The 115,056-nt window shown below is 40.7% G+C and overlaps 13 protein-coding genes and 2 pseudogenes across 13 annotated transcripts; 13 read left to right on the top strand and 2 right to left on the bottom strand.

The window, feature by feature from the left end:
* Positions 1-5,712: 5,712 nt before the first annotated feature.
* Positions 5,713-6,648, top strand: LOC115379528 (olfactory receptor 142-like). The gene has a single exon (XM_030080234.1). The coding sequence runs from the start codon at positions 5,713-5,715 to the stop codon at positions 6,646-6,648; it is 936 nt and encodes a 311-aa protein (XP_029936094.1).
* Positions 6,649-11,912: 5,264 nt separating this feature from the next.
* LOC115379527 (olfactory receptor 10A6-like) lies at positions 11,913-12,843 on the top strand. The gene is given in 4 exon segments (XM_030080233.1): positions 11,913-12,156; positions 12,159-12,352; positions 12,354-12,431; positions 12,433-12,843. Coding segments are annotated over 4 exon segments (927 nt in total).
* Positions 12,844-18,251: 5,408 nt separating this feature from the next.
* On the top strand, positions 18,252-19,187 carry LOC115379526 (olfactory receptor 4K1-like). Its single transcript, XM_030080232.1, has one exon. The coding sequence runs from the start codon at positions 18,252-18,254 to the stop codon at positions 19,185-19,187; it is 936 nt and encodes a 311-aa protein (XP_029936092.1).
* A 6,802-nt stretch (positions 19,188-25,989) lies between these two features.
* On the top strand, positions 25,990-26,925 carry LOC115379525 (olfactory receptor 51L1-like; annotated as a pseudogene).
* An 8,853-nt stretch (positions 26,926-35,778) lies between these two features.
* LOC115379524 (olfactory receptor 142-like) lies at positions 35,779-36,714 on the top strand. Its single transcript, XM_030080231.1, has one exon. The coding sequence runs from the start codon at positions 35,779-35,781 to the stop codon at positions 36,712-36,714; it is 936 nt and encodes a 311-aa protein (XP_029936091.1).
* Positions 36,715-45,341: 8,627 nt separating this feature from the next.
* LOC115379523 (olfactory receptor 142-like) lies at positions 45,342-46,277 on the top strand. The gene has a single exon (XM_030080229.1). The coding sequence runs from the start codon at positions 45,342-45,344 to the stop codon at positions 46,275-46,277; it is 936 nt and encodes a 311-aa protein (XP_029936089.1).
* A 7,485-nt stretch (positions 46,278-53,762) lies between these two features.
* LOC115379522 (olfactory receptor 4K1-like) lies at positions 53,763-54,697 on the top strand (annotated as a pseudogene).
* Positions 54,698-61,422: 6,725 nt separating this feature from the next.
* On the top strand, positions 61,423-62,358 carry LOC115379521 (olfactory receptor 51L1-like). Its single transcript, XM_030080228.1, has one exon. It carries the CDS (start codon positions 61,423-61,425, stop codon positions 62,356-62,358), a length of 936 nt encoding a protein of 311 aa, XP_029936088.1.
* Positions 62,359-72,726: 10,368 nt separating this feature from the next.
* On the top strand, positions 72,727-73,662 carry LOC115379519 (olfactory receptor 4K1-like). The gene has a single exon (XM_030080227.1). It carries the CDS (start codon positions 72,727-72,729, stop codon positions 73,660-73,662), a length of 936 nt encoding a protein of 311 aa, XP_029936087.1.
* A 5,811-nt stretch (positions 73,663-79,473) lies between these two features.
* Positions 79,474-80,391, top strand: LOC115379518 (olfactory receptor 4P4-like). Its single transcript, XM_030080226.1, has one exon. The coding sequence runs from the start codon at positions 79,474-79,476 to the stop codon at positions 80,389-80,391; it is 918 nt and encodes a 305-aa protein (XP_029936086.1).
* Positions 80,392-92,926: 12,535 nt separating this feature from the next.
* LOC115379517 (putative gustatory receptor clone PTE01) lies at positions 92,927-93,877 on the top strand. Its single transcript, XM_030080225.1, has one exon. It carries the CDS (start codon positions 92,927-92,929, stop codon positions 93,875-93,877), a length of 951 nt encoding a protein of 316 aa, XP_029936085.1.
* Positions 93,878-97,531: 3,654 nt separating this feature from the next.
* LOC115379942 (olfactory receptor 11A1-like) lies at positions 97,532-98,458 on the bottom strand. The gene has a single exon (XM_030080918.1). It carries the CDS (start codon positions 98,456-98,458, stop codon positions 97,532-97,534), a length of 927 nt encoding a protein of 308 aa, XP_029936778.1.
* Positions 98,459-103,293: 4,835 nt separating this feature from the next.
* LOC115379516 (putative gustatory receptor clone PTE01) lies at positions 103,294-104,238 on the bottom strand. Its single transcript, XM_030080224.1, has one exon. The coding sequence runs from the start codon at positions 104,236-104,238 to the stop codon at positions 103,294-103,296; it is 945 nt and encodes a 314-aa protein (XP_029936084.1).
* Positions 104,239-108,426: 4,188 nt separating this feature from the next.
* Positions 108,427-109,353, top strand: LOC115379940 (olfactory receptor 6B1-like). The gene has a single exon (XM_030080916.1). It carries the CDS (start codon positions 108,427-108,429, stop codon positions 109,351-109,353), a length of 927 nt encoding a protein of 308 aa, XP_029936776.1.
* Positions 109,354-111,994: 2,641 nt separating this feature from the next.
* On the top strand, positions 111,995-112,921 carry LOC115379941 (olfactory receptor 6B1-like). The gene has a single exon (XM_030080917.1). It carries the CDS (start codon positions 111,995-111,997, stop codon positions 112,919-112,921), a length of 927 nt encoding a protein of 308 aa, XP_029936777.1.
* The last annotated feature ends 2,135 nt before the right edge of the window (positions 112,922-115,056 follow it).

Raw genomic sequence — 115,056 nt, 5'->3', positions numbered from 1 at the left:
ATCCCGTGTTCGCCATGGACCTGGCGCTGGAAAATGCTGGGAGGCGGCGGCCCAAAGGGCTGTCCTTTCAGCCGTGTCAACGCGCCAGCCCTGCAGCCTCGGCGTCCTCCGGAATGTCCTGGCAGCAACGAAAGTCCGGTGAAATTGGCATCCCGCAGCGCAATCCCAAGCTCAAAAGGTCCTGATAACTGTTGTTTCCTTTGCTTGTTTACGTTTCCTCCTGGACTTGTCACTGGGAAGAACTATCCACGGAGACCCCGGTGTTCTAACGGCATCCTCCGGAATGTCCTGGTAGCGTTGAAAGTCCAGCGAAAATGGTACCTCGCAGCACAATCCCAAGCTCAAAAGGTGCTGACGACTGTACGCGTACATTGTCCAACATAAGGTGGTGTTTTAAGCTAAAAGCACAACCATTCACACATACAAAAACATATAATACGGCACCGAGAGTGGAGAGCTGTAGCCGCTGCGTCTATGCGCGCCGCCATGGCAACCAAAATTTCGTTGCATTATTATACATATATGATTGTGCAATGACAATAAAAATCTATCTAACTATCTATCTATCTATCTATCTGTACTTTTTATGAGTGAGGTGATGGCAGTTGTGTCAGTTCCAAAATCTTTATATCAGTTCATTGTCAGAACATGAAAGTTGAATGCAATCATTGGCTTGGAGTTTTGCGCAACTTGTTTTGTTACAAGTAAAAATGTGACTGTGATGTTTTCTGTGTGCTCTATCCTGAAGAGGACATATTATGCAGTCACAGTGTATAGGCCCGTTTCCACCGCCAGAACTTCGGGGTAATTTTACGGGGCTGTGGCCGTTGTCGCGTGTCTCCACCACCAGAACCACCCCAAAGGAGAGAGTTCCTGAACTTTTACAGGGGCTAAAAAACGGCCCTGCCTCGGGGTAGGGACTCTGAGCAGCCCCGAAAAACTCCTATGTGGGGCTTCACGGCGCGATGTGGTGTCAACAGAAAGCAACAAAATAGCCAGACGCTAGCGTTAGCTTTAGCCAACATTGGCATCCCTAGCAACACGGCCAACAGTACCAAGCTAACGCTAACGTGCTAGCTAACGTTAGCTAACACCAGAGAATCTCTAATATGGGGAGAAGTGGCACTCTCGTCTAACTTCCGGAAACACGTCTCTGTCCATGTGAGGGCGCTCGCGGGCGAGTGCAGAATGAATGGGAGTCTATGGGGCTACACCCCTAAAAATCCACTTTTCTCTGGAAATAATTTTTTGTCAAGTAATTAAATTACTTGACAACTGTTTTCAAAAGTTGGGGCTAAAAAAATACACTCAGCTGAATATTGGATTTTTTAAGTTCACCTATCTGTTCTAAAAAGCCGTTCAAAAAGTGTGATGACGTCACACATTGAGAGGTGCTGCTTTATGGCGATTTCCAGAGCCCGTCTCCGGAGAGCAGACGGAGACACTCGAGAGAGCCCGCCTGTGCTATATTAGACATTCTCTGTACACACAAATATCAACTTTGATGGAAAAGTCCTCCTTAAGAGAAATCGAAATCAAATTGACACGAGTAATTAAGTATGTTAACGGATTGTCACCGCTTTGATTAGTAGATTTAGAGAATATAAACCGATAAAAGTTTAGGCTAGCACACTGGATAATGATAGCAACACATGCCGCAGGCTTATAAATGCAAATTCTATTGTTAAGTATAACTTCATCCAACGCTGTTGATAGCGATGTTAATATGTAGAGAGAACTATTGTACTTCTACTTAATTTTAATTTATTATTGAGGCTGCGGAATGATGGGCAAAGCACTCGATATGAAGATATTGATTCTGGACTGTGGGTCATAATGTGTCTTATTACCACCGCGTTGCACACACTTAACACTATACAGGCCAATAATAACACAGCTCATTTTACATAATAACTAGAAAGTGAGCTATTTTGTGGAATAGTGCAGTTAATAGCAGTTACCTACACTAGGTGCTGTGTGGTCAAGAAGCAGTGATGTGATTTTTTTTCTTGTCATTTTGTTGTTTTGTTTTGGGTTTTTTTTTTTGTTTGTTTGTTTGTTTGTTTGTTTTTTGCTTGAATCTGCAACCTCCGGATGATTTTTTCTTTTCCTCCACAGCATGATGGAAGCTTGTTGGAGAGTGCCAGAGCTTCCTTCTCCAACACACCCACAGCGTTAGGAAGCTCCATGGCTTTTGTGTTATTTTCTCTGTTCTATGTTCTGTTTTAATTAAAAAATATTAAACTTCCCTATGGTGTGGTCTTTGAAAATGTGCAATGCATTGTTTGAATATGATTACCTCACATATTTTTTTTTTGTTTTCACAATCAATTAAGGTGGTCATATTTCTCCTGCTGACTTTAGCCATCCATATTTTCCTCCTGTGCCTGTCTTTGGGGAAGCCATACATGCGCATGCCTTTCTCTGAACGATTGGAGCATCCCCATGCAGCACAGCATACCATGGTGAAGACTGTATTCAAGGACAGCAGAGACAACACATGGCTAGACATGCTGATCTATTAGAGTTCTATGCTGTTGTAAAGGAATTCATTTTGTTATTAAGTGCATTTGGAAAAACAGTCCGTGTGTGTGATTAATTATGTATAATATGTAGAGAGTAAGTTTGGGATAGTTAACATTGATAGAAATCCATATATATGCAATGAATTGAAATAAAAAAAAATCAAATCTGAGAGATAAAATGAGAAAATATTACGATTTACATTGCTGTAGACGACCATACAGGTTTAGTAAATTTAACATAGTTCAAATCAATTAACACAACTATAAAAAATATTGCACATCATTTTTTACTGATTATCGTAGTATTCGTATTGCTTTCTATTGTCCGCCGAACACTTCCTGGAACTTTTGGGGGCTACATAGACCACGTGATCGGCAAGCTTTTTGAGCTTCCAGTGGCGCCACTCTCTCTCTACAGGCACTCTAGTCGTAAACAGCCGCAGTCCGTCACTGACCAATCAGCATTCATTAGCAAATGCTAGCGTGTTATGGCCAACAACAGCCCAAACTGTAGGAAACTGAAAGGATATAAGTTCTCGCTAATTTCACTTTTAACCTATAATCCATATTGAACTTTCAGAAACTACAACAGTATTTGCGATTTTTCAACCATAAACAGGAGTAAGAGACAAATTTAGCCGTTTAGCTCCATAGAGCCCCATTCATTCTGCACTCGCCCGCGATCACCCCCAGTGGAATTATGGTGGAACTGCAACCAAGTTTGATACAACGGGGGTTAATGGAGAGTGGCAAGGCTTGTTGTAGACGGGCTCTGCTAACACGAACAACACACTTTTTATCCGGCATTTTTAGGGATGCTAACATTAGCTTTAGCGGACATTAGCTAACGCTTACAACAGGCTTTTTAGCCGGCATTTTAGGGACGCTAACGTTAGCTTTAGTGGACTTGTCTTGTTCTTTTTTCTTGTCTTTAAATGTTTTATCTGTGTCTTATTGTGCAGCACTTTCACTACCCCTGTGGTTCTTTTAAATGTGCTATACAAATAAAGTTGTATTGTGTTGTATTGTATTGTAAGCTAACGCTAACAACAGGCTTTTTTAACAACACGCATTTTGATGCCCCGGTCATGGTTGCGTAACCGCCCAGTAACTTTACAGGAACCTTCCTCCTACTCGGCCCTCTCAGTGGAGACACGGCAGGTGAGAAGGCCGAGCGAGAGGACGATCCTGTAGCAGCTCCTGCCCCCCAAATACTACCAGGAACATTTTGGTGGAAACAGGCCTAATGTCATCATACTGTCATCACCAAACATCATCCACTGAAGAACAATTACAGCTACAAGAAAACACTTTTATTTAACTGCTAAGATTTAGAACATTTCAGCATTCATCAAAACTCAGGCTTCAAGGAACGTCAAGTAAATCATTGTAATAAAATGACTGTCATACTGAAAACATTACAATATAAATTGCTCCTTAGCCTTTGGCACAGGACGGTAATTTTACACAGGCTTAAAGTAGCATTGAGCAATATTCCCTGAATTTTATTGCAGTAAAATTTGAGAGTCATCAATGTGGGTCTTGTGTCCAAAGTACAATTTCCAGCCACCTTGTTTTTACTGCTGTGTTTTACCTTCCCAAATTTCTGTATGGGCCTAAATGAGTTCCTCCTCTTCCTCCTCTTCACCCACTCATCACTTCAGCTTCATTCAAAGCATCTCTGAAATGTCGCATTCTTCAGATTAACATCCAAATTTCAAATCAGTGGTGGGAGGGCCTCTGTGGCTACAGTGAGTACTGTGTCCACAGAAAACATTCATTCAAAGCAGCTCACCTTGTAGCTGACAGTCTGTAGCTTCAATTTATTTTCAAATTGGGGCTTGGAGACAAAATAATCCAAGTAATCCAACAGGAGCCTTGTGAGAGTCAAACATATCCCTCATTTCCATCCCTAAAATGCAATTTTCCGGTTTACTCACAGGTTTTACACAAGCCATCTACCTTGTAGCCTTTGTTAACACGATTTTTGGTATTTAATGGTCAGCGATGTTTTTCACATATTGAATAGAGGAATCATTGGCCACACCTTGAAACTACAATTTCTTTTCAAGTTTGCAGATTTCACAGGCATAACATAGCCTACATGAAATCCTTAATTATGATGCAGTATATTGCCTTGTTTCCTGTTTGGCTGGGATAGGTACTTTTAAAGTGTGATGAGGTGGATATGCAGACATGCAACAGCGTAGGGTACTCACGTTGCCCTGAGAAACTTTTTTTTTGTTTGTGTTTTTGCTCTAAATGGATTGTTGTTTATTGTTAAATAGAATGTGTTGATACAGATTGTTTAAACAGGGTCATATGGGTTGTCTTCCATATTTTTGATACAGTTGTTTGAAAGTGAATTTGTGATTCTATCCAGGATAATGGTTGCGAGATGTACAGAGTAGTTGTACAAGAGCTTGTCTCAACCTGAAAGTCACAGAGATCCCTGGTAACCTTACTGTACTTGACCCAATCATTGTAGATGTGAACAGGACAGTCATGTCATTGTCTGTCCCTTTTCATCTGACAGATGAAAGATCTTTTTATACTAATTCTGTTTTCAAATGTTCAGAGATTGATTCAATGTAGGATGATGTGCATATTAATCATTCATATAGGTAGAATACTAAAAGAATGGAGTGAAAACTTTTTTGTGAATTCCCTTGATACTGAAATCTGGTGCCAGATGGATTTAGGCCAGCTTGTGTTTGTCAGGTGTGTTTATCTACATGTATAAAAGTTCAGCAGCTGCTTCACTCTGACTCAGTGGGGTGAGGGGGGGTCACAGCTGTCTGCAGGCCTTCCTCCTTCTGCCGTGTCTCAGATTGTGAGGTAACTTGCATGTGATATGACTGATTTATGTTTGTGTTGAAAGCTGGATGTTTATGTTAATGATCTCATACAACATGTAGATCTTATGACAAGTAAACACATCTCCAGCATGATTCCTGATGATCACCTCGCATACTTGACTTTGTCTTTGCTCTTCACGTTCCTTTCATTGCTTCTGTTTTGTTAAAGCAAACACTCACATTTCTTCCATATAGAACAAGACACAGAGAAAAAATCTGATGAATGATAGAACAACCACAGCTAAAATTATTGATTAATTATTTTATCAAGAGTTGTACTCTCAGATAATCAAACAGATCAGTCCACCTTGTGTTCCATCACTGTGGCTATGGAAAACTCAACACAGGTTGTGTCATTTGTGTTGACTATGTATGGGAACATAGGAAACTTCAAGTACCTGTATTTCATTCTGGCAATGCTGTTTTACATATTTGTGATTTTTGTCAATGCAGTTGTAATTGTCATTATTTATGTGGACAGAAATCTGCATGAGCCCATGTATCTAATCCTCTGTGGTTTGCTGGCTAATGAAATATATGGTAGTACAAGTTTGCTGCCTTGTTTAATGGCACAAATATTATCTGACACACATGAAATTTCTGTCTCTTACTGTTTCATACAAATATTTTGTATTCATACGTACGGAGGTATTGAATATTCATTTTTAACAGTCATGGCTTATGACAGATATGTGTGTATCTGTAAGCCTTTACATTATAATGTGATCATAACCAAAAGAAAAATACAAGGAATTATTGTAGCTGTCTGGATATGTATATTTGTGGAAGTTGGAGTTTTGTTGACTTTCACCATTCGTTTAAAACTTTGTGGAAATACTATCGACAGAGTTTTTTGTAGCAACCATCTTGTAACCCAACTCTCTTGTTCATCACACACAGAAATGTCACATATTCATGACATGGTGTTTGGCCTTGTTTTCGCTGTCCTCATGCCTACAAGTTTCATTTTATTCACATATATAAAGATCCTGGCTGTGTGTTTAAATTCTTCCAAAGAGACCAAACAAAAAGCTGTCAGCACCTGCACTCCACATCTTGTTGCACTTCTCAACTTTGGATTCAGCAGTTCTTATGAGTTTATTACTGAGAGATTTGATATGACTTTTTTTCCATATCCACTGCGTGTGATTTCATGTGTGTACGTCTTGATATGTCAACCTGTTTTAAGTCCCATCATGTACGGTCTCAAACTGTCAAAAATTAGACATGCATGTAAAAACTTTGTGACATCAAAAATGTTATAATGTCGTATTGTCTTGCACATTAACATCTGTAGTGTATTGTTTGGTAATGTCAATAAAATGCAAAAAACTGTTGGGTGTGAGTATACTGTTCATGAGTGAGGTGATGGCAGTTGTGTCAGTTCCAAAATCTTTATATCAGTTCATTCTCAGAACATGAAAGTTGTCTGCAATGATTGGCTTGGAGTTTTACACAACTTTGTTTTGTTTCAAGTACAAATGTGACTGTGATGTTGTCTGTGTGCTCTGTCCTGAAGAGGGCACATTATGCAGTCACAGTGTATATCATCATACTGTCATTACCATACATTATCCACTGAAGAACAATTAGAGCTACAAGAAAACACTTTTATCTAACTGCTAAGATTTAGAACATTTCAGCATCCATCAAAACTCAGGCTTCAAGGAAGGTCAAGTAAAATGGCAAAAAAAAAAAAAAATCCCTTATAATGAAGTCATACTACATATCATAATTTGAGAATCATCATATTGTATATTGTTCACTGAAGAATATTTGCAGTTGCACTTGATGTCTTTTATGACTAATCCAGTGGTTCACAACCTTGTTGATGTTAGAAAATTTTCAGAGGTGCAAGATGATTAAAATGTAGGCCAAAGGAAAAAATACTGCGACCAATACCGCCCACAATCTGAGTTGTTTCCTTCACTGTAAAATCGGGTGATTAGCAGGAGAAATTACTGACTGGGAGCATTGCGGGAGATAGGGTTAAAAATTGGGAGTCTCCCGCGTGAATCGGGAGAGTTGGTGTATGATCCAAATATACAATGCATGTATGTATACATAATTGCATCATATATGTGCAAAACAAATACATCTGCCACATATTCACACTTCAAGTTCTTAATATATGTGGAAAATAAATAATGTAATCCAGTATATGCACACATATGTTACCTTATGTCAGAGACCCAATATTTATGCTACATATTTGCACACATATCCTGAAATATATGTGCTAAACAAATATATCTGCCACATATTCACACTTAAGTTCTTAATATATGTGGAAAATAAATAATGCAATCCAGTATATGCACATATATGTTGCCTTATGTCAGAGACCAAATATTTACGCCACATACAGTATTTGTACACATATCCTGAAATATATGTCCAAATATGTGAACTCATATGTCCCATTATTTAATATATATGTTCATATATGGCCATATATCAGATTTGCGTACGGGATCAATATACCCCTGTTTAACTGAGGAGAAAACTTTTTTCACAGTCATTGTTATCTTGGTGGTAGACTGCTTTCATATTTTATCCATGTCCGAGTAAATTAAATAAACATGTATAAATGCTGCCTGGTGTGCATGGTTGCATCCATTTATTAAATAAATTGGCCTCAACCAGTGTTCACGAAGCTGACGGAATAAGCAGTCTTCAGTGTGGATGCGCCTACATTTGCGCATGCGCAAATGTTATCTATCGAGATGCTAGACTAAATTATTTATTTGCTAGCTCAATCATGTTGTTACTTGAATATACGCTGGAAAAAAATATTTTTTTCATGGACTTATAGTGCCGACTTCTCAGTCATTTTTAATCTAACAGGTGCTGTGACAGCGACTCAGCAACACAGCTGATCTTTATCTACAACCAACTTAAATGAACAGTTATATTTAAATACAGGCTACTGCTTTCCAGTGTCAGCGCCAGAACAAACATCTGTCTTTTCATAAACTCACCAGCAGATGTTTTATTTCAGCTGGGGGTGTGTCACTCCAATTTAACATCAACTCCGATTAATGTGGCTAAGCAGCAAAAGTAACAGTAAGCAGTAACATTAAGGCTGAACAGAGTTATATAATTTCAACCCCACCTTTTGGGGGCTTTTGCTAATCACCTTTTCAGGCTGTTATCAATTTACCTCTGAAATAAAGATGACAGTGTTCACAGATGTGTTGATTTATTAAATGTTCACTTCAGTGTACAGATGCAAACAAATTGACAAATTAATTAAATCAATGGCCTAGGCAACTCATGAAGACTAAACAAATTAAAAACTATTAATAGGCTGATTAATAACTGATTACATTAACACATTACAAGACCAAAGTTATAGCTGCACATCTCTGTGGAAAATCTTACAGGTACTGTCCGTGGTGCTGACTCCGCATTTCATTCTCTATTATAGAAATTAAAGCTCCATAAAATTCACGGAGGATCTTGTTTAGCTCTTCTTTACTTACAGCTGAGAAATCAGCTGTTTGCCCGGCGTTCCTCAGGTAGTCTTGTAGACATTTGACGGCCCAAGGCAGTGACCGGGCCGTACCGGCTTCATTTCCTGACTCTCCAACTGATCTAGCTCTTCACTCGTCACTCTCGCATATCTCTCCTTTTTCTCTTATGTCTTTCCCTTCTCCTTCAGCCATTTATCCAAACTTAGGTCGCCAAATAAATCAAAATTGACAAAAAGAAAAAGGTCCATTATGCAGGCGAACAAAGTTGACAGCGGTTTTTGATGTGGGTTTCAGTGAAACGTTTCGTGTTGCCATGGAAACCATACAGACTCAGAAAATAGCTAATATTGCCGCGAGGAGTAATATGTTCAGTGATGAGGTTTTTTTCGTGCTCAAAAGCTGGACTGGGCATTTTTGTATGCCGCGGATAACTGAGTAGTAATTTATAACCGAGTTGCAAATTCTCGCCTCGGATAGTCGGGTAGCCGGTTAACCACGCCCATCCCTAAGGGGTACTATGGTAGAGGACTTCAGGCAGGGTGGGACAGTGGACTGTGGCAGGGACTGTTTAAAAATCTTTGTAAAGACTCCAGCCAGCTAGTCTGCACAGTCCCTCAGCACACGTCCCGGGATGCCATCAGGTTCAGCAGCTTTCCTTGGGTTGACAGCCTGCAGCGTGCACCTCACCTCATGCTCCTCTACTGTGAGGTTTACACTGCTGAGGACCGTGGGGTGTTTTGATGCTTTCTCTGGTAGTGACACCTCGAAGCAGGCAAAGAAGATGTTCAACTCCTCTACCAATGCAATGTCACCTTCAGCAGCTCCGAGGTTGGTCCTGCAGTTGGTGAGGTGCTGGACTCCCTGCCACACCTGCCTGCTGTTGTTGCTGTCCAGGTTCTCTTCAGGTTAGCTTGCGCTGTGCTGTAAAGAACTTTGTCACCAGACCTGAATGCGGTGTTCCTCTCCTTTAACAGCCACTGGACCTCCCAGGTCATCCCAGGTTTATGTCTGGGGTAGACCCAGATGCATTTGTCCACTGTGACAGTGTCTATGCAGTTCTTAATGTAACACACTGTCTGTTAACACCTCCAGGTCCAGTTTTGTGATGGTAGTCCATTTTTCTTGAGGGGAGCATATGCAGGGATTAAAAGCAGGGACAAATGGTCAGACTGGCCCAGGTGTGGAAGTGGTCTGGCCCTGTAGCCCACTTTGATGTTGGAGTAGAGCTTTTCCAGAGTGTTAGTTCCCCTTGTAGCACACTTAACATGCTGGTGGAATTTAGGGAGGACTGCCTTTAAGTCTGCATAATTAAAATCCCCTGCAATGACGTGCACAGCGTCAGGATAGCTGAGTTAGCATTAGCATCCGATGGGATGTAAACAGCTGTTATCATGACTACAGTAAACTCCCTTGGGAGATAAATAGGCCTGCATTTAACAATCACATACTCCAGGTCTTGGAAGCAGTGACTGTCTACAGTCACTGTGTTAGTACACCAGCTGTTGTTCACGTACACACAAAGTCCCCCTTGTCTGCTTTTACCAGAGTCTACTGTTCTGTCATGGCGCTGTGCGGTGTAGCCTGCTAGCTCAATAGCAGAGTCCGGGATGGATGAATGAGGGCCAGGTCTCCATGATAAGCAGAATGCAGGTGTCCTTCACGGTGTTGCTCGCTGCAGTCTGTAGCCTCAATTCATCCATCTTGTTCACGAGGGATCTGGCATTCGTGGGGAACAGACTGGGGAGCAGTGGTTTGAGTGGCTGCCTCTGTAGCCTGGCTAGCACGCCAGCCCTGCAGCCTCGCTTTTGCCTCCTCTCTCTACGCCGCTTTTGCCTCCTCCCCATTGGGATTATAAGAGAGCCAGGGCTCCTTGCTAACTCCACCGGAATCTCGTGTTGCCGGAGAAACTCGCTTGTAATGCTCTGTTCGTAACATAGTCCGATCTTAAGGAGATCATGCCGGCTATAGATGTTATTTGCCCAACAGAATGTACACAAAACAAGAAACGATGCATACATAAACATAAACAGCCATGCAAGGCACTGACTGGGAAGATACTGAGCTGCTGCAAGTGTGTACGCCGCCATCTTTCAATAGTGGGAGATCAGTGGTGGGAGGGCCTCTGTGGCTACAGTGAGTACTGTGTCCACAGAAAACGTTCATTCAAAGCATCTCACCTCATAGCTGACAGTCTGTAGCTTCACCTTATTTTCATATTGGGGCTCAGAGACAAAATAATCCAAGTAATCCAACAGGAGCCTTGTGAGAGTCAAACATATCCCTCATTTCCATCCCCAAAATGCAATTTTCCGGTTTTCTCACAGGTTTTACACAAGCCATCTACCTTGTAGCCTTTGTTAACACGATTTTTGGTATTTAATGGTCAGTAATGTTTTTCACATATTGACTAGAGGAATCATTGGCCACACCTTGAAACTACAATTTCTTTTCAAGTTTGCAGATTTCACAGGCAAAACATAGCCTACATGAAATCCTTAATTATGATGCAGTATATTGCCTTGTTTCCTGTTTGGCTGGGATAGGTACTTTTAAAGTGTGATGAGGTGGAAATGCAGACATGCAACAGCGTAGGGTACTCACTTTGCCCTGAGGGGTCACAGCTGTCTGCAGCCCTTCCTCCTTCTGCCGTGTCTCAGATTGTGAGGTAACTTGCATGTGATTTGACTGATTTATGTTTGTGTTGAAAGCTGGATGTTTATGTTAATGATCTCATATCAACATGTAGATCTTATGACAAGTAAACACATCTCCAGCATGATTCCTGATGATCACCTCGCACACGACTTTGTCTTTGCTCCTTACGTTCCTTTCATTTCTTCTGTTTTATTAAAGGAAGCACTCACGTTTCTTCCTTATAGAACAAGACACATAGAAAAAATCATTGATTGTAAAAAGTACCAGGTATGTTTCCTGTAAAATCTGATGAATGACAGAATAACCACAGCTAAAATTATTGATTAATTATTTTATCAAGAGTTGTACTCTCAGATAATCAAACAGATCAGTCCACCTTGTGTTCCATCACTGTGGCTATGGAAAACTCAACACAGGTTGTGTCATTTGTGTTGACTATGTATGGGAACATAGGAAACTTCAAGTACCTGTATTTCATTCTGGCAATGCTGTTTTACATATTAGTGATTTTTGTCAATGCAGTTGTAATTGCCATTATTTATGTGGACAGAAATCTGCATGAGCCCATGTATCTAATCCTCTGTGGTTTGCTGGCTAACGAAATATATGGTAGTACAAGTTTGCTGCCTTGTTTAATGGCACAATTTCTGACACACATGAAATTTCTGTCTTTTACTATTTCATACAAATATTTTGTATTCATACGTATGGAGGTATTGAATATGCAATTTTAACAGTCATGGCTTATGACAGATATGTGTGTATCTGTAAGCCTTTACATTATAATGTGATCGTAACCAAAAGAAAAATACAAAAAGTTATTGTAGCTGTCTGGATATTTATTTTTTTTAGAAGTTGGAGTTTTGTTGTCTTTCACCATTCCTTTAAAATTTTGTGGAAATACTATCGACAGAGTTGTTTTGTAGCAACCATCTTGTATCCCAACTTTCTTGTTCATCACACACAGAAATGTCACATATTCATGACATGGTCTTTGGCCTTGTTTTTGCTGTCTTCATGCCTACAAGTTTCATTTTATTCACGTATATAAAGATCCTGGCTGTGTGTTTAAATTCTTCTAAAGAGACCAAACAAAAAGCTGTCAGCACCTGCACTCCACATCTTGTTGCACTTCTCAACTTTGGATTCAGCAGTTCTTATGAGTTTATTACTGAGAGATTTGATATGACTTTTGTTCCATATCCACTGCGTGTGACTTCATGTGTGTATGTCTTGATATGTCAACCTGTTTTAAGTCCCATCATGTACGGTCTCAAACTGTCAAAAATTAGACATGCATGTAAAAACTTGGTTGCATCAAAAACATAATGTTGTATTGTCTTTCACATTAAAATCTGTAGTGTATTGTTTGGTAATGTCAATAAAATGCGACAAACTGTCGGGTGTGAGTATACTGTTCATGAGTGAGGTGACGGCAGTTGTGTCAGTTCCAAAATCTTTATATCACTTAATTCTCAGAAGATGAAAGTTGAATGCAATGACTGGCTTGGAGTTTTGCGCAACTTGTTTTGTTTCAAGTAAAAATGCGACTGTGATATTTTCTGTGTGCTCTGTCCTGAAGAGGACACATTATGCAGTCACTGTGTATGTCATCATACTGTCATCACCATACATTATCCACTGAAGAACAATTACAGCTACAAGAAAACATTTTATTTAACTGCCAAGATTTAGAACATTTCAGCATTCATCAAAACTCAGGCTTCAAGCAAGGTCAAGTAAAATGGCAAAAAAAAATCCCTAATGAAATCAGACTCCATATCATAATTTGAGTATCACCATGTTGTATATTGTTCACTGAAGAATATTTGCAGTTGCACTTGATGACTTTTTTGGCTAATCCAGCGGTTCACAACCTTGTTGATGTTAGAAAATTTTCAGAGGTGCAAGATCTAAGAGGATTAACGCCAAAGAAAAAAAAATTGAAATGCAAAATTATCATAATTATTTTGGTATGTTAACCTTCTCTGTTTTGGTGTTAAATACTCAGTAGTTTTGAAATGCAAAGATAATCAAGCAAATGTCTTAAAGGTAGCCTAATCATTCTTTAGCTGGACTGTTCACCACTCTTTATGTGCAGCCTGGACAGGGGTCACGAGTTGACACTGGTTTGTTTTAAGAGGTGAAGAACCAAAAACTTTGAAAACCACTGAGCTAATCAGACAAAGACAACCATTGTATTACACATTTCAAAGTTTTTAGTATTGTACTGTCAGTCTTCCAATAGCTGTAGGTTAAAGATACTTGATCTTGAGACAAACTACCGTTACATTTCAAGATGAACCCTCATGGCAGTGGTATAATCTTCATTAGCATGGTCTGTTTTCATCTGATGAGCTCTGCTTACTAAAGAAAGAGGTGTCTGAAGGGCAGAGGGCCTCTCTCCTAAGCAGAAACGTGTTTTTTACTTTCAGAAGTTAGGGAATTTTCCTTGTTATAGTTTGTGATCCGTGTGGTCCTGTTTTTGATGTTAATGTGCCGTTTTTGATGTTAATGTTTTTTTCTGTCCCAGAATGTCAATTCATATTTTTGTGTTTGTCATCACAAAAATATGCATCAAGATGCATCGATAATTGCTTTATAATCGCATCGTTGGCCTCATAATCGTAATCGTAATCGAATCGAATCGTTAGGTGGCCAGAGATTCCTGACTTAGCACCGGTTATTTGTTTTTCCACCGCCCAAGCACGGGCCAAACTGGTTCCAAATCGGTTCCAGGCAAGCACCAACTTCGAGCAGGGGCTAAACAGGGGCCAGAGAAAGAACTGATGACGCGTCCCACCACGTCATTGGTGGGCGGGGTTACAGACCCAAATGGGAACAGCGAACACTATAAACGTGTAGCTAAATGTAGTCGCCATTCATTCCGACCACGAATACGACAGGTAGCCAGCAATAATTGCGTTTTTTGCCTGTGGACCGCAATGTAGGCTTGTAAACACACGAGCAGTATTTGCATCGCTACGATGGGTCGTCCATTTGTTGTCCATGTTTGTTATTGTGATTCAGAGCGAGCGTCTCGCACACCCACGTGATCACATTTTGCGCTGACGTAATGACGTGGGTCTGACTTCCCCAATAGCAAATTTCCTTTGGCTTGAATGTGGCCCAAATAAACAGCAAAGATGTGTCCCATTTATGGAAGTGAATGACAACCCATATCTGGCCCAAGTATATGCAAGCTATTTGATCCATAACATGGCCAGACCTCTACCGCAGCTGTACCAACTTCAAAGAAGCTCATATGGCTCATGGCTGGGCCTCATACAGCATGCCTTTATGGCTGAGTTCTGGTAAAGCCTAATGGCTCTTATGTGGCCCACATGTGGCTGACAGACCAAAATCCAGATTTTACCCAGAAGCTAAACTAATTTGCACCAAACCTTTTACCTGGCCCACTTTCAGAAGTGAATGATGGGGGCTGCTGGGGCCTATCCCACCGCTCATTGGGCGGAAGGCAGGGAAACACCCTGGCCAGTGCATCATAGGGCAGACAGACACACACACACATTCACACCTTGGGGCAATTTGACCTATTCATGTCTTTGGACTATGGGAGGAAACTCATGCAGACACAGAGAGAACATGCATACTCCACAAGAACGACAAAAAATCCTAACGAAAAGAAAAGAGCAAGTCAGTGCTATCAAGGTTGGCTCCGCTTGGCTCTTGGCTGATGGAAAAGCAAACCGGTTCTTTGTTGGAACCAGTTAAGCACTCAGGGATTAAAGTTCTCTGTCTCTAGATGGATTTCCGTCAGTTGGAAAAAGAGGGGAAAAAAGAAAGAGGAAAAAAAAAGTTGCACGTGCATTTTGTTGTGGTACAGTTTTGACTATCCAATGAAATCATGTTAGGCATGAAACTGACGCTTTTGTAAACCAATAAAGCCAGCCAGAGCCTTGGTATTAGCCAATCAGAAACAGAGGAGGGCGGGTTCACCCCTGTCGCTCAGGGACGGATCTGGGGTCCGTTTCACAAAGCAAGTTTAGTGAAAACTCTGAGTCTGTTAACCCTGAAATGAGGGAAACTCTGAGTTTTCTGTTTCACAAAGGGAGGTAACTCAAAGCAGAGAAAGAGGGATAACTCTAGCCTGTTTCTCAGAGGGAGGTAACTTAAGCTCATGGTCAATTACCGCAGTAACAGACTCCATGAAACTAACCTGGTCGGGACCAGGTTTTTCTCATGAAACCTCGGGTTTCTCTCTGTGTCCACCCTCTTTCAGCCACACACGGTATTTAACTTCCTCATTCATTCAGTCAGCTGGCGAGTTTTGGCATGGCGTATTATCTGTTATTTTAAAAAAAATAATAACTAAAAAACAGTCAGTAGGCCTTTATTAGTCCATTAGTAGTTAGGTGGCAACATTTTTTCTCAAACATGGCATGTCCTTTTGACAACGATCCCGTGGATGAAGGTGCAGTGTTACTGCGCAGAGAATTAAATATCCGTCGAGAGATAAGACCGCGCATAGATGTTTATGCCAAGGTTTTACCTGTTTTAACAATGTTTTTATATTTCATCTTAAGCTGCTGCCAAGTGCGCTTCTCCCCCGCGGGATTGCACCTAAATGAAATAAATGAATAGGCAACCATTCAAGCAGTTTTCCCCTGTAATATTATTGTGATTGCAACAGACTACATTTAAACTTGCGCACTGGCCCGAGCAGCAATGTTCTCCCACGCCATCTCCCTCTCCTTTGCCGCTGCAGTGGTGTTGCAGTTTTTTTTTTTTTTTTTTATTTAAAAAAAAAAAAAAAAAAAAAACATGTTCAAACTCGCTGTATGAATGCATTAAGATTTCCAATTCAGCTGGGGTGAAAAACGCAGCCAGACGCTTCCCCGTTGCCATGGTGAATCGTCAGATCGGGGCTCCATTGACGCTGTCTTTTTATAGCTGTGGTGCACGCGCTTAACTCCGGGTGAAACTACTCTGAGTTGATAAAACTAACTCATATCAGCTGTTCTGGAACCAAAAACTCAGAGTTTCCTATCTCAGAGTAGATCAACTCAGAGTTCGGGGTAAGACTCGGAGTTTGTTGAATCTGCTTCGGGTTTACTTTATACTTTATTCGAATAAGGACAGAGCATATTAATCGTAATATAATGAAAGTTGAATGTTAATCTCTCTGTTACTACAGCTGCTGTCGCCGACTTTTGCAACTGGTCATTTATCTTTAACACGAAGAAGATTCCAGTAAATTTCCACATGCCAACATGGACGCAGTGATAGTGAAGGAAGGCTCCAACGTTTCAAAAATAGATCAAACTGTCAAAAACAAATGGAGATGCGATGAGAAACGATCGCACGGCAGTAAAGGGGTCATTCTTAAAGCATGGTGCAGCGCATTGCGGGGGAACATGAACTGGCCTGAAAAAAAAAATTCAGTCAAAAATATTTTTTTTGCTTTAATCCCTTAGCACTAGCTCTAGCACCAGCACCGAAGTAGCACCAGGTTCTTGGGGGGAGTCGGTACTGAAGCTTAGGGCCGTGGATGTGTGATGGCCCACTCTGACCCTCTGTCTGCGACTAGAGAGGAAGCTGTTGATCCACATGCAGGTGGCGTGTGGAAGCCCCAGGTCCCCCAGTTTGACCATCAGCTTGTGTGGGAGGATGGTGTTGAAGACTGTTTGGCTGGGATAGGTACTGTTAACATGTGATGAGGTGAAAATGCAGACATGCAACAGCATAGGGTACTCACTTTGCCCTGGGAAACCTTTTTTTTTTTTTTTTTTTTTTTGCTCTAAATGGATTGTTGTTCATTGTTAAATAGAATGTGTTGATACAGATTGTTTTAACAGGGTCATATGGTTTGTATTCCATATTTTTGATACAGTGTTGTTTGAAAGTGAATTTGTGATGCTATCCAGGATAATGGTTGCAAGATGCACAGAGTAGTTGTACAAGAGCTTGTCTGAACCTGAAGGTCATAGAGATCCCTGGTAACCTTACTGTACTTGACCCAATCATTGTAGATGTGAACAGGACAGTCATGTCATTGTCTGTCCCTTTTCATCTGACAGATGAAAGATCTTTTTATACTAATTCTGTTTTCAAATGTTCAGAGATTGATTCAATGTAGGATGATGTGCATATTAATCATTCATATAGGTAGAATACTAAAAGAATGGAGTGAAAACTTTTTTTGTGAATTCCCTTGATACTGAAATCTGGTGCCAGATGGATTTAGGCCAGCTTGTGTTTGTCAGGTGTGTTTATCTACATGTATAAAAGTTCAGCAGCTGCTTCACTCTAACTCAGTGGGGTGGGGGTGGGGTCACAGCTGTCTGCAGCCCTTCCTCCTTCTGCTGTGTCTCAGATTGTGAGGTAACTTGCATGTGATATGACTGATTTATGTTTGTGTTGTAAGCTGGATGTTTATGTTAATGATCTCATATCAACATGTAGATCTTATGACAAGTAAACATCTCCAGCATGATTTCTGATGATCACCTCGCATACTTGACTTTGTCTTTGCTCTTCACGTTCCTTTCATTGCTTCTGTTTTGTTAAAGGAAACACTCACGTTTCTTCCATATAGAACAAGACGCATAGAAAAAAATCATAATTAATGGTGAAAAGTACCAGGTATGTTTTCTGTAAAATCTGATGAATGACACAATAACCAGAGCTAAAATTACTGAGTTATTACATTTTCAAGAGTTGTACTCTCAGATAATCAAACAGATCAGTCCACCTTGTGTTCCATCACTGTGGCTATGGAAAACTCAACACAGGTTGTGTCATTTGTGTTGACTATGTATGGGAACATAGGAAACTTAAGGTACTTGTATTTCATTCTGGCAATGCTATTATATATATTTGTAATTTTTGTCAATGCAGTTGTAATTGTCATTATTTTTGTGGACATAAATCTGCATGAGCCCATGTATCTAATCCTCTGTGGTTTGCTGGCTAATGAAATATATGGTAGTACAAGTTTGCTGCCTTGTTTAATGGCACAAATATTATCTGACACACATGAAATTTCTGTCTTTTACTGTCACATACAAATATTTTGTATTCATACTTATGCAGGTGTTGAATATTCAATTTTAACAGTCATGGCTTATGACAGATATGTGTGTATCTGTAAGCCTTTACATTATAATGTGATCGTAACCAAAAGAAAAATACAAAAAGTTATTGTAGCTGTCTGGATATATATTTTTGTGGAAGTTGGAATTTTGCTGTCTTTCACCATTCGTTTAAAACTTTGTGGAAATACTATCAACCAGGTTTTTTGTAGCAACTACCTTGTAACCAAACTTTCTTGCTCATTACACACAGAAATGTCACATATTACTGATCTAGTGTTCGGCCTTGTTTTTACTGTTGCTGTCCCTACAGGTTTTATTTCATTCACATATATAAAGATCCTGGGTGTGTGTTTAAATTCTTCTACAGAGACCAAACAAAAAGCTGTCAGTACCTGCACTCCACATCTTGTTTCACTTCTCAACTTTAGTTTTGGCTGTTTTTATGACTTAATCACTCAGAGAATTGATCTGAGTTTTGTTCCTTATCCACTGCATGGGATTTCATCTATGTACATCTTGATATGTCAGCCTCTTCTAAGTCCCATCATGTACGGTCTCAAACTGTCAAAAATTAGACATGCATGTCAAAACTTTGTGGCATCAAAAATGTTATAATGTCGTATTGTCTTGCACATTAACATCTGTAGTGTATTGTTTGGTAATGTCAATAAAATGCAAAAAACTGTCAGGGGTGTGAGTATACTGTTTATGAGTGAGGTGATGGCAGTTGTGTCAGTTCCAAAATCTTTACATCACTTAATTCTCAGAAGATGAAAGTTGAATGCAATGACTGTCTTGGAGTTTTGCACAACTTTGTTTTGTTTCAAGTACAAATGTGACTGTGATGTTTTCTGTGTGCTCTGTCCTGAAGAGGATACATTATGCAGTCACAGTGTATGTCATCGTACTGTCATCACAATACATTATCCACTGAAGAACAATTACAGCAACAAGAATGTTGCGTTCTTATTTAGAGGCAATGATCACCACTTTGAGTTTAGTTTAGACTGTTTACTTAGTGTAAATAATAAGCAGGCAAAATGTACAGCGTAGCACAGTTAGTAGTAGGCAATAACTTCCTGGTGTGTTTCCCGGGCTCGCACTATTGGCTGCAGACCCGGACATGATGTGACGTCATGTAGATAAACATGTTCAATGCCAAACATTAGTTCACAGTCACATCGCCCTTACTTTACATTCGAAAAGAACTATAGCTGTAGCCTTACTGAAATTCAGTTAACACTGGAACATTCACAATCCACATTCAGCTTTTCTTTTCAAATGAAATTTCTTCAGTTTGAAATAGCAATACACACATCTCTCCCCTTCTTTTTTCTCACAGAACAAAATAACATGCCTTTTTTTTTTTCAAATAGCAAAATCAGGTTTCTTTCAAACACCATAAATCACAGGTTGTTTACCTTTTTTTCAAGTCGCAGCTATAACAAAACACAATCTTCTGTTTTTTTTTTTTCAAAGAGCAAAATAAAATTATCTTCAACACCAAAACATATCACATTTTCTTATTGTTTCGTACAAAGGTTGTTTTTTGTTTTTTTTTCAGTACAAAACCCACATCATTTTTTTTTTCCAATAGCAAAACACTTTTTTTTTTTTTTTTTCAGTCTAACAGGTCAAGCCGCTGTGACTTTTTAACTTCTCTGCCTGACCTTGTTCTCACAACACTGGGTGTGCTCTGAGATGTTTTTGGTGGAGACAGTTCCTGAGCCTGCTGCAGGAGGAATGTCTCCCTCTGGTAGGTGCTCAGGCTGGTTCTCACCCTGAGACTCTGGCACAGGCATAGGCACGAGATGGTGACGGTTCCTTCTCAGTGTCCCTTGTGGTCCACTCACCAGATAGGACCGTGGGCTGCGGTGTGCAGATGTCACAGTCCCTTGTGCCTTTGCATCAGTGATCCATACTTGGTCTCCAGGAGACAGCTTTGCAAGATCCCTTGCTCTGTGTCTCCCTTTGTAACACTTTACATCCATCTATCTTTTCTCCCTCTCCCTGTGCTGGAACGCCTGCAGGTCTGGTAGAGCTGGCTGCAGCCTCTATGGAAGGATAGGCAGGGTGGTGAGAAGGCAACGTCCCATGAACAACTGGTAGTCGTTACTCAAGGGTGTGGCTCTGTAGGCCAGAAGGGCAAGACAGGGGTCTTTGGCCTTTTCGAGCAAGTTTTTAACTGTTTGGATGGCATGCTCTGCCTCGGCGTTGCCCTGGGGGTATTTAGGGCTGCTGGTCACGTGCTCGAATCCATAGTCAGCTGTAAACTGTTTCATCTCATGTCCACTGAACTGGGGGCCGTTATCACTCTCTAAAATTTCGCAAATGCCATCATAGACTTTAGGTGGACAATGACATCTGTGGACCATGTTGGGCTGAGCTGTGCTATTTCCACGTACCTGGAAAACTAATCCACCACTAGCAGATAGTTTTTATCTTTTAAGGTGAATAAATCTGCTGCCAGCTTTTGCTAGGGCCTGGGAGTGTGGTTGGTAGCAGTGGTTCTCTTGGATTAACCCTTTCTTTGATGCACTCCGTGCATTTGAGTACTAGCTCACTTATCTGGCTGCTCAGCCCCAGCCACCACACTGTTTGACTTGCACGTTCTCTGCATTTAACTACTCTCTGATGCCCCTCTTGTATCTTATCAAGAACATCATTTCTCATGCTAGCAGGTATCACTAACCTTGTGCCGCACAGGAGCAGTCCATTGTGCACACTCAGATGTGCCCTCTCATGCCAGTAGTGTTTGACTGGGCCCTGTAGCTGATTTCTGTCTGGCCACTCCTCCACACAGTACGCCATGACTTGGCTACAGACGCTGTCAACACAAAGCTACTCACGGTGCTCTGTCAGGTATTTGTCACATGTGGGGAGATTGACCATTATTGAATCAACATAGATATTAGTATCTTCCATCAGGGCATTGTCTGCTCGTGCGACACTGTCTCTGAGTGGGGCGCGAGAGAGTATGTCAGCAGTTGTGAGGCTTTTCCCCGGTGTGTGTGCAAGCGGTTTGTGGTCGGTTTCCAGCTCAAAATGTAGGCCCAGGATGAAATCACTGAATCTCTCACAGGCCCATGGCAGCGGCAGTGCTTCCTTTTCCAGCTGTGCATAATGCTGCTCGGTGTCAGTCAGAGACCTTGAAGCATAAGCAACTGGAGGTCACACATTATCATCTTTTTGAAGCATCACTGCCCCCAGCCCATGGGATGAAGCGTCAGCTGATATTTTCAGCGGCTTGTTAGGGCTGGAGGACTGGTGCAGTGGAGAGCTCATGCTTGAGGCTGCAGAAAGCCCTCTGTTGTTCATGACCCCAGCACCACTGATTCTTTTTGGACAGCAGGTCTCTCAGTGCTTTGTCCCTTTGGGACAGATTTGGTAAAAATCTCCCAAGCTTGTTTACCATTCCTAAAAAACTTCTGAGCTCGCTAATCTGGTTTTGTCTGGATCTGGCCTTATGCTGTCAGCTGAGACAATGTAGCCAAGGAACTTGACCTCTCTTTTGCTGAACTCACATTTTGACATGTTAAGTGTGACCCCTGCCTTCCCTGCTCGCTCCAGGACAGCATGTGTCCTAGCGGCATGTGACATACAACACCTTCTAGGCCTGCAGAGACCTCTGTCACCATCGTGTTTTGAAAGTGTTCTGGGGCGGAGGAGATGCCGAGGCAGGTGGTTAAAGTGGTAACGGCCAAATGGCATAATGAACATGGTGTAGAGAGCTGATTCTTTGGACAGGGGAATCTGCCAAAAACCCATGTTTGCGTCTAGCTTGATGAAGTATTGTGCACCTGTCAGCATGCCCAGAGTTTGTTCTGCAGAGGGAAGGACAAACTTTTCCCAGCACACTGATTAGGGGTGTCATGTCTACACAAATGCGGACTTCCTCTCTGTTCTTTTTTCGGAGCCACCACCATGCCACAACACCAGTCTGTTGGCTGTTCTATGCGGCTGATGACCCCTAGACTTTCCATCCTCTACAGCTCTTTTTTCACTTTAGTTTAAGGCTCACTGACGCTGGCCTACTCAAAGGTGCCACCTCGCAGGTCTCTCACTACAAAGATTTTCTCTGTAATGCTCCTCTCTTTATATGAGAGCAATTCTGTAGCTGACCCCAGGACAGTTAGTTTAGCACCACCCGGACCAGAGTGGTTTGAGGGCTTTTTCTAGCATGACACTGTGCATGACACTTTTGTACACCTGCTCTGGAATAGCTGTGACGTCTGCCCCGGTATCTGTTTTGAATGACACCTTGCTTCCCCTTATGCTAATGTCAGCCATCCATGGCTCCTCACCACAGGCGACTTCTCCAAGGAACAGTTCATTGACATCTTTAGCAACCTCATTTACAGTTTTTGTTAGCCTGCACACCTTCCTATAGTGACCACTTTTACCACAGTTGTGGCATTCTACAGTCTTAGCTGGACATTGGGATGCAGGATGAGAGGGTGATTTTCCACATTTTCCACATGCTTTGTGTTCTGCCTTGTTCTGCACAGGTTTCTTATTTTTGAGCTGTGTCTGCTCTTTGGCTTTAAATTTCTGCTGTCTCACTCTCTTAAAATGCATAGCATCCATAGCTGCTTTGCTAGCACTTAGCTCTCTCAGATCAATCTTTTGTAAGATTGAGGTCCGTTCAAGGATGGATAAGGAGGTGTCCTTATCCACTTCTCCCACTCATGGGGCTTAGAGAAGTCGAAAGGCTCGGGTGGTTTGATGGTGAATGTTGCCATAGGAGGTGCACCGGCTGCTGCTGCTGGCCATCTCCATCCATGCTGGATTGTTTTCATTTTTCTTTTTATCGAAAATAAACGTTTTCCAGCCGTGCACCATCGCTCAAAGTAGCTCCATCTCTAACACCATGTTGCGTTCTTATTTAGAGAATGATGACCACTTTGAGTTTAGTTTAGACTGTTTACTTAGTGTAAATAATAAGCAGGCAAAATGTACAGCGAAGCACAGTTAGTAGTAGGCAATAACTTCCTGGTGTGTTTACCGGGCTCACACTATTGTCTGCGGACCTGGGCATGATGTGACGTCATGTACATTAACATGTTCAATGCCAAATATTAGTTTACACCGCAAAGAAAACACTTTTATTTAACTGCTAAGATTTAGAACATCTCTTCAAGGAAGGTCAAGTAAAATGGCAAAAAATCGCTAATGATGATAATATGCAGTTACACTTGATGACTTTTTTGGCTAATCCAGCGGTTGACAATCTTGTTGATGTTAGAAAATTTTCAGAGGTGCAAGGTAATTAGGGTGTAGGCGAAAGGAAAAAAACTGAAATGCAAAATTATCATAATTGTATTGGTATGTTACTCTTCTCTGTTTTGGTGTTAAATACTCAGTAGTTTTGAAATGCGAAGATAATCAAGCAAATGCAAGATCTTTTAAAGGTAGCCTCATCATTCTTTAGCTGGATTGTTCACCATTCTGTATAGGCAGCCTGTGACAGGGGGTCACGAGTTGACACTGGTTTGTAAAATAGAATGTGTTGATACAGATTGTTTAAACAGAGTCACATGGTTTGTCCTCAATATTTTTGATACAGTGTTGTTTGAAAGTGAATTTGTGATGCTATCCAGGATAATGCTTGTGAGTTGTACAGAGTAGTTGTACAAGAACGTTCCTGAACCTGAAAGTCATAGAGATCCCTGGTAACCTTACTGTACTTGACCCAGTCATTGTAGATGTGAACAGGACAGTCATGTCATTGTCTGTCCCTTTTCATCTTACAGATCTTTTTATACTAATTCTGTTTTCAAATGTTCAGTGATTGATTCAGTGTAAAATAATGTGCATATTAATCATTCATATAGTTAGAATACTAAAAGAATGGAGTGAAAACTTTTTTATGAATTCCCTTGATACTGAAAAATGGTGTCAGATGGATTTAGGCAGACTTGTGTTTGACAGATGTGTTTACCTGCATGTATAAAAGTTCAGCAGCTGCTTCAGTCTCACTCAGTGGGGTGGGTTGGGGGGTCACAGCTGTCTGCAGGACTTCCTCCTTCTGACATGTTGTAAGGTAACTTGCAGGTGATATGACTGATTTATGTTTGTGTTGAAAGCTGGATGTTTATGTTAATGATCTCATAAAACATGTAGATCTTATGACAAGTAAACACATCTCCAGCATGATTCCTGATGATCGCCTCGCACACATGACTTTGTCTTTGCTCCTCACGTTCCTTTCATTGCTTCTGTTTTGTTAAAGGAAAATTCATGTTTCTTCCATATAGAACAAGATGCATAGGAAAAAATCATAATTGATTGTAAAAAGTACCAGGTATGTTTTCTGTAGATCTGATGAATGACACAATAACCGAAGCTAAAATTTTGAGTTGTTACTTTTTCAAGAGTTATAGGGCCCTATCTTGTGCCACCCGCTATCCGCTGCCACTACCCGCTACCCGCAAATTGCGGATTTAGGAGCTTCCGCTATCCCTAAACGGTATCTTGCGCCACCCGCTACCCGCTATCCGTTATGCCGACTGCATCATTTGCGCCTGGAGGTGCGTCGTGGGCGTGTTTCATGCGCTATCCCTAAAGTTGCTATCTTGCGCACACACTTTAGGGATAGCGGATAGCGGGTGGTCAGGACCACCCGCTATCCGCTTTCCCTAAAGTTTGGGCTGTTAGGAGAGCGCGCCCAGGCGGCTTCAATGCGCGCCCCGACGGAGCCTCGCCACGCACACGGTCGGACTGATACCGGGACGCCGCCAGAATGGACTGAGTATATTACTCATATAGACTGTTTAGAGGAAAGACTGTTTTAATTGGACACTTACCCCAGCACGTTTTATTGTTTTATCATAAGCCAGCAGCTGTGCTATATTTTTATTATTATTTTAATATTTTATTTGCACAATCTACCTTGTCAATAAATTAGTTTACACATAGTTCCCCCTCTGCCTCTTGTGTGTGGTGTGTGACCCGGGGATTTTACTCAATCAGTACAACCTTGTGACACGTCCACTTGGACACATGTGGCTCCACCTCCCGAATTAACTCGCCTATAATATAATATATAATATGTATATAAAGCCACCTTGCTTTAGCCTCAGTAGAAGCCCTGAGAAAATCTACCTCCCTCTCTCCATCGCGGGTTTAGGATTTAGGATTTAGGATAGCGCATCCTGCCCTTAAAGGCAATGGCACCTGGCACACTGATTGGTTTAACTGGCGTAACGCCCAAAACACGCATATACATAATATAGCGGGTAGCGGAGGTGTTTTGCGGATAGCGGGAGGTGCACAAGATAGCAACTTTTACGGGGGAACGCCTCTTCCTAAATCCTAAATCCGCAAATAGCGGGTTTAGGGAGTCTGGCGCAAGATAGGGCCCATAGTCTCAGATAATCAAACAGATCAGTCCACCTTGTGTTTCATCACTGTGGCTATGGAAAACTCAACAGAGGTTGTGTCATTTGTGTTGACTATGTATGGGAACATAGGAAACTTCAAGTACCTGTATTTTATTCTGGCAATGCTGTTTTACATATTAGTGATTTTTGTCAATGCAGTTGTAATTGTCATTATTTATGTGGACAGAAATCTGCATGAGCCCATGTATCTAATCCTCTGTGGTTTGCTGGCTAATGAAATATATGGTAGTACAAGTTTGCTGCCTTGTTTAATGGCACAAATATGATCTGACACACATGAAATTTCTGTCTTTTACTGTTACATACAAATATTTTGTATTCATACATATGCAGGTATTGAATATGCAATTTTAACACTCATGGCATATGACAGATATGTGTGTATCTGTAAGCCTTTACATTATAATGTGATCATAACCAAAAGAAAAATACAACAAGTTGTTCTAGCTGTCTGGATATGTATTTTTGTGGAAGTTGGAGTTTTGTTGTCTTTCACCATTCGTTTAAAACTTTGTGGAAATATTATCTACAAAGTTTTTTGTAGCAACCATCTTGTATCCCAACTTTCTTGTTCATCACACAGAGAAATGTCACATATCAATGATCTAGTGTTTTGCCTTGTTTTCTCTGTTGTCATCCCTACAGGTTTTATTTCATTCACATATATAAAGATCCTGGGTGTGTGTTTAAATTCTTCTAAAGAGACCAAACAAAAAGCTGTCAGTACCTGCACTCCACATCTTGTTGCACTTCTCAACTTTGGTTTTGCTGGTTTTTATGAGTTAATCACTCCAAATTTTGATATGACTTTTCTTCCATATCTACTGCTTGTGATTTCATGTGTGTACACCTTGATATGTCAGCCTCTTTTAAGTCCCATCATTTACGGTCTCAAACTGGCAAAAATTAGACATGCATGTAAAAACTTTCTTGCATCAAAAATGTTATAATTTCGTATTCTCTTGCACAATTAAAATCTGTAGTGTATTGTCAGGGGTGTGAGTATACTGTTTATGAGTGAGGTGACGGCAATTGTGTCAGTTCCAAAATCTTTATATCAGTTCAGTGTCAGAACATAAAAGGTGAATGCAATGATTGTCTTGGAGTTTTGCGCAACTTGTTTTATTTCAAGTAAAAATGTGACTGTGATGTTTTCTGTGTGCTCCATCCTGAAGAGGACACATTATGCAGTCACAGTGTATGTCATCATACTGTCATCACCATACATTATCCACTGAAGAATAATTACAGCTACAAGAAAACATTTTAGTTAACTGCTAAGATTTAGAACATTTCAGCACTCATCAAAACTCAGGCTTCAAGGAAGGTCAAGTAAAATGGCAAAAAAAAAATCCCTAATGAAATCATACTCCATATCATAATTTATATTTGCAGTAGCCCTTTATGACTTTTTTTTTGGGCTAATCCTGTGGTTCACAGCCTTGTTGATGTTAGAAAATTTTCAGAGGTGCAAAATGATTAAGATGTAGGCCAAAGGGGAAAAAAAAAATTGAAATGCAAATTTATCCTAACTATTTTTGTATATTAGTCTTTTCATTTTTGGTGTTAAATACTTTGTAGTTTTGAAATGCAAAGATAATCAAGCAAATTCAACATCTTTTCAAGATAGTCTAATCATTCTTTATCTGGTCTGTTTTGTTTTGTTTTTATTTATTTGATTCGGACAATGCACATTAATCAACAAATCAGCAAAAATCATCAATATAAATATGCTGGAGTTAGCACAGTTGCTAAATTTCATCTGTTGTTCTAAGGCAGGTGTCATAAAAACATACAGTCAATACACCAATACACCATAACAAATAGATAAAACATGTAGAAATCTTACACATAAAGTATGTCCCGATTCACATTAAGTCCATATACAAATAGAAAAGACAAAAAGGTTACCCATGAGAACAGGTCTGGCTTGTTATTAACCACTGTTTAAGGGTCTTTTTAAAGGTGGTGTAATTGTCACAGTTTCTAATATGAGCTGGCAGAGTGTTCCATAACTGTGTTCCTCTGATGGACACCACCATTTGGCCAAATTTAGTCCTGCGCTGTTGTTCATCACAGTCTCCCCTAGTCAGTGTTCTGGTGTTTACTCTGGAAGATTTTTTCTTTATGAAGTCCTGTAATGGTGGAGAGGCTAGACCTTTCAAAACCTTAAAGATGAGACAAGCATCCGAAAACAACTGGTAGCTATCAAAGTCCAAGATTTTGTACTTATTAATAAGTTTACAATAATGGTAATGTATAGGTTTTTTTGTCTAGAGTTTTAAGTGTTCTCTTGAAGAGAGACTTGATTGGTTTTAAAGTACTCTCAGATGTATGTGACCATGTTGTGTAACAGTAGGAAATGTGAGTAAATATCATTGCATGCATATAGGTCTTCGCTGACTCCATAGTCAGGAAAGGTCTTATATGTTTGAAATTTGATCAATTAAATTGTATTTGTGACTTCTTTAACATGCTGCTTAAAATTAAGATTAGAATCAAAGATTACCCCGAGGTACTTAAAGTGTTCAACCACATCAAGTCTCTCTCCACCCACCATGACTGATGGTTGCTGTCTCTGGCTGTTAGGAGAAAAACATACAGATGTTTTTTTTTTTTTTTTTTTTTTTTTTGTATTCAAATGTAGAAAACAGTTTTGCAGCCAATGGGACACTGGCACCATGGCTTCTGGGAGTATTGCAGCAGCTTCTTGGATTGAGGTGGTATGACAGTATAATACAGTGTCGTCAGCATATAGTTGCATCTTTATATTTCTACAGACATCTGGTAGGTTATTGACATATAAGCTGAATAAAACAGGGCCCAGTATTGAGCCCTGTGGTACTCCAGCAGAACAAGTGAGGTATGAAGATAACGAATGACCAATTTGAACTGCCTGTTTTCTGTCCGACAGGTATGATTTCATCCAGCAGAGGGCGCTGTTTTAAGTTGAAGTGAGTTAATTTATCAATAAGAAAATCATGACTAACGGTGTCAAAAGCACGCTTTAAATCAAGAAATACAGCAGCTACAAAGCCGCCCTGGTCCAACAAGCTCTTTAAGTTTTCTAGGAAATTTTCTAGGTAGCTGTCTCTGTTGAATGAAATTTCCTGAATCCAAACTGCATTGGATGAAGAGTGGCGTAGCCATTATTTAAGTGTTCTGTCAGTTTTGTGGTAACCCATTTCTCTGCTACTTTGGAAATTATGGGTAAAATACTTATTGGTCGATAGTTCTCAGATTTTGTCCCCTTACCCTAGCAATCTTCCATGTTGATGGTACCGTTCCTTGTTTTATGGGTAGATTTACAAGATGTGCAATTAGGTCAGCAAGAGCCTCTTTATGGGTCTTTAAAAAGTCATAAGTAGGACCAAATGTATCTCTGGCCTTTGAACTTTTTATGGATGAAATTTTTTTACCTCAGGGACAGATATTTATTCTATGCTAAATATTGGTTTACTTGCATCAACAGGATTGTGAGGAATGTGTGAGCATTTGAGGTGCTTTGTGAATTCCTCAACGGAGCCAATGAAAAATCTACTGAGATAATTTACAATAATGTCTAGATTGTCAGTTCGCTCTTCATTTACCTGGAGCTGTAGATCACTAAGATAGTTAGACTTGCCCCGTCTCAGTAACTTATTTAGATTGTTCCATATTAGCTTTCCATTACCATTTGTTCCTTTTATCGTCTCGATATAGAACTCTGCCTTCGAATTACAGGTCATCCTCGAGACTTTGTTTTGAAGTGATGTAAAGATTTGTCTGTCACTTGTAGTTCTTGTTTTTAGAGATTGCTTTAGAGCGTTATCTCTATTTTTCATTAATCGATATTTCATTAATTCACCACTCTGTATGTGCAGCCTGTGATGGGGGAAATTTCCTTGTTATAGTATATGATCCGTGTGGTGCTGTTTTTGATGTTAATGTTTTTTTTCTGTCCCAGAACCAAAATTCCCCCTAACAACTGTAGAGGAGACAGTGATATTACCCAATCATGCATCAGAAAAAAATGATTGCCATACTGAAAACTTTACAATATGAACCTTAGCCTTTGGCACAGGGCAGTAATATTACACTGGCTTAAAGTAACATTGAGCAATATTCCACAAATTTTGTTGCAGTAAAATTTCAGTCATCATTGTGGGTCTTGTGTCAACAGTACAATTTCCAGCCAGGTTTTTGTTACTGCTATATTTTACCTTCCCAAATTTCTGTATGGGCCTAAATGAGCTCCTCCTCTTCCTCCTCTTCACCCACTCACCACTTCAACTTCATTCAAAGCGTCTCTGAAACGTTGCATTCTTCAGATAAACAGATCCAAATTTCAGATTGAATAGAATATAGAATAGATCTTTATTGTCATTGTCACAAGTACAACTGAATTTAAAGTGCCTACCAGGCAGTGCATCATTCATTGAGTGTATAAAAATATAAAAAAAAAATATAATATAAGTGCTGGAGTTTCAAAGTTAAATAAGTTAATAAAGAAATATACATAAAACCATCATGAACATATACTATACATACACATACACAGTCATACTTTGTTATTGCACAGACCCATTGCACATTCAGAGCTATTTTTTGCAGCATTGAGGGTGATTATTGCAGTTGGATAAAAACTACACTCCTGATCAAAATTTTAAGATCAGTTGAAAAATTGCAAGAATTTACATTTTGCACTGTTGGATCTTAAGAAGGTTCTAAGTAGAGCTTCAAAATGCAAAAAGAAGAAATGGGAGTGGGACAGAAAAAAATGAGTGAGCATTTTGTTGCAAACAACCATTAAACTGAAATAGGCTGTTCATCAGCTGATCAAAAGTTTAAGACCACAGCCTTTAAAAGCCCAAATCTTTGCAAAAATGTGGATTCAGTGTCATTTTCTGTGAGGTATCCACACTGTCATGACCTCCTGATGTCAAAGGCAAGCCAGCATGCTTCTCTTGCCATTCTGACCCACAATCCTTAGCACAGCAGAAGTTACGTCGCACTGGCTGAGGTGCATGTACAACCTATGCCCACATACGGAAGACAACACAACACACATATCGCACTCACCTCGGTCAGTGACAGTAGAAGCGACAGGAAGACAGAAGATAATAATCATGACAGGCGACAGCGCAGTATGAAATAGCACTGGTGTTTTGACAACAAAACTCAAATGTGGCGCTACGGACAACGGCGGAAGTAAGCAAGAGAGTCGGAGTTCAGGGATGACGTATGTAGTGTTTCCCAATAGTATGCGTACACATGCATGCTGCATACTACACTACATACTTTGTCAGGGCAGCTGAGCATAAGTCACGAAACAGGTAATGTTGATAAGGTTGAATGACAGGAAGGATATGTTATCATGATTGTGAAAGCAATAGAAACGCTTCCAAACTGTCCAGTAGGATGAGAGGGTTGTAGGTCATAGGCTTTTAATGATGTTGCTTTGAGAGTTGATGATCCAGGCTATTAGGGTGGGATATACAGATTGAACATCAGTACAGAATATGGAGGAACCAGAATTTTGTACATATCTGCATGCGGCACAAAGCTTTTGAACTTCTGGAATGACATATGATAAAGACAGTCAGCAATGTCATTGAAGTGTCCGGGGATATGAGCTGCTTGGAGAGGTATTGATGGAAAGCGTAGTGCCAGGTTAGGTGGTGTACAAATGGCATGATGGATGGGGAGTAGGAAGTGACCTTTGTTGATAATGTCTATGACTGCAAGATTGGCTGAGTGAATGAGGATGGATTTGCGGGACCATTCATGACCTCATGTGACTCCTGTGGCTGTTATGGGATAGATATATTTTGAAAAAGGTGGAGGAGGCGATGTGGCATTTGTTGCCTAGGTCCGGCCACTCTGCTGCAAACCATCTTCCACTGGAGGAACAGCATCTGTTTACGTTGGTGAGTCAGGAGGTCATCATAGAAGAATAAGATCCCATTCCAGTTGGCTAGAAGGTTGAGCCACAGCTGGAGTTCAGCACAGCTTGAATTGTCTGGGGAGATGGAGTCTAGGAGTGAAGGAATGGTGGAAGCGATTGATAGGAGGTGAGAGATGAAGGCTTGCCTTTGGAGAATGATGCGTTGAGCAAATTTGAGGTGGCCTAGGAGGAAAGGAGTTGGCTTTTGGTGCAGCATGGAATGAGGAGGAAGTTGGAGATCACAAGGCTGATTTGGTTGAGCTTTTTGACTGGGAATGATGCTTGGAACAGGTTTGTGTCAAGGGTGATCGCCCAGAAGATGGACAAGGTCCTGTTGTTGTTGGAGAGAATCCAGCACAGGGCTTCTGACAAGGCGTCAAAGAGCTTTGAGCTGCTTTTGCAAGGTGAGCCTGATGGCTAAGCAACATGTGCCTCGCCAGCGGACACTGAAGAAGCGCCAGAAGTCGGAGTGGATGGGAAGGACTTTAAAGGAACTAGTGATGTCAGCTTTTCAGAACTATGCCTCTTTTCTGGAAAGTTTGATGAGGTAAATTGCATGATTGATGGTTGCGCAATTGTGGGAAAAGCCTTCACTTGGAATGACGCTGTTAATGGTGGGGACAGTGCTGCCATGAGGTGCAGAAAGATCGATGATGATGCGTCTTTTTCCAGAGTATTTCCTGGTTGTGATACTGAGGGGGCTGATCTGGTAATTTGGAAATGCGGAAATGAGGAATGGGACCGATTGTGAAGCCTTCTTTGACTTCTTTGGCGAGTAAGCTGCCAACTGAAGGTTTTTGCATTCGAACGGAACTTGTGGTTGTGTGGAAAGTCTGGGATGGAAACCGTCTTTAAATCCTTTAATCAGGAAATGAGCAAAAGCTGAATCTGGGTGATTTTGTAGTGCTGCTGCTTAAGACTGGGATGTTAATGGGTGTTGGTAGGTTCTTACCTAACATCTGCGGAATTGGGTGGTTGGGGCACACAGGGCCTCCACCGCAGAATGAGCAGATGTAGAGGAAACAACACTGGTACATGTTACATCCAGCGTCATTGAAGTTAATGCATATGGTTAATGATGGGCCTTCCTTTTATTATATAATTGCCTGTAGGGAAGATAATGGAAGAGGTGGGACATGCTGACTTTGGAGGTATGGGTGGTGGTGGAGCTGCTGACTGCAGACAAGAGGAGGTTGAAGCTTTTGGTGTATTTTGGTGTGGCTTCGTGTGGGCGGGGCTGGAGGAGCTAGAGGCTGGGTGAGAGTGGGCACAACACAAGGAGCATGGTATGGCTGCACAGGTGTCAGTGATGTCACAGTCAATCCCATCGTTGAGATTGCCCCAGTATGTGTCCTTGTTGAATTGTTGTAGACGAGCTGCAGCTTCCGAAGCCAAGGGAACATGATATTGGTAGAATCCATTGCCTCCAAAGCGGAGGGCTAAATTGAGGATGATAGCCAAGTAGTCATCCATTTCCTGACAGCGCTTAGGAAACTGAGCATAGTGGCTCTCTATGAAGAGAGAATGTATCTTTGTAGGAGTGAGCTCTTTAGAATGGGTGGGTGCTCTTTCTTTTAGTTGGAGGCACCATTCAAGACTTATACAGAATCTGTCGGCAGGTATTTGGCGAAGTGAAGACATGATAAGGAGGGCAAAGTCTATGTAATTACCATCAATGATTTGTTTTTGTAGACTGAGAGAAACTGGAGAGGGGCATGAAATGGAAGGATTAGGGTGGTGAATGGGTGGCTGAGGATAAGTTGAAACTGGTGGTCACCTCTTGGGCCGGTGCTGGTTAAGAGGGAAGACCGGTGTACAGTAAAGAAGCAACCGGCTTGTTGAAAATGTGGAATCCCCAAGCCATAAGAATCCGTGTATCATTCGTTCTTTCTATTTTCAATTGCCAATCAAAAATTAAAAAATGAAAAAGTGACTGGTTATTTTGTTATTTGTTTTTTAAACTAACACCAAAATCCAAAATATGCCTGGTTTTTCATAGTTCAATTTTAGGCTCGGATCAAAAATACGAAATGGAAAAACGGGAATCAGGACTGAATTTGATTTTATTATTTAATTGGTCCGGTTTATGTGACCCAGAAGTTTGGTAATGAGCGGTAGCTCACAGCAGATCACAGCAGCCAGGTGCATTCAGTCCCGCCACCCTGATCACCGCCACCATGGATAGTTATTACGTGTTGTTTCGAGGACCAAAGCCTGTGACTCTAAAAGAAGAGGACATGACAACCGAAAAAATCAGCTGAGCTTCTTAAAAATGATGGGTAGTAGCTCCGGAGGCCTTCTTGACCGAAACCCGGCCCTTTTCTGTGAAATTGCACAGTGGCGGTTCTGCCTATGTTGCCGCCCTCGGCGAAATTACTGGCTTGCGCCCTTCCATGTTACTACTACTACACCTGATGCCGTCCGGTGCCGCGGCACTGGACGGCATCAGGCGGGCCGGCCGCGGCACCGGACGGTACCCTACCGCGCCCACCCGGTCAGGTCTGCCGGATCTGACAGGTGAGCGTCCGGTGCCGCTCAGCTCAGCTGATTTTTTCGGTTGTCATGTCCTCTTCTTTTAGAGTTACACTCATTGGTCCTCGAAACAACACGAAATAACTATCCATGGTGGCGGTGATCAGGGTGGCGGGACTGAATGCTCCTGGCTGCTGTGATCTGCTGTGAGCTACCGCTCATTACCAAACTTCTGGATCACGTAAACCGGACCAATTAAATAATAAAATCAAATTCAGTCCTGATTCCCGTTTTTCCATTTTGTATTTTTGATCTGAGCCTAAAATTGAACTATGAAAAACCAGGCATATTTTGGATTTTGGTGTTAGTTTAAAAAACAAATAACAAAATAACCAGTCACTTTTTAATTTTTTAATTTTTGATTGGCAATTGAAAATAGAAAGAACGAATGATACACGGATTCATAAGCCATTGCTACACTTTTTTTTTTTTTTTTGTTTAGAAATTACAGTTCCTTTTTAACTTTGCAGATTTCACAGGGAAAACATAGATGAAATCCATACTTATGATGGAGCACATTTGCCTTGTTTCCTGTTTGGCTGGGATAGGTATTTTTAAAGTGTGATGATGTGGAAATACAGACGTGCAACAGCGTGGGGTACTCACTTTATGTCAGTTTGTGACTGTCATGTCATTGTCCCTTTTCATCCGACAGATGACAGATCTTTTTATATTGATTCTGTTTTCAAATGTTTAGTGATTGATTCAATGTAAGATGCTGTGCATGTTAATCATTCATATAGGTAGAATACTAAAAGAATGGAGTGAAAACTTTATGAATTCCCTTGATACTGAAATCTGGTGTCAGATGGATTTAGGCCAGCTTGTGTTTGTCAGGTGTGTTTACCTACATGTATAAAAGTTCAGCAACTGCTTCAGTCTGACTCAGTGGGGTGAGGGGGGGGTCACAGCTGTCTGCAGGTCTTCCTCCTTCTACCGTGTCTCAGATTGTGAGGTAACTTGCATGTGATATGACTGATTTATATTTGTGTTGAAAGCTGCATGTTTATGTTAATGATCTCATATCAACATGTAGATCTTATGACAAGTAAACACATCTCCAGCATGATTCCTGATGATCGCCTCGCACACGATTTTGCCTTTGCTCTCCAGTTTTCTTTCATTGCTTCTGTTATGTTAAAAGAAATACTCATGTTTCTTCCATATGGAACAAGATGCATAGAAAAAATCATGATTGATTGTAAAAAGTACCAGGTATGTTTTCTGTAAAATCTGATGAATGACACAATAACCAAAGCGTAAAATTTTGAGGTCTACTTTTTCAAGAGTTTTAGTTTCAGATAATCAAACAGATCTGTCCATCTTGTGTTTCATCGCTGTGGCTATGGAAAACTCAACACAGGTTGTGTCATTTGTGTTGACTATGTATGGGAACATAGGAAACTTCAAATACCTGTATTTCATTCTGGCAATGTTGTTTTACATATTTGTAATTTTTGTCAATGCAGTTGTAATTGTCGTTATTTATGTGGACAGAAATCTGCATGAGCCCATGTATCTAATCCTCTGTGGTTTGCTGGCTAATGAAATATATGGTAGTACAAGTTTGCTGCCTTGTTTAATGGCACAAATATTATCTGACACACATGAAATTTCTGTCTTTTACTGTTACATACAAATATTTTGTATTCATACATATGCAAGTATTGAATATGCAATTTTAACACTCATGGCTTATGACAGATATGTGTGTATCTGTAAGCCTTTACATTATAATGTGATCATAACAAAAAGAAAAATACAACAAGTTATTGTAGCTATCTGGATATGTATTTTTGTGGAATTTGGAGTTTTGTTGTCTTTCACCATTCGTTTAAAACTTTGTGGAAATATTATCCACAAAGTTTTTTGTAGCAACCATCTTGTATCCCAACTTTCTTGTTCATCAAACAGAGAAATGTCACATATTACTGATCTAGTGTTTGGCCTTGTTTTCTTTGTTGTCATCCCTACAAGTTTCATTTTATTCACATATATAAAGATCCTGGCTGTGTGTTTAAATTCTTCTAAAGAGACCAAACAAAAAGCTGTCAGTACCTGCACTCCACATCTTGTTGCACTTCTCAACTTTGGTTTTGGCGGTTTTTTTGACTTAATCACTCCAAATTTTGATATGACTTTTGTTCCACATGCAGTGCGCGTGATTTCATGTGTGTACATCTTGATATGTCAGCCTCTTTTAAGTCCCATCATGTACGGTCTCAAACTGTCAAAAATTAGACATGCATGTAAAAATTTTGTGGCATCAAAAATGTTATAATGTCGTACTGTCTTACACATTAAAATATGTAGTGTATTGTTTAATAATGTCAATAAAATGCAAAAAACTGTCGGTGTGAGCATACTTTTTATGAGTGAGGTGATGACAGTTGTGTCAGTTCCAAAATCTTTATATCAGTTCATTCTCAGAAGATGAAAGTTGAATGCAATGACTGTCTTGGAGTTTTGCACAACTTTGTTTTGTTTCAAGTACAAATGTGACTGTGATGTTTTCTGTGTGCTCTGTCGTGAAGAGGATACATTATGCAGTCACAGTGTATGTCATCATACTGTCATCACAATACATTATCCACTGAAGAACAATTACAGCAACAAGAATGTTGCGTTCTTATTTAGAGGCAATGATCACCACTTTGGGCTCTAGTTTCGCAGACCAGGCGAGGCGGGGGCGTAGCGCAGATGCGCTTCGCCAACTGGGTGTGGCCAGGCGGATTTTCCAAGTTTGGCATGCCGTTCTCGGTGGCGCAAGTACTCCGCCATCCCTCCTACCGGCGCAAGGGAGTAGAGAAGGCGTGGAGTGGGTTTGACACAGCCGATTCACATGTAACCAATCAAATGAGCCCCTGTCCTTGCCTTTAAAATGCGCTGCGCGAAGGCGTAATGAAAGTTTACACAGCTGACATGGAGGTCTATTGCCGCAGGCGGAGTGGAGCTCAGGAGACAGGCGCGGAGCGGAGACCGGCACGCAGTGCGGACACGTCACCAAAACCTCACAGGCAGGCTTCCGGAATGTCAGGCACATGAACGATGCAATAAATACCGAAAAAAACACTATTCAATGCTACGATCACAATCAGCACATACACTATATTACCAAAAGTATTCGCTCACCCATTCAAATGATCAGAATCAGGTGTCCTAATCACTTGGCCTGGCCACAGGTGTATAAAATCAAGCACTCAGGCATGCAGACTGTGAAACAAGACATTTGTGAAAGAATGGGCCGCTCTCAGGAGCTCAGTGAATTCCAGCGTGGAACTGTCATAGGATGCCACCTGTGCAACAAATCCAGTCGTGAAATTTCCTCGCTCCTAAATATTCCACAGTCAACTGTCAGCTCTATTATAACAAAATGGAAGCGTTTGGGAACAACAGCAACTCAGCCACGAAGTGGTAGGCCACGTAAAGTGACGGAGAGGGGTCAGCGGATGCTGATGCGCATAGTGCAAAGAGGTCGCCGACTTTCTGCACAGTCAATTGCTACAGAGCTAAAAACTTCATGTGACCTTCAGATTAGCCCAAGTACAGTACGCAGAGAGCTTCATGGAATGGGTTTCCATGGCCGAGCAGCTGCAGCCAAGCCACACATCACCAAGTGCAATGCAAAGCGTCGGATGCAATGGTGTAAAGCACGCCGCCACTGGCCTCTAGAGCAGTGGAGACGCGTTCTCTGGAGTGATGAATCACGCTTTTCCATCTGGCAATCTGATAGACGAGTCTGGGTTTGGAGGTTGCCAGGAGAACGGTACATTTCAGACTGCATTGTGCCGACTGTGAAATTTGGTGGAGGAGGAATTATGGTGTGGGGTTGTTTTTCAGGAGCTGGGCTTGGCCCCTTAGTTCCAGTGAAAGGAACTTTGAATGCTTCAGGATACCAAAACATTTTGGACAATTCCATGCTCCCAACCTTGTGGGTACAGTTTGGAGCGGGCCCCTTCCTCTTCCAACATGACTGTGCACCAGTGCACAAAGCAAGGTCCATAAAGACATGGATGACAGAGTCTGGTGTGGATGAACTTGACTGGCCTGCACAGAGTCCTGACCTGAACCCGATAGAACACCTTTGGGATGAATTAGAGCGGAGACTGAGAGCCAGGCCTTCTCGACCAACATCAGTGTGTGACCTCACCAATGCGCTTTAGGAAGAATGGTCAAAAATTCCTATAAACACTCTCCTCAACCTTGTGGACAGTCTTCCCAGAAGAGTTGAAGCTGTAATAGCTGCAAAAGGTGGACCGACATCATATTGAACTCTATGGGCTGTAGTTTCCCGGCGCATCGCGGGGTGGCGCAGTGAGGCGAACCCCGCGCAGAGCTAGTTTCGACCGGCGAAGCGGGAGAGGCGGACAGTGTCCAAGTTTCGCAGGCGGAGGTTCGCCGAGATGGGAGTGGCGGCGCAGCGGGGGGAGGTACCGACAGATTCGGCTTGGCGCAGTGACAGTTTCGTGCCAAAAGGCTTCGCCGAGGTGCGCCAAAAGCTCGCCGTCTGAAACTACGTCTACTTTCAGCGCAAGGCGGAGCGGAGCTGGCGCAGTGGAAGTTTGGCTGGCCGGCGCACATCACCAAAACCTCACGATCAGCACAAACGGTGCCAATCTCCTTTGATCTGACATCAGCTGTGACGGGACACGTAAACCGGACCAATTAAATAATAAAATCAAATTCAGTCCTGATTCCCGTTTTTCCATTTCGTATTTTTGATCCGAGCCTAAAATTGAACTATGAAAAACCAGGCATATTTTGGATTTTGGTGTTAGATTAAAAAACAAATAACAAAATAACCAGTCACTTTTTCATTTTTTAATTTTTGATTGGCAATTGAAAATAGAAAGAACGAATGATACACGGATTATTCACAATCCACATTCAGCTTTTCTTTTCAAATGAAATTTCTTCAGTTTGAAATAGCAATACACACATCTCTCCCCTTCTTTTTTCTCACAGAACAAAATAACATGCCTTTTTTTTTTCAAATAGCAAAATCAGGTTTCTTTCAAACACCATAAATCACAGGTTGTTTACCTTTTTTTCAAGTCGCAGCTATAACAAAACACAATCTTCTGTTTGTTTGTTTTTTCAAAGAGCAAAATAAAATTATCTTTCAACACCAAAACATATCACATTTTCTTATTGTTTCGTACAAAGGTTGTTTTTTTTTTTTTTTTTTTTTTTTTTCAGTACAAAACCCACATCATTTTTTTTTTCCAATAGCAAAACACTTTTTTTTTTTTTTTTTTCAGTCTAACGGGTCAAGCCGCTGTGACTTTTTAACTTCTCTGCCTGACCTTGTTCTCACAACACTGGGTGTGCTCTGAGATGTTTTTGGTGGAGACAGTTCCTGAGCCTGCTGCAGGAGGAATGTCTCCCTCTGGTAGGTGCTCAGGCTGGTTCTCACCCTGAGACTCTGGCACAGGCATAGGCACGAGATGGTGACGGTTCTTTCTCAGTGTCCCTTGAGGTCCACTCACCAGATAGGACCGTGGGCTGCGGTGTGCAGATGTCACAGTCCCTTGTGCCTTTGCATCAGTGATCCATACTTGGTCTCCAGGTGACAGCTTTGCAAGATCCCTTGCTCTGTGTCTCCCTTTGTAACACTTTACATCCATCTATCTTTTCTCCCTCTCCCTGTGCTGGAACGCCTGCAGGTCTGGTAGAGCTGGCTGCAGCCTCTATGGAAGGATAGGCAGGGTGGTGAGAAGGCAACGTCCCATGAACAACTGGTAGTCGTTACTCAAGGGTGTGGCTCTGTAGGCCAGAAGGGCAAGACAGGGGTCTTTGGCCTTTTCGAGCAAGTTTTTAACTGTTTGGATGGCACGCTCTGCCTCGGCGTTGCCCTGGGGGTATTTAGGGCTGCTGGTCACGTGCTCGAATCCATAGTCAGCTGTAAACTGTTTCATCTCATGTCCACTGAACTGGGGGCCGTTATCACTCACTAAAATTTCGCAAATGCCATCATAGACTTTAGGTGGACAATGACATCTGTGGACCGTGTTGGGCTGAGCTGTGCTATTTCCACGTACCTGGAAAACTAATCCACCACTAGCAGATAGTTTTTATCTTTTAAGGTGAATAAATCTGCTGCCAGCTTTTGCTACGGCCTGGGAGTGTGGTTGGTAGCAGTGGTTCTCTTGGATTAACCCTTTCTTTGATGCACTCCGTGCATTTGAGTACTAGCTCACTTATCTGGCTGCTCAGCCCCGGCCACCACACTGTTTGACTTGCACGTTCTCTGCATTTAACTACTCCCTGATGCCCCTCTTGTATCTTATCAAGAACATCATTTCTCATGCTAGCAGGTATCACTAACCTTGTGCCGCACAGGAGCAGTCCATTGTGCACACTCAGATGTGCCCTCTCATGCCAGTAGTGTTTGACTGGGCCCTGTAGCTGATTTCTGTCTGGCCACTCCTCCACACAGTACGCCATGACTTGGCTACAGACGCTGTCAACACAAAGCTGCTCAAGGTGCTCTGTCAGGTATTTGTCACATGTGGGGAGATTGACCATTATTGAATCAACATAGATATTAGTATCTTCCATCAGGGCATTGTCTGCTCGTGTGACACTGGGCTCTAGTTTCGCAGACCAGGCGAGGCGGGGGCGTAGCGCAGATGCGCTTCGCCAACTGGGTGTGGCCAGGCGGATTTTCCAAGTTTGGCACGCCGTGCTCGGTGGCGCAAGTACTCCGCCATCCCTCCTACCGGCGGAGAGGAGGAGAGAAGGCGTGGAGTGGGTTTGACACAGCCGATTCACATTTAACCAATCAGATGGGCCCCTGTCCTCGCCTTTAAAATGCGCTGCGCGAAGGCGTAATGAAAGTTTACACAGCTGACATGGAGGTCTATTTCCGCAGGCGGAGCGGAGCTCAGGAGACAGGCGCGGAGCGGAGACCGGCGAGCAGTGCGGACACGTCACCAAAACCTCACCGGCAGGCTTCAGGAATGTCAGGCACATGAACGATGCAATAAATACCAAAAAAAACACTATTCAATGCTACGATCACAATCAGCACATACATATATCTCCATATCAACTGTCCCGTCACAGCTGATGTCAGATCAAAGGAGATTGGCACCGTTTGTGCTGATTGTGAGGTTTTGGTGATGTGCGCCAGCCAGCCAAACTTCCACTGCACCAGCTCCGCTCCGCCTTGCGCTGAAAGTAGACATGGTTTCAGATGGCGAGCTTTTGGCGCACCTCGGCGAAGCCTTTGTGCACAAAACTGTCACTGCGCCAAGCCGAATCTGTCGACACCTCCCCCCGCTGCGCCGCCACTCCCATCTCCGCGCAAGTCCGTCTGCGAAACTTGGACACTGTCCGCCTCTGCCGTTTCGCCGGTCGAAACTAGCTCTGCGCGGGGTTCGCCTCACTGCGCCACCCCGCGCTGCGCCGGGAAACTAGAGCCCATAGTCTCTGAGTGGGGCGCGAGAGAGTATGTCAGCAGTTGTGAGGCTTTTCCCCGGTGTGTGTGCAAGCGGTTTGTGGTCGGTTTCCAGCTCAAAATGTAGGCCCAGGATGAAATCACAGAATCTCTCACAGGCCCATGTCAGCGGCAGTGCTTCCTTTTCCAGCTGTGCATAATGCTGCTCGGTGTCAGTCAGAGACCTTGAAGCATAAGCAACTGGAGGTCACACATTATCATCTTTTTGAAGCATCACTGCCCCTAGCCCATGGGATGAAGCGTCAGCTGATATTTTCAGCGGCTTGTTAGGGCTGGAGGACTGGTGCAGTGGAGAGCTCATGCTTGAGGCTGCAGAAAGCCCTCTGTTGTTCATGACCCCAGCACCACTGATTCTTTTTGGACAGCAGGTCTCTCAGTGCTTTGTCCCTTTGGGACAGATTTGGTAAAAATCTCCCAAGCTTGTTTACCATTCCTAAAAAACTTCTGAGCTCGCTAATCTGGTTTTGTCTGGATCTGGCCTTATGCCGTCAGCTGAGACAATGTAGCCAAGGAACTTGACCTCTATTTTGCTGAACTCACATGTTGACATGTTAAGTGTGACCCCTGCCTTCCCTGCTCGCTCCAGGACAGCATGTGTCCTAGCGGCATGTGACATACAACACCTTCTAGGCCTGCAGAGACCTCTGTCACCATCGTGTTTTGAAAGTGTTCTGGGGCGGAGGAGATGCCGAGGCAGGCGGTTAAAGTGGTAACGCCCAAATGGCATAATGAACATGGTGTAGAGAGATTCTTTGGACAGGGGAATCTGCCAAAAACCCATGTTTGCATCTAGCTTTATGAAGTATTGTGCACCTGTCAGCATGCCCAGAGTTTGTTCTTCAGAGGGAAGGACAAACTTTTCCCAGCACACTGATTAGGGGTGTCATGTCTACACAAATGCGGACTTCCTCTCTGTTCTTTTTTCGGAGCCACCACCATGCCACAACACCAGTCTGTTGGCTGTTCTATGCGGCTGATGACCCCTAGACTTTCCATCCTCTACAGCTCTTTTTTCACTTTAGTTTAAGGCTCACTGACGCTGGCCTACTCAAAGGTGCCACCTCGCAGGTCTCTCACTACAAAGATTTTCTCTGTAATGCTCCTCTCTTTATATGAGAGCAATTCTGTAGCTGACCCCAGGACAGTTAGTTTAGCACCACCCGGACCAGAGTGGTTTGAGGGCTTTTTCTAGCATGACACTGTGCATGACACTTTTGTACACCTGCTCTGGAATAGCTGTGACGTCTGCCCCGGTATCTGTTTTGAATGACACCTTGCTTCCCCTTATGCTAATGTCAGCCATCCATGGCTCCTCACCACAGGCGACTTCTCCAAGGAACAGTTCATTGACATCTTCAGCAACCTCATTTACAGTTTTTGTTAGCCTGCACACCTTCCTATAGTGACCACTTTTACCACAGTTGTGGCATTCTACAGTCTTAGCTGGACACTGGGATGCAGGATGAGAGGGTGATTTTCCACATTTTCCACATGCTTTGTGTTCTGCCTTGTTCTGCACAGGTTTCTTATTTTTGAGCTGTGTCTGCTCTTTGGCTTTAAATTTCTGCTGTCTCACTCTCTTAAAATGCATAGCATCCATAGCTGCTTTGCTAGCACTTAGCTCTCTCAGATCAATCTTTTGTAAGAGTGAGGTCCGTTCAAGGATGGATAAGGAGGTGTCCTTATCCACTTCTCCCACTCATGGGGCTTAGAGAAGTCGAAAGGCTCGGGTGGTTTGATGGTGAATGTTGCCATAGGAGGTGCACCGGCTGCTGCTGCTGGCCATCTCCATCCATGCTGGATTGTTTTCATTTTTCTTTTTATCGAAAATAAACGTTTTCCAGCCGTGCACCATCGCTCAAAGTAGCTCCATTTCTAACACCATGTTGCGTTCTTATTTAGAGAACGATGACCACTTTGAGTTTAGTTTAGACTGTTTACTTAGTGTAAATAATAAGCAGGCAAAATGTACAGCGAAGCACAGTTAGTAGTAGGCAATAACTTCCTGGTGTGTTTACCGGGCTCACACTATTGTCTGCGGACCTGGGCATGATGTGACGTCATGTACATTAACATGTTCAATGCCAAATATTAGTTTACACCACAAAGAAAACACTTTTATTTAACTGCTAAGATTTAGAACATCTCTTCAAGGAAGGTCAAGTAAAATGGCAAAAAATCGCTAATGATGATAATATGCAGTTACACTTGATGACTTTTTTGGCTAATCCAGCGGTTGACAATCTTGTTGATGTTAGAAAATTTTCAGAGGTGCAAGGTAATTAGGGTGTAGGCGAAAGGAAAAAAACTGAAATGCAAAATTATCATAATTGTATTGGTATGTTACTCTTCTCTGTTTTGGTGTTAAATACTCAGTAGTTTTGAAATGCAAAGATAATCAAGCAAATGCAACATCTTTTAAAGGTAGCCTCATCATTCTTTAGCTGGATTGTTCACCATTCTGTATAGGCAGCCTGTGACAGGGGGTCACGAGTTGACACTGGTTTGTAAAATAGAATGTGTTGATACAGATTGTTTAAACAGAGTCACATGGTTTGTCCTCAATATTTTTGATACAGTGTTGTTTGAAAGTGAATTTGTGATGCTATCCAGGATAATGCTTGTGAGTTGTACAGAGTAGTTGTACAATAACTTTCCTGAACCTGAAAGTCATAGAGATCCCTGGTAACCTTACTGTACTTGACCCAGTCATTGTAGATGTGAACAGGACAGTCATGTCATTGTCTGTCCCTTTTCATCTTACAGATCTTTTTTTACTAATTCTGTTTTCAAATGTTCAGTGATTGATTCAGTGTAAAATAATGTGCATATTAATCATTCATATAGTTAGAATACTAAAAGAATGGAGTGAAAACTTTTTTATGAATTCCCTTGATACTGAAAATGGTGTCAGATGGATTTAGGCAGGCTTGTGTTTGACAGATGTGTTTACCTGCATGTATAAAAGTTCAGCAGCTGCTTCAGTCTGACTCAGTGGGGTGGGGTGGGGGGTCACAGCTGTCTGCAGGCCTTCCTCCTTCTGACATGTTGTAAGGTAACTTGCAGGTGATATGACTGATTTATGTTAGTGTTGAAAGCTGGATGTTTATGTTAATGATCTCATAACAACATTTAGATCTTATGACAAGTAAACACATCTCCAGTATGATTCCTGATGATTGCCTCGCACACATGACCTTGTCTTTGCTCCTCATGTTCCTTTCATTGCTTCTGTTTTGTTAAAGGAAACATTCATGTTTCTTCCATATAGAACAAGATGCATAGAAAAAATCATAATTGATTGTACAAAGTACCAGGTATGTTTTCTGTAAATCTGATGAATGACACAATAACCGAAGCAAAATTTTTGAGTTGTTACTTTTTCAAGAGTTATAGTCTCAGATAATCAAACAGATCAGTCCACCTTGTGTTTCATCACTGTGGCTATGGAAAACTCAACAGAGGTTGTGTCATTTGTGTTGACTATGTATGGGAACATAGGAAACTTCAAGTACCTGTATTTTATTCTGGCAATGCTGTTTTACATATTAGTGATTTTTGTCAATGCAGTTGTAATTGTCATTATTTATGTGGACAGAAATCTGCATGAGCCCATGTATCTAATCCTCTGTGGTTTGCTGGCTAATGAAATATATGGTAGTACAAGTTTGCTGCCTTGTTTAATGGCACAAATATTATCTGACACACATGAAATTTCTGTCTTTTACTGTTTCATACAAATATTTTGTATTCATACATATGCAGGTATTGAATATGCAATTTTAACAATCATGGCATATGACAGATATGTGTGTATCTGTAAGCCTTTACATTATAATGTGATCATAACCAAAAGAAAAATACAACAAGTTATTCTAGCTGTCTGGATATGTATTTTTGTGGAAGTTGGAGTTTTGTTGTCTTTCACCATTCGTTTAAAACTTTGTGGAAATATTATCTACAAAGTTTTTTGTAGCAACCATCTTGTATCCCAACTTTCTTGTTCATCACACAGAGAAATGTCACATATCAATGATCTAGTGTTTTGCCTTGTTTTCTCTGTTGTCATCCCTACAGGTTTTATTTCATTCACATATATAAAGATCCTGGGTGTGTGTTTAAATTCTTCTAAAGAGACCAAACAAAAAGCTGTCAGTACCTGCACTCCACATCTTGTTGCACTTCTCAACTTTGGTTTTGCTGGTTTTTATGAGTTAATCACTCCAAACTTTGATATGACTTTTCTTCCATATCCACTGCTTGTGATTTCATGTGTGTACACCTTGATATGTCAGCCCCTTTTAAGTCCCATCATTTACGGTCTCAAACTGTCAAAAATTAGACATGCATGTAAAAACTTTGTGGCATCAAAAATGTTATAATTTCGTATTCTCTTGCACATTAAAATCTGTAGTGTATTGTCAGGGGTGTGAGTATACTGTTTATGAGTGAGGTGACGGCAGTTGTGTCAGTTCCAAAATCTTTATATCAGTTCATTGTCAGAACATAAAAGGTGAATGCAATGATTGTCTTGGAGTTTTGCGCAACTTGTTTTGTTTCAAGTAAAAATGTGACTGTGATGTTTTCTGTGTGCTCCATCCTGAAGAGGACACATTATGCAGTCACGGTGTATGTCATCATACTGTCATCCTCTGAAGAACAATTACAGCTACAAGAAAACATTTTAGTTAACTGTTAAGATTTAGAACATTTCAGCACTCATCAAAACTCAGGCTTCAAGGAAGGTCAAGTAAAATGGCAAAAAAAAAATCCCTAATACTTAAATCATACTTCATGTCGTAATTTGAGTATCATCATGTTGTATATTGTACACTTAAGATATTTGCAGTAGTCCTTCATGACTTTTTTGGCTAATCCTGTGGTTCACAACCTTGTTGATGTTAGAAAATTTTCAGAGGTGCAAAATGATTAAGATGTAGGCCAAAGGAAAAAAAAAATGAAATGCCGTCTCCCCCCTCTGCCTTCTATCTTCCTATCTAATGCACTATCTTTAAGACGCAAGGTGGATGAGTTGGAGATATGGGTGAAACACAAGCCAGAAATGAGATCGGCATGTATTCTGGCTATTACAGAGTCTTGGCTTGGGAAGAATGATTTGGATAGTGACCTGGCACTAACTGGTTTTGGCTGTCCCATAAGGTTGGACCGCTCGCATAAAGTGACGGGGAAAAAGCGGGGGGGGGGCTGTTGCTTCTATGTCAATGAGCGATACTGCAAAGACGTCACTATACAGGAGAAAATATGCACCCCCGATATTGAAATGCTGTGTATCTCCATTCGCTCCTTCTATTTGCCAAGGGAATTTCCCCAGCTTTTCTTCACGCTTATGTACATTCACCCCAAGGCAAACGTCACCGCTGCTGTCCAACAAGTTGCCGACCTGTCGCACAAACTGGACTCTATATGCCCTGACGCACCCAAATTCTACCTAGGAGACATGAATCATGCACGCTTAGACAAAACTCTCAATTCATATGAGCAGTATGTCAAGTGTACAACCACACATAAAAATACGATGCTTGATTTATGCTATGGTAATGTGGAAGGGGGCTATAAATCCCTTCCCATGCCCGCTTTAGGCGACTCTTACCATAACAGTGTTTTCCTACTGCCGGTGTACAAACCGATTTTTAGACGCCAGGTAAGAGAGGAGAGGACTGTCAGAACCTGGACAGAGGACAGTATATCCTCCCTCCAAGCTTGCCTTGAGTGTACTGACTGGCACTGTTTCTATGTAGCCTGCAATGATATTGATGAATTAACAGACACTGTCTCTGCTTACATCTGTTTCTGTGTTGATTCCTTGATTTCCTCTAAAGTCACTGTTGTTTATCCTAATAACAAACCTTGGGTAACCAAAGAATTAAAGGCCTCTATCAACAGAAAGAAACGTCACAAGAAAAGAAAGACGCCTCTAAAGAGGTCAAGGCTGAAATTGCTAAGGCTAATAAAATGTATAAGGAAAAGACCTTAGATCAGCCTGGCAGGCCTCTATTAATCTACAGGCTGAGAAAACCAAGCAGGCTATCAGTGTTAACGGAGTCCAGGAGGAGGACTTGCCTGATGCTTTTAATGAATTTTTTAATCGTTTTGATATGTCCGACTTCATTGCTGTCATATCTGAACAGAGAGACACCCTTGTGGCCCAGAAGGATATTACGATATCGGAGGACCAGGTTACGATCTTGTTTAAGAAAACAAACATTAGGAAAGCATGTGGCCCTGATGCAATTTGCAGGCGCACCCTACGCTATTGCACAGACCAACTTGGGGGTGTTTTTACAAAGCTTTTTCAGATATGCGTTGATTTATGTAAATTACCTGCTATCTGGAAAACATCGACCATTATTCCTATCCCAAAAGTGAAAAACCCCAGGGAACTAAGCGAATTCAGACCAGTAGCGCTCACATCTTTAGTGATGAAAAACTTAGAGAAAGTCCTAAAGAGTGAGATTGTTTCCCATGTAGCTGGTAGGCTGGATCCGCTCCAATTCGTATACCAAGCCGGAGAGGCGTAGAAGACGCCAAGCTTTTTATTTTGGACAAAGTCTATAAACATCTGGAGACACCAAAATCACATGCGCGAATTCTTTTTGCTGACTTCTCCTCTGCCTTTAACAAGATGCAGCCTCATGTCCTAATACAGAGACTCTCAGCGTATTTTAATCTACCCCACCAGCTGTCATTACTATGTTTGAACTTTTTGACAGAGAGAACCCAGCGAGTTGCCGTAAATGGCAAGGTGTCTAAGCCACTGATTTCCAACACCGGGTCTCCGCAGGGCTGCGTTCTCTCACCGCTATTGTTCATTCTGTATACTGACAGCTGTAGGTCCAGTAGAGAGGGCAGCTTTTTGGTAAAATTTTCAGATGACACAGCTCTCCTGTCTCTCCTGCAGGGGGCAGAGTCTGACCATGGCTGCGCCCTCCCTAACTTTGTCCAATGGTGTGATGACAATTTTTTAGATCTTAATGTAGCTAAGACAAAAGAACTAGTTATAGATTATAGGAAAAGCAATCCTGCCCCCATAGCAAGTGTGGTACATGGTGAAGAGGTCCAACTAGTGGACTCCTATAAATATCTAGGCACTTACTTTGATAACCAACTCAAGTTTGATGTGAACACTGACTCTCTTGTTAAGCGGGGCCAACAAAGGATCCATCTGCTGAGGAAGATCAGCTCTTTTAATCTGTCAACACCTATCATGCAGTCTGTTTATCTGTCCTACATTGAGAGCTTGATCACCTTTTCATTTATTTGCTGGTTCAAGGGCCTATCCATAAAGGATAGGAACAGCCTGAACCACATTGTGTAGGTCTGCTCCAAAATCATTGGAAATAGGCAATATAATTTAAATGATCTCTGGGAGAAACGGGTGGTTCAGAAAGCCAAAAGAATCATAGGCTTAGGCACGGACCACATTTTGGCCAAGGAGTTCTCCAGATATGCCAACTCTTTCATTCCATCTGCCATCAGCCTATTGAACAGAGGTAGCCTTAATTGAGGTTTTTTTTTTTTTTTTTCTCTCTTTTTTGACCTTTGACTTTTTGACTTTATGGGATAATATTGTATGGTCCCTGCAGCCCAGACAGTATGGTCCCTGCAGCCCAGAATTTGCACTGAGCGCCTATTTGCCCTTTTGCACATGTAATGTTAGAATGTGTTTTAGTGGGTTGTCTACCCAGTTGTTTATTGTTGTATGTATTTTATGTTGCTGTAGAAACCGAATTGCCCCTCGGGGACTAATAAACAATCTGAATCTGAAATGCAAATTTATCCTAACTATTTTTGTATGTTCGTCTTTTCATTTTTGGTGTTAAATACTTTGTAGTTTTGAAATGTAAAGATAATCAAGCAAATTCACCATCATTTCAAGGTAGTCTAATCATTCTTTATCTGGTCTGTTTTGTTTTGTTTTTATTTATTTGATTCGGACAATGCACATTAATCAACAAATCAGCAAAAATCTTCAATATAAATATGCTGGAGTTAGCACAGTTGCTAAATTTCATCCGTTGTCCTAAGGCAGGTGTCATAAAAACATACAGACAATACACCAATACACCAATACACCATGACAAATAGATAAAACATGTAGAAATCTTACACAAAAAGTATGTCCCGATTCACATTAAAAGTCCATATACAAAATAGAAAAGACAAAAAGGTTACCCGTGAGAGCAGGTCTGGCTTGTTATTAACCACTGTTTAAGGGTCTTTTTAAAGGTGGTGTAATTGTCACAGTTTCTAATATGAGCTGGCAGAGTGTTCCATGACTGTGTTCCTCTGATGGACACCACCATTTGGCCAAATTTAGTCCTGCGCCGTAGTTCATCACAGTCTTCTCTAGTCAGTGTTCTGGTGTTTACTCTGGAAGATTCTGAAGTCCTGTAATGGTGGATGGGCTAGACCTTTCAAAACTTTAAAGATGAGACAAGCATCCAAAAACAACTGGTAGCTATCAAAGTCCAAGATTTTGTACTTAGGTTTTTTGTCTAGAGTTTTAAGTGTTCTCTTGAAGAGAGACTTGATTGATTTTAAAGTACTCTCAGATGTATGTGCCCATGTGTGTAACAGTAGGAAATGTGAGTAAATATCATTGCATGCATATAGGTCTTTGTTGACTCCATAGTCAGGAAAGGTCTTATATGTTTGAAATTTGATAAATTAAATTGTATTTGTGACTTCTTTAACAAGCTGCTTAAAATTAAGATTAGAATCAAAGATTACCCCGAGGTACTTAAAGTGTTCAACCACATCAAGTCTCTCTCCACCCACCATGACTGATGGTTGCTGTCCCTCTGTTGGCTGTCAGGAGAAAAACATACAGATGTTTTTTTTTTGTTTGTTTGTTGTTTTTTTTGTATTCAAATGTAGAAAACGGTTTTGCAGCCAATGGGACACTGGCACCATGGCTCCTGGGAGTATTGCAGCCGCTTCTTGGATTGAGTTGGTATGACAGTATAATACAGTGTCGTCAGCATATAGTTGCATCTTTATATTTCTACAGACATCTGGTAGGTTATTGACATATAGGCTGAGTAAAACAGGGCTCAGTATTGAGCCCTGTGGTACTCCAGCAGAACAAGTGAGGTATGGAGATAACGAATCACCAATTTGAACTGCCTGTTTTCTGTCCAACAGGTATGATTTCATCCAGCACAGGGCGCTATTTGAGAAGTTGAAGTGAGTTAATTTACCAATAAGAAAATCATGATTAATGGTGTCAAAACCACGCTTTAAATCAAGACATACAGAAGCTAAAAAGCCACCCTGATTCAACAAGCTCTTTAAGTTTTCTAGGAAATTTTCTAGGTAGCTGTCTCTGTTGAATGAAATTTCCTGAATCCAAACTGCATTGGATGAAACTGCATTTCTCTGCTACTTTATTATTATGGGTAAAATACTTATTGGCCGATAGTTCTCAGATTTTGTCTTGACCCTAGCCTTAGAGACTGGGGTGACCCTAGCAATCTTCCATGTTGATGGTACCGTTCCCTGTTTTATAGATAGATTTACAAGATGTGCAATTAGGTCAGCAAGAGCCTCTTTATGGGTCTTTAAAAAGTCATTAGTAAGACCAAATGTATCTCTGGCCTTTGAACTTTTTATGGATGAAATTATTTTTTATTACCTCAGGGACAGATATTTCTTCTATGCTAAATATTGGTTTACTTGCATCAACAGGATTGTGAGGAATGTGTGAGCATTTGAGGTGCCAATGAAAAATCTATTGAGATAATTCACAATAATGTCTAGATTGTCAGTTAGCTCTTCATTTACCTGGAGCTGTAGATCACTAAGATAGTTAGACTTGCCCCGTCTCAGTAACTTATTTAGATTGTTCCATATTAGCTTTCCATTACCATTTGTTCCTTTTATCGTCTCGATATAGAACTCTGCTTTCGAATTACAGGTCATCCTCGAGACTTTGTTTTGTAGTGATGTAAAGATTTGTCTGTCACTTGTAGTTCTTGTTTTTAGAGATTGCTTTAGAGCGTTATCTCTATTTTTCATTAATCTATATTTCATTAATTCACCACTCTGTATGTGCAGCCTGTGATGGGGGAAATTTCCTTGTTATGGTATATAATCCGTGTGGTGCTGTTTTTGATGTTAATGTTTTTTTCTGTCCCAGAACCAAAATTCCCCCTAACAACAACAAAAAATAAACAATCAGTAAATCTCCTGAACTCAAGACTCACCTCTAACCCAAAGGCCACAATGCCAGCATACTGTAAGGCCACAATGCCAGCATACTGTAAAATCATCATCGCCATACCCAAGTGTGTGAAATAAAACTTGGAATGTGCTCTAATTTCATTTGAACAACAGATTTCCCGAGCATTTATATGGGCTACACAAACTTCAATCTACGTGATAAAAATTAATCCATGGACCACCAAAGTAACGTTTGACTGTTTAATTAAATCAACTTAAAATTACTCTGGCACGGTTGGAGGGGGTGTGCTCCAGTATGGTACGGGCGCTCATGCAGGAGCACATGCACGTCCTCCTGCTTCCGCAAAATCCTCCTGCTTCCGGCAGACCTGACTGGGTGGCCACGCACACCGTGCGGTGCTGGCCGGCACCGAGCAGGCATCGCTCCCCCAAAATTTCACAATGTTTCCAGCCAGGGGAGCTCATGTCACCACCAGGGGAGTTGTGCTCCCCTTTGCTCCCCCTTATTTCGCACACTGGTTATGTCAATATTCATGACAGTTTGACTTAGCTGGGGAAAATTCCCGAAAATTCCCTGGAAATTCATTATAATGTAACATGTTTGCATGCATATCTGCTTATAACAAACCAAAATGTTTATTATGTATATATGTATATGACCAGGTGAATGCAGTGAATATAAATTCCCGAAAATTCCCCCAAAATTTCCGTTTATTCACGTTAATTCCCGTTAATTTCCGTTAATTTCCGAAAATTCCCATGGACATTTTCCAACTTTGAAAATTCCAGGAATTTTGCAACACTAGTCGTAAACAGTGAAAAAAACAAAAGAGACCAGATCAAACACGGCGACTTTGGTCTCCATAGTGCACTGATCAGTTAAAGAAACCAATAAATAATTAAATAGAAATAAAAGGGGAGACTAAACTAAAAAAAAAAAGGGAAAAAAAGTTCAAAGTAAACGGGAGCTGCTGCAACAAGCTGCCACTAGAGCGGCATCATTTTGTCATTAGTGATTGATTGATTCAGTGTAAGATGCTGTGCATATTAATCTTTCATATAGGAAGAATACTAAAAGAATGGAGTGAAAACTTTATGAATTCCCTTGATACTGAAATCTGGTGTGAGATGGATTTAGGCCAGCTTGTGTTTGTCAGGTGTGTTTACCTACATGTATAAAAGTTCAGCAGCTGCTTCACTCTGACTCAGTGGGGTGGGGTGGGGGGTTACAGCTGTCTACAGACCTTCCTCCTTCTGCTGTGTCTCAGATTGTGAGGTAACTTGCATGTGATATGACTGATTTATGTTTGTGTTGAACACTGGATGTTTATGTTAATGATCTCATATCAACATGTAGATCTTATGACAAGTAAACACATCTCCAGTATGATTCCTGATGATCGCCTAGCACACGATTTTGCCTTTGCTCTCCAGTTTTCTTTCATTGCTTCTGTGTTGTTAAAAGAAATACTCGTTTCTTCCATATAGAACAAGAAACAGAGAAAAAGTCATAACTGATTGTAAAAAGTATTAGGTATGTTTTCTGTAAAATCTGATGAATGACACAATAACAAAAGCTAAAATTTTGAGTTCTTACTTTTTCAAGAGTTGTACTCTCAGATAATCAAACAGATCAGTCCACCTTGTGTTCCATCACTGTGGCTATGGAAAACTCAACACAAGTTGTGTCATTTGTGTTGACTATGTATGGGAACATAGGAAACTTCAAGTACCTGTATTTTATTCTGGCAATGCTGTTTTACATATTTGTAATTTTTGTCAATGCAGTTGTAATTGTCATTATTTATGTGGACAGAAATCTGCATGAGCCCATGTATCTAATCCTCTGTGGTTTGCTGACAAATGAAATATGTGGTAGTACATGTTTGCTGCCTTGTTTAATGGCACAAATATTATCTGACATACATGAAATTTCTGTCTTTTACTGTCACATACAAATATTTTGTATTCATGCATATGCAGGTATTGAATATGCAGTTTTAACAGTCATGGCATATGACAGATATGTGTGTATCTGTAAGCCTTTACATTATAATGTGATCATAACCAAAAGAAAAATACAACAAGTTATTGTAGCTGTCTGGATATATATTTTTGTGGAAGTTGGAGTTTTGTTGTCTTTCACCATTCGTTTAAAACTTTGTGGAAATATTATCAACCAGGTTTTTTGTAGCAACCATCTTGTAGCCAAACTTTCTTGTTCATCACACAGAGAAATGTCACATATTCATGATCTAGTGTTTGGCCTTTTTTCACTGTTGCTGTCCCTACAGGTTTTATTTCATTCACATATATAAAGATCCTGGCTGTGTGTTTAAATTCTTCTAAAGACACCAAACAAAAAGCTGTCAGTACCTGCACTCCACATCTTGTTTCACTTCTCAACTTTAGTTTTGGCTGTTTTTATGACTTAATCACTCAGAGAATTGATCTGAGTTTTGTTCCTTATCCACTGCATGGGATTTCATCTATGTACATTTTGATATGTCAGCCCCTTTTAAGTCCCATCATGTACGGTCTCAAACTGTCAAAAATTAGACATGCATGTCAAAACTTTGTGGCATCAAAAATGTTATAATGTTGTATTGTCTTGCACTTTAAAATCTGTAGTGTATTGTTTGGTAATGTCAATAAAATGCAAAAAACTGTCAGGGGTGTGAGTATACTGTTCATGAGTGAGGTGATGGCAGTTGTGTCAGTTCCAAAATCTTTATATCAGTTCATTCTCAGAAGATGAAAGTTGAATGCAATGATACTCTTCTCTGTTTTGGTGTTAAATACTCAGTAGTTTTGAAATGCAAAGGTAATCAGGCAAATGCAACATCTTTTAAAGGTGGCCTAATCATTCTTTAGCTGGACTGTTCACCACTCTTTATGTGCAGCCTGTGACAGGGGGTCACATGCTGACACTGGCTTGTTTTAAGAGGTGAATAACCAAAAACTTTGAAAACCACTGAGCTAATCAGATAAAGACAACCATTGTATTTCACATCTCAGAGTTTGTAGTAATTAACTGTCAGTCTGACAAGAGCTGTAGGTTAAAGATACTTGATCTTGAGGCAAACTACCGTTAAATTTCAAGATGAATCCTCATGGCAGTGGTATAATCTATTTTAGCATGGTCCGTTTGCATCTCATGAGCTCTGGCTGCTAAAGAAAGAGGTGTCTGAAGGGCAGAGGGCCTCTCTCCTAAGCAGAAACGTGTTTTTTGCTTTCAGAAGTTAGGGAAATTTCCTTGTTATAATATGTTATTTAGTATAGATCCTCCGCAAACTGACGCAGACTTTACTTAAACACTTTATTTAGAGGGAACAACGTGTTGAACCTGAAGATGGCTCCTTGCCACTGTTCAGCATTTGTCTGATGAGGGTCTGAGGACCGAAACGCCACTACAATAAATATTCAATGCTAGTTATTTAGGGCTCTAGTTTCCCGGCGCAGTGCGGGGTGGCGCAGTGAGGCGAACCCGGCGCAGCGCGGGGTGGCGCAGTGAGGCGAACCCCGCGCAGAGCTAGTTTCGACCGGCGAAACGGCAGAGGCGGACAGTGTCCAAGTTTCGCAGGCGGAGGTTCGCCGAGATGGGAGTGGCGGCGCAGCGGGGGGAGGTGCCGACAGATTCGGCTTGGCGCAGTGACAGTTTGGTGCCAAAAGGCTTCGCCGAGGTGCGCCAAAAGCTCGCCATCTGAAACCACGTCTACTTTCAGCGCAAGGCGGAGCAGAGCCGGCGCAGTGGAAGTTTGGCTGCCTGGCGCACATCACCAAAACCTCACGATCAGCACAAACGGTGCCAATCTCCTTTGATCTGACATCAGCTGTCACGGGACAGTTGATATGGAGATATATGTATGTGCTGATTGTGATCGTAGCATTGAATAGTGTTTTTTTCTGTATTTATTGCATCGTTCATGTGCCTGACATTCTGGGAGCCTGCCTGTGAGGTTTTGGTGACGTGTCCGCACTGCTCGCCGATCTCCGCTCCGCGCCTGTCTCCTGAGTTCCGCTCCGCCTGCGGCAGTAGACCTCCATGTCAGCTGTGTAAACTTTCATTACGCCTTCACGCAGCGCATTTTAAAGGCAAGGACAGGGGCTCATTTGATTGGTTACATGTGAATCGGCTGTGTCAAACCCACTCCACGCCTTCTTTCCTCCCCTCCGCCGGTAGGAGGGACGGCGGAGTACTTGCGCCACCGAGAACGGCGTGCCAAACTTGGAAAATCCGCCTGGCCACACCCAGTTGGCGAAGCGCATCTGCGCTACGCCCCTGCCTCGCCTGGTCTGCGAAACTAGAGCCCTTAGTGTGTGGGATTCCTTCTCCTTTTACACTAGAGTCGGGACCCACTGCTCCCAGTCCGACGCACCTAAAAAAACGGATGTGCGGAGACACCTCTCCACAACGGACAGGAGTGCAACTGTTGGGTAGTTGCTGATAGAGGATTTGGGTCTTTTTTATATTGACGGCCAGACCAAGCTTCTTGTATGCCTTGGCAACGGCATCCAGGATGCATTGTAGGTCCTCTGCTGAAAGGGCCACAAGGGCATTGTCATCGGCATACTGCAGCTCCATGATGGATATGGTGGTGGTTCGACCTTTGGCCCTGAATTGTTTTATGTTCAGAAGCTGCCCATCAGTCCTGTACACAAGTTGGATTCCCTGTTGTAGATATTTGCCTGTGAGATGGAGAATGGCAGTAATGAAGATTGAGAACAGATGTTGTGACAATGACACGGCCCTGCTTGACTCCAGTGACAACCCTGAAGGGCTCTTTTTCGTCTCCATTGACACTGATTGCTGTGGCCAACATGTCGCCATGTAGCAGTCTCAGTACCCGGATGTATTTGTCTGGGCATACAATTTTTGCCAGAACCAGCCAGAAAGCCTGACACTCCCCTGAATTAAAGGCTTTTGTGAGGTCTATGAAGGCCATCTATAGTGGTAGATTTTGTTTGAAATGCCAAGGTAGTTTCCACAGGCTGCCTTGTCTCCCTTCTTGAAAATGGAGACAATTGGGGCGTCTCTGAGTTGTCCAGGGATTTTCTCCTCTTTCCATATTTTGAGGAGCAGGGCATGGATGTGGTTAAGGAGATGTGGCCCACCTGCCTTCAGGACCTCTGCTGGGATGCCTTTAGGTCCGGCAGCCATGTTGTTCTTGAGCTTCATTCTGGCATCTTGCACCTCTTCCAGGCTGGGGGGTGCTCCCATGCTCTCAATTGTGGGTTCTTGAGGGAGTTGGTCAAGGGCCTCCATGTCGGTGGTGGTGTCCCTTTTCAGTAGCTCCTTCTAGTGCTCTTTCCATCTGTTTTTCATGGACTCATTGACCTTCAGCAGCGTCAGCCCATCTTTTGAGTGGAGAGGGGTTAGGCAGCGGTAGGTAGGGCTATACGTAGCAGCAAAGAAGCCCCTGGTGTCTCCAGAGTCTGCAAGCTGCTGTATCTTCAGAGCCTTCTTTTTCTACCACTGGTTTTTCAAATTTCAGGTCGGTGACATGCCGTAATGATTTTCAGTTCCAGGGGAAATTTCTGTTACATAATTGTATAAAAATAAGTTTAATATTGTATATTTTTATTAATCTCACATCATTTTCCCTCCACATTATTCATGTTTGCATGAAAAATACAAAATTGGCAGACTTTTACAGCATTTAAGTGGTAAATGTCATGCGGTAAAACGGGAGTCACTTAATTTCAAAAAAGACAACTGTTTTTAAAATTATTAAAAAATTTTAAAAATCATCAACTTTTGTATTTGGCATATTTTTTAAAATGTATAGAAAGGCTCTGCAAAGTAGCAAAAGGATATATCTTTAAGAAATTTCATTAATATCTAAATCACTTTGGTCCGCAAAGACAGATTTCCCTCAATGTCATGTGGTAAAACAAAGATTGGAAGCCATTTTGAACTTTAGAAATATGACTCATGTCATGTGACCTGTGATGACATCGCTCAGAGGACCCCTGAAGACCACCGGAGTTGGAGGTAAGTTCAAAAATGTGCTCCTATATTTAAGTTATTATCACCTCTTCCAGGTGTCATACAAAGTGTCACAGATTTGAGTGTCATGCGGTCAAACATCAAAAAAGTGTTAAGTTATAGATTTAAAAAAATATTGATTTTCACATAAACTTTAAAGTTTATTGGTCAAGGTCAGTGTAGGCAATAGGTGGCCATGCAACTGCCTGTTAGGAATGAAAATGGTGAAATCCGTTATGCGGACAAACAAAATATGTCATTTGGGCAAAAGGTTTTACCATATGACATGCTATTTTACCACGACACAGAGGATTAAAACTGAATTATCTGTTTCTTTCTCTCATTTCTCTCATGGCCGTCACTCTCATTTTACAAACTTTGCACACTCCATCTTTCCGTCTAGTTTGTTAAAGCCAAAGTGAATCTATGTTTTTGCCTTCAAAGACAACAGGACAGGCTGAATCTCTTTCTCCTCCATGTTTGTTGTTTACCTTCATGTGCTTACTGCACATGTGCACATCCGAGAACGCGCTGTGTGGTGACGTCATGACGCCCAAGCTGGTTTACGGAAATGGAGTGCGACAGCCAGCAGAGTTGTTTTTTTCCGAAGTTGTTGTTGGTGGGGGGTGTCATCCAGCCGTTCAATGTTTAACCTTAGTTGGCTCTGCAGATGGACATAATGGAGCGAATGAGGCTGTGGTCTGTCCAGCAGTCATCTGCACTAGTCATCGCTCTGGTGTTTAGATTTTAGTTTAGGGCGATTTTTGGTGCAGACGATGACATAGTTGATGAGGTGCCATAGTTTCGAGCAAGGATGCAGCCAAGATGTTTCAAATTTGTGCTTTTGGCAGAAAAGTGTGTTGGTGATGACGAGGTTATGTTCAGAGCACTTTCTTAGCTGCAGTATGCCGTTGGAATTGGTGTTTCCGACTCCCTCTCTTCCCATTGTGCCTCTCCACAGGTTGTGGTTCCGTCCAACTCTGGCATTAAAATGTCCCAGGAGGATTAGCTTGTCCTCCTTGGGGACTTTGGTCAGGATGTTGTCCAGGTCAGCACAGAAGGCCTCCTTAACTTCATCTTGTGCATCAAGCGTTGGCGCATAAGCGCAAACAACAGTGGCATGTGGTTATAAACCTTTGCTTGAAAATCAGCAGGAGCCAGGAGGAGCCAGGTCAAACCAACCAACAGAAACTCTTCTCTCATCCACCAGCGTCGGTGGATGTGTAGTGTAGTTAAATTCGCAAGCAAGACTTTTGAACTTGCAAGCAAAGAGGACTGATTTTCAAGCAAAGGTTTATAACTTGAAAGCAAAGAGGGATGATTTATAAGCAAAACTTGGTCGTATGTTTTTACTTACAAATATTAGTTTTGATTGAAGTTGAAGAAATATGCTCTCAATTCTTTTTTTTTTTTTTTCCAACTGCAACCTGTTCTGTTTCGATCTCAAAAAAAAATTTTTTTGATTGCCACTTTCTCTCTTTTGCTCTCAAATCTCTTTTTTGGTTTCAAATCTATTCTATTTGATTGAATAATAAAGAAACAAAATTCTCTCCATATATATCCCATGGATATTCAAAACTACAGAGGCTGCAAGGCTGGGGCTAGGCTAAAGGCTAAGCTAGTGGACAAACTGAGGCATTTAAATTTGATGAGCTGTCTGCACTGCGCAACCAGCGGATTTTCCGAGAGAGCAGCTTGTACATCTTCACGGCTCATGGCTAACCTCACTTATACCGGATGCTAGTGTGGACCTGCGGGGGTTTACTGCAGTGAGAGCCGACAGAGACACAAAAGCGTGTGGAAAAAGCAAAGGTGGGGGACAAATCATGTACATCGACAACCGCTGGTGTAATTAGTGTTTTACCTTCCCGAATTTCTGTATGGGCCTAAATGAGTTCCTCCTCTTCCTCCTCTTCACCCATTCACCGCTGCAGCTTCATTCAAAGTGTCTCTGAAATGTTGCATTCTTCAGATAAACAGATCCAAATTTCAGATCAGTGGTGGGGGTTCCTCTGTGGCTACAGTGAGCACTGTGTCCACAGAAAACGTTCATTCAATACAGCTCACCTTGTAGCTGACAGTCTGTAGCTTCACCTTATTTTCAGATTGGAGCTCAGAGACAAAATAATCCAAGTAATCCAACAGGAGCCTTATGAGAGACAAACGTATCCCTCATTTCCATTCCAAAATGCTTTTTTTCTGTTTTTTTCTCAGGTTTTGCACAAGCCATCTACCTTGTAACCTATTTTAACATGATTTTTAGCATTTAATGGTCAGCAGTGTTTTTCATATATTGACTAGAGGAATCATTGACCACACCACCATTTTCAAGTTCGCAAGCAAAACATAGCCTACATGAAATCCTTAATTATAATGGGATAGGTACCTGGGATAGGTACTTTTAAAGTGTGATGAGGTGGAAATGCAGACATGCAACAGCATAGGGTACTCAATTTGCCCTGGGAAACTTTTTTTTTTTTTTTTTTTTTTTTTTTGCTTTAAATTGATTGCTGTTTATTGTTAAATAGAATGTGTTGATACAGATTGTTTTAACAGGGTCATATGGTTTGTCTTCCATATTTTTGATACAGTTTTGTTTGAAAGTGATTTTGTGATGCTATCCAGGATAATGCTTGTGAGTTGTTTTTTTTTTTTTTTTTTTTTACTAATTCAGTTTTCAAATGTTCAGTGATTGATTCAGTGTAGGATGATGTGCATATTAATCATTCATATAGGTAGAATACTAAAAGAATGGAGTGAAAACTTTTTATGAATTCCCTTGATACTGAAATCTGCTGTCAGATGGATTTAGGCCAGCTTGTGTTTGTCAGGTGTGTTTACCTACATGTATAAAAGTTCAGCAGCTGCTTCAGTCTGACTCAGTGGGGTGGGGGTGGGGGGGTTACAGCTGTCTGCGGGCCTTCCTCCTTCTGCCGTGTCTCAGATTGTGAGGTAACTTGCATGTGATATGACTGATTTATGTTTGTGTTGAAAGCTGGATGTTTATGTTAATGATCTCATATCAGCATGTAGATCTTATGACAAGTAAACACATCTCCAGTATGATTCCTGATGATCGCCTTGTACACATGACTTTGCTCTCCAGGTTTCTTTCATTGCTTCTGTTTTGTTAAAGGAAACACTCACGTTTCTTCCATATAGAACAAGACACATAGAAAAAATCATAATTGATTATAAAAAGTACCAGGTATGTTTCCTGTACAATCTGATGAATTACAGAATATCCACAGCTAAAATTTTGAGTTCTTACTTTTATAAGAGTTATAGTCTCAGATCAAACAAATCAGTCCACCTTGTGTTTCATCACTGTGGCTATGGAAAACTCAACAGAGGTTGTGTCATTTGTGTTGACTATGTATGGGAACATAGGAAACTTCAAGTACCTGTATTTCATTCTGGCAATGCTGTTTTACATATTAGTGATTTTTGTCAATGCAGTTGTAATTGCCATTATTTATGTGGACAGAAATCTGCATGAGCCCATGTATCTAATCCTCTGTGGTTTGCTGGCTAATGAAATATATGGTAGTACAAGTTTGCTGCCTTGTTTAATGGCACAAATATTATCTGACACACATGAAATTTCTGTCTCTTACTGTTTCATACAAATATTTTGTATTCATACATATGCAGGTATTGAATATGCAATTTTAACAGTCATGGCTTATGACAGATATGTGTGTATCTGTAAGCCTTTACATTATAATGTGATCATAACAAAAAGAAAAGTACAACAAGTTATTGTAGCTGTCTGGATATGTATTTTTGTGGAAGTTGGAGTTTTGTTGTCTTTCACCATTCGTTTAAAACTTTGTGGAAATATTATCCACAAAGTTTTTTGTAGCAACCATCTTGTATCCCAACTTTCTTGTTCATCAAATAGAGAAATGTCACATATTAATGATCTAGTGTTTTGCCTTGTTTTCTCTGTTGTCATCCCTACAAGTTTCATTTTATTCACATATATAAAGATCCTGGGTGTGTGTTTAAATTCTTCTAAAGAGACCAAACAAAAAGCTGTCAGTACCTGCACTCCACATCTTGTTGCACTTCTCAACTTTGGTTTTGGTGGTTTTTATGAGTTAATCACTCCAAATTTTGATATGACTTTTCTTCCATATGCAGTGCGTGTGATTTCATGTGTGTACATTTTGGTATGTCAGCCCCTTTTAAGTCCCATCATGTACGGTCTCAAACTGTCAAAAATTAGACATGCATGTAAAAACTTTGTGGCATCAAAAATGTTATAATGTCGTATTGTTTTTCACATTAAAATCTGTCGTTTATTGTTTGGTAATGTCAATAAAATGCAAAAAACTGTCAGTGTGAGTATACTTTTTATGAGTGAGGTGATGGCAGTTGTGTCTTTATATCAGTTCTTTCTCAGAAGATGAAAGTTGAATGCAATGATTGGCTTGGAGTTTTGCGCAACTTGTTTTGTTTCAAGTAAAAATGTAGCTGTGATGCTTTCTATGTGCTCTGTCCTGAGGAGGACACATTATGTAGTCACAGTGTATATCATCATACTGTCATCACCATACATTATCCACTGAAGAACAATTACAGCTACAAGAAAACACTTTTATTTAACTGCTAAGATTTAGAACATTTCAGCATTCATCAAAACTCAGGCTTCAAGGAAGGTCAAGTAAAATGGCAAAAAAAAAAAAAAAAAAAAAAAAAAATCCCTAATAATGAAGTCATAACTACATGTAATTTGAGTATCATCATATTGTATATTGTTCACTGAAGAATATTTTCAGTAGCTCTTTATCACTCTTTTGGCCTATCCAGTGGTTAGCAACCTTGTTGATATTAGAAAATTTTCAGAGGTGCAAGATGATTTAGATTATTAAGGCCAAAGGAAAATAATTTGAAATGCAAAATTATCATAACTATTTTCGTATGTTACTCTTCTCTGTTTTGGTGTTAAAAAGTTTTGAAATGCAAAGATAATCAAGCAAATGCAACATCTTTTAAAAGGTAGCCTAATCATTCTTTAGCTGGACTGTTCACCACTCGTTATGTGCAGCCTGGACAGAGGGTCACGAGCTGTTACTGGTTTGTTTTAAGAGGTGAAGAACCAAAAACTTTGAAAACCACTGAGCTAATCAGACAAAGACAACCGTATTACACATTTCAACATTTGTAGTAATTAACTGTCAGTCTGACAACAGCTGTAGGTTAAAAATACTTGATTTTGAAGCAAACTACCGTTGCATTTCAAGTTGAACCCTCATGGCAGTGGTATAATCCTTATTAGCACGGTCTGTTTTCATCTGATGAGCTCTGCTTACTAAAGAAAGAGGTTTCTGAAGGGCAGAGGGCCTCTCTCCTAAGCAGAGATGTGTCCTCCTAAACAGTCCTCCTCATCATGCTGTTCACATCTTGACATCATGAGACCAAGACAACACGTCAGTACAGAACTGCCCTACACTTTGTGAATGGTACAGTGACAAGCCCATGCTACCTGAATAAAATCATTAATCCAGTCATTGTGCCCCTGCATGAACAACACAGGCCTAATTTCATTTTCATGGACAACAATGCTCCAGCTCATTGAGGTCGTATCATTAGGGAACGGCTGCTGGAGACTGGGGTACCTCAAATGGAGTGGCCTGCACTTTCTCCAGACCTGCATCCCATAGAAAACCTATGGGATCAGCTGAGTCGCCGTGTAGAGGCTCGGAGCTCTGTACCCCAGAACATCAATGTCCTGAGGGCCGCCCTTCAAGAAGAGTGGGATGCCATGCCTCAGCAGACAATAACTCGACTTGTGAACAGCATGAGACGTCGTTGTCAAGCTGTAATTGATGCTCAAGGGCACATGACAAGTTATTGAAACACTGCCATTTTTTGTTGTGGTATATCCACCACTGTTGTTGGCTTTTAATGCCCTACTTTCATGATATAATATCACTGTAGCGTGAACATTTTACATTTTCCATAAATTTCACCCAAAAGCCAAATATCCCTAACTTTTTGTGAGTAGTGTATATACATACACACAAACACAGGGGCGGACTTACCATTAGGCAAAAATAGGCGGTTGCCTAGGGCCCCAAGTTCCTGAGGGCCCCATAAAACTCCTCATACACTTATGGTTAGTACAGTTATTATTTATTTGCGCACATTAATTATGTTTTTGATTAAAATCCTTTCGCTAAAATGCCATCAGAATGCTTATCGTATTATGTGTGTCTCGGGGACCCTGTTTTGTATGTTGTCTTCTCATTTCAGAGGGCCCCATGCCTGCCTTTGCCTTGAGCCTCAAATTTCTTAAATCCGCCACTGCACAAACATACACACATACATACACATCAACATATGAAGTACCATTCAAAATAATTGTATAACATCATTTGCTGCTGCAGCCCAAGATTGTACAGTCATTTCACTGGCTCCATGCATTCTAGCAATAGATTGCTCCATATGAAGTATACTTAAGAAAGATAATAGCCAGTGAGTACGGGAGAGAGAATGGGGTGGTTTCCATCTTAGAGCTAGCTCTTTTTTAGCTGCTGTAAGACCAGCAAAAAAATACTAAATTTAGCAGATGTCAGGTCTAATGATGTCATGTCATTCAGTAACAACAGTATGGGACAACAGGGGATATGCACATTAAGTAAAGTAGATAGAGTGGGGGACACTTGATCCCAAAAGGAGAACACTTCTGGGCATTCCCAATACATATGAATAAAGGAGCCAACTTGTTTAAGATTGCAAAGAAGGCATAATGGAGAGGGAGAGAGTTTCATAAGATGGTGTTTTCTTGGAGTGAGATAAAGTCTGTGTAAAAAATTAAAATGAATGAGTTTATGATTAGGATTTTTTGATGTGTGGTCTAAGTTGTTCCAGACTGTGACCCAGACAATTTCGCTATCAAGATGGATCAACTCTCTTTCCCACACCTGATGAACAGATAAAGGGCCACATGCAGAATTCAATAACTGACTGTATATTTTAGACACTAAACCCGCAGTATGAACTCCCACATTCATCAGCGTATGTAAGGCATGGGTGGGTAACAGATGACCCCAGGGCACTCCGTAAGCACGCATGGAAGATCTGAGACGCAAATATGAAAAAAATGAAAAATCAGGAAGATCAAAAGAAGCCTGTAGATCTGTGAATGATCTAAGCCCTCCCTCATTACATATGTCAGACAAAATATGAATGCCTTTGTTTCTCCAATGAGGATACGAAAAAGGAGAACCTTCAGTAAGGAGAGCAAAGTTGTGGAAAATAGGAGTGTGTTTATGCCATTTTAACTGGGAGTGGGTTGTTTTCTCTTCAGTGTGCCAAGTTGCTAATAGAAAAGACCTTATCGGACCTAGTTTAGTTTTAGCACATTTAAGAGGAAAATTACAGTAAGGCAAGTCTTGTAGACGGTGAGGAGAGGCCAAGTTTTCCTCTATAGCGCGCCATGAAACAGACACGCCGGGATCCAGCCAAGTTGATAGAGGGCAAAGAATAAATGACAAGAAATAATATTTAAAATTGGGCACTGCTAGTCCACCTTTCTGTCTGCCACGTTGTAATGTTAATAATTTAATGCGCGGACGCTTGTTATTCCAGATGAATTTTGAGACTTTTCTGATATATTCTGATATATTTTTCTGGTATTGTATTGGGTGATTGTTACGGCCACCACCCAAAACATTGACTGAACTCACAAGTGGCCGGTAACACAGAAAAGATGACGCCAACCCGAGGTACCAAAAGCAAATGATATTTTTTTTAATAATCACAACTAAGTAAATTATTAAACTATGGGAGACCAGAGGGTCCGGAGCATCCTCTTAACCAACCAAAACAGTGTAAAACTAAACTAAGAAATGAAGCCACGAAAACTGGTCACCTCCAGACTCAAAAGAAAAGAACAGGAAAGAAACAAAGTAACCAAATCAACTAATGGTTGCTGCTGCTGCTGTCGTCTGGGAGGGAGAGCGAGCCGTCCTCTCCACCACGCAGGCCACACCCACCAATCAGCCAGGCGCACCTACCAAGTGAGAGAGAGGCGCGCACAGGGAGAGGGAAATACGGAAAGGGGGTGCGCATAACACCCCCACCCCTAATTAGTGATTATTTTAGACAACAGTCAGACAAAAATAATCACAAATCATTCAACATCTACAAGCGCGACGACGCGTCCGCAAGTACATTTTCCTTTCCACACACATACCTAATCTCAAGCATATAATCCTGCAAGAAAATACTCCAGCACATTAACCGCTGATTCTTGCTGCACATTTTATGCAAGAACACCAGAGGATTATGGTCTGTGTAGACAGTAACAGGACCAAAACCAGTGTGCACCTTGAAGTGTTTGAACGCGGATAAGCATGAGCACTTGTTTTGCAATCCTGGAGTAGACACTCTGGTGTTTGTCAAACTTTTTTGAGATATAGGAGACGGGATTCTCCACCCCATCAGCCCCTTTCTGGAGAAGAACAGCACCGGCTCCCTGGTCACTCGCGTCTATTGTAAGCTTAAATCCTTCCTCAAATTAACGGACACCCCCGCCATAGGGAAGCATGGGTGAACACCCACTTTGACTGGCCTGGGCACCAACTCTGACTCGAGGTAAACACTATGCAAAGGCATATCAAGGCACACACAGCGCGCGAACGTGGATATGACATAAATCATGCAACTGTCATTGTCGTTGTGCTGCTGCAACGGCGTATAAACAAAAGTCGATTTATAATAAAAGGTATATATGGCAGTCTGTGTGCACGCCGCACCTTGAAGATCCGGCAGACCTGACTGGGTGGCCGCACACACCGTGCGGTGCCGCAGCCGGCACCGTGTATCGGTAGCCGGGAAAAACTATAGCCGGGATTGCTAGATCAGGTGGGCCAGCCGCGGCACCACACAGTGTGCGCGGCCACCCGGTCAGGTCTGCCGGATCTGACAGGTGCGCCGTATATAGCAGCCAGCTGACATGCTGCTCCGGCTGTCAGTTGGACGCTTTCTGAAGAAGGAGGAAGTTACCTCTGAAACTGTCAAGATAAAGATGTCATCCCTTAACCTATGTCTGATTAAAAGAAACCAGAACGTCTTTTGAACTATACTGATTTTTGATGACGTCGGACCATGCATATTGTCATATTTCAACATGATGACATACCAGGGGCAGTCGCGCTTGAGCGCGTTTGGGCTTTAGGTAATGTGAGTGCAGGCCAGCAGAGGACTTTCTTTTGTTAATGCGTGCCTCTCACCAGACACTTCCATCCTTCTTAAATCAGCTACAACCAATTCAGTGTGTCAGCTTAATGTGGACTCCCAGGAAGCGGAAGTCTGCCACCCTCTCCACACAGTCCCCGCTGATGATTAGTGGTGGAATGTCCGTTTTCTTTCTCCTGTAGTCTATTATGAGCTCCTTGGTCTTTAAGGTGTTGAGGAGCAGGTTATTGACCCTGCAGCATGTTGACAGCCGCTCCACCTCGTCCCTATAGGCAGACTCGTCCCCCCAGTGATGAGCTCCAACACCGTGGAGTCATCGGCACACTTCACAATGGTGCTGCTGTGGTGGGTGGGGGTACAGTGGTACGTTTAGAGGGAGTAGAGCAGGGGGCTTAGTACACAGCCCTGGGGGGAGCCGCTACTGAGGCTTAGGGCCGTAGATGTGTGATGGCCCACTCTGACCCTCTGTCTGCGACCAGAGAGAAAGCTGTTGATCCACATGCAGGTGGCATGTGGAAGCCCCATGTCCCCCAGTTTGACCACCAGCTTGTGTGGGAAGATGGTGTTGAATGCAGAACTGTAATCCACAAAGAGCATCCACACATAGCTCACCTGCTGCTCCAGGTGGGGCAGTGCAGCATGGAGTGCCGTGGCTACGGCATCCTCTGTGGATCGGTTTGATCTGTAGGTATACTTGTGGGGGTCAAGGCTTGGGGGTAGGACTGCTGTGATGTGACTACGGACTAGTTTTTCAAAACACTTCATCACCACTGGGGTGAGTGAAACTGGTTGGTAGTCGTTGAGGCTGGAAACGTGGGGTTTCTTGGGCAGGGGGACTATGGTGGAGGACTGGTTGAAAATCTTCATAAAGACTCTAGCCAGCTGGTCTGCGCAGTCCCTCAGCACACATCCTGGGACGCCATCACGTCCAGCAGCTTTCCTCGGGTTGACAGCCTGCAACGTGTGCCTCAACTCATGCTCCTCTACTGTGAGGTTTATATTGCTGAGGGCCATGAGGTGTTTTGATGCTGTCCCTGGTGGTGACACCTTGAAGCAGGCAAAGAAGAGGTTCAACTCCTCTACCAAAGCGATGTCACCTTCAACAGCTCCGAGGTTGATCCTGTATTTGGTGAGGTGCTGGAATCTCTGCCACACCTGCCTGCTGTTGTTGCTGTCCAGGTTCTTTTCAGGTTAGCTCGGGCTGTGCTGTAAAGAGCTTTGTCACCAGACCTGAAGGCGGTGTTCCTCTCCTTTAACAGCCACTGGACCTCCCAGGTCATCCCAGGCTTATGGTTGGGGTAGACCCGAATGCGTTTGTCCACTGTGACAGTGTCTATGCAGTTCTTAATGTAGCACAACACACTGTCTGTGAACACCTCCAGGTCCTGATGTTCAAAGACTGCCCAGTTGGTCCTATGGAAGTAGTCCTGCAGCTGCTGGGAGACACTGTTAGGCCAAGTAGCGACAGTTTTAGTTATGGTAGGAGCAGTTTTCTTGAGGGGGGCATATGCAGGGATTAAAAGCATGGACAAATGGTCAGACTGGCCGAGGTGTGGAAGTGGTCTGGCCCTGTAGCCCAGTTTGATATTGGACTAGACCTTGTCCAGAGTGTTAGTTCTCCTTGTAGCACACTTAACATGCTGGTGGAATGTGGGGAGGACTGCCTTTAAGTCCGCATGATTAAAATCCCCTGCAATGATGTGCACAGCGTCAGGATACATGCTCTGCTGACTACTAATGCCGCCATGCAAATGTCCGATAGCTGAGTTAGCATTAGCATCCGATGGGATGTAAACAGCTGTTATCATGACTACAGTAAACTCCCTTGGGAGATAAATAGGCCTGCATTTAACAATCACATACTCCAGGTCTGGGGAGCAGTGACTGTCTACAGTCACTGTGTTAGTACACCAGCTGTTGTTCATGTACACACAGGAGTTCCCCTCCTCTGCTCTTACCGGAGTCTACTGTTCTGTCATGGCACTGTGCGGTGTAGCCTGCTAGCTCAATAGCAGAGTCCGGGATGGATGAATGAAGCCACGTCTCTGTGATAAGAAGAATGCAGGTGTCCTTCATGGCGTTGCTCGCTGCAGTCTGTAGCCTCAATTCATCCATCTTGTTTGCGAGGGATCTCGCATTCGTGAGGAATAGACTGGGGAACGGTGGTTTGAGTGGCTGCCTCCGTAGCGTGGCTAGCACGCCGGCCCTGCAGCCTCGCTTTTGCCTCCTCTCTACGCCGCCTTCACCTCCTCCCAGCTGGGATGATAATCCACGGAGAGCCAGGGCTCCTCGCTAACTCCACCGGAATCTCATGTTGACGGAGAAATTCACTTGAAACGCTCTGTTCGTAACATAGTTCGATCTTAAGGAGATCATGCCGGCTGTAGATGTTATTCGCCTGACAGAATGTACACAAAACAGTCTGTACCTTCACCTTATTTTCAAATTGGGGCTCAGAGACAAAATAATCCAAGTAATAATAATAATAATAATAATAATAACAATACATTTCATTTGTAAAACACTTTAAATAAAAAACATGTCAAAGTACTACAGAAGGCAGTTCAAATATGCTAAGTTAAAAACAGACAACATGATAAAATACATTAAAAGGCTTTAGTAAAAAGGTAAGTGTTTAAGTTGCGTTTAAAAGCGTCCACAGTCTGTGGTGCTCTCAGGTGGTCAGGGAGAGCATTCCACAGTCTGGGAGCAGCCGAGCAGAAGGCCCGGTCTCCCATAGTGCAAAGTCTGGTGCTGGTGGGGTTAAGCAGGTTGGCAGTGCAGCGAGTGCATGAGGAAGTCTGAGAAGTGAGGAGTTCTTTAAGATAGTGTGGAGCATGTCCATGAATGCACTGATGTGTGATGAGGGAGACCTTGTACTGAATTCTGAGTTCAATGGGCAGCCAGTGGAGTAATTTGAGGATGGGTGTGATGTGGTCATGCTTGCGTGATTCTGTGGTCAGCAGTTTGCTCAGGCTCCCCGCACTCACACGCTGCACTGTCCGCCATGCCCCACATCTTCATGGGTGCCTTGAAACAGCTGACTCTGGTGAGTAAGCGGTTCAGGAGGGTCCATTGCTGCGACGTAGATCTTGTCCTTCAATGCCATCTCTAGGGTCCCGGATGTACTTGCCACTCCTGCTTCAAGGCTGCCGCCAGCCATGCTTTTGTAGACAGGTCCACCGGGATGGAATTGAGCATCTCTTTTGCCGCCAAGCTGTAGGGGTGGCGAGACTTGAGTCTGCTTGGAGGAGCTGCCATTGTTGTGATGTCGTGCAGGACATGCCAGTCATGTTCCTTGGCTTTCCTTGCCAGGACGAGGGTAGCAGCCTCTCGCTGTAGGCTGGCTGGGGTAATTCCTGCTAGGACTGGCAGATAGAACAGGGGGGTGGGCTTCAGGAAGCCAGTTATGATCTGGAGGGCATTGCTAATGACAGTAATCTGACCTGGTGTGGGGTGCCAACAATGATGGCTTCAGTCTTAGAGCTGTTAAGTTGTAAGAAGTTAAGCTTCATCCATGCCTTTATCTCCTCCAGGCAGGTAGTGAGTGAGGAAGATTGCCAGAGTGCAGAGGGGGTGGGATCTGTCCGCAGGTAGAGTTGTGTGTCGTCAGCATAGCAATGGAATTATATGCCATGCCTGCTGATAACACAACCGAGGGAGAATATAAAAATGAAGAGGGTAGGACCTAGCACCGAACCTTGAGGGACACCACAGTTGACAAAATGAACTTGTGATTTTGCCTCTCCCAATGCAGCGTACTCAGTTTGCCCCATGAGGTAGGATCTAAATCACTTGTGGATGGTGTCAGCCGATGGTGGAATGCAGGCAGTGAAGGAGGATGTTGTGGTTCAAACTGTCAATTGGAGCTGTAAGATCCTAAAGTCTGAGGAAGAATGGGAAGCCGGTGTCAGCTGTCATCAGAAGATCATTTGTGACCCTGACCAGAACTGTTTCAGTGCTGTGGCTGGGAAGGAAACAAGACAGAATTTTTTCATTCAGATCCAATAGGAGTCTTGTGAAACTCAAACGTATCCCTCATTTCCATCCCCAAAATGCAATTTTCCAGTTTTCTTTCACGTTTTGCACAAGCCATCTACCTTGTAACCTTTGTTAACACAATTTTTAGCATTTAATGGTCAGCAGTGTTTTTCACATATTTACGAGAGGAATCATTGGCCACGCCTTGAAACTACAATTTCTTTTCAAGTTTGCAGATTTCACAGGCAAAACATAGCCTACATGAAATCCTTAATTATGATGCAGTATATTGCCTTGTTTCCTGTTTGGCTGGGATAGGTACTTTTAAAGTGTGATGAGGTGGAAATGCAGACATGCAACAGTGTAAGGTACATAGTTTGCCCTGGGAAACTTTTTTTTTTTTTTTTTTTTTTTTTTTTTGCTTTAAATGGATTGTTGTTCACTGTTAAATAGAATTTATTTATTTATTTATTTCAGATCCCCATTAGTCACTGCCTCAGCAGCAACTATTCTAAGATGTGTTGATACAGATTGTTTAACAGGGTCATATGGTTTGTCTTCCATATTTTTGATACAGTTTTGTTTGAAAGTGAATTTGTGATGCTATCCAGGATAATGCTTGTGAGTTGTACAAGAGCTTGCCTGAACCTGAAGGTCATAGAGACCCCTGGTAACTGGTACTGTACTTCACCGAATCATTGTAGATGTGAACAGGATAGTCATGTGATTGTCTGTCTCTTTTCATCTGACAGATGACAGATGTTTTCATACTAATTCTGTTTTCAAATGTTTAGTGATTGATTCAATGTAAGATGCTGTGCATATTAATCATTCATATAGGTAGAATACTAAAAGAATGGAGTGAATTTTTTTTATGAATTCCCTTGATACTGAAATCTGCTGTCAGATGGATTTAGGCCAGCTTGTGTTTGTCAGGTGTGTTTACCTACATGTATAAAAGTTCAGCAACTGCTTCAGTCTGACTCAGTGGGGTGGGGCGGGGGGTCACAGCTGTCTGCAGCCCTTCTTCCTTCTGCCGTGTCTCAGATTGTGAGGTAACTTGCATGTGATATGACTGATTTATGTTTGTGTTGAAAGCTGGATGTTTATGTTAATGATCTCATATCAACATGTAGATCTTATGACAAGTAAACACATCTCCAGCATGATTCCTGATGATTGCCTAGCACACATGACTTTGTCGTTGCTCCTCACATTCCTTTCATTGCTTCTGTTTTGTAAAAGGAAACACTCAAGTTTCTTCCATACAGAACAAGATGTATAGAAAAAGTCATAATTGATTGTAAAAAGTATCAGGTATGTTTTCTGTAAAATCTGATGAATGACACAATAACCAAAGCTAAAATTTTTGAGTTATTACTTTTTCAAGAGTTATAGTCTCAGATAATCAAACAGCTCATTCCATATTGTGTTTTATTACAGTGGCTATGGAAAATTCAACACAGGTTGTGTCATTTGTGTTGACTATGTATGGGAACATAGGGAACTTCAAGTACCTGTATTTCATTGTGACAGTGTTATTATACATGTTAATTATTTTTGTTAACGCAGTTGTAATTGTCATTATTTATGTGGACATAAATCTGCATGAGCCCATGTATCTAATCCTCTGTGGTTTGCTGGCTAATGAAATATATGGTAGTACAGGTTTGCTGCCTTGTTTAATGGCACAAATATTATCTGACACACATGAAATTTCTGTCTCTTACTGTTTCATACAAATATTTTGCTTACATACATATGCAGGTATTGAATATGCAATTTTAACAGTCATGGCTTATGACAGATATGTGTGTATCTGTAAGCCTTTACATTATAATGTGATCATAACCAAAAGAAAAATACAACAAGTTATTGTAGCTGTCTGGATATATGTTTTTGTGGAAGTTGGAGTTTTGTTGTCTTTCACCATTCGTTTAAAACTTTGTGGAAATATTATCAACAGAGTTTGTTGTAGCAACCATCTTGTAGCCCAACTTTCTTGTTCATCAAACAGAGAAATGTCACATATTCATGATCTAGTGTTTGGCCTTGTTCTCTCTGTTGCTGTCCCTACAGGTTTTATTTCATTCACATATATAAAGATCCTGGCTGTGTGTTTAAATTCTTCTAAAGACACCAAACAAAAAGCTGTCAGTACCTGCACTCCACATCTTGTTGCACTTCTAAGCTTCAGTTTTGGCTGTTTTCATGAATTAATCACTCAGAGATTTGATATGGCTTTTGTTCCATATCCACTGCGTGTGATTTCATCTACATACCTCTTTACTTTCCAACCTCTACTAAGTCCCATTATATACGGTTTCAAACTTTCAAAAATTAGACATTCATATCAAAACTTTATAGCTACTAAATTGTTATAATGTCATATTGTAATATGTAATATATATATATATATATATATATATATATATATATATATATATATATATATATATATATATATGTATATATATATATATATATATATATATATATATATATATATATATATATATATATATAGTGTGTGTGTGTGTGTGTGTGTGTGAAAAAGTATGAGTGAGGTAACAGCAGTTGTGTCAGTTCCCTTTATATCAGTTCATTCTCAGAACATAAAAGTTGAATGCAATGATTGGCTCTCCGTTTTGTGCAACTTTTTTCATCCACTTTTTTGTTTCAAGTAAAAATGTGACAGTGATGTTTTCTGTGTGCTTTTCTGTAAGAGGACTTTTTTTGCAGTCACAGTGTAAGTCATAATACTGTCATCACCATACATTATCTACTGAAGAACAATTACAGCTACAAGAAAACATTTTTGTCCCCAATTTTCTCAGTTGCATGAATTATAATTATTTTCATGTCACTTTTTTCTTTTATTTTGTGAAACACTGAGAGGTTTTAAACTGAATGGTCTCCTGCATCCAGATAATTAAGCAAATGCAAGATAGCCTGGTCATTCTTGAGCTGGACTGTTAAGCACTTTTTATATGCAGCCTGTGACACTAGTCTGTTACAAAAGGTGAAGAACCAAAGAGTTATAGAGTCACTGAGCTAATCAAACTAACACAACATTTCACACTTCAAACTTTGTATTACTGATTTTGAAGCAAATGAGTGTTGCATTTCAAGTTGAACCCTCATGGCAGGGGTATAATCCTTATTAGCATTGTCTGTTTGCCTCTGATGAGCACTGCTAGCTAAAGGAAGAGATGTCTAAGGGCAGAGGGCCTCTCTCCTACTCAAAGCAGAGACATGGTCTTTGCATTTTGTTTTTGGAAATAAAGGAATTATTACACACGAATGCTCAATTTTTGAAGCCAAAATGCAACACACATAACATTGAGTAAGGCACCTGGTGTAATGACAGGAATTTATTGTAACAACACTTAACAAAACAGTTTTTGCAGGAATTTGAGACGTGAGGCAGAGGTTTGCAGAGGGGGGGCGAGCAAAGGACACAGAGGGAGTCCAGAGATCCAGGTGATTAGAGAGCCAGGGTTGAATTCCCATCTGGAGTGTGCTGCAGGTTAGACAGGAGTGAGACAGAGGCAAGGAGTCAGGCAGAACAACTGCAGGCACAGAAGACAAGAATTATTAAAACAGCTTAATCACAAGGCAGGAGAATCAGACATGTTAGATCTAGAGTAACTGGTTAGCTGAGTCTAAGATCTGGCAGCGTGGTGGAGTTGAGGCCTGGTTTATATGGCAGAGCAGATTTGGTGATGATGTGCAGTTTGGCACCCAACACCTGCACACCTGATCCCACTGCTGTAATCAAACACACACACACACACACACACACACACAGGGAGCTTGAGAGAAGCTCCTGTTAGATTGAAGCAGAGGGCATGACAGGAAGTTTCCTTGCAAAAGTATCTGATATTTGTGGCGCTGTTTTTTATATTAATGTGGTTGAAATTATATAACTCTGTTCAGCCTTAATGTTGCTGTTAATGCTAATGTTACTGATTACTTTTGTTACTATTGCTGCTTAGCCACATTAATTGGAGCTGACGTTAAATTGGAGTGACACACCCCCAGCTGAAATAAAACATCTGCCGGTGAGTTTATTAAAAGATAGATGTTTTTCTGGCACCGACACTGGAAAGCAGTAGCCTATATTTAAATATAACTGTTAATATATGTTGGTTGTAAATTAAGATCAGCTGTGCTGGTGAGTCGTTGTCACGGCACCTGTTACATTAAAAATGACTGAGGGGTCGGCAGAGGTATAACTATATTTTTTTCCAGTGGATATTCTAGTTACAACATGATTGAGCTAACAAAGCAGTTTTATGTTGCTATGTGTGGTATTTATTCAGTTTGGGGAATCACGATGTCTACAAAATATGACAAGCCCAAGTTGGCTGGCTGACAAGGACTAGTTAACGTCAGATCTCATGTATTTCCGCTGAAACGGAGACAATACTAGCAAAAAACTTTGATATTTCGTGAGCGAAATGCCCACAGTATGAATACATTTTGATTATAATTTTATTTTGTTGGTAATAGTTGTATAATCGCATTATTGCTAAAGTATCATGTGCCATCCCAGCAGACACTGAAGAAGCTCAGGGAAGTCGTGGATTGGAAGGACTGTGAAGGCACCAGTGATGTCTCCTTTTCAGAATCATGCCTGTTCTCTGGCAAGTTTGATGAGGTAAATGCATGATTGATGGTTGTGTAATTGAGGGAAAAGCCTTCACTTGGAATGAAGCTGTTAATGGTGGGGATATTACTGCCGTGAGGTGCGGAGAGACTGATGATGTTTCTTTCCAGAGTATTTCCTGGTCGTAATACTGCAGGGGCTGATATGGTAATTTGGAAATGGGGAATGAGGAAAGGGACTGATCATGAAGCCTTCTTTGACTTATTTGGCGAGTAAGTTGGCGACAGACTCCTGATTGTTTATGGTCGACTGAAGGTTTTTAATAATAATAATAATAATAATAATAATAATAATCCATTTTATTTATAGGCGCCTTTCTAACACTCAAGGTCACTGTACAATAGCAGCGACAGTCAAACAATCAATCCACACAGCACATCAAGTCACATCTACACAACATAGACACAATGAATAGAGTGAGGTCATTCCAACTATAGTGAGTAGGCCTGTCTGAAGAGGTGGGTTTTAAGTACAGATTTAAAAGAGGTTACGGAGGTGGCGTGCTGAATGTACCGAGGGAGAGAGTTCCAGAGGTGGGGGACTGCACGGCTGAAAGCTCTTGATCCCATAGTGGCTAGGCGAGCCGGTGGAAGAGGTCGGTGAGGTACTGTGGGGCAAGGTTGGTGATGGCCTTAAACGTAAGCAGGAGGATCTTGTACATGGAACAGTATTTCATGGGGAGTCATTTTTGCATTTGAAAGGAACTTGTGATTGTGTGGAAAGTCTGGGTTGGAAACCTTCTTTAAATCCTTTGATTAGAAACTAAAGAAAAGCTGGATCTGGGTGATTTTGTGGTGCTGCTGCTTAAGGCTGGGATGTTAATGGGTGTTGGTGTTTATCTAACATCTGCGGAATTGGGCGGTCGGGACACGCAGGGAGTGTGTGTGGCCTCCACCGCAGAATGAGCAGGTGTGGAAGAAACAACACTTGGACATGTTACAATCAGGCGTCATTGATGTTAATGCAGATGGTTCATGATGGGCCTTCCTTTTTTTTATCTTTGCCATTGCCTGTAGTGAAGATAACAGAAAAGGTGGGACATGCTGACTTTGGAGGTATGGGTGGTGGTAGGGCTGCTGACTGCAGAAAAGAGGAGGTTGAAGCTCTTGTGTTTTGGTGTGGCTTCGTGTGGGCGGGGCTGGAGCAGCTAGAGGCTGGGTGAGAGTGGGCACAACACAAGGAGCATGGTATGGCTGCACAGGTGTCGGTGATGTCACAGTCAATCCCATCGTTGAGATTGCCCCAGTATGTGTCCTTGTTGAATTGTTGTAGATGAGCTGCAGCTTCCAAAGCCAAGGGGACATGATATTGGTAGAATCCATTTGTGGCACCCTGGACATTTTAGGGGTAAATGTTCATTGCAGAGTTCATAGTTTGTGTTATGTGTTATGTGTGTTATGTCACTGGCAACAAGGAGAAACTGACCTGATGTCGCGGTACATAATATTTAGGCAATATTTGTTTTTGCCAGTAGGTGGCAGTAGCGGCTTTGCCAGGTTGTGGCTAGAGACGAATCATCTTGGTACAAGCCGGAAGTAGACTAGTGATAACAAAAACGGCTGTGAAGACAACAGCTACGAAAGCTAAAACTGTGTTTTTGATGTGATTGCAGGTGAGATAAGTACACAAGCACCATATAGGGTCAGGTCAAATTACCCTCTCTGTTCCCAGTGACATGTTTTATGTTGTTTAATACGTGTTGATGATTTGTATGAGTGATGATAAAGCAGCTAACTGATGCTAGCCTCAGGCGCTAATGTAGCCATACAGTCACGTTAGTGGCGGGACATTATTGTTTTGAATGTCAACGTTATTGTTTTGAATGTCATGTTCGGAGGATGTAAGGATACAGAATTTCAGTATAATACTGTGTTTAACTTAGATTATTATTTTGTTAGTGAATACAGGTGCCCATTTTATATTGTTTATCCTTGCCAGGCAAATTTATTTTCACTTGTTTACGTTGTTAATTAAATGGATCTGAGTGATGTCTATGGTAGAAGCCTGAAGTAGCCTAGTCATAATGGGTTTATTGAATTAAACTGAGTCTTGGTAGAAGCCGGAAGCAGACTAGTCATAACAAAAACGGCTGTGAAGACAACAGCTACGAAAGCCATTACTAAAACTGTGTTTTTGATGTGATTGCAGAAGAATAAACTCATCTGGCACCTGGATGTCATGAATCTCTCATTCAGTGTGTAACACATTGCCTCCAAAGCAGAGGGCTAGATTGAGGATGATAGCCAAGTAGTCATCCATTTCCTGATGGCGCTTAGGAAACTGAGCATAGTGCCTCTCTATAAAGAGAGAATGTATCTTTGTAGGAGTGAGCTCTTTAGAATGGGTGGGTGCTCTTTCTTTTAGTTGGAGGCACCATTCAAGACTTATGCAGAATCTGTCGGCAGGTATTTGACGAAGTGAAGACATGATAAGGAGGGCAAAGTCTATGTAATTACCATCAATGATTTGTTTTTGTAGACTGAGAGAAACTGGAGAGGGGCATGAAATGGAAGGATTAGGGTGGTGAATGGGTGGCTGAGGATAAGTTGAAACTGGGCCGGTGCTGGTTGAGAGGGAAGACCGGTGTAAAGTAAGGAAGCAACTGACTTGTTGAAGATGTGGAATCCCCAAGCCATAAGCCATTGCTACACTTTTTTTTTTTTTTTTTTTTTTTTTTTTTTTAGGAATTACAGTTCCTTTTTACTTTGCAGATTTCACAGGGAAAACATAGATGAAATCCATAATTATGATGCAGTATATTTGCTTTGTTTCCTGTTTGGCTGGGATAGGTATTTTTAAAGTTTGATGATGTGGAAATGCAGACGTGCAACAGCGTAGGGTACTGACTTTATGTCGGTTTGTGACAGTCATGTCATTGTCTGTCCCTTTTCATCTGACAGATGACAGATCTTTTTATACTAATTCTGTTTTCAAATGTTTAGTGATTGATTCAATGTAATGAAAACTTTTTATGAATTCCCTTGATACTGTTGTCTGTTGTCAGATGGGTTTAAGCAGGCTAGTGTTTGTCAGGTGTGTTTACCTACATGTATAAAAGTTCAGCAGCTGCTTCACTCTGACTCAGTGGGGTGGGGGGTCACAGCTGTCTGCAGCCCTTCTTCCTTCTGTTGTGTCTCAGATTGTGAGGTAACTTGCATGTGATATGACTGATTTATGTCTGTGTTGAAAGCTGGATGTTTATGTTAATGATCTCATATCAACATGTAGATCTTATGACAAGTAAACACATCTCCAGCATGATTCCTGATGATTGCCTCGCACACATGATTTTGTCTTTGCTTTTCAGGTTCCTTTCATTGCCTCTGTTTTGGCAAAGGAAACACTTCTTATATAGAAGACGCACTGAAAAAATCAACTGTATAATCCTGTTTGATCCCATAAAATCTGATCAGTGACAGAATAACCACAGCTGAAATTATTTATTTATTTTCTTCCCTTTTCAGCAGTTGTAATCACACATAATCAAACAGATCAGTGCACCTTGTGTTTCATCACTGTGGCTATGGAAAACTCAACACAGGTTGTGTCATTTGTGTTGACTATGTATGGGAACATAGGAAACTTCAAGTACCTGTATTTTATTCTGGCAATGCTGGTTTACATATTAGTCATTTTTGTCAATGCAGTTGTAATTGTCATTATTTATGTGGACATAAATCTGCATGAACCCATGTATCTAATCCTCTGTGGTTTGCTGGCTAATGAAATATATGGTAGTACAAGTTTGCTGCCTTGTTTAATGGCACAAATATTAACTGACACACATGAAATTTCTGTCTCTTACTGTTTCATACAAATATTTTGTATTCATACGTATGGAGGTATTGAATATGCAATTTTAACAGTCATGGCTTATGACAGATATGTGTGTATCTGTAAGCCTTTACATTATAATGTGATCATAACCAAAAGAAAAATACAACAAGTTATTCTAGCTGTCTGCATATATGTTTTTGTGGAAGTTGGAGTTTTGTTGTCTTTCACCATTCGTTTAAAACTTTGTGGAAATATTATCAACAGAGTTTGTTGTAGCAACCATCTTGTAGCCCAACTTTCTTGTTCATCACACAGAGAAATGTCACATATTCATGATCTAGTGTTTGGCCTTGTTTTCACTGTTGCTGTCCCTACAAGTCCCTACACACTGGCTGTGTGTTTAAATTCTTCTAAAGACACCAAACAAAAAGCTCTCAGTACCTGCACTCCACATCTTGTTGCACTTCTCAACTTTGGTTTTGGCAGTTTTTATGAGTTTATTACTCAGAGATTTGATATGACTTTTGTTCCATATCCACTGCGTGTGATTTCATCTATATACCTCTGTATTTGCCAACCTCTACTAAGTCCCATCATATATGGTCTCAAACTGTCAAAAATTAGACATGCTTGTAAAAACTGTTTGACATCAAAAATTATGTAATTTCAGATTGTGATGCAAATTCTTTGAAAACTGTCAGTCCTTGTGCTGTAATATGAATTACATTTTTTTCATTAGTGAGATGACAGTTATGTTGATCGAGCTTTTTATAGGTTTTATTGAGGACTCAATTTATTTTATATCACTAAAAGAGACAGACTTGATTCAAAATAAGATCAAGTTTAAAGAGTTCTTCAGCGGGTTAACCTTACGTTTTAAAGGCCCATGGCATGAAAAATTAAACCATAGTTTTGTCATAGTTGCACAACTTTTTGGTGAGCAAAATTTTGTTTTTTACTGTGTTTCAAAATGAAACAAGCTCTACAATAGAAAATTATGCTATGCCGTCAGTGAACTCAGGGCACTTTCCGAGTCTTATTTAATTGCTTTTCCCAATTTTAAAGCAATGTCACCTGCTCGACTAAAAGACAGAATTTTGTCCAAGCAACCACAATAAAGCAAATAATTCCAGGCTTTGCAGTTGGCTAATATGCACTTTCTTCGGTAACTTTTGAAACAAGTGACTGTAGTTGATTGTGTGAGGATGCCTAACAAGATATATTAATTATCTGTTGTTGTTTTTTTTGTGTTGTTTTGTTTTGTTTTGTTTTATTTTTGCAAACTACACTTAATATTGTAAACCTGTATTACTTGTCTACATTATACACATGATATGAAATGTTTTTTTATGGATATTAATTCTAGCAGGTGTTCACAGATTTGATTTTGGCACAACCCACTGGCATGGTTACATAATTACAGTTGTTATCCCGGCTGTGGAGTCAACACATACGTCAATACATATGTTTCGCTGTAGCTGCTCCCAGTACCATCACTGCTCAAAGTCTGTTTGCACTTTTTAAGTGTCACCTGGTGTGTGCATGGTTGGATTAACGATGCAGTTTGTAGTATCTGTAGCTAAAGACAAGGTTTTAAGGTTATAATAATAATGTATTTTCAAAGAAATATTAGAAAGATGGTGTCATGCAATGCCCCCATGCCCACTTTCCTGTTCCAGTCTTTTCTTTGCATTTTTGGTTTGTAATTCTGGCCCAAATTGTTGCACAGACAAACCAATAGGGAGCTGATAATTTCTCCTTCTTCCACAATTCTAAGGACAATAATCAACCCCCTGAGTGTTAATGCCAAGAACTGTTGTAAAAATAGATTAAAAAATAAAAGCCATTGAGTTTTATAAATGTGTGATGTGCCTGTCTATTGTCCAATGAATGAGTTGCTGTGTTTCAACTCTTTGATATAAACACATGGCAGTCTCTTTGCTTGAGTGGAAATTTACTTAAAAGCCCATGTTTATATACACTGTCCATGTATGTGCATAATATATAGATACGTAATGTAGTATATATATAATTAGGTCCATAAGTATTTGGACAGTTACTCAATATTTATAATTTTCCTTTGTCCACCACAGTGGATTTGAAATGGAGTATTCAAGACATGGCTGAAGTGCAGCCCTTCAGCTTTAATTTGAGGGGTTGAAAAAAATATGGCATTAACTGTTAACCCTTTACAATGTCTAGGAAAGTAAAAAAACACTCTGGAGGAGGCAGGAGCATCACTCTCCAAATATAAAGTCAAGAGACATTGGTGAGAAAATAAATACAGAGGGTATATGGCGAGGGGCAAACCAGACTTTTCCAGCCACTGGTATGTTTTCTTGATATCAGCCACTTCTGCTGGAATATATGTGTATGTGTGTGTATATATATATGTATGTACACTATATTACCAAAAGTATTCGCTCACCCATTCAAATGATCAGAATCAGGTGTCCTAATCACTTGGCCTGGCCACAGGTGTATAAAATCAAGCACTCAGGCATGCAGACTGTGAAACAAGACATTTGTGAAAGAATGGGCCGCTCTCAGGAGCTCAGTGAATTCCAGCGTGGAACTGTCATAGGATGCCACCTGTGCAACAAATCCAGTCGTGAAATTTCCTCGCTCCTAAATATTCCACAGTCAACTGTCAGCTCTATTATAACAAAATGGAAGCGTTTGGGAACAACAGCAACTCAGCCACGAAGTGGTAGGCCACGTAAAGTGACGGAGAGGGGTCAGCGGATGCTGAAGCGCATAGTGCAAAGAGGTCACCGACTTTCTGCACAGTCAATTGCTACAGAGCTACAAACTTCATGTGACCTTCAGATTAGCCCAAGTACAGTACGCAGAGAGCTTCATGGAATGGGTTTCCATGGCCGAGCAGCTGCAGCCAAGCCACACATCACCAAGTGCAATGCAAAGCGTCGGATGCAATGGTGAAAAGCACGCCGCCACTGGCCTCTAGAGCAGTGGAGTCGCGTTCTCTGGAGTGATGAATCACGCTTTTCCATCTGGCCATCTGATGGACGAGTCTGGGTTTGGAGGTTGCCAGGAGAACGGTACATTTCAGACTGCATTGTGCCGACTGTGAAATTTGGTGGAGGAGGAATTATGGTGTGGGGTTGTTTTTCAGGAGCTGGGCTTGGCCCCTTAGTTCCAGTGAAAGGAACTTTGAATGCTTCAGGATACCAAAACATTTTGGACAATTCCATGCTCCCAACCTTGTGGGAACAGTTTGGAGCGGGCCCCTTCCTCTTCCAACATGACTGTGCACCAGTGCACAAAGCAAGGTCCATAAAGACATGGATGACAGAGTCTGGTGTGGATCAACTTGACTGGCCTGCAGTCTGGCCTGCAGTCCTGACCTGAACCCGATAGAACACCTTTGGGATGAATTAGAGCGGAGACTGAGAGCCAGGCCTTCTCGACCAACATCAGTGTGTGACCTCACCAATGCGCTTTTGGAAGAATGGTCAAAAATTCCTATAAACACTCTCCTCAACCTTGTGGACAGTCTTCCCAGACGAGTTGAAGCTGTAATAGCTGCAAAAGGTGGACCGACATCATATTGAACTCTATGGGTTAGGAATGGGATGGCACTTCAGTTCATAGTATGAGTAAAGGCAGGTGAGCGAATACTTTTGGTAATATAGTGTATGTATGTACACTGGAGATCAAAATTAGAGAACAAATTATTAATACTTGATTTATTCTGAAGTATTGTTTTTCTTCATTGTCCAGACTTTGATAGAATATCAGCTCTTGCTATACCACTGCTGTACTAGCATGTTTATTTAAACAACCTAGGCATGTTAACAAAAACCTTTATATTGTGGAAAAAAACAGCGAACAAAAATTAGAGAACAGCAACCACTGTGTCAGAAAAGAATATTTAAACAATGTTTTCTTAGGGCAAAAGGATTCAAAAATTCATCGGAAGTGTAGAGGCCCTTGCTTTGAATGACTTGAGCACATCTGCGCCCACAGGACATCACTAGTTTCTCACACTGTTCTAGTTTGATGTTGGTCCATTCTTCTTGCAGTCTCTTCCGCAGTTCGGTAACTGTAGTGGGTTTCTTAGCCGTTACTTTGTCGCCAAGGATTTTCCCGAGATTCTCTTTTGGGTTTAGATCCGGACTCTGGCCTGGCCATTTCATTGTTTCAATTTTTTTAGCTTCAAGGAACTGCTTAATCCGTTTTGCAGTGTGACAGGGGGCATTGTCTTGCAAGAAAATTGCCAGCTTATTGGGAGACAATTGCAGTGAAGGTATTGCATGTTGCCGAAGGAGGTTCACATAAACATTTGCATTCACCCTGCCATGTAGCTGCACAACGTATTCTCATGAAACGGTTCGTATGATATCGTACGAAAAATAATGCACAAATTTTCGTGCATATTCCTACAAATTTCCAGCAGCACGAGCGATCAGCGCGCCTGCGCGAGCCCCGAAGCGAGAGCCTTAAGAAAAATGGCGGACATTCCTTTTATTCTCAGTGGAAAATGCAATATTTTAAGAGAGCTTATGCATTCAAATGCGTTTTGATAACATTTCTGCCGGGAAATGTGCATTTTATTTCCAAAATCTTCGTTCAGTTAGTGTATATAATGTTTACTTTGTTAGTTATTACGAAGATTCTTTCAGGTTTCTATCGTTGCTATGGCTATTGCTATGGACGCTGCTACCACTGTCGCTGATGTAGCTTCCGCTCGGAAGTATTGTCCTCACTGTCACCGTGTAAATCTGGGGAGGGAGGCGTGGGGTTAACCTGCTCTCACAGAAATCCGTGAAATGAGCATGACCTCCTAATAACGCATTGCGTGCTCCTCGCATGTAACCTGTTTTAATCGATTTCTATGGTTTTAATTCCGTGTGATCACCACACAAACGGTGTTCACTGGAAGTCGGCCAGGATCCGTGACGTCATGCTTTGGGTGGTAGTTCATAGATCCCGGAAGTGCAAATTTAATCGATATTACATTACCCATAATCGTAGTGTTTATCAGCGACGTGTCTGATTTTTACTTTCATCAATAAAGTCAATAAAGTGTAATAAAGTGCATGAAAGTTGATAATATGCTGATATGTTACGCCATTGAACACAACCCTTTCCGTCAGCGAAACAGAGCGGGTGGAAAAACCGCGGAAACACGTCAAAATAGCACTAACGATTTATATATATATTTTTATTTTTCATAACACATCTTTACTCGTGGTATAAACATAGGCTACATGTTAAGGTTATAGTTTTGGTGTTGAAAAACTATCGTATGTATGTTTTTTAAACCATAAAAAACATACGTTTTGTAGTTCTAATATGTTATGTCTATTATGTGATGTTGTGATCACTAATTTTTCAATCTTTATTATAGTTTTTGGGTGTGGGAAGAGCGCCTGTTTGGTCAGATTTTATTTTTTTTTTTCTTAAGATAGTGAAATCATGTTTTTTCCATGTTTTGACACTAGTCAGTGGCGCCCCCTATTGGTTTGCCATCGGGCATGATAGTAGAGGTTGAGAGCTTTCCAAAAATATTGACCCCATGTCTGTGCCATTTTTTGTTGCTGCACTGTAAGCCTTTAAAAGTGTCTCAGGTGCAAGGTTCAAAGGGCATTCCTGAGGAGCAGGAACTGCGCACTGGTTTCACACTGAGATATGTTACTCCATAGGTCAAGACCTTTCAAACGATGTCTTCATTGTTGTTCTGTGACAAAGTTTGGTTTTCATCGTGCTCCAAGCCAAGGCTGTCTCAGGTGTACATCTGCAGACCTCTTTTAGGGCCAAGCTTGATAAAATCAGTCAAACTTCTTTAAGGGGGTATTTAATGGCCAAATTTATTTATAATATTGATGTTAGTCTTAAACACAGTCATACTTTTCAATTTGGACCATTTCAAAGCTTATTTTCCCCTTAAAATACTCAGTGTTTCATATTTTCCCATTGACTTAATATGGCCACCTGAGACACTTTTAAAGGCTTACAGTGCAGCAACAAAGAATGGCACAGACATGGGGTCACCATTTTTGGAAAGCTCTTGACCTCTACTATCATGACCGATGGCAAACCAATAGGGGGCGCCACTGACTAGTGTCAAAACATGGAAAAAACATGATTTCACTATTTTAAGAAAAAAATAAATAAAATCTGACCAAACAGGCGTTCTTCCCACACCCAAAAACTATAATAAAGATTGAAAACTTAGTGATCACAACATCACATAATAGACATAACATATTAGAACTACAAAACGTATGGCACAGGACACCTCTGTGTGTTGCAACTCGGCGCAGTTTGTAGTTCTGGTACGCCTCTTCCGGGTTAGGGGAAAAGTTTTGAAATTAGGTTTAAAAAACATACATACGGTAGTTTTTCAACACCAAAACTATAACCTTAACATGTAGCCTATGTTTATACCACGAGTAAAGATGTGTTATGAAAAATAAAAATATATATATAAATCTTTAGTGCTATTTTGACGTGTTTCCGCGGTTTTTCCACCCGCTCTGTTTCGCTGACTGAAAGGGTTGTGTTCAATGGCGTAACATATCAGCATATTATCAACTTTCATGCACTTTATTACACTTTATTGACTTTATTGATGAAAGTAAAATCAGACACGTCGCTGATAAACACTAGGATTATGTGTAATGTAGTGCTTCTCCGTGATATGACATCGCAAATAAAACGTGTTTTCTTAAAATAAAGTTGATATTATACGGGACTTGTGGACTCGGCTGAAGCACATGCCATCATTACACATCCTCATAGCTCGTGGTAAGTCTGCCTTGGATGGTTACAACGTTATGGCTAATAATCAGACCTTTTTCCGGAATATCGATTAAATTTGCACTTCCGGGATCTATGAACCACCATCCACAGCGTGACGTCACGGAATCTCGCCGACTTCCAGTGAACACCGTTTGTGTGGTGATCACACGGAATTAAAACCATAGAAATCGATTAAAACAGGTTACATGCGAGGAGCACGCAATGCGTTATTAGGAGGTCATGCTCATTTCACGGATTTCTGTGAGAGCAGGTTAACCCCACGCCTCCCTCCCCAGATTTACACGGTGACAGTGAGGACAATACTTCCGAGCGGAAGCTACATCAACGATAGTGGTAGCAGCGTCCATAGCAACAGCCATAGCAACGATAGAAACCTGAAAGAATCTTCGTAATAACTAACAAAGTAAACATTATATACACTAACTGAACGAAGATTTTGGAAATAAAATGCACATTTCCCGGCAGAAATGTTATCAAAACGCATTTGAATGCATAAGCTCTCTTAAAATATTGCATTTTCCACTGAGAATAAAAGGAATGTCCGCCATTTTTCTTAAGGCTCTCGCTTCGGGGCTCGCGCAGGCGCGCTGATCGCTCGTGCTGCTGGAAATTCGTAGGAATATGCACGAAAATTTGTGCATTATTTTTCGTAGGAATTTGTACGAATGTTGAATGAGAACAGCCTGAGCTGCAGAGGCCCAACTTCTGCTGCAGAAAACATCCCCAAACCGTGACACTTCCTCGTCCAAATTTAACTGACTTCTTGACACACTTTGGGTTCAGTCTTTCCCCAGTCTGACGCCGAACATATTGTTTCCCATCAGACCCAAATAAATTGAACTTACTCTCATCACTCAAGTGCACTCTGGACCAGTTCTCCTCTGTGCACACAACATGCTCCTCAGCAAAGGCACGTCTAGCCTTTTTATTCTTTCTGCTGATGAGAGGTTTGGTCACTGCAGAGTGGGCTTTCAGTCCAAATTGTCTTTAACGGAGTGACACTGTGTGCTGAGACAGATCCTTGCCATGTTCAACACTGAACTGGCGAGCAAGTCCAGCTGCAGTGTTGAACTGATTCTCCAATGAGTCTTTGCATAATCCTGTCCTCTTGTGCACTTGTTTTGCATGGATGACCGGCCTTTTTGGTGGACATAAATGAATCTGTGTCCTTGTAAAGTTTCAATATTCTTGAAATCACAGACTTGCAATGCTTAACCTCTCTTGCAATGGCTGAGAGGGTCATCTCTTTGGCCTTCATCTAGACAACCTGCAGTAGCAGGGTTTCCAACAATTAAGTAAATTGTCACCAGGTGCCAAATTAACACCAATAACTGGGAGGTATCTTAAAGTGTTCTCTAATTTTGATCAGTGCTGTTCTGAAAATGTCTCATTTAAGGTTTTTATATTATGCTTGAGAATATATTTAAATTCTGAAATATATAAAAAAAAAAAAATCTGCCCTTATATTCATGTTAGCATAACTTCAAATAAATACAAGCAGTGACTTTAAAATTTAGCATATTGTAGGTTGTTCTCTAATTTTGATCTCCACTATATATGTGTATGTATAACAGAATAGTTTGTACATGTACATGCACAAATTAAGCTACTATTTTTCTTCATCAATTTAGCGATGACAAAAGTGTATTAGCTCCATGAAACCACAGGGAGCTCTGCTCAGTCAGTGTAGTGACTGTCTCCACCTTTGGGTGCACGTTTGCTCTCACCGGAGGCTGAATAGTATCACCACTAAATTGATATCCTGGGTATAAAGAGTGGACTAATGACCTTGTGGCTTAATCAGCATGTTTACCATGTATATCTGTGTTTGTTTCTATTCGTGGCAGTTACATCAGTCAGTTACATCAGTCATTAATTATCTTACAAGAGAAAAACATGTTGTGTGTGTGGACTGAGCACATTAGGATTTCTCTGAGGAAAATGTCTTGGATACATGATGTACTCAACTCCTAAGGGTGCTGTTATTTACCTAAGTTTCAAAGTTTCACTCAACTAAACCCAAGTAAACCCATACACGCACACACACACACACACACACACACACACACACACACACACACACACACACACACACACGTAGGCTGACTGTAGATTTCTCACATTTTATTCTTCTTTGGCGTTTCAATATACCCCAGACCTCCAGGCTTGATTGTGACACAGCCCACCTTCAACTCTAAAAATACTGATAATAACAGTAACAATGATAATATTAATACGAAGGATAGTAATAATAATAATAGCAATAACTAATATTAATAACAATGATAACACTGCTGATAACAATAAAACACCAATGATGACTGGAGAGAGATAAAGAATAGGAGAGAGATACGCAGCTTTTCATCTACACAGTTATTATTATTAGCCTGTTAGGGTTAGTTTAGGAAATAATACACTCAATATCTCACACACACTCCGTCTCCAATTTCGGTAGTACGAGCAGCTTTGGTTATGAGTTTTCGTGTGAAAAGGCACTGACCCACGTCCGTTACTGAGCTGCCAAAACCCTGAAAAACAACCCGCCTTGACTGAGGTTCAGGGTTAGTGTGAAACCATGTGGCAGAACCTGACGCCCGGTACTGGGATTCAGGAACTGTCAGACTTTGAGTAGACAAAATGGCTGCCGGGCTAAGCAAAAAATTGGTCTTCCTGGCTCAGGTGAGTTTTGAGGTGTAGGTATAGGTTAGGTACAGAGTGTAAGTTAAGTTTAGTGTGGGTTTAAGGTTTTAGGTTTAGAGTAGAGGGTTAGGGTAGGGTGAGTTTAAGATCAGGTATAAGGTAAGGAGTTAAGGTTAAGGTTAGAGCAAGGTTAAGGTTTAGGTATGAAGTAAGAAGTTAAGGTTAGAGTAAGGTTAGGTTTAGATGTACCATAAAAGGGTTAAGGTTAGGGTGAGGTTGGGTTTAGGTGTAAAGTAAAAAGGTTAAGGTTAGGGTTAGGATTCCTCCACAGCATTTTTTTCCCCACTCCTGCTGACTCTTGTTTTTTTGACCACCTGCTCCTACCTGCAGTAATGATGTCCTCTAGTTCATATCAATTGTCCAATCAAATGTATGATTATGCTGTGAATGGTAGCCTTATTTGCATAAAGTAAATGAAATTAAACTTTTGTCCCAAACCTTTGCCCACATGGCATGCTTGGTTTGCATTGTGAAGTATCCCATCATCCCTTGCGCAACTAACACATGTATCTACTACAAAGTGAATGGAGCCTGAATACTCACAATGATAGTCAAATTTTTATAATGAGGCTTTACAGCTAAGAGACGCACAGGTGCTCCTGACATTTTAGGAGGGAAAAGCATATCCCCTGTAATCACTACATCACCTTTGGCTGATTTAGCAGCATGCAGATGCTACTGTATTACTGTATGCTGAGTGTGGGATCTTACAGATTTCTTGACATGATGACAGCACTGAGTAAATCAACTTGTCAGAAAGATGCCAGTCCTGGATAAGACCAAAGCTTAACTCAGGCTGTGGTTGCACTGCGGAACATTTAAAATTCTACCAGATTATAAAAATACTGGGTATATTTAACTAACTGACTGAATTTTGAAGATTATATTTTGATGTCTGAAAGATCCTGATCACACAGAGCCAAACTCACCAAAGTAATTTGTAATTTGCTCTGTGCTATGCGCTAAAAACAGATTAAAGGTGTGTAAAATGCACTTGGATTCAATCTTGGAAGCACAGAGGTGGATAATGGGCTCTACAGACTGAAGAAGAAGTTGGAGGTGAGGAGCTGCTGATCCGTCAGTCCATGCTATAGCAAATTGAAGGTGGGAATTGAGACGGTTACAGTAAGAGTGTCACCATTACTGGACCTGCAGTCTGCAGGCTGGTGCTGACCTGACTCGACCCAATTGGAAATTAGGCCTATAATTGAGGACAAAGCCTCAGAGGAGTGGAATAAAGCAAGTAACCCACACATGTAGTGAACTCTAAGGTTGGCATTTTACACTCATAGTGATTCTTTATTCTTTATTGGGTTTTTTTGTTTTGTTTTGTTTTGTTTTTTGCTTGCACCGTTAATTTAAGAAAATAATCTCTCTTACACTACATCACTTAGTGATAGAAGACAGCTGCATGTCCTTAGCAAGAAATGATGTAATGCAATGTAGTTAGTCATTATTCATATTCATAAACATTCATATTTATAACTCCCCAAAGCCTCAGGCCCAGCACAGTGCCCATCAGGTCAGAGGAACTAATGACTCTAGCTGCAATAACCATCACCGAAGGCTTCTGTATGTGGCCTGTTGTTATGAAACCTGTCAAAATTTGTCTGAATATTTGCGATTGCATCACCTTTGAAGCATACACACACACACACACACACACACACACACACACAGACTAACAAACATACACATAACACAAACCTGCACAGTAACATTACATGACTTAAATGATCTCTTGCAAAATGGAAGAGTTCACTTAATCGTAGAGCGCGGGCCCAATTCTCTGGTGACACTCACTGCTACTGACAGATGATCTGACCTCACTGGGGCAAATGATGTTCACCACGACACCACATGTGCCCAACGGAGGATACTGAATGGCATTAATGACACATCAGTGCATGTTTTGATGGTTTACATGGCCAGTGATGATTTCTGCTGACATTTCAGTTGCGGAGATCAATAACTATCTATAGGCCAGCCATGACATTTGGTCGACATACTTGAGTACCAGGAAGTACAGAGGTGTGAGCTCTGCTGCTGTGTTGTGGTCATTTTGCCTATTTGAGCCATTACATAAGGGCACACTCATAAATATTGTGGCATGACATTGCAATAAAAATGACTGTTATTCATGTGATGTGACTGACATTTGGATGGAGGCAGCGCTGCAAGCCATGTAAGAAGCAGGATAATCCGTGATGAGGCAGTCTTTTATTGAAGAATAATGACTGACACAAAGGCAAAGAACCTGCATGGATGTCATTATTTTTTGTGCGCCTCAAAGTGGACTATCCTGCTTACTACATGGCATGTAGTGTGGCCTCCATACAAATGTCAGTGTTAAAAGCAAAGACATCATAATAAAAATGAAAAAAAAAAAAAAAAGAAAATTTGTGGATGGACAGTGCTGTGCTGTTTATGTTTCATTGCTGCTAAGTGGGTAAGTTAGCCCTAATATAAGCAGGCAGCACTCACCTGCTGTGTGGACCAATTTGAAGGAAAGTATCTTGCACCATGTGTCTGCTGTGGTTGGAGTCTAGTAATATAGTAAACTGAGCTGGTAACACTTTACAATAAGAGTACAACAATTAACGTTAGTTAACGTTAGTTAATGCCATAATGGTTAATTAACTGTTAGTTAATGATTATTATGGCATTTACTAATGTTAATAATATCTACAATAACCCTTAAATAACATATAAATGAATACCTTAGCATGAACAGCATTAGTACATGATTCTTAGACACATTAGTTAACGGTTAGTTAACTGTTACTTAATTTTTATTACCTGTTACTTAATGTTTATTACGGCATTAACTAACGTTAATTGTTGTACTCTTATTGTAAAGTGTTACCACTGAGCTCATCAGTTGTAATGATTTCTTTCGGTACATGGATGTATTCTAGCACACACACAGCAAAGCTTTCCTTGGTGATGCCCATTCATTTGGAATAAACAAGTCGCAGCTTTTTTTTTTCTTAATGGTAGAAGAAGCAGCGTTAGTGCAGACATTACCTGTCCACTCTGTTTTGTGCACTTTTCGGTTAGTGCTGTAAAAGAATCGCTTCTCTGGTTCCCCTCCCTGTCCAGTCGTTCAGTGAATTCTACAAACATCTTAGCCTTAAGAGCCTTTCAGGAAACAGGGCCCAGTTCCAGAAAGGGTCCATGTTTTGCTTTCTTAACACTGGAAACTACTGTGTTCTTGTGAACTGAACCCTACATTATAGTTCTTTAGACTTGATGGTAGAGTCTCTGCTTCGATATGTACCATCATCTGTGGGACTTGTAATGCAAGTGCTTTAGTCACAGCAAGGTTGCATAACGTGTATGAACTCAAAACATTTCAGCTTTTCATTTCAACAATAAAACACATAAGTACAAAATCCACTTACATTATCAGCTATTGTTGTTGTCGATTAGTGAAAATAAATACTGACATGATGGTTTTGCTACTTCAGTTAAAAACAGATTAAAGCTGCAACACCATAAAATGACGTCATCAACCCACCTCTCCTTGTAATGTGACTAGTATAGAAGTCTAGTATAAAAGTGCAGCAGCTGCTTCAGTCTGCCTCAGCTGGACGGAGGACCACCTCAGTTCAGTGAAGGACCTCCTGACTAAATTCATATTTTCCGTATGTTCAGCTTAAGTTTCTACACTGTATGAAAACTTCACTTGATAGTGTGAATTTGGAACAATGGAGAACTCCACGCAGATTGTATCGTTTGTTCTCACTGCCTATGGTCATAGTGGACACATGAGGTACCTATATTTCACCATATTAATGTCATCATACTTGTCAATTATTTGTGCTAACACCATGCTTATTGGAGTCATATGTGGTGAGGGAAGCCTGCATGAGCCCATGTACCTGCTTCTCTGTGGTTTGTTTGTTAATGAGGTATATGGCAGCACAATTATCTTTCCTTGCTTTATGACACAGATGTTTTCAGACACTCATGAGGTTTCATTCATTTTTTGTTTACTTCAGTTATTTTGTCTGTATACATATGGCACTGTTGAATACTGTAATTTAGCGGCCATGGCATATGACAGATATGTCTCTATCTGCCATCCACTACATTACAGTATCATTATGACCACAGGAAAAGTATGTTCGGTTCTTTTACTAGTGTGGTTGTATTCTTTAATGAAATCTACACTTACTGTCATTATTATTGTTCATCAGAAATTTTGTGGGAACCAAATTGACAAAGTCATTTGTGAGCCTACCAAAATGGCCTGTTCAATCTCAGCTGGTAACAATGTATTTACTATGGCAGCTGGCTTCGTGAGTTTTGCCGTCCCACTGATACCCATTTTATTCTCTTACATTAAGATATTAGCTGTTTGTTTACGGACCTCCAGAGAAGCCAGACAGAAAGCCGTTAGCACTTGCTGTCCACAGCTTGTTTCTCTGGCAAACTTTGCCATTGCCTGTTTCTTTGAGGTACTCCAAAGTAAAGTGGAGATGACTCACGTTCCAAGTTCACTGCGTATTATTTTGTCAGTGTATCTTTTAGTTTGTCAGCCTTTATTAAGTCCCATCATATATGGGCTCAATTTAACTAGAATTAGAACTGTATGCAAAAATATATGCTTAAAAAAACAAATGGTCCTGAAAGACACAGGGGTGAAGTCAATTTAAAAGAGTGACCAAAAAAGGCCCAACATGATTACAGATACCTAACATTTCTTTTCCAAGTCGTATATCTCAAAACTCAGGGCCTGTAATAGCATTGAATCTTTTCTCATATTCCATCTCCTACTTGTTTAATGGATAAAAAAGCCATTTTGTGAATTGTGATCCTTTCCTAAATCTGCATTTCTCTTTTGTGACTGATGTGGATTTGACAAGTGAAATCACTGAGTCACTGAAGACGCATTCACATCATGAACCTGGGAAAAAACAGGGTGATATTTAACAGTCATCATTTCCTCTCAATTACTTTGCATGTTTTGCTGGTCACACGTGGTAGCAGAACAAATGAGAATAATGACATCTTTACACTTAAAAATAATAAATGGTGGCTCACCTGAAAACTCATTGCTGTTTTGTGTGTCTTTTTTTTTTTTCTTTTTTCTTTTTTGGCATCTGGACTTGCATTTCTGCAAGTCCAGATGCATTTCTGATGCAATGGTCATTATATTTTAGGTTAATAATGAACAAATAATAATCAATAAAGGAATATAAGACACACGAAGCAAGCTACAATGGTCTAATTTTGAGGAATTTCAGTATTCGCGAGTGAGGAAATAGCCCCATATTTGGGATCAAAAATAAAAATGAAGAACTTGCATAAAGAAAAATTGAAAGAGTAAGCTTTGAACTTTAAATTAAAACAAAGATCAGATTTTTTCATACATTCCCACATGCAGTTATGGGCCAATGAAAATCTGACACGAAAACTTTTTTTTGGATTTGGAGAGGCTGCCATCCAGAAACCAATGCATATATGTGACTAACCACTAATGCTTTGAACAGTCCATGTATGTATCTCAAAGCTCTGAATAAATCAAGAAGCTGGAGCAAATACAAAGTTGTTTTCTGAAGGCCCAAACATGGTTGACCACAAAACCCGTGTAATTTTTTTTTTTTTTTTTCCATTTTTGAGGGGCTGGATGTATGACAGAGGTTTTTTTTATTCTGAGAGAGTAGGTGGAGGTGTATTACCGTACCAAATTTCAGTTTCCTATGTGGTGTAGTTCTTGAGATACTGACACCTGAAAATGGAGGAAAAATAAGGACGCATGAAAATCACACCAAAATCGTCACATAACCCCCCCCACTAAACTGGCTGTATCTCAAAAAGCATCCATCCGAGCAAACTAAAATTTTACGGTGTGCCTATTGGATAAATAAGGAACAACTGGTGAAAATTTCAGAATTTTTTGAGACCCAAGTGTGTGGGATGTCCTGAAAATTTGGTGAAACGACATGGAATGACCCTAAGGCAATGTGTTTACATACATATAAACGCTAAATGCCGGGGAGCAGGCGTAGGGACTAATGAATGAACAGCACTGTAGGTCCAGGTTTAGTCTGTAAGGCCAAAGATTCATGGCTTCTTTGCAGAGAAGGAAGGGGGCGCCGTCCAGTCTGAGTTCAGTGGCCTGAAGAGGACTTCATATTAAAACCTTACTATTATTAAAACCTCTCCACTTCAGCTGTCACCACCAGTTGATGAAGAAAAATGGCGCAAGGCATCCTTAACAGTTTGAAGGCTGAAATGCGGTTCATGCTTAAGATTTAGTTCTGTAGGAGACCGTCAGAGGCGTAAGGAGTACTACATTATTTTACTCGACTGTTACTATGGTGAAATTTTACTCAAGTAAAAGTAAAGTTACTTGTGTAAAAATCTACTCAAGTAAAAGTAAAATGTAACTTATTTAATATTTACTTACTTGTTACTCACTAGTTATTTAAGTACTTAATTACTTAATAAAGTGTGTGTTTGGCGAGGTGCAGATAGTGGAGCTTTGCCAGGCAATGCAGACAAGGCAAAAAGATGCATAAATAATGTTCTTTTTTAAATTTTTCATCACCATTATAAAATAAAGTGCATATTTTTAAATGGAATAAAAAAACAAGAACAATATAGTGCATTCATACAAAAAATAAATAATAAACATGACCTAAAGATAATTCGCATACGGAAATAAAAATAAAAATGTATTAAAATCAACAGTGTGTAATGTGTGGGACTGACAGACGTACGCACGTACATACAGACAGACAAACTGAAAACATAATGCCTCCTGTCACCGGCATGCAGGCATAAAAATCCATGACAGAGACAGCGGGTGGATTTTTATCATGTCATGTTTAGAGTTCAAATGATATCAATTAATTACTTCAGCTCCCTCACTCAGTAACAAACATATCAAGCCAAAGTTTTCACTGTAAAGATTAGGTCATATTAAAAATGCTGATTCCCACAGAGAGGGAGAATCTGACATCACGTCGATGTGGTGCCATACGTCAGAAGTTGTACATTCATGGAATCTGACCATCACCAAAGGTCACTCTGCAGTGTTCACGTTTTCAGTGCAGAAATGAGTCTGGCCTCATTATTTAATCTTTTTCCAGTTTTCTGTCTGTCAGAATTCCATCACCCAACTTGCCAAACATCTAGGCTACACTGTAAGTTTTTATTTCATTTCATTTACCTTATTGTATTTGCAGAACAGGTTTTGGCCAACCATATTGGTTGAGAAACTGACAAATGGTTTTCTCTCTCCAAAAAAAAAAGAAAAAGAAAAAAAAAAGATGCCTTGTTAGTTTTGTTTTGTTTTGTTCTGTTCTGTTTTTTTTTTTTTTTTTTTTTTACATTTGTTAGTTTGTTTGTTTGTTTGTTTGTTTGTCTCTCCGAGTTGTTGCTCGGAGAGAAATTACAACCTCCTGAATTACTGGAGTGAAATGTTTTGTCTTGTTGCGCCCCCCAGTGGCACTGACAGTCAGACACTGTGCAGCAGTGTGCCTCTTGGCATGAGGCTTTAAATTGAATAATTGAATTGAATAATTTCTTTTTCATACTTTAAACAGAATTCCACTCTCAGACCTAACAGCAGTAACAGCTGCTGTCACATGTTGCTACACAACAAACCTTTTTCAGTTGGAAATGCTTAAAGTGAGACTGCCAGTCCAACTAAACTGGCCGATCTCTGACCGCCCTGTGGAGTAACTAGTGGATCCGGGTCCGAGCAGCAGCCCTGGAGGTGGTTGTGAAAGGACACTTCAGCAAGGTGTCTCAGATTCACTACCCTGCTGCTCCTTCTCTTTTCCACACGGATCAAATCTGATATCTGTAGCAGCATTTTGAGCCAGGACACATGAAACCGGCCACTTATGACTATCCTTGTACTTCCTTTTTGTTTTATTGTGGGGTCATTAGAGTTTGCAAAGTATAAGTATAATATGATATAATATAGTATAACATGCATGGTGCTGAGTCCAGGAAAAGATGATCCGTAGAAAGACTCGCAAAACTGTGTGTGCTCCCAGTGTAGTCCACCATTAAGTCATCTGAGTGGCCCAGCATTTTGCTTCCTTTGCTATTACAGTCAGTTCCATGGAGGTTGTTGGCTGTTTCAAAAATATACTGTTTGGGCACACAAACTGTGAAGAGCCAATTAATCTTTTATTTTTATTTATTTATTTATTTATTTATTTATTTATTTTTAAATGCAGTGAGCTTCATTTGGTGTATGAACAAACTGATAGTTTTTTGGGGATGTTCCTCATCCTCAGAAATACAGGTGCATTTATTTCTTGGCATACTCCAACACTGAGTAAAAACCTTTATTTTTTATCACACAGAAATCTCTTACATGCATCTCTTATTTTGGATAGATTCAGACCGTACATTACAGGGGAGAAAACTGGCTGACAAACAACAAGATACACGGACAAGAGAATGCGTAGTTTATCTGGCACATGAGTCACATCAATTCTGCTCTGTACAATATCAAAGGAACAACCAATGGCAAAGTTTATCATAGAAGCAATCTGAGGTGCACAGGTGCTGACTGCTTTCTGCTTTGCCTCACTGGATGTTTTCACACAAACAATCAAAATCTTAATGTACGAGAAAGAAATTAATACAAATGGCACAAAAACAGTAACAGCAGCATACACTAAACCATAAATGCGGCTCGCTGCTGGGACAGAACAGGCAAGGCTATGTAGAGAGTGGATGTCACAATAAATTTTGTCAATAACATTTCCACAAAACCTCCAGTGAGCCATAAAATACACTGTAAATGTAAAATTAGCAATTGAATAAATCCACACTAGCAGAATGATTGCATAGACTTTCCCAGAGTTCATTATAACATTGTAATGTAGTGGGTAACAAATAGAGACATATCTGTCATAAGCCATGGCTGCAAAATTACAGTATTCAGTTGACACAGACGTGTAGAAACAAATTATCTGTGTAAAACAGGTTGTAAGACTCACTTCATGAGTATCTGAAAACATTTGAGACATTAGACAGGGATATATTGTTGTGCTGCCATATATTTCATTAATAAGCAAACTACAGAGGAACATATACATGGGCTCATGCAGCCGTCTGTTCATACCTATCACCACGATAAGAGCTGAGTTGATAAAAACTATTGATAAATACCATATTATAATCAGAGTGAAATACAGGTACCTGAGCTGTCCAATGTTGCCATATGCAGCCAGCACAAATGACGTAATCTCTGTTGAGTTCTCCATTGTTCTAGCAAATTATTTACACCGTGAAACAGCGAGGCTGTAGTTGTGAGCAGCTGCATAGGATTATAATTTTATTTGTATTTTTTATTTGTATTTTTATTTATTTTATTTGTATTTTTTATTTGTATTTTTATTTATACAGCTGCTATTTTTTATATATATGTTTTATATTTTATACTCAATCTTATTTGTCTATTTTTACTGATTGTTATCTGTTTGAGCTTGTTTGCCGAGAATGTACCAAACAGAATTTCTTTGTACAATGTACAGTGACAATAAAGTCTTCTAAGTTCTAAGTTCAAAGAACCTGATATTCTAACCCTTTTAATCCCATCAGACACAATAATCATCATGTTAACCTCAACCTGAATAGCATTATGTTTTTCCTTAACACAAACAGTACGTTTTTCTGGAATCTTGACTGCTGCTAACAACAAATGATTTCCTTGATAAAGTAAACGAAATTAATAATGCATGTTTAGAATTTCAACTGTCCTCAACAATTTATGTTGCCAGTGTTCTTTTAATTCAAGTCTTCTATTCACAGAAGGCAAATTTACTAATCGCCCTGCTGTATGCCTCACCAGTGCTGGCTTAGCTGTCCATTGCACCAGTGTATCATCAGTGTCAGTGTATCATACCGTCTGGATCAGTCCATGGAGGAGAAGATAAAGAGTAGGTGATTTCTCTAAGCTCTGCCTCTGAGGTCTTCTCCTCACCTGACTCCTTATTATCTCGATAAGACCTGGGAGTCCAGAGCTCAACCCTCTACGCTCCTGACCCCCTCACCGATCGTCCGAGCCAGTTCGAAGCAATCGCTCAGCTTTTATTCTGGTTTTACGGTTAAACAAACACGTGACAAATTAACTTGACGTAACACTTAGAGACGCAGATGTCATGGGAGAATGGCTGTCACTCACCTAACTTGGACTTGGAAATGATGACTCAGCTTGATGGGCCAGCTCTAACCAGAACAATTACATAATGATCCACCAATTCCAAAAAAGTTGGGACGTTGTGTAAAATGTAAATAAAAACAGGATACAGTGATTTGCAGATCTCATAAACCCATGTTTTATTCACAACAGAACATAGACAACATATTAGATGTTCAAACTAAGAAATTGCACCATTTTAAGAAAAAAACAAGATAATTTTGAATTTGATGGCAGCAACATATCTCAAAAAAGTTGGGACAGGGCCATGTTTACCACTGTGTAGCATCCCCTCTTCTTTTAACAACAACAGCCTGTAAACATCTGGGGACTGAGGAGACGAGTTGCTGGAGTTTTGGGAGGGGGATGTTGTCCCATTCTTGTCTCATGTAAGATTCTAGCTGCTCAACAGTCCTGAGTCATCTTTGCCGGATTTGTTGTTTTATGATGCGCCAAATGTTTTCGATTGGTGAAAGGTCTGGACTGCAGGCTCGCCAGTTCAGCAGCCGGACTTTTCTACTGTGAAGCCATGCAGTTGTAATGGATGCAGTATGCGGTTTAGCATTGTCTTGCTGAAATATGCAAGGCCTTCCTTGAAAAAGATGTCGTCTGGATGGGAGCATATGTTGTTCTAAAACTTGTATATACCTTTTAGAGTTGATGGTGCCTTTCCAGATGTGTAAACTGCCCATGCCATAGGCACTAATGCGCCCTCATACCATTAGAGATGCAGGCCTTTGAACTTTACGCTGATAGCAGGCCGGATGGTCCCTCTCCTCTTTAGTGCGGAGGACACGGCGTCCATTGTTTCCAAAAAGAATTTCAAATTTCGATTAATCTGACCACAGAACAGTTTTCCACTTTGCCTCAGTCCATTTTAGATGAGCTTTGGCTCAGAGAAGACGGCGACGTTTCTGGATTGTGTTCACAAATGGCTTCTTCTTTGCATGATAGAGCTTTAACTTACATTTGTGGATGGCACGGCGAACTGTGTTCACCGACAATGATTTGTGGAAGTGTTCCTGAGCCCATGCAGTGATCTCCATAACAGAATCATGCCTGTTCTTAATGCAGTGTCGCCTGAGGGCCCAAAGATCACGTGCATCCAATATTGGCTTTCGCCCTTGTCCTTTGCAAACAGAGATTTTTCCAGACTCTTGGAATCTTTTGACAATATTATAAACTGTAGATGTCGGGATATTCAAAGTCTTCCCAATTTTCCGCTGAGGAACATTTTTCTGGAATTGTTCCACATTTTTTTTTACACAGTTTTTCACAGACTGGGGAACCTCTGCCCATCTTTACTTCTTAAGAGACTCAGCCTCTCAAAGATGCTCTTTTTTTACCCAGTCAACTTGCTGATCTGTTGCCAATTGACCTAATTAGTTCCAAAATGCTCCTCCAGCTGTGTCTTATTAGAACCATTTACTTTTTCAGCCTTTTGTTGCCCCTGTCCCAACTTTTTTGAGAGGTGTTGCTGCCATCAAATTCAAAATGGGCTAATATTTTGCATGAAATAGCAAAATGTCTCACTTTAAACATCTAATATGTTGTCTATGTTTTATTGTGAATAAAATATGGGTTTATGAGATTTACAAATTGTTGCATTCTGTTTTTATTTACATTTTACACAACGTCCCAACTTTTTTGGAATTGGGGTTGTATAACATTTTTCAAAAAGGTCCATTGTGCTATTGATTATATCCATTTCATACACAACCATGATTCAACCAATTCCCAACTGAGAAAAGCCACTGTATTTGGTGCACAGGAAGTGGTGGATTTTGCAGTCTCTATGTGTTTGGAGTAAATGGAAGATTCCTACTAACTTTGAACGGCAATACCAATACTCAAAAGAAAAAAAAAAAACATAGCATAAAATCAATAAAGTGGTTCTGACACAGTTTCATCAACAAGTGATCTCTGAGCGATGCAGTGCCAAAAACACCACTGCAGTGACTGCTCAGCACCAAAGATACCACTGAAATACACTGAAACATTCCTTGTCAGTAGGTTCACATCAGTGAAAATGTCATAAGACTTGGGTTAAACTATAATTTGTTGTTGTGATTTGTTTAAAAAGATGCCATATTAGACAGGATCCTGTTAACAAAAGAAAACCAATTTAAGGCTTCCATTCACAGGAAAGGACCAGTACATTGGTCAAACAGGAATAAGCAGTTAAATGGTTTCATATCATAGTCTGTTTTTCATTCAGGGCTAAATATACAGTTGTAGTTGACGCTGTGCTTTATACATTCATTCCTGCATTTTCTAGCCACTTATCCAGTTTAGGCCTGTGGTCGTCCTAGATTGCTGGGCTCCTCACTATAACAAAAGGCTGGCAAGACCATGCAAGATTATTTGTATAGCACAATTCACACACTAGTACAAACAGTGAGCAGCAGCAACACTACAGGGAAACTGGATGCTTTTATGTGCGATTTTATATTACACATAAAAACATCCACATAAATATATTGCATCCATAAAAATATTCATGGTATTGCATGAATTCATGTGTATGTTACATGTGGTTCTATGTGAAACTATGTCAACTACACCGACCCAGAGTCACAGCCCTTGCCAAATCCAGTCTAGTCTTGATTAAGCTTCCCTGTTTCCTTGGAATATCAGTTTTGTCAGAACATTTTTGGGGTTTCTACTTCTGGTTCCACTCACCCTACAGAATCTGTTTCCCCAGGGAAAGCCTGAAAGCCAAACACGAGTGGTTGGAAAAAACATGTTGTTCTCAGTGGCAATATTGAAGAGATTTGTACAAATCATAGGGACGATTAAGAAGCTGTAACAAACTTCCACTTCAAATATGTATGGGCACCTCAAGAAACCAATGAGACAATTGTGGAAGGATTTCATTAACTTTCTTCAGTTTTCTACAATAATCTAGGACTTCTTCTTCCAGGGGTTCCTTCTCTGTGTGAAGCAGAAATCCTGGGAACGAGGTTGACTCCTGCCCACTATTTTGTGAGTACTGACCAACCACAAGACGCTCACCTGCAGACACCACTCCTAAGACTGATTCTTGGAGTGGGCCCTGAGGTCTGTGCACTGGGTGAGGTTCTCAGATTTTATTAAGGTACTCACTGGGGTCACCTTGAATCATCTTGTTATCTGTAGGTGTTGCATACAGTGTAACACCCAAATTTTCCTCCATTCACACCCACATTCATGTGAGTCTAACAACTTTCCCATGATAGCTATTTGATCTCAGTGACTCTTGCTTTGGATCGCTCATCGAGGTTTAATGCTACGGACGTTCCCACTCAGTAGAACTGAATAACCCTCTCTGATGAGTGATGAAATGCATTAAAATCTTAAAATAAATGTCTGGTAGATTTTATTTTAGATTGTTTTTTCAGACTTTCCATAGTCCTTATACAGTTGTACTCAGGGCTCCAATGATTTAATTGAATTTTGTGATTTCTTGTGAATGTGTGTCATGAAACATAGAGGCAGGTGGGTAATTCATTATTTTCACATGTTCCAGGCATAATACTAGTCCTATGAGAATAGGGTTTAAGTTAGGTACATTAGTTTATTCATATATAGGCTACCATAAACCAACATATGGCTGACATACCCGCCACAGAGGACATTGTCACACTTGGCAACCCATAATCCCAAATAACAATATCATATTTGTGAACCTATGAATGTATTTGTGTGATGCACTGAAGGTATTTGAACATGTGGCCATTTCAGTCTCCATGTGTAGGAAGGGAAAGTTCTGCACAGCCTCATAAGTGAACATGAAAGTCTGCATTCACTGAGCAGCTCTTGTCTTGTGTGTGCGTGTGTGTGTGTGTGTGTGTGTGTCATAGTTTTAAGTTCTAGCCCAGTTACACAAAAAAGCTGACAAAAATTGCTTCTATGCAGTGTTTATTTTCTGTAAAACACAAATCCTTTGCAAGCATTTCTAATTTTTGGCAAATTAAACCCATACATGATAGGACTTAGAATTGGCTGACAAATTAGCAGGTACACTGACAAGATAATGCGCAGTTTCTCAGGTACATTAGTTACAGTTTTTTCCAGTCTAGTATCACCAAAGTGAAAAATGCAGCCAAGAAACAGGTTTACGAGCGAGACAATCTGAGGCGTGCAGGTGCTGATGGCTTTCTGCTTGGTGTCTTTGAAATTTCTCAAACAGACAGTCAGAATCTTGAAGTAACAGTAAAAAATGAGGATCAGTGGAAGAACAATTGCAAAAAAGGCGAAAAGTAGGTCAGCTATATCATTAACTGTTGTCACTGAACAGGCAAGTTTGGTCAACAAATAGTGGTCACAGAACACTTTGTCGATAATATTCCCACAAAATTTCAAGCGAACTGTGAAAGAAAATGAAACTGTGAAATTGATAAATGAACATACCCATATGAGAGCAATAATTTTACACACTCTCCTGTTGTTCATAATGACATGGTAATGTAAAGGATGGCAGATAGACACATATCTGTCATATGCCATAGCAGCTAAACTGCAAAACTCAACAGAAGCAGCAGAATAAAGGCAAAATATCTGCAGGAAACAGTATGTTAGAGTCACTTCATGTGTATCTGAAAGCATATTTGACAGTAGACAAGGATACACAGTTGTGCTGCCAAACAGTTCACTAAGTAACAAACTGCACAGGAACAAGTACATGGGTTCATGAAGTTTTTTGTCCACACACACGACCACAACAAGAAAAGTGTTAGCCACAATTATTGAAAAATACCAAAGAAATATAAGCGTGAAATACAAATATTTCACCAGCCCAATGTTACCATAAGGAGTTAGAATAAATGACACCACATATGTTGAGTTCCCCTCAGGTGTAGCCATAGAAAAAGCAAGCCTTTTCAAGAGGACACGTATAAGATCTCTAAGTCAGTATCTAAGACAAAAACTGTTTTGCTGAATGTTTAACTGGCAATCTGCATTAGCTGCAATCAAAAATCCACTTTAGTATAAATAATAGGTAAATAGTGTCATCAGAATGGAATAGTTTTAGGGCCGCTTTGACTAAAATTTGGCAAAATAAGTCTTGATAACAAGTCTGACCACGGTTTAATTATCATTTATACTTCTTAAATCTTGTATTCACAGACTGCCATTTCTACCACTGTAGCAACATTTGTCAGCCAACGTCAGCCCAAGCAATGATAGATCTTTTTTGATAAAACACTACAGCAAAAATGAAACCAAAGCACTGTAAATATCAGGTAAAATAAGAAACTTAAAAGCGACATAAAAAAGAAGAAGAAAGAACAAAAACAAATGACAAAGTGAATGAAAACAAGTTAATAAAATCATTATCTAATACTCAGTGTGTACAAATGTAGCTACAAATGATATTTAAAAAACATTAATTTTGAAAAATCTAATTAGAAGGTGCCAGAAGAGAAGGTGAAACATATTAAATGTACAGCCACGTTAAACTGAGCCAAGCCACAAAAAACGTGTTATTATAAAAGTGCAATTCCAGGAGTTTGCATGAACATACTCTTGATATTAATTTAGAAAATGAAATAAAAGCTTAAGTAAAACAGTAAGTTTGATTGTATTTAATTGTATACCTTCATCTGGATAAGAGTCGATGGTTCAGCCTCCTCTCTGCTAACCCAGACTAAAACAGATGATTTTTATACTGGCCTGGCCACACAAGTGAACAGCAACTGGGGGGACGTGAAGCAGAAAAAGATGACACTGCAACCACATCATGTTGGCCCAGTGGGGAAGCAGGGACCGATGGGTCACCGTGTTGGTCACTCGGGCAGGTGATCAGCAGTTAATTCCAGGCGGTAATTTCTCCAAATCTATTCAGTGGATTGCTGTGAAATTTGGTGGCAGCATTCGTCTGGCTCAGAGGATGAAACCTGTCAGTTTTGGTGACCTGATCTTCCCTCCGGTTCTGCCAGCTGAGCAAATTGTTAATATCACAGACTGATATCTCAAAAACTTTTTGCTTTACCATGTGGTGACCATAATCATGATTACACACATCATGTGATTATTTTCCTTTTTGGCTGTCTGCAGCTGGTGTCAGATGATGTTTGCATGTTCCAGACATCCTGAAAAAACACCTTTTCCTGCCTTCTGCACTGAGGTGTCAACAAAGTTGTTTTTCTGTTGATCTTTGGGCCACTACTCTTAAGAAAATCTTTCCTTCCAGATTCTGGAGACTGATATGGCAGAACTGGTTGATGGTTGAAGGGTTTTTCTCCTTAGGAATCAGGTGCCCTCCTGCCCTTTGCCGTGCCTTTGGTATGATTTACTTTTTCCATGCCACAGCAATTAGCTTCCAGAGGTACTTCAGGACACCAAGGGTTCCTGAACTTCTTATAGAGCCATTGGGCCATTGGGCCCAGGGGCTGAGACTGATCTTGCCCACTTTACTGTGCCCATCTGATGCTGTGGTAGATAGATTGGTGGCATGTCAGCTGGGATGGAAGTTGGTATGTGCCTCTGATTGTCAGAAGAAGTGTTCCTTAGGTTCTTCTCAAGTTCCCTTACAGATACTTTAAGGGTCCGGTTTTCTTCCTGCCAAAGAGGCGTTTGACAAAATCATAAGGATTTCTGTAGGGGGCCCTCCTGGTTCACTCTTTCCTCTTGTGTTGTTTCCTCAGACTCTCTGTTCTTTGCAGCTTTGCCAGGGGCTGCTTGATTTCACCCTGCAGTGCCTCAAGCCCCTTTCTTTCCACATCTGTGGCCTTGTTCTCTCAGGCTTCTTCTTTCTCTCACAAGTCTTTTCAGTCTCTTGCTGTCTGCTGGATTTGAGTTGTGCTGATAGATATTTTTTGGAAGGGTGGTAGATAGTGCGGTGTGATAAATCAAAAATATTTTTTTATGTTAAAATAACAAGTTTCAAGTTTATTTTATTTATATAGCACTGTAAAAACAAAACAAATTTTGCACAAAAGTCCTTTGCCTACAAAAAAGTGACAAACAATAAAGAAAACCTACAAAGTGGCAGAGATATAGCAGCAATTGTGCTAACAAAACAATTATAAAATGAAGTGAATCAAATAAATTCGAACAAATGTAGGTTTTGACTGTAAAACTAGATTCAAGGTGAAACAGAAATTTGCACAGGTAAAAGTCAAAGAATAAGAGCGGATCATGAAGGCATTCTTAAAAACCGAAGCAGAATTGCCTGTTTAATTGCCTATACATACATACATCCATACGTGTATATATGTACGTACATATCCTTGTTAGCTAAGGGATAAAGGGTTCTTAGCCCTAGGCTACGTGATTGTTCATAGTCATAAATTTCAAAGTGGCACAGACCATAGCCCTGGGCCAACTGGTCATGCTCCACAGCAGGGTTAGCACCAACTTTTTAAGACTAACCCTAGAAATTTCTCAAAAGACAGAGCCAACTGTAATCAGTGTGGATCTGGGCTGGTGGCACCAATGTGATGTGCATGGAGATATATAGATTGTAAACTTGCAGTGTTTTGTGAAATGGACCTTTGCCCAGTGCTTCAGGGTACAAATGTGAATTTTTAACCCAGGGCACATAGTCCAGGGTTAACGAATGCTAGTGTGAACACAGGATAAGTAAGTCCTTTTCTTTCTGGATTTTTTTGGTGGAGTTTTGTTGTGTTTCTGTTTCTATAAACTGTGGGACATTGAGAATTCAGCCCAGCCAGCTTGTTTATGCTGTGTGTTCCCCAGCAGACCATTATAAATTTCAGCCGGTGATCTGTGTAGTTCAGTAGGGACAGGGACAGTACAGCAGCCTGGGTGCCTTCACTGTTCTGGGATATCTTTCATCTTGGATTGACCATGTGCTAAATATGAACTATCTCTGTATGGATTTGATTTATATTTATGCATGCTTAACATTGGCTTTTAATTTAAACTGTGTGGTTCCACAGTGGTGGTGTTTGTGCTTTTCAGAACAGCAAACGTTGAGGGCAGAATCGAAGGAGAGCCTGTCGCAAGCTTTATATTCACAGTCTGACCTGCAGATCATGAGGAATGCTTGGTGGACTAGATGGCAGACTGATAACTCACCTATATTTGGCTGATCAGCTGGTCATGAAGTAAATGAACATCTAACATCTTGACATTCTGTCTTTTCTAGTCAAGACATGCCGTTATAATGGTATAATGACAAATTTTAACACGTTTCATAACATGCAGGTCAGTTTGTCATGCAGGTTCATGAACAAATGCTTGAATTTAGTAAGTTTTTGACAGATTTTCTTTCAGTGATTGAAAATCAATGAACACAAATTTCAAATAAACATGTTACTGCATCTTAATACAGTAGTCAGATATGAAGTGGTATACTGTCCTTAGAAAATATTTCATTTCGGTCTCGAAACCCAGCGGCTGTTGTCTGATGAAGTTTAAGCCTCTGGGAGCAACAGCCAGACTTTTGGATTCTCTGCTGTAGCTGGAAATCATTTCAGTTTCTTCTATGACAAGAATCGAACCTTTCTCCACACAATAAGCAAACATCAATACTTTCTGTAGGTGTTTCCGGTCCTGAAGACATTCCTGCTGACGTGCTTTACCGCTTTCACTCTCCACACGGGCTGTTGACATAAAACCACTTGGACTACAACTGAAGTGGAAATGGAAATCAGAATGCTTCCAATACCAAAATGTTGTCCCTGGTATGTTATAGAGATTCATTTAATTTAACTTTTTTATTATAATAGTGGAGTGAGTAATGTATTGCTATTGTTTTTCTGCTGTAGATGATAATCTGTAATGAGTGTAGTTTGAAACCAGCGTGGTGAGGCATGTAGTTTTACTCCTCAAGGATCGTTCAAGGATTTGGAATTTTTTTCTTTTAATCTGCCTCAGACGTTTTCATTTGGCCACAGTTTGACTTGTTATTGAAATGGTTGGAAACTACTGGTGGACTAAGAACTGAGAAAAACTGAAATGTGGTTGGGACGTTGGGCTGCGGCACTATCACACATAGAGATCACAGATAACAGTAATATCAAGCTGGTCTTTGTGCTGGTCTCTCTGTTTGACAGTGTGGCAGCCACACCTCATACAGGAGAAATGGAGAACTCAACTGAGATTGTGTCATTTGTGCTGGCTGCGTATGGTGAAATAGGACAGTTAAAGTACCTGTATTTCAGCATAATTATCACATTATACCTCTCAATATTCGTGGCCAATACAGCCCTTATTGTTGTTATATTCATGGATAGAAAGTTACATGAACCCATGTACATGTTCCTCTGTAATTTGTTTGTTAATGAAATGTACGGCAGCACATCACTGTATCCTCTCCTGCTTTCACAAATGTTTTCAGATACTCATGAAGTGACCCTGAATATCTGTTTTCTGCAGATATTTTGTATTTACACATCTGCCTCTGTGGAATTTTGCAGTTTGGCAGCCATGGCATATGACAGATATGTCTCTATCTGCTGTCCTTTACACTACCCTGTTATTATGAACACAGGGAGAGTGTGCACCATCATTCTGGTAATATGGCTATATTCATTTGTGAATTTCTTACTCTCATTTTCTCTCATCATGCATTTGCAATTTTGTGGGAATATTATTGACAAAGTGTTTTGTGACCACCATTTGATCAGCAAACTTGCATGTTCAGCCTCAATCCTCAGCAATATGTCCGACCTGCTCTTCGCCTTTGTGGCTGTTGTTGTTCCAGTTGTTCTTATTTCCTTCTCTTACATGAGGATATTGGCTGTTTGTCTGAGAACCTCTAAAGAGACGAAGCAGAAGGCTATCACCACCTGCACACCTCAGATTGTCTCGGTGTCAAACTTGTTTGTCGGTTGTGTTTTTCACTTTGTTGATTCTAGGTTTGACGTGGCCCATGTGCCAGATAAAGTGCGCATTCTTTTATCTGTGTATCTCCTCATCTGCCAGCCAATTGTCACTCCTTTTATGTATGGTCTTAATCTACCAAAGATCAGAGAGGCATGCAAAAGATTTCTCTTTTATAGAAAATAAATATTTTGTTTCATGTTGCAAGAAAATAAATAAATTGTAAATATAATGTTGCAAGGTCAGAGCTCTAAGGAAAAGTTGCTTGATGTTTGTGTTCAACCCAGTATCTAGCTGCAGAGAATCCAGCAAGAATCTGTACATTGTTAAAAAAAAAAAAAAAAAAAAAAAGATGTCCAACTGAGCCCAGCTGAAGCAAAAAGGACTGACATTTACTTACATAATGTGCAAAAATTATAATAAACTGAATTAAACTTAATTACTGTTGGCTCAGAACATGCTTTAGAAGCCAATCAGGTCAGGGTTTTTCTTGATTTTATCACTGACCCCCAAACTGATCTCATGACGTTTCATAGTTTCATAAAATGAACATGACCTCTTAAAATGCACATAATGTGTTGTGTGCCTGAAGAGATCCACCAGAAACTGGGGGAAAAACATCTGAAGAAGTGGCTAAGAGCCAAATCAAAAGAAGAGTTTGACTCTTGCTTGCAAACACACAGTTATTAGAGACACCCCAGTGCCCACAAGCCTGGTGTGTCTCTGAACCAGCATCTCATAGAAACACGGTACACATATTGTCTAGTTTGCCATGGTTAACTTTCATTTCCACTGCAGTAATGTTGAGTTGGTCATAAGCAGTGCACCACATCATTCTTCAGCATCATGTCTAAAATCCATCTCTACTGCAAAAAGAAAAAAAAAAGTGGACAGTGAAAATAAATCTAAACAGGGTAGAAACAACTCTGATATATGTTTTATTTAGCACTAAAGAAACACATTTCTGTTTTCACTGTTTGCGGTGTGTGATACACTCCTCCTGAACCAAAGTAGGCATAACCTAACAAAGACCACAGTGCAAGTCATGTAAGAGCAACAACCCAGTCATTTCTTCAGCAGAGTCATGGGTGTTGTACAAAAATGACAACAAAATAACTTAAGGCAAATTCATGCTGTGTCCTTCATTTAAATTCAAAGTTTATAATTTAAAAATTTTGCAGCACAGCTATGGCTATATTCATTTGTAAATGTTTTACTCTCACTTTCTTTCATCATACATTTAATAGCCAAAGCGATTACTTGGGAACATCAGGATGGCCGATAAAATAATCCAGAGTGGAGATAGAAAGCCTGGATAGTTTGGAAATTTTTATCATTTCCATGTTGACTTTTTTAGTACAGAGCCCTGGAGAGGCCATGGAAAATTTTGTGCACATTAAACCGCAGACTGTGTGCAAAAAACTACAAAATCAAGGTCTCAAAATTCGAAATTGAGTGCACAGTTTGCTTTTTCGTCCCCTCAGTTTGACTTGTAGAGCTCTCATTCATAAAAATGTGCCCTCGTTTTAGTTACATTGTGCCCTTCTCTAAAGAAAACATGCACACGATTTAATGGCTAACCTGACAGCAGCCACCTGCGTTGCTGGGGTTCCTTATTAAGGTGTGTTTGGAAATGCTGATGTGTTTCAGAGGCATGTTGAGAGGCAGGTGAGCAGGAGGACCCTAAGGTGTGTGAACTCCACCGGCATCGATATGTTCAAGTCCCTGAATTAAATGCAAACCAGCTGCAAGGCAACAACAGACTGCATGACTAGAGATGGATATACACAGAGTTTATACCGAAGGATATCCAGATATATTGTGAATTATTATTATCAAAATTCAGTTTAAATCATATAATCTGAAACTTAGGGCAACACGGACACAGTAATCTCCCAGCTAGGACACACATTCAGCAGCTGGACTCTATTCTTTGACATTGTTGATACATTTTCTCTAGATGAAAGCACAAATTATGCACAACATGGGGATAATGTAAATTTGAGAGCTCAGCAGAGCAATTTGGGCTTGAAATCAGCCAACTGTGTGTAAAAATTAGGATTCTGTGACCTCAGCTTTGTACTTTGTGGACACAATTTAGTACATTGTGCGCACAAAAAAGAAAAAAGAATTCTGTATTACAGTGGCCTAAAATTTGGAAATATTTTTTACCACTGAATGCTGTACAAAATTCTGGATAGCCAGGTTCGTTTCTAAAACTCATACTCAGGTGTGACACAATTTTCATTTTTAGGTAAAGTTTTTCTAACTTAACCATGACTAAAATTTTACTGTAACCTTAAGCAAGTATTGTTGGAATTTGGCTGATGGCAAAAATCAGACAAATGCCAGAATAAAGCAGTCCTTTACTAATAAACTGTTGTTATACTTACTGTTACTTCAGCTCACTCCGCCTCTTTGCACCATGTGTTTCTGTGCTGCCACATCAGGATAAAGGTTCAATCTGTCCTGCACCCAGGTTGGGTGGACAGGGAAGGCTCCGGCAGCCTGATACAGGGACAGGTTGACTTGTGAAACTTTGGACAGCTGCAGGGAAGGAGCCTGCTCACTCGAAGAGTAACACACTTTCATTGTAGTTAATGAACAATTCAAAGAGAAAGATCTGAAGTCAGTATGTTCAGTATTTTGCAGTAGTTATCTGGACAGGTGAGTCCACCAGAGAGAGACCTGTAGTGAGAGTTTCAGAGGAATAATACGGTGTTAGGATATCAGTTTCTGGCACATACACAGGTTACGGTTACATGCAGTGGCTTTTTGCAGCAGCTTCATAGCATCAGTGCCTTCAGTCATTTCTAATATCATGGCAATGGAGAACACAACACAGATTGTATCATTTGTGCTGGCTGCTTACGGCAACATTGGACATTTGAAGTATCTGTACTTCATCATAATATTATTATGGTACCTGTTGATTTTTGTAGCCAACTCAGTACTTATTGTGGTCATATTTAGGGACCGGAGGTTGCATCAACCCATGTATATATTCCTGTGTAGTTTGTTTGTTAATGAAATATTTGGTAGCACATCAATGTATCCTTGTCTGTTATCACAGATGTTTTCAGATACTCATGAAGTGAGTGTTACAAACTGCTTCCTGCAGATATTGTTTCTCTACACATCTGTGTCAGTTGAATACTGTAATCTGGCAGCCATGGCTTATGACAGATATATTTCCATATGTTACCCTTTACACTACAGTGTCATTATGACCAGTGGAAGAGTCTGCACAATCATTCTGCTAGTGTGGGTGTATTCATTTGTTAAGTTGGCATTTACATTTTCTTTACCTTTTCATTTTACATTTTGTGGGAACATTATTGATAAGGTGTTTTGTGACCTACAGCTGGTGAGTAATCTTGCATGCTCAGTCTCAACGTTTCACAGTGTGCTAGACTTACTGTTTGGCATTATAACCATTGCATTGCCATTGATTCCAATTTCATTTTCTTACCTCAAGATCTTAATTGTTTGCTTACAAACCTCCAGAGAGGCCAAGCGGAAAGCCATTTGTACATGCACCCCGCAAATCGTCTCCCTTCTGAACTTGTGCTGCGGCTGTTTCTTTGATATGTTTCAAAGCAGGTCAAACGTCGCTCATATACCAAGTACACTGCGTGTCGTTTTGTCAGTGTATCTTTTGATCTGTCAACCAGTTCTCAGTCCCATCATGTATGGGTTGACTCTGTCAAAAATTAGAAATGCCTGTAAAAGATTTTTGCTTAACAGAAAATAATTTCTATCGTATGTAGTATGATAAATCCTGGTAAAAACAAAACCAAAGACTAAAATACATCTTTTTTTACTGTAGGAAAGTCAGCAAAGACAGGAACTGGGTCAGCCTGAACATTCATAAGCGATCATGCTCATAAATCCTGACTGTATCCAAACAAGTGAGATCTTTAAGTGAATCTTTAATTTGATGTGACATGTTAGTAGTTTTTACGAGTGCAATATATATTTAAAGCATATTAACATTTTCAGTCCGAACATTTGGATGTGGATGTGATTCATTTCAGTAAATTTTCCCCATATACAGGCATGTGGCTAATTGTGTGAAACTTTTTTGGTGACCAGCACACCTCCACTTCTCAGCGCTGTATGCTACTGTGTATGATAGATAACACCATAAACACAAGCTTGATAATAGATTGTAATTAATGCAGATGAACATATACTTCAGCATTTGGATGGTGGTAATTGTGGTCAAGAATGCAGCCACTTCCACCCACATACGTGTGCAAGAGTTCAAGAAATGGGTGCTGGGGTTAACAGAGCACCTGGATGGACTGGAGGACAGGAGCAGGCAAGAGAATGTGCAGATATTTGGCAGGCCAAAGGGTTCAGAGGGAGGAGACACTGTGACATTTGAAGCCTGGAAATCTAAACATTTGAACATTGAAACTTCGGCCGGTGTGATGAAGCTGGGTCAGTGCCATTGTGTTAGCTTATGACTCCACAGACCCAGGGACAAAAAGAAAGTGCTGAATGTCGCTAATGCAGCTAAGAAACATCCATCAGTTACAAATTTCACCTAGTCTTTGTCATAAAATGAGCAGGAGTTTGTGTCCTCTTGGTCCGAGTGTCACTGTATTCACTGTGGTTGTGCTAAAGAGTTGAAACCGGACCCAATTTGCCTTTTTATGGCTTTCCTGATAGAAATCTTATTAATAAGTTTCCCAAAGGGTTGTTTAATTTGCGAACATACACTGCAAAGAAAAACATTTTGTTATTGAGGATTAATGAAAAGCCACTGACCAAAAAAAAAAAAAAGTGTAAAAGAAACGAAAAAAAGACACAAAATAATTAGTCAGGGCACGCCTATGGAGATCTTTACGTGTATGTTGCACTCTACAGCCGATACCTTCTACAAGGTCTGGGATCCATACTGACGGCACATTTGCCATAACCAAGCAAACACACTAACTCATGTCGTAGCCTCTGTGAGATTGTTTTGTTTGCAGTTGCGAACAAGGAGATGATTATCTATTTTCCTGTCTATTTACTTTTGTTATTTACCAGCTTGTAACAGGTACCTGTATTTACATTTGTATATGTGTAACTTGCTGTATAATTAGTCCCTTTGTCCAAATCAGTGTTATGTGTAAGTGCAGTTAGTCTGAGCTGTCATCCACGTGGTCAGTCCATCACTGCAGCTGTTAGACCAAATTTCAGAGAAACTTTTAGTGCAAAATCACTGTCTTTGTGAGACTCCAACATTAATTCATTTAGTTGCATTTGTACTTAGTAGGGATGTATATTGTCTGGATTTTCACGGTATCGATACCGATACCAATACCGCTTATCGATGCCGGTACTTATCGATACCCTTATTGATACTCTTATATTTAATTTGGTGTAAAAAAATAAAGATGTGAAAAGAATTTTTTTTTAAATGTTTTTTAATGATATTAAATATCAAAAACAAAGTTCAAGGGGCCAGGGGTAACACCAGCACAATCATGATTCATGAAAACACTGGCAGGCTACAGCAGCAAGCAACACAAAGAATAACAGCTTATTTGACTTATTTTCCACCTCACCATCCAAATCTAAAATAGGGTCTCTGCAGCAGGGTTAATATTGAACACAATATTAACGTAAATATTTAAACAATATAAATACAAGTAACATATGGTACTAATAAACTCGTGCCATATGTGTACAACCGCGGGGGGGTATGACAGTCGGGCTGCGCGGCCCGGTCGGGGATGTCTTGCGGCCCGGTACCGGTCTGCAAGACCGGTGGTTGTGGACCGCTGACACAGATTATCAAACACGGTGCATTGTTCAGCTTTGAAATAAACTCCATGTGTGCCAGATGTTTCATTAAATTTAATTTAACGTGTTACCTCCCTTGCATGACATTGC

This window comes from Myripristis murdjan, chromosome 21 (genome assembly GCF_902150065.1).
Source record: "Myripristis murdjan chromosome 21, fMyrMur1.1, whole genome shotgun sequence".
In the NCBI taxonomy this organism is placed as follows: Eukaryota; Metazoa; Chordata; class Actinopteri; order Holocentriformes; family Holocentridae; genus Myripristis; species Myripristis murdjan.
Note: the sequence above shows the minus strand (reverse complement) of the source record. Positions and strands in the feature narration are given on the sequence as shown.

What these genes read in the sequence shown, in the direction of transcription:
- LOC115379523 (XM_030080229.1), top strand. Translation starts at nt 45,342, where the DNA reads ATGGAAAACTCAACAGAGGTTGTGTCATTTGTGTTGACTATGTATGGG.
- LOC115379516 (XM_030080224.1), bottom strand. Translation starts at nt 104,238, where the DNA reads ATGGCTACACCTGAGGGGAACTCAACATATGTGGTGTCATTTATTCTA.
- LOC115379521 (XM_030080228.1), top strand. Translation starts at nt 61,423, where the DNA reads ATGGAAAACTCAACAGAGGTTGTGTCATTTGTGTTGACTATGTATGGG.
- LOC115379940 (XM_030080916.1), top strand. Translation starts at nt 108,427, where the DNA reads ATGGAGAACTCAACTGAGATTGTGTCATTTGTGCTGGCTGCGTATGGT.
- LOC115379517 (XM_030080225.1), top strand. Translation starts at nt 92,927, where the DNA reads ATGGAGAACTCCACGCAGATTGTATCGTTTGTTCTCACTGCCTATGGT.
- LOC115379528 (XM_030080234.1), top strand. Translation starts at nt 5,713, where the DNA reads ATGGAAAACTCAACACAGGTTGTGTCATTTGTGTTGACTATGTATGGG.
- LOC115379524 (XM_030080231.1), top strand. Translation starts at nt 35,779, where the DNA reads ATGGAAAACTCAACACAGGTTGTGTCATTTGTGTTGACTATGTATGGG.
- LOC115379518 (XM_030080226.1), top strand. Translation starts at nt 79,474, where the DNA reads ATGGAAAACTCAACACAGGTTGTGTCATTTGTGTTGACTATGTATGGG.
- LOC115379941 (XM_030080917.1), top strand. Translation starts at nt 111,995, where the DNA reads ATGGAGAACACAACACAGATTGTATCATTTGTGCTGGCTGCTTACGGC.
- LOC115379519 (XM_030080227.1), top strand. Translation starts at nt 72,727, where the DNA reads ATGGAAAATTCAACACAGGTTGTGTCATTTGTGTTGACTATGTATGGG.
- LOC115379942 (XM_030080918.1), bottom strand. Translation starts at nt 98,458, where the DNA reads ATGGAGAACTCAACAGAGATTACGTCATTTGTGCTGGCTGCATATGGC.
- LOC115379526 (XM_030080232.1), top strand. Translation starts at nt 18,252, where the DNA reads ATGGAAAACTCAACACAGGTTGTGTCATTTGTGTTGACTATGTATGGG.